The following is a 122998-nucleotide window of genomic DNA, read 5'->3' as shown; positions in this document are numbered from 1 at the left end:
AAGGTGTGTGATTGTCTTCTTCACAACTGAATGCTTGCATTTTGGATCTCTCATGGTCAGATCATGCCCTGGTGCCTTGAGATTCTCTTATGCTACCCCCTTCCGCAGGGAGGAAGGACCTATTCAACTGGTCCACTCCCAGCAACTGATGGGCCCAAAGGGAGCTGGGTGTTATACCCGAGGATCCACTGCACAGTCCAATGGAGGCCTTGGCCGCTGCCTGGAATAGGAAAGCAGCCAAGGCCTCGGACAAGTTCACACCCGTGCGACTTCTCTTGTTCCATCAAGCCCGACACTCCCCGTGGTTTACGGAGGAGTTGAGGGTCTTGAAAAGGATTAAGAGACATTTAGAGCGCCGCTGGAGGAAAACAAGGACCAAATCTGACCGAACACAGGCTAGAGCCGCTATTAAGGCCTACCTTGTGGCGGTAAGAGCGGCGAAACATCCATATTTCTCCGCTCTTATTGCATCCACAGAATGCTGCCCAGTGGCCCTGTTTAAGATCACCTGATCCCTTTTGGGAAAGGGGGGCCCAGTGGCCTATTTACAGGGCTATACAGAGGAGTTTTCTGGGCATCTGGAGGATAAAATCACTCAGATCCATTCCCAGTTGGATTCCAAGCGTGGGGCCTATGGAGATGCCCAGGGTATGGACTTACCCTGTTATCTGGGAACAGTTTGATTCTGTTGGACCTGAGGAAGTGGACAGGGTCCTCCAGACTGTTAATGCCACCACTTGTCAACTAGACCTATGCCCTTCCTGGCTGGTCAAGGTCGCTCAGGAGGTGACATGTGGGTGGGTCCAGGCGATGGTGAATTCATCCTTGAGGGAGGGGGTGTTCCCAGTCACCTTTAAAGAGGTGCTGGTGCATCCCCTCCTCAAGAGACCATCCCTGGATCCCACTATAGTGGACAGTTTTCATCCAGTGTCCCACCTCCCCTTTTTAGGGAAGGTTGAGAAGATGGTAGCATTGCAGCTCCAGAGGATACTGGCTGAAACAGATTATCTGGGCCCTTTCCAGTCAGGTTTCAGGCCCAGATATAGGACGGAAACAGCATTGGTCACACTCATGGATGATCTCTGGTGGGAGCGGGGTGGGGTTAGTGCGTCCATCCTTGCTCTTCTTGACCTCTCAGCGGCTTTTGATAACGTCGACCATGGTATCCTTTTGGGCCGACTTAGGGAGTTGGGCGTGGGTGGCACAGTTTTGTGCTGGTTCACTTCCTTCCTCCAAGGTCAGTACCAATCAGTGTTAATTGGGAGTGAGAGGTCTGGCCCACGGCCCCTGTATTGTGGGTACCACAGAGTTCGGTACTCTCACCACTCCTGTTTAACATCTACATGAAACCACTGGGAGAGATCATCCATCACCATGGGATGAGGTATCATCAGTACGCAGATGATACCCAATTATACATCTCCATCCTGGGTGATTTGAGTGATGCTGTGACCACCCTTTCACGGTGCCTGGAGGCTGTAGGGGTCTGGATGGGGAACAACAGGCTTCAGCTAAACACTGGTAAGACGGAGTGGCTATGGATTGGAGGCCCCTCTGTATCTGGGGGTTTACCATCTTTGGTTCTCAATGGAGTTGTACTGCCCCAGACAGATCCAGTGTATAATCTGGGGGTCCTCTGGACTCACAACTCCTGCTTAAGGAGCAGGTGGCAGTCGTGGCCAGGAAGGCCTTTGCGCAACTTCATGTTGTGTGCCAGTTACACCCCTTCCTGGATCAGGAGTCCCAATCTGTCACTCACACCCTGGTCATCTGTCATTTAGACTATTGCAATGTGCTCTACATGGGGCTACCCTTGAAGAATATCCAGAAGCTACAGCTGGTTCAAAATGCAGCCGTGCAGGTAATCATGGGTGCCCCAAGGAGGGCATATGTAATATCTTTGCTGAGGGAGCTGCATTGGATTCCAGTTTGTTTCTGGGTCCAATTCAAGGTGTTGGTTATTACCTTTAAAGCCCTACATGGCATGGGTCCAGGTTACCTGAGGGACCGTCTCGCCCCCATTATATCAACCTGTCCCACCCAGCCCTGCAGAGAAGGCATGTTGTGGATCCTGTCAGTGAGAGAATGTTGACTGGCGGGTCCTAGGAGGAGAGCCTTCTCTGCCGTTGCCCCTGCCCTATGGAATACTTTCCCCCCAGAGGTGAGGCGGGCCCCTACCCTCCCAACTTTTCAGATGGAATTGAAGACTTGACTCTGCCAACTTGCCTGGGGTGAGGAAAGTTACAATGGACCCTGAGGGTGGCTGGCACCTTGACGATGCCCCCTAAGTTTATTAACACCTAATTAACATCTGCATCTTGGAAGTATTATAAAGGAAGTGTGTTTTTAACATATTTTAATTAATTAATTAATATTTATCTATTTTAATTAATATTTATTCTATTTTTACAGTAAACCATCCAGAGTCACCCCACAGTGAGATGGGTGGTGACAAATTTGAAAAATAAATAAATAAATAAATAAATAAATAAACAAGCTTACATTAATTAAAATTTAATGTCATTAAGTGGAGATAATGAAAATGATTTCCCCATGTGTTGTAATATTTCTTCTATCAAATTAAAAACTACAATTTGGTGGCAGTTCGGGGAGGGTTTGTGGTGCCATGTCCAAAGCTTTTCCTGCATCCTCATATTTGCACCTCTTGCCCCTGGCTTCTATAATTTATGGAAATTTAAGGAACTTATTCAAATGGATAAATAATATCAATTTAGAATGTCTATTAAATCTACACTGATGATTTCAATCTGCATCAATTAAATACATGCATAGAATGGGCTACAAAAATTCAGATAGCCACTATATGGCAGCGGAGAGTTTCTAGATTTTGTAGCCCAGATCTGGTAGCCCTGCTTGGACCTAGATGAGTGGACTACATAGTGGTTCCCAACCATTTTTATGCAGATGTTATTTTTATCTGTATAATGACATATTTATTATTTTGAAATGTATATTCTGCCTTTTTGCTTATATAAGTAGTCGGGGTGGCTTACAATTAATTTTTCAAGCAAGAAAAACCAGTAAATGGATTTAAATCACCGGAAGCATGTGTTCTAAACAATCCCTTTATTTGCTTTGCAAGTGAGCTCCTTTAACAAAGCAATAAAAGAAAGTTCTGTTATTTTAATTGGTCGTGCTCTCTAGTAAGTGTGGCCACGATTCTAGCCAAGATTTCTAATTCTATACAGATGTACTTGGATGCAAGTCCTATTTAAAAGTGGGACCTAATCCAAAAAAAGATATACAGGCTCAGAAGGACAATGAGCAGAAAGTGGAATGCCCAGAGATATAGTTATTTATGCATGGTTCCTATTTATTAAATGAAAGGTCCCTCAAGTGCCAACATTGTGAATGAAGCTGATCAGGCTTCTTTTGCTGGGGGGGGGTAGCTTTTCTATTTAAAAATACTAGTTCTACAAGGGCCACAGGTGGAGGCTTCAGTAGAAGGCTGAAATTTTCAGCTCTTTTGCAGGGCCTAGAGGAACAGGCTTTTTAAACCATCAAAAAGGAGTGATTTGTTGCTGAAGTTCTGAAGTTGGTGACATAATCCTAGAAAATGGTCTAGAACATCTGGACTGTAGTTGCCCATCCCTTATATAGGTTGCTCATCCGTAATTAGCTGTAGGAAAATTATTATTAAAATAGTGCTAACCTGCCTATATTATAGAGCTCACTATAGAAGCTAGTTTAATGTTAAAACTTTTTACCTTTCAGATGCCTGAAAACATGGAGCCAAAGCATGTATTCTACATTGTTACAACTCTGTTTAGTCTATATAGGTGCTGTTTCTTTAGTAATGACGGTTGCCATAAATACATAATCTATGGAAAGAGAATGTGAATTATGGAAGCTGGGCACTTAAACTGAATAGATAAAAGAGATCCAGTGACAATTAACCTCCACCTTTAAATGATACTTTCTCATTCTTTCCTTTTGAATTATGTAAAAGGGCAGATCTAATTCAAGATTCTCTTTAACTGTGGCCAAAACTGGTACATCCAGAAAGCTCACAAGAAGCCCATGGGATAGTTGTTTCTCAGTATTTGTCTATATTTCAGGAGGTAACCATCAAACTAATTGCCATTGTTACTTCTGTTTTTTTTTTTCAAGATTTATAAGGCCACCCAACTCAAACAATGTGTCTCTAGGTGACGTACATCATAAAAAACAAGCAATAAATATTTTTTGTTGTTGTTCAGCTGTTAAGTTGTGTCCGACTCTTCATGACCCCATGAACCATATCACATCAGGCCTTTCTGTCCTTCACTGCCTCCCTGAGTTTGCTCAATTTCATGCTCATTGCTTCAGTGATGCTATCTAACCTTCTCATCCTCTGCCGCCCCCTTCTCCTTTTGCCTTCAATCTAACCTTAAAAGCAAGATGCATCACTAGTGTGAATGGGGTCCCCTTATCAGGTGGCAGAACTCAGACATTACTAATGCAGTATGTACTCTCTGAAGCAAATTTCCCCAACCTACATTTTCACGAGTGAGAGCTGCATGCCCTGGGTCATGTACAAATCAGATGATCCTATCCTCTTCCTTTGTGCTAGAGAAGAAGAGTTCTTGTCTTTGAAAAAGACTGCAGAAGAACATCTGGAGAAAAGGAGTAAGAAACCTGTATGCTAAGGTTGTCATGAAGGGAATAATCTTTTCAGCCTCTGAGTAAATTAAAAGAAAAACAAAAAAAGGGGGTCCTGGAGAAAAAATCCACAAAAACAAGCAAGGGAACTTGAACTTTGGGTCATTTTAAGCAATAGGTAGCAAGTTTAGCTAAAATATTGCATAATATTACTTTTTATTTTAACTGTGTATGTTTTAATCTACTTTATTGTCTCTGGTAATTATTGACTCTGTTCATCCTCAGTCCTTAAGTGTTTTATGCAGTTTGGCATCTGTTTACATCAGAATTATTTCTATATTAGTGGCAGTTTGATCCTCTTGTGATCTCTTCAGGGCTTTATATTTTCTTATATATTTTGCTATTTGAATTTGTATTTTTTTTCAGATGTTCTCTGTATCTTGAACAGTTCTTTATTTTAATCTCAGATTGTTTTGTCTGGTAACTAAAATTATGAAAGCTCCGTAAGCAGTATTTTTTAAAAACACTAAGACCTACTTGAGAATTTTTTTAAAAAATATCAGAGTTAATTATTTACATTCTTGAAAGAAATACTGTATATTTTTTTTCAGAGCTGGGTACTCATGCAATAAGCTTAACAGAACATAGAGACAATATTTATCATTTCTCATTCACTAGTTGCCATGTCTAATATCCAAAGTTCTTTTTCTCTTGGAATGGTTAGTGATATCTTTAGTATACAGGTAGTGCTCGCCTACCAACCACTCATTCAGTAACTGTTCAAAGTTACAACAGCACTGAAAAAGGAGACTTATGACCAGTCCTCAAAGTTGCAGCCATCACAATGTCCCTGCAGTCATGTGATCGCAATTCGGGAGCTTGGCAACCAGCTCGTGTTTATGATGGTCTCAGCATCCCATGCTCATGTGATCATAATTTGTGACCTTCACAGTGGCTTCCAACAAGCAGAGTCAATGGGGAAGCTGGCAGGAAGTCATCGCGCTTAACAACCACAGCCAGAACTGATCTCCTAAGTCAGTGTGGTCATGTGATGTTTCACTTAACAACCATATTGTTTATGACAGAGTTGCCAGTCTCATTTGTGGCCAGTTAAGTGAGGACTACCTGACCTCAAAAGGAATTAGGACACAGTATTGTTTAACTTGCAGGTCTTGTTCTTTACTCATTCACTTTTTATTTTGAACCCAGACCACAGACTGGATGCAGACAGAATTTGTTGTAGTTGTCAGTGAAACCACTGGGATTTAAATGATACCTTGTTTCATTAGCTGTTGGGCCGACACAATTACTATATTAATACAACATGCTTAGCCTAGCTGCTGAATTAACCAGGAGTCACATAATATATTGAATCATAAATTTACTGAGTTAGATTCATATGAACTATTATGCCAAGGTAAGAAATTGATTGATTATGTGCCATCAAGTCATTTCCCACTCCCAGTGACCACACACTATAGATAGATTTTATCCATGATGATGTGTTGTAACCTGGGCCCACCACTATAACTGAATCCATACGCCTTGCTGCTGGTTGTCCTCTTTTTCTCTTTCCTTCCACCTTTCCCAGCACTAGAGCCTTCTCTAGGGAGCTAGGTCTTTGCCTATGTCTGAAGCAGGATAATTTGGGCCTGTTCATTTGTGCCTCAAGTGAGAACTCTGGATTGATTTGTTTGATGATCCATTTGTTTGTTTTCTTACATGTCCATGGTATTCTCAGGAGTCTTTTCCAACATCAGCATTCAAAAGCATCAATACTTTTCGTACGCTGCTTCTTCCAAGTCCAACTTTCACTTTCATAGAGTTTCACAAGGAATACCATGGCTTGCATGCATTATTCTGATGTTTGTAGGTATAGACATATCATGGCATTTGAATATCTTTTCTAAGGTCTTTATGGCTGCTCTACCAAGTGCTAGTCTGTGGCATATTTCTTGACTGCTTGTTCTGTTGATGGTTGATCATAAAAGGCAGAAGCTGTCCACCACTTCAATATCTTCATCACCAGTTCTGTGACTGGTTGTTCTACATGTTGTCATTAGTTTGGTCTTCTTTATGTTTAATTTTAGTCCCATTTTTTCACTGTGCTTCTTGATTTATATTACTACAGCTTGCAGATCCTTTGCATTTTCCACTATCATGGTAGTATCGTTAGAATAGCACAGGTTATTGATGTTTATTCCTCCAATTTTAAAACCACAAACATCTTCTTCCAATCTAACTTCTCTTAATATATATTCAGCACATAGGTTGAATAAATAAGGGGAGAGTATACAGCCTTGTCACACTCCATTGCCAACCTGGAGCTAGTCTGTTTCACCATGTTGTGTCCGTATTGTGGCTTCCTGATCTGTATATGTTTCTTATTAAGACTATGAAATGTTCTGGGATTCCCATTTTTCTGAGCACATTCCACAACTTCATGTGATCGACACAATCAAAGGCTTTTCTACAATTGATGAAGCACATTCTTTTGGGCATTCTTTGGCTTTCTCAATTATCCAGCATGCATCAGCAATAATGTCTCACATTCCTCAGCCTTTTCTAAAGCCAGCTTAAACATCTGGCATCTCTTTTTCCATGTAAGGCTCTAATCTGTGTTGGATGATCCTAAGCATTATTTTGCTAGCATATGAAATTAAGGATATTGTATGATAATTTGCACAATCTGTTAAGTCTCCTTTTTTTGATATTGGAATGTAGATTGACCTCTTCCAATCTGTTGGCTACTGTGTTATTCTCCAGATTTGCTGGCAGAGTTTGGTTAGAATCTTTAATGGTTCTTTTTCTGTTGCTTGCCATATTTCAGTGGGTATTCCATCATTTCCTGTAGTCTTCTAACTTGGCAATGACTGGAGTGCTAATTTCATTTTCTAGTACTAGAGATTCTTGTAAAGTAGGGAATGTCTTCTAAGGTATTTTGGATGTATTTCTACTGTTCAGTGTTTCAGTTTTTCCCCTGTGAACATCAGGAAACTGTAGCTGTCTAGAATTGTAGAGTAGGAAGAAGTCACTTAGGCTCCATTGAGTTCAAACTTCTGTTCTATGCAGAAATCCAAATTAAAGTATCCCCAGTATACTTGTCTAGCCTCCCCTTCAGAATATCCAGTGAATTTGAACCCATCACTATTCTCCCTGCTAGGAAGCTTTTTTCTAATATTTTTTAGAATTTGCCATCCTATAACTTGAAACCATTATTTTGTATTATCCACTATGAAATTATAGAAGCCAGGTCTTGATCGTCTCTATTTGACATTCTTTCATATATTTATATTTTCTCTTTTCTTTTCTCAAGACTGAGAAGGCTCAACATTCACAATTTTTTCACCCTGTTTTCATAGGCTTTAGTTTCTTGTCCTGTCATCATCCTCATTACTCTTCTCTGAAACTGTTCTACTTTATCTGAAACTTCTTTCAAAATGGGTGTGGAGAACTGGAGAAAATATTCAAGGTCAGGGTTCACCAGTGCAGAATAAAGTGGAAGTATTACTTATGTAATTTGGAAACTATACTTGTGTTCATGAAGTTTTTGCAGTCAATCACACTGCTGACTTACTGACTTCACAATCAACAAGTATTCCAAGACCTTTTTCAGGAGTACATACCTGGCCAGGACCACCCCCACTCCCATTCTATATCTGTGAACTTTATTTTTGTTCCTCTTAAATATCTCTGGCCCATTTCTTAATCAAGATTGTTTTCAATTTTATTTTTTTTTAATCTTCTAAGGTATTATCTATCTTCCCTATTTTTGTGTCATCTGCCGATTTGGTGAACATTCCCTGCATCTCTTCATCCATGCCATTAATAAAAATAGTGAAGCGCAGACGGCCTAGGATTTTGCTTGTGGTACCCTACTCAGCATCTCCATTTAATATTGAACTATTGCTGAACAGTCTTTGTATGATTTTTGAGCCAACTATATATAGTTGGCTCAAAAATCACACACAGACTGTTTGCCATTTCATTGTTATGCCACCCAGGCCTTTTATTTTGAACATAGTCCTTTTTGTTGTTCTTTTCAACCTCTGCCAACTGCAGCTCATTCTGTGCTTTAGCTTCCTGACACCGTATTTGTTGTTCTAGGTTATCTGTATGTGGTAATATGGCCCTCTTTCCATATCTTAACATGTATTCTTTTTAAAATAAACATTTTAAAAGATCTTCACTTTCTTTTTACAGCCACATCAGTTCTTCCTGCTGACTTCCATTTTTTCTGTCATTCAGACTGTTTGTAATTGTGCTTTTAGCATCTCCTTCTCCTTCTCCTCCTTGTGCCCTACCTTTTATAGTAACTTTCATTCATCTTGAGCAACTTTTCCTATTAGTGCCTCTTGTTGTGGAATCCTACCTATTGTAAATTAAAATTTGTTTCATAAATATCCAAAATACATATTTGACTACACTTAGTTTTAATTTCCTTTAGATTCTTTTTAGCATTACACAATAAGTTTCCTCCAAAATTCCTGCTACGTTCACTTCCTCACCTATTGGTTATTATCAAGTCAAGTGATTCTCTTGTTACTTCCTTCTCCCTCTGAAGGATAAATTTTTCAGCAACATAAGTCAAGAATTTCCTGGCATGATCATGCTTGGCAGTTTGTCTTCCAGCAAATATTGAAGTAATTCAAGTCTCCATACATAAGTGTCCATTACTAACTATGGTATTTAAAAAAAAAAAAAGACAAAATGTGCATGGTGACATCACAACACCCTTTAATATTTGCATCAGGTAGGAACATGGAATTGCCACACACATTGAGGAATGACTACAAATTCCTGTCCATCCATTTTCATTTCTATCTTGAGGTTCCACCAGTTTTTAATTCTTCCTTATAAGATTCTGAACCACAGTTTCCAGCATAATTCACCACTGATCCTTCTCTCTGGTGCTGCTGAAATTATTGTTCTGAATGGCCACAGGTATGATCTGCAATCATTTGATTCATTAGCTCCTTTGATATGCTTTCATGTGAAACTGTTCTTCCTTCATTTGCATTAAAATGTAAAAGTTAAGTCTTGCTGCTTGCTCTTTAAGTTTTTCTTAAGAGAACAAATACACGTTGTAGCTTTTACACATCATAGTGGGGAAAAAGTACTTGAACATATATGCCTGATTCATACAACATGCTGGTTTGGTTTTGATTTGCTGTGTTGTATTGAATTTTGTAAAACATGATTTATTGCTTAGTGCCTAGTTCAAAACCAGCCAATAGGTTAAACATACCATCCTTTAGCATGGGGTGTGAACCCAGTCACTGGAAAATGTACACTAGGAAGAACCAGGCACACGTCAAAAACCCAGGCTATCATTTGGTAATTGTAAACATCCTATCACAGCGGGTCTGTGGGTAATTCTCGGTGGGATGCTTCAGGTTAGTGTCTAATAAAGAACTGGGAATGAAGACAACCCTTTCTCTTCCCCTCCTACACTTTGTTTGGGTTATGAGAATACAAAACGTGCTATAACTATAGCTTAACAAGTCTGGTACCACTTACAAAAGTAAACTCTCTGTCTTAAATCATTGCTGGGAGATTAACAAGTCCTTTGACCTGGCTGTTTTGATTTAGCTGTCACAGGCAAACGCTCTTAGATTTAAATATATCCTTTTTTGCCTCACAGCCGAGTTCTTTTCATTTGTGTTCCCCTGACATTACCCGAAGGTGGGCTGAGCACAGCAAATCTGACGAAAAAGTGGGCTGGTCCCTTGGACTGGGAGCACTTCCTTGCTCTCAGCAAATGACTGTGTTAACCAAGTACAGAGCACAGGCAGTGCCAACAGCAGTGATTCTGCCTCTCCTCTCTAACACCATCTAGAAGGCAAAGTCCAGCTGAAAATCTCCAGCTCCAGGATTTTTTAAGAATACTTTTTAATGAACACTGCCTGATTTTCCCAGAAAGAAAATGGGCATACAGGATTATATCTGCATCACTATGACCGGAGGGGCACCTTGGGGTTTTAGACTTCAAGGTGGCAAGGAAGAAAAGCAGCCTTTGCAGATTGCCAAGGTAAGAAAAGAAGAAAATCTTCCTTCTTGTTTTTGTCAGGGTATGTATGTGGATGTGCGTGTATATAGAGAGAGAAGGAAATAAAAGCTACGTATAGTATGATTTGATAGTTAGCACACTTCCCTTGGATTTTAAAGTCCTGGGGAATACTTGCAGAGATGCTCCCAAATGTATTATCAAATGCACATTTTAAGAAAACTAATATTTTAAAATTTCCTTGTCTTGATCCCTTTGAAAGTACAAAGAGATTCCCCACCCATAAATACATAAGACTTCCGAAATGTTGATTACTTTTAGCTCCTGTTGAAGTTGCTGAATGGTGTTGAAAGAACCCTCTACAGTAAGCACTAGGATTTGAGTGAGCAGCTCCTCATTTGATGAAAGATTTGTGATACTTTTTCTTCCAGTCTTGGCAAAGAAATAAATGCATGGCTGCAAGGGAAAAATTGCACCTAACCTTTCACTTAGTCTGGACGACCCAATCATGAAGCTATTGTCTCATATTATGCAAACTGACAATTTTAAAATACCCTTGAAGAGATATGTCTTTTACATGGTACGCATTTTACAGATGAAAACAAAATGACAAGGAACGTATGAGAATGTTAACTAATTGCTCTGAAATCGTTAGTATCTTTAACAGATTTGAATGAAGTTCTTAGCTTTTTAAAATATAACATTTGCAAAGCTACTGAGGTGTGACTAGCATAGAATGTATCAAGTCTAAGTCATAATACATGATCATTCTACATAAAACATAAATCATAACCTGTTAACTTGGGAGTTAAAATATAAGCAGCCCAACATTTTGCATACAGTAGTTGCCAAGTAAAAATTCACCACGATTTAGTCCTGCATATTCAAGCAAAAGATCATGCAATAAGGCTGTATCCTGTGCATATATAAGAATCCAGACACTTTGATTCAGTGAAATTTACTTTTACTACACAGCTTGCTTTCATTAAGAAACAAATAGGGAATAAGGAGACGTTTTCATTGTCTTTTCATTGATTCATGAATATGATGTATTATGGTGGTTGGAAGACTGCCAAAGTTCACTGTAATATTTTGTTGAACCATTTCATGACAATTCATTTTTCAGAAGTATGAAGATATTGAAAATAAAAGTTTATAGCAGTTACCTTCTTTCAGTCAAGGACCAATGTTTTTCATGTTCTTCCTCTGTCTTCAAAAACCAATAGCAATTTCTTTTGAAACATTGACAGTAAGTGGTTAATGAAACCAGTGTACTAATATCAAAAGAATGTTATCATTAAGTATTTTGTGCTGTGCAAGTAAATTTTCTTTTGGAACAACAACAAAAAAGGAGCTTTGCGTTTTGAATGCAGTTATAGTTTGAACACAACTGTGGTAATGGAATTCTGCCACCTAGTGACACATGAAAGCACACTATAGAAATTAACAGAACAAAAATGGTTATAGGGCGAATACAGTGTAAAGCTAATAGCATGCATTAAAAGTCTTGAAGGACATCGCTCGCTCAGATCCAGTGAATAAAAAAGCAAAAGCAGTGTATCCTTCAACAAGGATCCTTACAAGGAATCGTAATGATGCATTCATATAAGAATGGAAGCTACATTCCTATTAATTCATGCTATGCAAAGGCTAGGGATGGTTGGTTCTTCTATAGTAGATATCACTGCAAACATAAAAACTATCCTGCTAACTCAACCAAATCTTTCTAGTCCAACAGGAAATAATGGAGTTGCCCTTCACTTTTGCTTTTCTTTTGCATGTGGATTTCAGTGATATACTGCCTCTGCATATGGAGGTTCCTTTTAACTCTCACATCAGCATCCTTTGCTAGCCCTCTCTTGTTTTGACTGATTGTTCAATGATATTCCACCTTTCCTCCTGGAGCTCCATACTATACATACAGCATTCCTTCTTCCAGTTTTGTCTGCACAAGAATGACCTCATGTAGTGTTCAAGTTGAGAAAGAGTGACTGGTCCAAAGTCACCCACTGAACTTTTGTGACTGAGGGTAGACCTGAAGTTGGAGTCTCCTAGTCCTAATAGAACATCATAACCATTCCATCACACCGGCTCCATGAAATCATGTATTGGCTTAAAAAAGCAATCACCATAATCATCATTTTGGACAAGCGTCAATAGGATTAGCAGAAGAAGAGCTGCTCCCCAGATCCACAAGAGGCTGATGGGTAGGAAAGGATTAATTTAACCAAATGTGTGGAACAAAGGAGTAGTTTGTCACAAATACAAAATTGGAGTAAAAACCATGTACAGCAACTTCAAACATATTGCCAGTCACTGAACTGAGTTAGTTATAACTCATATAAATGCATTTTCTGCCCAAAGTATTAATGATGATTCTTCCAAATGAATAACTGCTTATGCAGCAATCTGATAATATTCAAGTACTTCATGATGAGTCTTCTGAACAAGCTGTGCTGAAATGAATGCTTCAATGCTTATTGTTTGAAGGGAAAATGGAGGCATAAAGTTTGGGATGAAGTGAATCTTAATCCATGAAAATGTATGTAATTATTATTTTGTGTCAGTCTGTAAGATACCTCAAGACTCTGTAATTTTTTTGGAGGAATGGTTATAAAAGCAAAGAGCAAAAAGTAGCTGTTTTTGATCAATGTAGAATGCAATCTAATCTCTGTTCAAGTAATTTTTCCTTCTGCTTAATGTTTTACATTACTTGCTATAGTCTTTTTACTTGTACATGGTTGAAAAACACTGAAGTGAGATGTTTTCCATTTTTTATTTAAAGATAGCAAGTTTTGAAAGAACCCCTCACAGAACTATTCATGGCAGTCATGGGACTGCATCTGCTTAGAATCTTTCCCAGCACACTGTTGGCCTATGTGAGAAGGAAAGTTGCCAGAGCTCCAGCATGTTCTCTTATCTAAATTTCCCAAGAGAACTGGTGACTCAGCAGATCTTCTAAGCATCCTGCTTGGACATCTATGCTGTCTGAAAAAGATCTGGGGTCTCAGGCATGGCTGGTATGGAAAGCTTCATGAACTACTTCTATCTGTTTTGCTCTGCAGTTTTTTTAAAACTTAGATTTATGTGATTATTCTCCATTTATTTTGGGAATGTGACCCTCAAAGCTTGTTTCTGTCTTTGATTTGTATAAGATATTGCCTATGGATGTATATTTAAGAACCTGCCAATCCAATGGAACTCTGACTAATCTGCTTAGATGCTTTCACATGGTTTTCCAGTTATGCTATCAGACCCTGTAGAGGAGAAGTATAGTTAAGATTATACTCCCTGGTCTCAATTTCTATTGGCTGGATTTACACACTGTAGGAAGTTATGTTTTCTTTTTAGACATGATTTGTTTTATAGGTCCTAACTGACTGAATTCATGCACTGAACATACACCATAATTTTATGGTTGTCCTCACATAATCATATTAAACTAAAATCAAACAAACTACATAATGGTTGATCACAATGTGTGAAACCAGTTATTTATTATTATTTAGAGCCTCCATACATATATAACTTCTACTTATAAAGACTATATATAGGATCAAGGATTCAAATTCTTGACACTGGATATGAAAAAGGTATTTCAATGTTGGAGTACCAGTATTGAAAAATCCTGTTCCTCGTGGATGATCTTCCTTTTTCAGGCCAAAGCAGTCACACAGAAGGTAGTTGGCTGATTATCTTAAGGAATTTATATAGGAGTAAGTCTGCCCATGACATTTATGCAGATTTTAAAAAAAACAGGTTCATGGTTTTCCAAGTTTACATCTTTAATCTGTCTGGACTTGTCTCTCTTCATCACAGATTTTCCATCATAGCTTTTTCCTTACATTCAAGTCACTTCAGTGGGGTTCCTTATGAGAAGTTAGACCTACAGTTTGGTATACAGCATATACAAAATAAGGTCTATTTAATACAGAGGGACTTATTTTAAAGTAAATCCACATAGCATTGCACTGTTAATCTGTACCAGTCAATCATGCCATCTGGGAATTCTGGGAAGTGCAGTTCACATATAATGAGTACTAGTTTGGGAAAGGTTGCTTGGCATAACATGATGGATGCAACCGATCTGAGTGAAGTGCCATATTGTTTTATAACAGTGTACAATAAAAACATAAAGCAGAGTGAATAGAAAGATTAGAATATGTTAAATGTTAAATTAAAATAATGAACATGTGAACACCTGGTTGGTTTTCTAAATTAAAAAATCATGCTTTACAGCTGCCTTTTTAAAATACTAACAAGGAAGACATTTCCTTCAGTTTCACAGGGAGTACTTTCCAGAGACCAGGGATAGCTGGTTCGACATCCAGTTGCTACAAAGCAAAACCTCAGCAACCTCTTGAAATGATCTAAATGAGCGGGAGATTCATACAGATAAACCTTTTTTCTTTCCCAAGTAATACTTATAGCCAAGCCATTTAGAGCTTTTGAGTTGAGAACAAGCACGTTGTATTTCAAGAGAAATGAACTGATAGCCAGTCAATCCTTATAGCGCATATGGTTTGTGGTCTCTTACTAATTGACCGACAAAAGTTTCCAGACTATATAGAATGAATGGGCACTCACAGAATCCATTGCAGTTATTAAAATATTTATATCACTTAAATTGCATGAGATCTCACAGGAAAAGATTAAAATAGATCCACTTTGGTCTAGTGGTTAAGGCATCAGGCTAGAAACCAGGAGACTGTGAGTTCTAGTCCTTTCTTAGGCATGAAAGCTGGCTGGGTGACTTTGGGCCAGTCACTCTCTCTCACCCCAACTCACCTCACAGGGTTGTTGTGGGGAAAATAGGAGGAGGAAGGAATATTAGGTATGGTTGCTGCCTTGAGTTATTTATAAAAATAAGAAAGGCAGGATAAAAAATCTAAAAAAAAAAAACCTCTCAAAATGTAGGCAGTGTTACAGGGCCTAGGACAATATTTCTCAACCTTGGCATCTTGAAGTTGGTAAGTCCCTGCTTGCCATTTATAAAGTCAATATAATATGTAAGACTGAAAAAGTCTTTAACACTTATGTGGTTTAGAATGTAGAATTTAGATCGTACATTCCCATTTGCTGGGTTTTTAAAAAATCACTGGAAATTGAAATTATATATTCTTACCTTAAACTGAAGGGTTCTCTCTCTCTCTCTCTCTCTTTCTGTATATGTGTGTGTGTGTGTGTGTGTGTGTGTGTGAGAGAGAGAGAGAGAGAGAGAGAGAGAGAGTCACATCTATAGAAATAGGTAGGCATTCCATAATTCTGTATATATAGTACATGCAGCATAATTCTTGTTGAGTGTCTACTGGAGTATGCTAAAGGATCACAAGAGGAAATAAAGGGACTGCATGAGTTAAATGTCTTGTGTTTTAGTTTAACATTTCCTGTCTGAATATTTTTGCCAAGTATTTTCTGTTTGTTACAGTCTTGTGTACCAAAGATTGTACAATAGGAATAAGGCAGATCTGAACACATGGTGTAAACTTCTGAACTTTGCTTTCATAATGATATCATGACATATAAGCCACACCAGGAAGAAACTATCAATAACAGCTTTTCAAGAAAGATCCTCCAAAGTATGTTAGATATGAAGAAAAAAAAATGCTGAGTTTGATCCACGTTTAGAATAAAACCAGTGAAATCAGTTGGACTTCAGTTAACTGTGACACTTCCAAGGTCCATTAATTTCAATACACCCACCCTAAGGATGCTAATTGTTTTGACATTTTTATTTTGGCACAGATGTTGATGATTTTCATCACTTTTTACTTTCAGTTACTAAAAGAACTTTGTTTTCACTGTTTTTAGCAATTCCGTATTTAAAACTATTGAGACCATAAGAGGCTGTCTTAACGATAACAGGTATTTATAACTAATGTGGGATTTTTAGCATGCAAAGTATTTTATTGTAGGCTTGAAAAAAAAAATCACCCAACAAAAAACTATGAAGGACTTTCCTTCATGGCTCTCCTGATTGCATGTAACCTATATCTTGATATCTTGAATTATACAGATCATATGGGAAATATCTATGCCAGTGTTGTCCAAACTTGGCCACTTTAAGATGAGTGGACTTCAACTCCCAGAATTCCCCAGCCGGCTGGCTGGGCAATTCTGGGAGTTGAAGTCCACTCAAAGTGGCCAAGTTTGGACAACACTGATCTATGTGATCAACCCAGGAAAAGGGTTAGAATCTTACATGCTCCCTCAGCACTATGGATGATGTATGTGTATGAAACAGAACTTTAGTCGAGTATTAAATCTGGTATTCCAGGACAAAGCAACTTTATATGAGTTTCTTTGATAGCCCAGTTAGATTTATATATCACTATCAATCATGGTTTGTGGATTGGGCACTGAACAGTGAACAGGAGGGTGAACTAGACAAACTATATGGTACACCAAAGAAATAATATATTTGCATTCCAGTAGAGGTGGAGGTGATGAGAATATGGATTTCCATATCATTTAAAAAGGAAAATATAGCACCATTACAAGGCAATGCTAGAGTTTATTTTTCACAGCAAATATGTCTACAGATTTGAACTATAAGATTCTTGTTCTTTCCCATAAGAAAATCAACTGTTCACATGGCAGACATGTACAGAGGCCCCATTTTAATAAATGGGTTCATTGTATATTTTATCTTTCATTAAATATGACTTGGCTGATGCAAACATTTTAATGTAACCATTACATTTTCTGAGTTCCTATAAAATTGGATTCCAGATAATATTTGTGATTTCAAAATCTTCCTTCCTTCCTTCCTTCCTTCCTGCCTGCCTGCCTGCCTGCCTGCCTGCCTGCCTGCCTGCCTGCCTTCCACAAATGTATATGGCTGCCCCTCTACCAAAGGGAACTCTGGGTGGCAAACAAGAATAAAAAGGCAAATACAATGATCATAAAAAAAAAATAGACCAAATCAAAGCCCCATAAAAATTTCATAACCATAGATCGAACACAACCATTAACTTCCTGGCTACAGTGCCTGGGCAAAAAGCCAGGTCTTCACTGTGTTCCTGAAGGCAATAAGGTTGGGATCATCCATATCTCTGGAGGGAGGCTGCTCCATAAGGCAGGTACCACGACAGAGAAGGCACACATCTGAGGCCCCATCAGGTGACACTGTCTCACTAAGGGAACTCAGATTGTACCCATGCTGCCAGACCTAGTAGGGCAGGCAGAAACCACCAGGAATTGGTGGTCCTGCAAATAACCTGGCTCCATGCCATGTAGGGCTTTAAAGGTAATGACCAGCACCTTCACTTGTATCTGGAAGCCTACTGCAAGCCAGGGCAGTTCACACAGCAATGGTATTGTGTGGGTATATCATGAAGCACCCATCACTGCCCATGCCCCTGCATTCTGGATCAGCTGAAGCTTTTGAATGCCCTTCAAGGGCAGCTCCAAGTAGAGCTCATTTCAGTAGTCCAATTGGGATGAGTGGGAGCAGGGCCTCCTAATCTAGGAATGGGTGCAACTGGCACATAAGATATATTTGTGCAAAGGCTTTCTTGGCCACATCTGCAACCTTGAGCAGGAGCTGTGAATCCAGGAGGACCCCAGAATGTGCACAAACTCCGCCTGGGGAAGTGTAATTGCAGCCAGAGATAAAGCTGGCAAATCACTAGATACAGGTGGCCCTAAAACCCACAGCCACTCAGTCTTGTCAGGGTTGAACCAAAGCTGGTTCTTCCACATCCAGACCCATCCAGCTTCCAGATGCTGATCAAGCACCTCAACAGCATCACTTAGACAGCCAAGGACTGAGATGTATACCTGAGTGTCATTAGCATATTGATGATAATTGACCTTGTGTTGATGAATGACTTCATCCAGCAGTTTCATGTAGATGTAGATGTTAAATAAGAATGGGAAGAGAGTGACTCCTATGACACGCTGGAAAGCGGAGGTTACTAGAGCACCAGTAATAGCTTTAAACATTTAGAACAAGTCAGTTGGAGAATACCCACTAATTTTATATTGCAGTCATCTATTATTATGTGTAGAGAGTAAGGGAGATAACAACAATATGCAAGAACCGTTACATAAGCAAAGATCTGAGATATCTTTGCTGAGCAATGTGTAGGAAATAGTAGTTCACTGAAAGTCAGTACTCTTTTAAAAGTACTTTCCCAGGCATTTGGGTAATACAGTCAAGAACTAAAAAGGCTGTTTCAGTCACTTTCATTGCCAAATAATACACAATTTGAACTTCAATGTATCCTGTGATTGGAACAGCAACATGTGATGGTTTTGCCAACCTTCTAAGGGAATGCTTTCCAACCATAGCACTAGATGGACTTTATTTTTTTTTTCTCCCTCTCTCTCTGTATGCATGTGAGTGTGTGTAGATTAGACAGACAGACAGACAGACAGACAGACAGACAGACAGACAGACAGACAGATAGATAGATAGATAGAAGCACCCACTAAACTCAATATTGGATCTGATTTCAGTATTTAATTTGTTTCATGGCATGGTTGAAAGCATCTGTATTTACAGAAATGTAAAATGAGGGATAAATAAATGAAATATATAACCAACCCATGTTGATAAGCTTTCTGAATGTACCCGCTTGACTATTGTGTGAAAAGAATGCTGGACTATAAGGGTCCTTTACCTAAACCGTCAGGGCTCTTCTTATATTCTAACACTGGAAGGAGGGTACAGAGATTTTAGCACAGAGCTACCTTACCAGTTAGTCTTTTTGTAAATGATGCTTTGTAATGGGCCACCTCCAAAATAATAGCCATTTTGAACAGATAACTTTCCATGGTAGCAAATTTTTGAGAGTGCTTATCCCATGTTCTCAACATTCTAAATGTGCCCATTTATTCTATAAGATTGTTATAACCTTGAGAATATAATGTTATTGGAGGAAGGAGAACCATCTTCTTGGTGAACAATCAAGGCAAAAAAGTAAAAACATATTCAGTCCATACAAATTTGTGCCATGATATATAATTAAAATCATATTTATATGGAAATGTCTCCTAATTTGTGAAATATAATGAAATCTGGCATTATTTTAGGATGACTTCTGTCAGACATTTCTGACAGCTGTATAGTATGCCTTACACGTTTCCTGATAAAATCTGTGTTATTTTGTATTGACGCCTTTCTTTGAAACAGATTTTTGCAAACATTTTATGTGCGTTATAAGACCAGTGTAACATATTACTGATATAAGGCATAAATCTTATTGGATGTATCAACTGCATAATAATTTATAGACTTTAACCATCACTGTGTGCTTACTTAGTATGTAAAGTAACTTTTTTTACTGTCAATGTGCCAAGACAGCTGCCAAAAAGGGGATATTGGTTCTCTAGGCTCCACACTTAAAATAATTTCATTTATGCTATGGTATTTTAGGAAGCATATAAAAGAATCCATTTGTATGTTTCATTATCTATGTTGGCATTGCCCCTTTTTTTTCTTATTGTGTTTTTTATGTTGCTCCAAAGTTCTTTTTACTTGGTCTATTCTGTGTGCATTTTGGAATGAGAGAGATCGCCACCTTCTCTGTGTGTGTAATTCATAGCACATTTATATATTCATTCAAGGCTGGATCACATGTAGCCTTTTGTGGCTCCAGAATAAATGAGACAGTATATATATATATATATTCTGAATTTGGGGGGATGGGGAAAATTTTCAGGAGCAAAGTAGATAATTTAAATCTTGACATTGGGCCTGCTTGAAGTCTTTATCCTGCCCCACTTTGAGCATACAGCCCTTGAAATTCTGTGTGAAGCATGGTGCATTTCTGGAGCTATCAGAAATTGTACACCCTTGATGTAAACAGTAGTGTCAAGTGTTAGTGTCTGCAGATAAGCATTTGTGTTTGGAAACATTGAAGTGAAAAGAAACTGCTTTCATGAATAGTTTATTATTGGCTTCAAAGACTGGCAGCCAGGTTTAACTGATTCAGTTAAAGCACATAGAAAATCATTTAGAAAGGCAAGACTAATACCTTGACAATGAAAGTAAAATACTAGCCGCTGATCAAGTAACGTCTAATGTAGTCCTCTCCGTAGCTGCTTGTAAAAAGTTTACACCAGAACAGTTTGAAAAACTGGTACAAATATTTATTTTAGACATGTATTATGTGAGAATAAATGTATTAAGCAAACTGTAATCATCCTATATTTAATGTATAAACTAGGATAACAAAAAAATCAGGATCATGATTTATTTTCCATAATAGAACTACTCTGAGAATCTGACAAAGTCCCCAGTGGAATTCTATTCTAGCTTCAATTTGTTCAGACCAGAGCATCCATTTGCATTTTATTGGTGGTTAAGCTTTGAATGTGAATTCTGATTAAAATATTCCTTTGATGGTAATATAATAGTCACATTGCTTTACTTGCATTTCAGAATAAAATACTGAGATGAATTATCTGCACTACAATAGTAAGAATATTTTCCAGTAGCAGTCTTGTCTGTTCAAATACTCAGTGTTTAACTATTAATCTTCAACAATACGCCAAAAAAAAAAACAAACCACTCTCGATCAGATTACCCACAGAGTGGCTTGTGTGGTTTTTAGCATCTTGTGGGAACAATTTTGGCTAAAAGATCAATCTGTAATTCAGCCTTGAATTTCTCTACAGTGGGAAAATGTAACAATCCTTCCTCTCTTGCAATTATGGTTAAAACCACTCTGAGTGAATGAATTATGACATTATTGAACATGGAGTGATGCATGAAATCTTTACTAGAATGAATGCACCTGATATTGAGTTCAACATTTTGGGAAGGCTATCATCATTACCCTTTTTAAAAAAAACATTACATGAACAAACACAGCACTGAAATATTCACTGAGAACCAAGATATATTGCCTACATCTCTTGTTTGCCCCTCGCTTGCAGTTATCATCAACTTCTGATTTGCTTAGCTGGCCTAGAAAAAGTTCCACTGATCACAATGAACATACTGGTGAAACTAAAAATACATTTCAATAAAATGTATCCAAAACTTGGATTTCAGGATTGTTACTTGGCCAGGCTGGATGAAAGAAAGATGAGAGACCTGAGCACAACTGAAATTATAGCAGGATTTGGCTAAGAAAATATAAGCAGCTTGGCCAAATCTTTGTCAGATTAGAAAAACAACATGAAGTTATACAAAGCATCTGTATTTGTAGAATAGTTATTGGCGATCTAGCCTACAAACAAGACTGCAAGATAGAAATACATTGTATGCTACATAACAAGGTAATGATGAGATAAACCCACAATTGTTCTTATAACTTGTTTGAAGCGAGATGTAAATAAAAATGGGATAAATGGAATATGAAATAATATTTGGCCATTCTTAAACTTTAATAATTTTTTAAGTTACCTCAAATTTCACAATAAAATAGTCAGTACATGTGCAACACAGGTTATTATAAACAGGCTTTTAGGTATATCCATCACAATGTTTTGTTTACTTACCATGTTGGTACAAGTAACATAACGCAAAGCCCAGAGAAGAATTAGGAATTAACAAGCCAAAGAAATTAAGAACAATAAAAAGAAAGTGAAATATAGCTAAAATACAGTTTATACCAACACTATTCATACTACTTCTCCACATATCTCTATCTCTGTACACCACCCTTGTTCCCACCATGTCCACATATCAATTCATATGTTGTCTTTTTTTCTTTAAAATTTAAACTTCTCGTGTCTGTCACAAATTTTGCAGTCAGGCAGCCCCTAAATCTAACGAAACAAAGAAACAAACAAATAAATCAATACCATCCAGATTTTTTAAAAGTCCAGTGTTTTAGCTTTTTAGTACAGTATTCCATTATTTTATTTTATTCTATTTTTTCATAATATTTTTATTAGAGTTAATGCTTTTGCTGGATAAGACTGATTAATGAATTTTTATATATATAAAAAACAGCTGTTTTAGAAGGAAAATACAGGAAAATCCCTTATGATATTCGATACTGCCCCTGTGGTACCGGAGCCATTGAAACCACAGTCCATGTTCTTTTGTATTGTCAGTATTATAGGGACATTCGCTTTCAGCTGATTACCCCTCTTTTATTTAAATTCCCCGGGCGTTCTGATAATTTTTACTTGCATTATTTGTTAAATAATCAAGACAGATCTATTTCTTTAAAAGTTGCGAAATTTTGCTACATAATGTGTAAGCTTCGCCCACAAATGGTTGCTAGTAGTTATTGATGAAAGGGGTAATATTGTTGTCTGTTTTATTGTATCTATTTTTATTGGTCAATGACCGAAATAAATATGATGATGATTAATGAATTTTTATATATATATTTTGGTTATTGTTTAATGATGAGAAATGGGAAGAGGAGTTTCTTTTTCTGTAATATCAGAGAAGTTGTTACGTTACTGTAAATGCTTATACTTGTCTGGAGGGAGGGGGAAGTCACTTTTAATGTCTTTTTTTTTTCTTTTTCCTTTTTCTTTCTTATTCTCTTTCTTCTTCTTTTTTGTTTGTATATTTTTTCTAATTGTGTATTAGCTTTTAATTATATAAAACTCTAGTACCCCACTACTTTATAAATTTATATTTTAGTATCTTAATCTGTCCACTAATACTTCTGCTCTGTTCCTGCAGTTCTTGTGCAGTTTCTTTTGGTTCTCTTCTTTTATTCCAAGCCCATTTTTTTTTCCAAACAACCATTTCGGCAATAGTCTGTCCCATATTCAGAATATTTCATCACCCTTCTATCTGTCATAGATCAGCATTCTCTGTTTATAGTAAGGTCAGCACTAGTTTTGTCCTGGAGAAAAATCTATCTATGCTAAAAGTCATCACTGACTTGATGGTACATAATCAATCTATTAATTAGTACTGGTGTTTTTGCCATATTTGTAAGTATACAGTATGTAACTCCAACCAAGGCCAGTTTTTCCATAAGCACGTGTGTATGCTCCTTGTAAGATAGGATCTCCAACCTAGAGACTATTTTGAAAGCCAACATACTGTGGCATGCATCCTACTGACACACACATTGGATGCCAACTTTACTAATTTAGCAGGTTAATTTAAATTAGTACTAATTGGGAATTTCAATAAGATTAAATTATCTATGGGGGAGGAAAAGGGTGGGAATATTCATAATTTCAATGCAAGGATCAGAGAACCTCAAATGGAAAATCGGAAGGAATGGTTTCCCTGCATGCTAATTCTCACCTGTAAATATATTCCCCTACATTAGTTTTGCTTTGATTTGTTTTCATTTTCTTAAACAAATGTGTAGAATCAGAAGTAATACAATTCATGAAGATGGGGGAGAGAAAGAAGAATGAATTTATCAGTATGGAAGAAAGGCTACTTTTTCTCCCTGTGAATATCCCCTTTTCAACATTTATGTTACTTTGGCAAACTTGCGTTCAGGAATGTGCATGTTCCAAATTCTTTTCTAGAGAGAAAAAGATATACTATTTTGAAATATATTAAATGCAGCATAGAATCCACATCAAGGGGATTCATTGTCCCACTCTAGTCTACCTTGGTCAGGCCCCAGTTGGAATAGGGTGTCCAGTGTTGGCCACTGCAGTCTAAAAGGACAACAACAAAGTAGAGTAAATTCAGAAGAGGGCTACTAAAATAGCCAGGGGATTAGAAAATCAAGTCCTATGATGAACAGTTAAAAGAGATGGATCTATTTAGTTTGCAGATAAGAAGACTGAGGGGAGATATAATAGAAGGTTGTCATACAGTGAAGGGAATACACTTGTTCAGCACCAAATGGATTGAAACTACAGGGGAACTAGATATTAAAGGTCAATGAAATGCTCCATGTTCACTTTCACTGGAGGTCTTCAAACAGAGGCTGAATTGTCATCTAACCCCAGTGCTTTAGCAGATGCTAAACCAAGCAGAGGTCTGAATTATATGATCTCTGAAGTCACTTCCAACTCTGTGGTTCTATACTCTGACAGTTATTTAGTTACAAAAATCAGAACTAAACAATTTATATGAAATCTCCTGCCTGTAATCAAGAAAAGTAAAAAGAAACTGGAAGCTTAAGACAGCCCTATTCATAAAAAATTGGCAAGATTAGAAGAACGGAATTATATAGAATTGACATTGTAGACACACAAACTTTGGGGTGGAATTCCCTGTTTAGCATAATTCCATACAGATCCACTAGGGAAATGTAAGTTTCAGGTCAGAATAATATAAGAAACAGGAAACAGCACACATCTTAACTTTACTATCATTTACAGTGGTAATTACTTCTGACATTTGTTTAAAGACTTTCCAGCCCTTTAAAGTCTGTTTTATGGAGAAAGGTGAACTATTTTTTGTAGTTTTTACAGTTGACAGTGGTGGAAAAGACTGTTCCTCAGAATGTAATTAATTAAGATGATGTCATATTATATGGCTTGGTAATTGAAAGAAGAAAGGTGATATAATGGGTTAAATTCTTACTTGGAAATATTATCCAGTGAACCACAAGGAAGGGCCATGGCTGACTCTGAATGTGAACTTTGCAACCAATAGCTTTACTGCAATAAACATACATTGGAAACTGATAAATACATTTTATTTGTATAGGTTAAAATTAGTTTATTGCCCTAGTATGAGCTTTAACAAATAATGTTGCCATAGCCATAGCTTATTCAGAAACGTTCTGGAATATGTATGCTTGCAGAGGCAGGGGCAGAAGAGGTAATTCTTCTGAAGAATCATACTTGAAATGGCCTATGTGTTCCATTAAAATTCTGTTACAATCAATTTATTTCATAGTTCCACAATGATAGGAGACTAGTACATGGCAACATAAGCAGTGGCAGTTGAGATAGCACAGAAGAATATGCATTTGAATTCCTAAATTCTCATTCATTCATTCATTCATTCATTCATTCATTCATTCTCTAAGCTTCTGACTTTTGAGCCCTGATACCTTGGGCATCTGCAAGTTGGTTGATATCACGCACACATACAAAAGCACATATATAAAGGGGCAAGGATAAAATAATGATGCTCAACTACCATGTTTTCTGTTTTGATCTTCCTCCCCCCCCCCCCACTTCTGATACAGAAGAACTTGTGTAGGTCAGTCAAACATACGCCTTAATAAATATGTTCAGGATTATAGTGAATTGGAGTAACCTGCTCCAGTGGATAAAATCATGTCAGATAGTGCCATTGACATTAACCTTGTGAGAATGTGGACAACTTCCATACCAAGATGAAAGTCTGATTTGGCTGTACCTTTATTTTTATTTTTGCCCAGAAAGGAAAATGCTATTATGGTAGAAGAAGTAATGGCAAAATTTCCCCATAAGCACTGCATTATGTAATGTATTGAGTACATATACAAGTCTTTCTAAAATTATGTATTCTGCCTACAGACAGAGTAGATGTACAAATCTGCAAGAAAAAAGATGCAGTGAGGTTATGGGTGAACTTTTAGTCACACTTCTGACTTTCATTGATAACACGTATGGCTTCCAAATATCTGAAAGGACTTAAAGCAACTTCACAAAGTCCATCGAGTTGTCAAAGGACAACAATCAAATCAAAGACTGCAATGGTCAAAGCCAATTATCAGAACTGTGTCATGCAGCATTGGTGAAATTTGATCCACTATTAATTTGCTTCTTTTTCTCAATATTTCTTTACCTTTTCCTTACTTCCGTCCTTGAAAAAGCAATGAGGTTATCCAGTGTCAGACATTGTTTCATAATTTCCAAGATAAATATATTGTATGATCATCAGACATTTCCTCTGGATTAATTTCTTTTTATTAAGAATGAAAGAAAGAAAAAGTAACATTACGTATATTATTAGAGGGGCAGATGGATCAAATGCCATTTCCTATTCAGTTTCATTCTTCTTGTATATTTGACCTCCATCTCAAATCTAAAGAGAAGTGCTATATTAGATATGTTTTTCTTTTGTTTCATAGTTACCATTTTCTCCCATCTCCATTAGTACAATCCTTTGTAAAGGACTCCGTTTTAGCAATAGAAAACATGAAACGACCTTTTACCTTGCTATGGAGTGTTTTGTTAATTGCCTGCTATGATGAACCAAAATGAACACAGAGATATTACTCTAAGAAATGTTCCTGGTTACTTTGACAAGAATTAACTTGTGCAAACAACAATTCTGTTTGATAAAGAAGGTGAGCTGCCCAGCTACTAGTTCTATAAAACAACACTCCTAAGAAATGGAGGCACCCAAAATCAAATGAAACTTCTACCTCTAACATAATATAGTCCTGGCTCTGTGATATTAGGTTAGGACTGATCCAAGATCAGAATAAGCCAGTACAGTACTATAGCTGATTTCCAGATTAAATGATGTAACGTTTTTTAAAAAGCTGCAGATGAAGCTAAGCTTTAAAAAAATCTGACCTGCACGTATTATTTGAATTGTATTTTCAGTTCATTAATTGATAGAATCACATAATTGAAGCCATCTGCTCCAGTTAATAACTTTACACACATATTAACACACTATTACCCATCTCCTCATGTAAACTGCTAATAAATGAGGTAATAGAATCTATGGCAGTGATAGGCTTTTTTTCAATTATTTCAGGCTACAAAAGGAGGAGGAGGACAAGGAGAGGCACTAATCATTCCACTTGTTATATTATTTCAGATTAAAGAAAACATACACAGAAAAAATGGCATGTTTCCATTGCAAATATTGAAATGAATGATAAATATTGAAACCAGTATGGGACAAAGGAAGAGATCTCTCAGCTTGAGGATTTTGAGGTTCAGCAGCATCGAGATTTCCAACAGTGCCATTCTGGTTTTCCTAGAAGTGAATGCACCTTCCTTATTTTCCTTGGAACTTTGTCAAAACCAGATGAATGCTGGCTGTTAATTGGAAATACACCCACCCACCAGGACCGTGGCAGGAAAATTAGAAACAGTTATAGAATTCCTTTGTGAGCAATGAAGCTGTGAGAAGAGCCTTGGTAGCATCACCCTGGTGTTCCTCTTCAAGCACTATCTGGTGGACCTTTGAAACTTATCAAAGTAGCAATGGAGGAAGTCTGAAGAGAAACACCAGGAGAATTAGCTACAGGCAGGAATAGGGTGCAGTGCTTAAAGGGAATCTCCAGTTTAATTTCACCCTCACCCATGAAAACTTACTGGGTCACCTAGAACCAGTCATTCTCTCTTCCCTCACCGTACCATTTTTGTGAATTAAAATTGGAAGAGGGACACCACCTTGAAGTCCTGGGACAAAGAGAAAATATAAATTTGAGGAGTATGTAAACAGAAGGCTATGTGCATATCTGGGAAAAGTTCTTGTATTTTCATGGAGTTATAATAAAACACCATGATCTTGATCCAAGTATTGTTAGAGCTATACCTAATATCTAAAGTTGATGGTAGAAGCTGAATAAACAGTGGATTGTATCAAGTGGTGTATTTGCCACGTGTAATGTTGTTCTGCCCCTTTCATAATAGCAAAGAAGGTTAAAAACTAAATTTAAAAAAATGTTATCTGTCTAAAGCTGTTTGCACAGATTAACCATGATAACTGTCATTATAATTATATGTAAATTTTTGCAAAAAGCCTCCTGCACGCATCTATGGAATAGTGCTTGGCAATTATTTTCCCTCCAACTCACAGCTCTTTGGATCCAGCCTATGTGTAATAAGCTTATGATAAGTGCAGATAGCATTTCATACAGTTTTACAGAACAACATTGCATGCTTATATAAACCCAACAAGGAATAATATAAAACTTAAGACATCTCTAGATAATAACTTAATTTTACCAAAGGGAAAAAATAAAACTCTAATACAAAGCAATCATGTCTAAGTCATTGCATGTACAAATTGAAAAGTAAATCTGTTAAATAAAGTACTCTATTCTTCCTATGTATATACCTTCCAAATAAAAGTTGTATTTTTATAACTGTTAATTCTTAGGCTATGGAGAATGTCTTCAAATAGGACTGGAAAGAAGTTATCACAGCAAACAGATCTGATTCCCTTAAAAGGAAGCAGCACCGTTTTTCTCCTGCCTCTCTGGAGAACTGGCTACAAACTGGGAATTGTTATTGTATGACTCATTGGAGGGACCATAGCTACACAGAGTTCAGATAGGATTTTAATAAAACAGACCCCAGATTACTGGAAGGCAGCCTTTTTCTTAAGGAGGAAACTTTCAAACTGTTTTAAGGCAACACAGTAAAGTTAACTTTCTGGACAACCAGCAACAGCTGGAATTGAATTTCAAATATTGGTGTTGACTGTGCTGGAAATTCTGCTTGGTGTGCAACAACTGTTGTGCCCACATTTTAGAGTTTTGCAAGCCACAAAGAATTAATAGTAAAATATGTTGCATTTATTAGCCACTCAACAGCGTAATGATGCTACAATTACTGTATTACAATTATTACAGTAATTTCTTTGCTTGCAGTGTGACTTCATTAGAATACAGTATTAGGAGGAGAAGGAGGGGTCATCAAGATATTTCTTCCTCTCAAAGCAATGTATAAAATGAACAATTAAACAATATTATATAAAACACTTATATAAAACAATAATAAAACTACTTATGCTAAAACCAGACAATAAAACCAAGTTGTTTTTTAAAAAGTCAGTCTCAAAGAGAATGTGGTTTTGGAGCATTTGTTAGTTCACAAGTGTCTAAGTGTTATAACCTTTCAAGGATCTCAAAAAAGTTTCACAAAATTTAATCAACAATAGTAGATTGAATTGGATTATTGCATCATCTCAACCGTGCTCATACTGAATTTAGAGATAAGTTCATGAACAAAATCACAAATTGTATGATTCCCAATAGTGTCCAAATATCTTCTCCAAGGACCAGTTATGCATTAGGAAAAGAAACTGCTATACTAATCATTCTCCTTTATATCTAAATATACAAGTTTTAGATGGGGGCAACCAGATCTAGACTGCAAAAATTCAGAGCACCTTTAGATGACAGCACAGAAGTGCACAAAACTCTTTAAACTTTGCAGCTCAGATCTGGTAGCCCTATTTTAAATGAATTCGTTGTTAGCTATACAATTGACTCAATTGCTCCTCTTTTGTATTGAAAAGCCCCATTTTTTAAAATTTTTTTTAGAAATGTTACAGCATGAAAACAAGAGTGGTGATGATTTCATTGGACAAAGGAGAATAACTAAATGATTGTGTGTTCTGTTTTGCACAGGACAATCTTCTTATTGATGGTCTCACTAAACCAAATCCAGTTAAAGGGAAAGAGTCAAACTGGGAGGTATTAAAATTGTTCACAAGTTAGCAACTGGGCAACAGGCTCAGATGGCACCAAAATCATTTGGACAGTTTTCCCTACTATGCTAAGTTATATGCTTATTTAAATTATGTCAATTAATTTTAAATGTCTGAATGCATATGAATGAGATATATAAATTATGCACATTTGAATCCTGATTTCATCTCTACTTTGGTACTGTGTAACAAGCCACATGATGCACGTGTTCAAATCCACTTTAGAACTCACTCTGTAGCAGTAAGAACAGTTTACGCTTATATAACCAACATCTTTGAATCTGTGGTATGTTAAATACTATTTAGAGATCTTGGTCATTGGAAGAGATGGACATAATTAATTTATTGTAATTCATTTGCAAGGTATTGGCTGTGCTCATACCTTATTTAAACCTCCAACTAGCCAACATTTTAACCTAATATGTATAAACCTGGCCAGTCTGCTTAGTTTAGCATTCAGTGTGTTTTTGAACCAGAATGCTGAATTAGTTGGTTAAACCATAGTTAAATGAACCATGTCACACATACACAATGTATGGAGAGAGTTGGCTGCATCTGTTGTGATTTGAATTTCACTTTGTGGAATCTGTTTGGAACTTTAGATGGACAACAGGCAACAAATAATGATGTTGGGAGTATAACTGCCAAACTGTGGAACAGTCATCTGGAAAGAAATCCAGTATACTGAAAAAATATTACTTTATATAAAGAGCTTGCAAAGCAAAAGTGAAGAGATATATGGGATATAACTTGCCAAACCTTTGCTATGCGTTCCAATCTATCTCTGGTGTTCATACAAAAAAATGTGCTTTTGAAATAAATGATTAGCCTGAGTCAAGGTATAAGGTTTGTACTGAGGCTCACAGCTAGAAAACCAAACTACACAGAACTTGTAGCCATTTAACCAAACCAAGCTGCCCTCCCCACTCTATTGGGGATTAAGAATAGAAACATGGTGTAAGGGCAATCACCCCCACCCTACCACCCCCCAGCAGAAATTGTAGTTGTGAGCAAGGCATTTAAACAAAGAAGATATGATCAGCTGAGCTCTCTGTTTTGCGTGTGCTAACACGCTTCAACTTGAAAGCACGCAGAAGGAGTTGTGATATTATTTGAAGAAGCAGTCCTGAGGAGAGTTTCTCATGCTTCCTGTGTGTCAGGATAGAAAGACTCTATTAACTGTACTTCCATAAACATTCATTTTAAAAAATCACAAGTTATTCTGCTTAGGAAGACATTTTCAATTTTTTAAGTCATTATCCAGAAGCAAGGGGAATAAAACTCTCACCCATCTGTGTTGTCTAACTTCACTATATACAATTCTTCTCAGCCTAAAGAGGATCATGTCGTTCCTATCTGACATGAAGCAACCATATTTATTTATTTATTTATTTACTTACTTACTTACTTACTTACTTACTTATTTAAATAATGTATATATTGTGATTACCTGTCTCACAATACAGTGACCTAGGTGGCAAACTATCATAAAACAACCAAAACCAACAACATAAACATAAGCTTAAGTATGAGGTCTAGGAACATTCCACTTCTAGTTCAAGGATTGGAACCAAACAGATCTGATTAAACAGATAAAAGAGGAGCTACTTATATTTTGTTTTCTTTCTCTTTCTTCTTCTCATTTCTTCTCTCATTTTCTTTTTTAATAGTGCAGTATGCCTGCCAAATACGTACATATATAAAGTTTTGCAGTTTATAGAAGACTCTAATAATTTCTCCCACTTATGGAAAAAGTATATTTTGGTTAGTTACCTCTTTCTTTCTGAATGAGATAAAATTCTTGCCTAATGTTTCCCCTCAACATGACAAAATTTGTTCTCCTCTTCTGTCCATTGCATCTATCACCAGAGTCCTGTGGAAAAGAGCATGGGTATATATCAGTGAAATTATGCCAGTCATATAAGAACAGGTTCCAAAAAATGTTTTCTCTCCTAGAATATTCCAAAGCCTATATCAATAATTCTTAGTTATTTGAAATAATTGGTAGTCTTTGATAAGTGATTGTTCTCCAATTCTTTCCTGCTTTATGTGATACTGTCAGTTCACTCATTTACTAAAAAACTTTTTTTTTCTTTTAAAGTTTACCAGGAATCAACCATGAACGTACATTGGGCGAATATCTGGGATAGCAAGTTCTGTAAGGAAATTTCTGCCTACAGATATGTGGCTTTCAGATAATATCAGTCAGGGATACTGATCATGAGGGCCAGTTCATTATTGTATGGTCTATAATGTTAAAGCTATTTGATAGAGTAATACAATAGTCTGTAGTGAGTCAAAATGCAACTGATACATTTTTTAATTTTGCATTTTGTGTTAGTTTTATGGTTTTAATATGTAAGCCACTTAGAGTTTGAGAAATAGGTGGCATACAAATTATTAAAAAAATAAATGATGAAGGAATGAAAAGAATCACAGCAGATCATTAAACATAGATTTATTAAAATAATATTGTGAAACAGAGCTATTTTATCATTTTCATTTTGGTCCCTTATGTGGCAGCATTTCTCATTACCCAGAACATTATTTGATTTTACTGTTGTTGAATAACATTAAACTCTTGAACTTAATCATCTGAAATCAGACAGGCTTTATCCCATCAGAAGAGGTAACTCTGAAAGTTATTTCCAATCCTGCCCCCAAATCAAAATGATATTGGTAATGCTCAAAAAAAGTTTGCTTATTGGCATGTCTTCTTCTCAGACGAGGGAATAGTTCCTGTAGATATAGTTCAATTTCAGATTTCATTTGTGATTCCTGCTACATGCCAAGCAAGCATAGAGATTTGCAGATTTGCATCAAGTTTAAGATTTTTGCCTAAGTCTCACCCAACTAGTGTGATTGTCATTGGATGAAAGCAGCCAGATAGGAGCAGAAACCGGAACAAGCCCTTTGGAATACATGGGTGGGGAGCAATTTAGTGCAAGGAAGGAAGGAGGCTAGTGTTGTGCCAAGCCCCCACATCCATGCACAGCTTCTAGGTGATAGGCAAGAAGGATGGAGAGCTTCTTCTCCTTGGTTCTAAGTGTCAGAGTATAGCTGCCTGGAGCCACACCAGAAGTCCTTCCATCTTCCTGCTAGTTGGGCAGGGGCAGCCTTTCTCCCTTCTTTGCATTGTAAGGACTGCTCTGCTCTCAGCCAGGTTTGCTGGTGTTTGCTGAGAGACATTGCACCTTTGCTGCTTCCTGCTTCTGCCTCCTTTCCTGCCATTGTTTTATGCCCTGAGTAATGTCTACAGAGCCCAAGAAGCCCTGAGCACTGCCAACTTCACTTTGTCTCATAGTGAAGAGCTGCAGTGAGAGCTGGCATTCCCACTTGCCTGCTGCCTGGCACTTTTAAATTCCCAGCAGCCATCTTGTGTGCTTTATCTGGAAAGGTAAGAGAGAGCACTATGCATCATAAATGTAAATGATAAAGTGATACACGTTTAATTGAGACCAGAGTATGTCATGAAAGTGCAGTTGCTGCCATGTCCCACATTCATTCACTTATTTATTGTGATTCTAAAGTTTCAGTGCATTTCTCAATAAAGTAGTTCTTCAAATCCAAGTCACCAAGTCCCTTCCAAATGCACTGAATTAATGCTCCCTTAAGCCCCAGAGAGTGTAGCCAATAGCTGGGATTATAAAAGCTCTAAGTCCAAAACATCTGGATAGCCCAAGTTACCTAACCCTGTTCAAATCACTTTCAATCTGTAGTGTGAATATTCAGAAGAAACATACAATACCTCTTTATGACGAACAGACCAATAAACTATGCTGCACAATATGAGATTAAGATACTGGAGATTCTTAGATGATAAATCATACATTTTAATGTCGTTGGCAACAATCCCAAGCCTGCAGGTGCAGAGTGTTCATTTGAGAAGCAGTCTCTCCAGGAGGCCATGCTTTGAGTCTTCTAATGCAGTCAATTTTCAGCTGAAGATCATCTGTGAGTTCATGATTCAGCTGCTTTGTTCATGTTTAAGTATAGTTATTGCCTGGGATGGAGACTTCCTCAGGAATACCATAGATTGGTTCAGTTTGCATTTTAAGATGAATTTACCTAATTTTTCAGTTTCAGACCATTGCACAATTCGAAGCTCAAGTATCCCTTCAAATGTTCATCATACCAAATGTCATGATTCAGTTCTCCAATCAAAACAGGTATCTCCAAAATGCGTAATAGTAAAATAACTAGAATTACACTTTATTAGGAAAATTGCTTGGGAAAATTTGATACTAAGCAAATTATATTACAATGTAAGCATTCAAAGATAGAAAGAAAAAAAAAAGACACACCATTTGGACAGATATGGATGTGAATTATTTTTAATCTCAGCTAGATGTAAAAAGTAAATTGAAAAATTTCCCCATTTCCAGATTCTACTTTGAATTCCATACTAGACAAAAATAAAAAAATAAATGGACTAAATATAATATAAAATGGTATAATACCATGTTTGAGGGCAATATCATAATTTTAAAGATTTATTTTTAAGGGTAGTAGAGAATTACATATTACTTTAATTTTTATGATTTGCCATGTAGTTTAATCCATTGTTTGGGCAATTAGAAAACAATAAATATATATTTGCAAGTTACCATAACATCTGGAAAGTATGGGAGTTTAAATCCATTACAGCCAAATATCTGATCTGGGTATTGTGCTACTGAATATTCAGTATTACAATATCTTCAATTTCTGATTATTTTCAAAAGAGCAGAATAGACTCAGTTATAATCTGAGGGCATTATTTTGTACTTTTTAAAGCCAGCTGCATAATTCTCACAGAATTTTTACCTAGAAAAAAAAAAGACTTGTCTGAGGAATGGCTTTGCATATTTAAATAGGTGGCCACTTTTTAAATCAGAAAGTAACTACACAGAGATAAATCTGTTGGTTTCTGAGAATGAATGACCTGCGATTGTATTCTGGACAGCTTCTGTACTAAAATATGCCTGCTTTGATTCATAGTTACTAAATCCATTAGGAGCTTGAATGTTTTTAACTAGAAAAGCAGGAAAATATTTTCATATAAAATTATAAAATATATATATATTATGCCTGGTGCTGCTGGCATACTTAATACCTTCATTACCTAGATGAATCCTTTACTAGAACAACACTCTCTGTAAACCTCCCAGAGTTGCTTTTTAACGAAATGGGTGGTGACAAATTTGATATATAAACAAACAAGCAAACACCTCTCCTCAAAATCCTGAAAGTTCCTTTCATGGCCATGGCTATGACTTATTTGGATTCTGCTCTACCTGATCAGAAATCTTGATGTTAAAGAGAATCATTATTGAGTGTGCTGTGGGTTCTCCAGATGGGGTTTTCATTCTGCTAGGTGACTTAGGTTTTCACTCTGGTGTATTCATGGTTTCAACAATAAATCTGTGTGCTTACACTTGGTGATGGCCAGGATTGCATTCCTCTGTTTTTGAAGACGCATTAGTATTGGGTTGTAGGATCTGACTCCCTTCTTACAACGGCTTTGTTGGCTACTGATCTGTGTCTAGACCCAGTTCAAAACTCTGCTTATGATCTACAGAGTAAAAATTCCTTAAACTGAACTGATAACTATATACACATACAGTATTCATGTTTCCTGGCAACAAAATTGAGGTTTTCCTATGTCTTTTCCTGGATTTTTTTTTTCAACTACAGCAATGAGATTTCCTTACCCACTTACCTAGCTATCTTCCTTCCTTCCTTCCTTCCTTCCTTCCTTCCTTCCTTCCTTCCTTCCTTCCTTCCTTCCTTCCTTCCTTCCTTCCTTCCTTCCTTCCTTCCTTCCTTCCTTCCTTCCTTCCTTCCTTCCTTCCTTCCTTCCTTCCTTCCTTCCTTCCTACAGTCAAACTTTGTTGTGGGTACTGCCATCTGCTATGACTTTTTATTTTTATAAAGCCCTATCTGTATTTCAATGTCAGCTGCCTTGTTTTAGTGAAATTAAACTAATAATATGTTAGTAAAAAATTCAAAACCCAATTTTGAACCATTGCCAGATGAACAAAACAGGACTGGGAACAGGACAGGTAAATATTTAACAAGCTTTATCCACATGGGAGATGCCTGAGGGTTTCCCTCCCCACTTTACTTCAATAATGACAAAGTAAGTTCTGGACCATGTGACAGTTGCTTCCTTTCAAAACCAAATAAACGTTCTTCTTATCAGGTAGGAAAAATGTTGTTCTAAGTTTGTTGCATGTTGTCCAGAAACACTCACATCAGTCAGGAAACATCTGAGTGGATCCATGTATGAGGATCAGCAGATGCAGCTTATAATTATTAGTCTTCCAACTGCCAAAAATATAAGTGCCAACATTGACCAAGTTTGGGAGATTCAATTCACAAGAAATAATGTGACCAATTTTGAACCATGAAGACATTTGCTTTATAAATGATGCAATCACTGATTCTCCAATTCAGGTCATGGCATTTTAAAAACTGTGTGCCTCACAGAGATGTGCACATGTCTATGCACACACATACACACTTACCACAAAAAGTAGTCTCACTGGCAAAACACAAAAAACAAATCCTGTACATTTCTAGCCTGAAAAAGCATGACTGGTCTCACCAAAGTATATCTCTTGTCCTATTTAGGAAATTCTTACTTTGTGCTCATGTTTCACTGTATTTAGTAAGCAAAGTGCTGAAAAAATAAACAGCAACAAATTTTACTCATTCCACCAAAAGCAGCCTTTCTCTCTTTGTTTAGATTCAAATTGTCCAAATTTTGGCAAGGAGGCTCTTGGACATCAAAGGTTTACTAGATTTGAGCATAGATTTCTGCTTCTTTCTTGTGAAATGTACTAATCAAAATTTTAAAAGACAGCTGAGGATTGCTAACTGGTGTCTTCATTCTGGATAAAACTGAAGGCCCAAGAGGTGTGTTATACAACAGACACATGACTTAAAGAAAAGAAGCCATGAGAGGCTGAAAATATGATTGGGGGAAAAAAAGTTTAACCTTTCCTATACTAATGATTTGGGAAGACTACCACCTCTTCAGCAACTTTTCTACCTGCAGGCAGGTATATGTTTCTTAGGAAGGCTGAAAAAACTGTTAGAATCCATACAATATTCTGCTTTGGTTTTTTGAACACGAAGCGAGTAATATTTTTTCTTTTGTCACAGAACTGGAAGGCATGTTAAAAAGTATCTAATCCAACTTCTAGTTAGAGTCAGGATCTACAGTGCAAAACAGCACAAATCCTTGTGACAATCTTCACCGTTTGTGCCTCAGTATAAGCAACCTTACAGAGCTAGGCTTTTCTGTTTTCATGCATTTGTTGCACTTATAATTGATTGTTTACATTACTACTCAGTTCTGTTAATTGCTCATTATACTGTATATGCCATGTTTCCCTATGTTCCTACCACACAGTGCTGGAAAATTGACTAAATGGCCCATTTGCATAGACAATGTGGATTGTCCACTCAATTAAAAAGCAAGACAACAATATGTCAAAGTTAAAGAATCTAAAATGCAACCAAGAAAACTAGAGTTTTAAAACTTCACATTTTAAACAATGGCTTATAATGTGGTTTATAATTTTATATAAATGAGATAAGTTTTCCCAACCCAATACACTGCATATTTATTGGATTTCACTCATTATCCCTACCAACATGGTCTAAAGATTGTAGTCCAACACATCTGGAGGGTGTTAAGTTGGGAAATGCTGGTCTAGATAGGCAATTCCTTGTATTTCACTATTAGGAACTGGACAGCTCTTTCTGTATTTTGTCGAATTATATTGCACAAAGAGAACAAAATACTACCAATGATGATGGCTGCAAATCATCAGACTAGAAGTTAAGCCAGGATATATTAAACCCTAATTTCACCCCAGTGATTCTTGTGAAAAGTACTTCAGTTTATAAGGGTTTTTGGTACCATGTTTCAAGTTAAGTGGGAAAACTGCTTTGTTCATCTTTTTATCAACCTTGCTAGTATCTACATGACTGATTCATACAAATGTTGGGTGTTAAGATGCTATTAGAAAACAAGAAAGTGAAAGCTTTATGCCCATGGTCAGTTAATAGCAACCATGGTTTTATAATAACAGAATGGGAGTGATAATGTTTAAATATTTTCAGTAGGATAATTCTGTGTGTGATGGTTTCAGAAGACTACTTAAAGGAAAAAGCACTCCCAGAAATTTCAAATTCCTGCTGAATTTTCTATTAAATCAAACTGGATAATCAACTATGTTTCACTATTAAACAGAAATGAACAATTGCATCCAACTAAGCTAAAGCCTTTCAAATAGCCCTCCAAATTTAAAAACATAAGAAGAGTTCTGGTGGATCAGGCCAACAGACCATTTGGACCAATATTCTTTCACATACAGCCAACCATATGTTTAGGAAGCTCACAGCCACGAACAGTAGGTAGATACCTCTACTCTTGACCCCTACTGAATGGTTTTTAAGTTTGCTTCGTACAATGGAAAGGTAATAAACCACCGTGAATTAGTTTATCTCTTTTAAATTTGTGGCAATCAATACATCCAATGGTCACGCATTCCATAGTTTAACCATGCATTGTGTAAAGAAATATTTTATTTTATTGGTTCCAAAACTTCCTGCATTCAACTTTAATGGGATGATCTTGAATTTTATGGCCTAAAGCCTACTTACGAAGAACAGACAATGTGTATTTTAGAATCATGGCTCAAGAAGCTAGGAAAAATAAAACAAATAGAGGTCACCATGACAAAAGATTACATAATCCATTATCTAAAGCAGTCTGAGTAAAACAGGAAAGTTCAGATAGACCAGGAATCCCTTCTCTATGAATTCACTGAAAATGTGAAAAGGATTTGTCCTTTCTAATTTGTCCCTTCTAATGGGTCTATTCTAGACCCAACCTAATGAGCATAGCAACTACATTAAAATAAAAAATAAAAGTACTGTATCAGTTCTTCCAAGAGTAATTGGTGAATGCAAGAAAATGGATTTGAGATGTACTATTTCTATAAACATGAAATAATGTATGTATGGATAAACACATCTATCCTGAATTCCCACTTTAGGAACCTAAACTTCATTAGCTGTAAATCTATCTCACCAGAGAAAACTCTGTTGTTCACCCTTAATTTTGAACAGATAAAGAAATAAATTACCTTCAAGTTATAATCACCATAAAATACTACTGCAATACACCATTTTCCATGTTTGAATGTGAAGTCTTAATCTTCAAAACATAGTGTGTGTAAAATGCCTGAAGTTGTACAGAATTGATCCTTCAGTGGCCTAATGCATTACAGTTGTTTCTGGTGGATTCCTTCATGTGAATAACATTGATATTTTCTTGCTTCAGATCCCCAGATAACTATTCAAAAGTATTACAGAAGAATAAAGAATTATTCATTCAAAAAAGCAGTCAGCAATTAAACATGTACACCCAAATAACTTTACTCATTATGTTACATGTTATGACAGATCAGGCTGGAAAGACTGGTTGAAATGGTTTGAACATTCTACTAGTGTGCTAGAACTCATAGGTGGGTCATCCAAAATTAGCTATCTGGTTACTGTAGCAGATCCTAGCTGAACCTGTATGATGGAAGGCTAGAGATCTCAAACTTCCTACTGAAGAAGCCCTCTGGTTTTATACCCTGGTCCTGTCTCCTGCTTTAAAGTAGGAGCTTGCTAATTCCTACTGCCACCACCAATCTTTCTGGAACTGCCATACCTGGTATACTCCCCCTAAACCCAAAATATGACAGAGATAAGGTTTATACACCTTGTGCTTTCTTTCTCATGGCAAAAAAAGTTACAGTGAAATAATTTTTATAGCATCCTGGCTATACAGCATCAAGGAGTATGGATAGAGATTCAACCTGTCTTTTATCAACTTCCTTGTGAGACTGACCAATCTCATAAAGAGACCAACTAAATCAAACTTTTTAAAAAGAGATAAGTTATAACCACTTTTTAACTATGAATACCCATAATACAAGCATTCAGTAGTGAAGGAGAGCAATTATAGAGTTGTTCAGATTACACAAAAATAACAGCTTGATTTTAAAAAGGGAAGTTTGCAAAAGAAAATACAATGATTCTGAAAGACCATTGGTCTGCTACAAAGGAACATTCTGCTAGAATCTGGATACTGGTGAAAGTTACTAATTTATTATTATAGATCAGAAAAATCTATATTAAAATGTCTTAAGAATAGAGAGGTTAAGAATACACACAAATTCCTAAGTGGTGCAGAGAAATAAAAGACTGAGCCCCAAGGAAAAACATTAAAACAGAAATCCTACTGCATCTTCCTGGCACGATTGTTATCTATTTCTATAGGTGTAGTATTTTTTTTTTAAAAGATATATTCTCTTCTGCTTCAAACTTCTTAGAGTTCCCTCTATATTCCCGGAGATTTATCCAGCAATTTATCAGATTCCTTGGGCAGATGGGAAACCCCATTCTTCTAGTCTCAGTCCAGCCATTTCAATCTTTTGTTTTAAAAAGATCAAGCTCTTTTCGTTTTTACAGTAGAGCAGAAGGGCTGGAGTAATCAGTTTTGTCTATGTGATACAAAGCATCTCTCCCTCATAAAGATGTGGATTGGGGATATCTGTAGTCTGTGAATGTCTGAGCCTGCCAGCTGCCAAAGAGGGTACTTTGGGAGAAGTTATGAAGGCTGGGAGTAGGGTTCATGGTGTCTTGTTATAAGCTGGCATGGATGAAAGTGGTACATTCTTTTTTCACAGACAAATATAGATAGTTTGATGTCATATGGTGATACAAAAGTTTAGATTGCGGTTGGAGGAGATATTGCACAACAGAATATACCTCTGGTGGCTTCCTTTCAAAAGAATCTACTCTGGAAAAACATGGTATACATGGAACTTCTCAAAACATACAGAAATATAACAAACATAACATAATTACTCTCTCACACAATAGATACATACAGAGGAAGACTATCAACCCATACTTGAAATCTGCAACTTGTTCCCTTTATGGACTTTTGCAGAAAACAGAAAAAAAAAAAGAACTTACAATTTATGGTTATGATGATTAGACAGGATAAATTATAGAAAGAAGAGAGACATATTGTGACTTTAAAGAAAGAGGCCAATTTATAATTGTACTTATAACTGCTGTAAAGATTGGAACCACTTCTTTGTATCTTTTTTCTTTTCTATTTTTCTTTTACTTTTTTCCCCCTTTCTTGCACTTTTAGCTTTCTCTTTGATTTCTTCCCTTCCTTTCTTTTTCCTTACTTTGTATTAGTTTGTATTTGTTTCTATCTTCCTTTTTAAAACTTTTAATAAAATTATTTTTTTAAAGAATTCTGCCTCTTAATATATTCAGTTCTTCCTCACATAAACCCCTTTATTGTAATCATTCATAATAATTCAAAATACTATTTTCACTTTTTAAAAGGATCAGTCTTTAAATGTTAACTATGTTAGTTAAAGAGGATAGCTTTGAAGCTGGTTTGAAGTTGGTTTGTTACTATGTATGGCTTATCAGATCTGTACTAGAGGATGAGGATGGAGAAGACAATAAAGTACAAAAATCTAAGACTCAGATCTGGAAGAACATTTTGGAAGAACTGTGTCCAGCAGAAATTAAGTAACTAAAATTCTTAATTAGGAAAAAGTAAAGGAGTACATGAAACAAACAAACAAAAATCATCATATCATTTATAAATATCCAATTATTACAAACAAGGCTAATGGAACTGCATCAGTATTCAGTGAAAAATTATGAACTGCACTAATCTTTCCTTCTACAGTCTTTCCCACCCAGAGTACTGTAACTCAAAGGGCCAAATACTGTAGTCTGTCCCCCTTCCTTTTTTTAAAGCAAATGTAATGTTAAAGAGCAGCATCTGTAACTCATAAACTATATTAATGTTCTATATTTCCAGCTCATATAAAGTGGTATGAAGTCCTAGCCCTGGTAAGTGATTAATTCCAAATAATTAGGGGCTGTCAACTCTTCCATATCTTTCATTTAGGGCATATGAATGAGTTATGTTTCAGGCAGGGTGAGGTTGCAATATCTGTAGAAGCCAAGATATAGTTGAAGGAATTCATTTCTATACAGAAAGCCATTTCCCATAGCCACAAAAAAACATACACTCTTGGTGGCATTTTTAGCATCTGCTCTCTGCCCCCTTCCCATCACCTCACCCCCATCCCTCTAGTTTCTTATGTCACTGATGGACTGAGCCTCTTTCATGCTCACATCTTGAACCCTAAATGCAATCCAAGGCTGTAATGTCTAAGGAATTTGCTAAATCATTTTCAGGTGCTTTTAGACCTGTGTGGCCTCTGCAGTGAAACTGAGCACAGGAAAGACGTGTAGGGTTACTGTTGAGTCTTGCCATAAAGAGCCAAGCTTTTCCTCCTCAGAGCTTCTTGCCTGAACTATAGGTGGCCACCCCTAGGCATCTGAATTTAAGGAAGACCAGCTGCATGTGCACAGTTGCCTTAGGGGTCCTTCCCCCTCCCCCCACATCTGTGGGTCCACCATATGGGGGGAAGAAAAGCACAAAAAATATGTTATAACAGACTGCTATTTTTGCTTTTAAAAAAGTATTTCGTTTGCAGAGTGGTTGACGGATGTGTCCTTTAGCATCTCTTTGTTTCATGTCGTATCAAGGCTTGTACTTTATGCTGCCCGTGCTTCATATTGAGGAGCATTTGAGCAAAACAAGACAAAACAAAACAAATAGCCATAACATTCACAGTCCAATAAATATAGAAGTTGGGAGATACTTGTTTTCAGGTTGTAATCATTCCATGGGGAGGCATTGTAAAAAAGGTGAGAACTTTATTAGAACCCGGAGTGGGCCTGGATCTATTGTCTGCATGGACAAAAATAACAAGGAAGACAAGTGAAACTGGAGAAGAGGCCAGTTTACATGGGCATCTTAATGTGCAAGGTGGGGAATTCCACTCTTTTCTTGATTGGAATGGGTCATTTCTCTATTAGACAGAAATTGGTATTAGTTGGAACTCCCCAAAATAAATGAAATATCAGTTTAAAGATACTTTTTCTCAGGACAGCAACAGGAGAGGAAAGAGGATTGTTCTCTTTCTATAACTCCTGCAATCCAATAATGACAACACATAGTTTATACTAAATAAAAAACATACTTTTAACATTACATTTACCATTATCCTCAGAGTTGACATACAATTTTTGCAAGGGAAACATTGTCAAATCCCAGCTAGTTATGTAATGTGTTCTGTGTAATGGCACACATACCCAGTTGCAGTGCATGTTGCAGAGTGTGAAGATAAGCAGAACTGAGGTTACTCCTCTGATCACCATGTATGTGTTGGTTCTTCTGCAAAGACCCTCAGCACATGCAATGTGTACATCCAGAGACTCCATCTGCAGAATCAGGAACTCAGAGGGGAAAAAAAGCAAGGATCTTGATTGTGAATACTGAACCTATAAATACAGGCATTGTTCTTTGTGAAACCTGCCACCAACTACACTTGCAGCTAAGAAATGTATGCAATCTATAGCCTCCATTTGGGGGCTGAGTTTGGACTCATCCATACACCTCCCTTGCCCAGGCATGGAGATAGCATGCTTACTGTTTGTTGAGGGTGTATCCTTACAACAGAATCTCCCTCTTGGTGCCAGCCTGGCCGCTGAGGCAAGCTGAAACCAAATCAAGGTGATCTGGCAAGAAATTAATGTGTTCCACTGGAAAAAAAAAGAAGCAGCCTGCCCCCTCCCATTCAGCCACAGGTCCATATGCTTCTGTAGCTATTTATCCCTTGGCTGCTAGAGAGACAAGAACCTCCTTGGCAACCAGCATTTTTTTTTTCCAGGATCAGAGAAATATCAACCTCAGGGAACACCTTCCAAGAACTTGGTATTCCCACCATTCCTACTGTCAGCATGAGACTACTCCCGCCACTAACCTTTATTGCTATCCCCACTCATTCCTCCCCTACTTGCCTGTCTCTCCCCACTGCCACCAAGGTTGGATCCTCTGTCACCTCTGCTCCTCTCCTCTTTCTTGGAAAGCAGTGCCAATGAAGGGGCAGTAAAGAGGAGAGGAATAGGGAAGCTAGAGGGGCATCTACACTATGGCCAGTGAAATCAATTGATATAATTGGATTCCCAGGAAATTAAAAGAAAAAAAATCCAAGCCCAGGGCAGTAGCAACAGCAACAAAGCTTCTTTAATTATTCTTTGTCAGCAAAAAACATAAGAACCAAGCTATTTTCAACCCACAATTGGTAATTATTGGCAAAAAAACAAAACTGTTGAGCTGGCTGGTCTATGTTTTGCTGGCAAGCAAGTAACAAGATGTGCTTTTGTGGTATCTGAGCATGTATAGTGACATCACTGCACAAGCCCCACCCCGCAGTGGCATTGTGATGCAGGGACATTAAGGAGGGGCTTGTGCAGTGATGTCACTGTAAGTCAGTGTTTGTCATACTTTGTCCCACTTAGCTGCAGGCACCCTGAATATCTGCAACTGACTGGTGGGGAGGGAGGAGAGAGACAGGCAGCAAAGAATAATCCTTCTGGAGTCCTTGGTGCTCTCTGAGCTTGGTTGTTCACTTGCAGATATTTTATTACCCAGCCAGGTAACATCATCAGTGTGAGTGTAGAGTTTGCTGCCTGTTTATATGCAGTAACTTGACATGTCAGTTTTGGTAGAGATGTGGCTTCATCCTTGGTAGTTCCTTGGTAGAGTATTGTTTTCTGCTTGATTGTTTGTCTGGTATTGATCCCAAGCTCAGAGAACACCAAGAACTCCACAATTCAACCCTGAGCTACCTATATTCTCTTCTATAAGAATCCTTTTCCCCTTCCTTGATCCTCTTCTCTTGAGGATGGATGGAAAACATATTACCTAGAATATGGAGAAGAACCTTCTAAATTATAAACCTTGTGTCTGCAATTTATACAAATGTGTGACGCACACACAAAGTTCCTTCCTCCGTCCACTGCCTTTTTGTAATTTGTTTGATGAAGGGATAGCTAGAGGAATAGCTTGCTGCAATGTTCTGCATACAATAAATCATTTTTGTTGTTAAGTGATATAATTCTAAGGTTTTCTTGGGGGCTGCTCCAATCTCCTCTCCCAGTAAATATGGAAGGTTCACCATAGACTAATTCTATTTCCTTGACAAAGATGCAGGGATGTCTTAAAGCAGGTTTTGCTAATGCTTTCTTCCTTTACCTTTACTCTCTACTGATAAGTTGAAGTGCTATCCACGCACCCTTGAGCCAAGAGAAAATAATACCAGCATGAAATTTTCCATCCCCATTTCTGATCCCTATCCTTCTTATAGGTAACAACGCCTAACAGATTTTATGCACCTTGAAGCTGCCTTTTGATAAAGGGGGAAATGCTACCTTAATACTGGTTCAGCCAAGGATGACTGAAACCTGCTTCATTCATGGGCTGGAGATAGGATGAAGCAAACATTTAAAAAGGATTTTGCTAGGACATGTTTATGCCATGATGATGAACAAGTCGTGAAGGAGTCCCAATAAGAGAGAGGGAGAGGGAGAGGGAGAGGGAGAGAGAGAGAGAGAGAGAGAGAGAGAGAGAGAGAGAGAGAGAATTTGTTTCTCTTTCACATCGTAAGATAAATGTAAAGACTCCCTTGAAGCAAGCTTGACTTCTGCTACCTACGTAGGCATCTCCATGTCGTTTTTTGTAGAAAAATAGAGAAGTGGTTTGCCATTCCCTTTTTTGTTTTTTGTTTTTTTATTATTTCCTGCTGTACACTACAGTCCTGGGATTTCCTAGCAATCTCCAAGGACCATCCAGATCTGGTCCTGATTTGTTTTGTTTTGTTTTTAGATGTGTTAACATCCACTAGATGCTGCCAGTTAGCTGGGCTTTTACATCATATGCCTATGGCAGTTTTATAGAGGCATGGTGCTAAAAAAGAGCAGCAGTTTCCTCTTACAGTAACACATGTGTTTATCAAGAGTAAACAAGATGAATAAGCAATCCTTCAGATGGTTTGGATTACAACTCCCATCATCTACAGGCAGCACACCCTGAGAACAGGCTTTATTGGGAGCTATAGTCCAAAACTCTGAAGAGCATCAGATTGCTTATCTTGTCAAAAAGTTGTAGGCACAGTTTATGAATAACCTTTTATGGCAAAGTTACTGAAGTGTGGGAATTATCAAGACAGAAGATTTAAAATGCCAAAAAGGGATTCGTTAGCTCTCATTAAAGTAAAGGATAGACATACCAGGAGGACAATATGTACTTTTGACCTGGCACAGGAATACACTCACAGTGCAAGTTCTTTTAATCTGGAATTTTTTGAGAACTAGTAGAGAGACAGACAGCGAGAAAAACATTGTGAACAAATGTTCTCCATCTAAGTGTTACTAGTTGGATATGATACTTTGTAATATCATCAAAATATCTATATATCTCTATATAGAATGTTTAGCCTACAATACTCTACCCATTTCCTAATCTGAGGGTTAGTGCCACTAAATAAAACAGCTATGGGTTAGTGCTGTTAGTTAATTGAATAGTTAGACCAATAAATTAAATTTATTTTTGTAGGCCAACAGAGTGCCCTTTATTATCCAAGCAGCAGATCCTTAACATTAGTTTAAATTGAATTGTTTATCAGAACTGTAGTTGGAAAACACAACCTCAGAACAGGCTTTGCATTTATGTATGAGGAGAAGGCTGTTCCTCCTTAAGTAGACATTACTTGTCATCAAATGAAAAAGCACACATCCAAAGTAGAGATGGGGAATCTGTGACACTGCAGATGTTTTTGAACACAGCATCCAATATTCCCAGACCCACTTCCTTAGGGATAATCCCACTGAAATGAATGGGACTCACTTTAGAAGAGACATGCATAGGTGACATTTTAAATGTAATTATGAATATATGTCCGTGCATATTTATTTACAGTAATTCTGTTGAGTTCAGTGGGGCTGACTTTTGAGAAATCTGTCTTCTGTCTGAAATGCAATTCCTCTATACTCCGATCAAAGCAATTCAACTTTAAATTCTTTCCTTTATAATCAAAAGCATATGCAGACTTAATCAACCCATTCATTACAATGGAGGAAACGGAAAACGATGCTAGGCTAATAAAAGCACAGTTTTAGCAAAGTCTTTCTGCCTGTCATTATTATGCAGTTCATTGTATTATGTGTAATGCAGATTTCCTTGACAGGCTTAATTTTGGGCTAGAGAACAGGGAAAAAGCTTTATCTGCAGCTTAAACATCAACTGTTTAAACATAAACATCAAGCATGGGGATGGCTAGCCCCATAGAGGCCTGCTGTCTTCAGCCCCAGATCCATCATCTTCTTGGACTTTCTCCTTCCTTTTTAGTAATGTTTTGTTTAAATTTTTATGTTTTATGTATTTATATATATTTGTGGTTTTAATGTTTTGTGTGAGCTGCCCAGAGTCCCCCATTGCGGGGAGATGGGCGGGGAGAAATTTAATAAATAAATAAACAAACAAACCCAAATGTGAGAAAAATCATTTCCCCTTAGTAATGAACATGCAATTAAGACAAACTGCATCCATACATTCTAAAAATGCACTGTATCTGGCTCAGGGAATATCATGGCATTGGTAATGAGATGTGGACCTTATAGTCAAATCCACCAGGGCTTTGCTCTTTTTTTTTTTTTTTGCTGGTCATGGAAATGTGGGGTATTCCTGCATCTTCCCTTGAAATGTTCAGATGTAATTGAAATACATCTTCCAAATCCCCAGCCAGAACAATTGTTTCCTAGGTGAGAATGCTGGGAACTGTAATCCAAACACATCTGGAGCATATCATGTTGAGAAAGGCTGCATTAAAGGATAATATAATTCTTCATTAGTTAGATGTCTTAAACCAGTGACTTAATTTAATTCATAGGATTTTTTCATTTTTGTACACCTGAATCATACTAGCACATTTCTTTCAAGAGAACAAAGCAGCCTGGGACGTTTTCATTCCAATCAAGCTATCTCTCAAGCACAGAGCGAATCATCTGTTTCTTCTTCACAACACTAGCTTGGATGTCAGTTGGATGATTTCATTAAAGTGGGAGAAAGATGATAGCAACACATGGGGAGAAATGGTCTGCCAAATATTTTTAACTGAATAATGCAGGGTGGGGGCTTATCTATTTATTCATTTATGCATATCTGAGCTAGCTAAAATGATTCATCACGTGCCTAAGTAAGCTTAAAGGAACTGAATCAGAAGGGAATTACATTCTTTTCTGATTTCTGCAAGAACTCATAAAACTGAAAAGCACTACTCATATTCAGAAGGGCAGTGAATATGAAATATTACACAAGACCAGTGTACACACAGTATTAGCTGCCTAGGCAGTAGCATTTTCAAGAAGTCATGGGGTTATTGTGGCTAATGGACTGAACATGGATCGAGAGTGTAGTGTTGACAAATGACACATTAGATACATTAGAACATAGATTTCATCCAGGTCCTAGGAAGTAATGTTAAATTAAGATCAGAAAGACTGTGTTAGGTAGCTTGCAAATATTTAAGGCTATAAGAAAAAAGAGTAGCAATTGTGCCACATACTCATATATAGACTATAAAACAATTGGCTTACATTTACAAGAAAATTTGAAGGTAATCTCTGCTATTTCTAGCTCCTGAGTATGTCACTGCCATCCAAATGGTTAGGAACCTCCATATTTACCTTTACATAATATTTTCTGGCAGATTTAACCTCAGACAGTGAATCCATGTAGGGTAGAAATTTTGGAAGTTACAATCCTAAGACACAAACAGAAGGCAACAGGTTGAGAAAGGCTGATCTAGATGGAAAAATATTTTGTTCTGGTCAAAGTGAGATCTCTATATTTTTCTTTTGTGAGTGAAAATTACATGGAATATCTTACGAAGATTGTAAAATGTATGGAAGGTATTTTAAACACCATGAAACATTATGTAAATTATTACTTCATTACTTATTGCATTTGTTGTTTCCTTTCCTAAGAATGCAACTGATGAATCACATGAAGTCCCTTCAAGTCTGTCCTGTTTTATTTTTAAGTGACCAGACTGATTCCACTAGAAGGCCTGTATATCACTCTTCCCTGTTGGTTGCCCCTAATTGAGAGTTGTAATTAGAAATTCCAAAGGAACTCATACTTTTGAGATTCTTTGATTAATCAGGTCCTGATAAATCAAAATCTATGCATTTTTTCTAAACCAGTCTCCTCAAAATTCAGTCCCAGTATTTGGCTGGCTGAGTCACAGTCCCACAGGTTGGAAAATGATGGTCTAACCCCTTTCAAAATTACCCAGATTGAACTTTATAAATATATGCTTAAAAATAAACCTGTGGAAATCAGTGAGACTTACTTTGTAGCAAGTTTCTTCACTATTGTAACCTTAGGTGAATTTATGGCATTCATTGCATCTTGTGCTGCTCTTGAGTTCCAGAAATCAATTATGCATCATTTGTGGATGTACCATGGACTAACCTATGCAGTGGCCCACCTAGAACTGTCCTTTAAGCTGAACTATATGCTACAAATGACAAGGGCTAACCTGCATCAAAATGTTTCATTGTGGACCTACTCCTGTTAGGAATTTTAGCCACTGTATTCCATGTTCCCTCCCATCCATGTTGCCATTTTTGTCTCAGGAGTCCTTCTTAGGCTACTTAGGGTTCCTGTTTATGTTTGTGTCTTGGAATCCTGCAACCTTGGATTTTGCTGGGGGTTCATCTTCATGTTTGGACACATTATGCGAAGACCCAGCAATCTTGAAAAGGCTCTAACGCTGGGAAAGGTAGAAGAAAAGAGAAGAAGAGGACGACCAGCAGGCTCAATTATAGTGGTGATGAGTGCTCAACAGGCTCAGTTATAGTGGTGATGAGTGCACCATTGGGAGACTTGAAACAGCAGATTGGGGTAGATCATCATGGAGAAAATCTATCTATGTAGTTGTTAGAAATCAAAAACAACTTGATGGCACATAATCAATCAATCAATCAATCAATCATCCTCATGTCCCATAACCTTACAGCTGCTTTTTCTACCATGGTTTCATAGTGTTGGGTTTGATACCTCCAGCCCATACCTGAAGCAGCTTAAACTCATCCTTAGTTGTTTTCCAGTTATAAAGTAACATTTTCTGCTGTGGATATGATATGACACAATTAAATGACCATATAGTTGCTAATGCAACCAGGGATTGGGATCTGCCCATCTTCTATAGGCTGTTGCAGGCACACCCCTCTTTCCCAGTCATCGGTATCAGCCCTTCATGGCCATTCTATTTATTTATTTATTTAGAAACTTAGATGCCTGCCTATCTTATATGGGATAATGCTAGGCTCACAATAATATTCAATAAAGCTAAAATTAATATGACCAACTGAACCCCACAGCAACACCATATGTCCCAACCACAGCACTGCAACATTGCATAAACTCTACATTTACACTTGCATTTGCTGGGCTCACTTCTATTCTAGCCCAATGCCTGGGCAAAAAGCCAGGTCTTCACAGCCCTCCAAAAGGCTAACAGAGTGTGAGCCCTCTGAATCTCATGGGGAAGTCTGCTCCAAAGGGTCAGGGCAATCATGGAAAAGGTGCACCTCTGAGTTCCCACCTGATGGTAACATTTAAGGGAAAGGACCTGGAGCACACCCACCCAGTCTAAGCTGATAGGATGGATAGATACCCTCAGTGAGAGATGGCCCTGCAAATAACCTAGCCCCGTGACATTTAAGGCTTTAAAGGTGATAAACAGCACCTAGAAAGCAACTGGAAGCCAGTGCAGCTCATATAGCAGCAGCATAACATGAGCCCTTATGCATCTTTAAATTAAAGTACTGATGACAACAATTCATACATGGTAGACATTTCTAGAAAAAGACAGCATGTGCTACATTTCCTGCCTAGAGACTCAATCACTTTTCGTTGCTTTTTTCCTTAAAAAATGTTTTATATTTTGATGGTTAAAAATCATAAATTTTGAAGCAGTCACAATATAATTCCACTTATATCTCAGGCAATTTGCAAAGTATTTTTATTCCAAATAAATGGAAAACTGTACAGTAATTTTTTGCCTGTCAAATGCAACATTCAGGTGAAATTCCACATAGCAGGGCAGTTTTCTCCAGATAATTGGTAATTTTTCTTTTTATCAGTGAATTCACTGATTCCTGCTGCCAACAGCAATGAGCAATTAAAATCTTGATGGCAGAGAAAACTATTAATAACACTAAATTATATTTGCTTTTTAGTGTTGAATTGCCGAAGAAAATAATATAGACATGCTGTCCCTCTGTAATAACTAATATTTTTATTAACCAAAAAAAAAGGATGTGGCATGAGAAGAGCTTTCATTTAAGAATATTTTATAAAAGTTGCATTCAATTTTAAAAAAACAATCAACACTGCATTCAATATATATGAAACGAAGAGATCTTTTTCTAAGTAAATACAGTTTCTATTTTTATTCATACTTGGGTTTCCAAATGGCACAAATATTCTTCATTCTCTTGTTCCTCTCACATTCAGCCATTCATGTCACCTAACAGAGTAGTATTTTTCCATGGATCACATTTATTCAGAATATTGCACAACCTTTTCTAAAACTCATGTGGTTCATTCGTTATTGCTACTCCCTGAACGTAACATGGAATGATGATCAACCTATGGATTCCTGCCTTCATATACACTCAAAAATAACCTGGAGGACACTGATTTATATATCTGATGTACACTTTAGCCATTTGATTTGTAGTTAAACCAGCATTTCCTTGCATGCACTCATCAATTCCACACAGGTAATCTAGAATTGAAGAGATGATTTCAGAAAGTTAAAGCTCACAATAAGTTGAGGTTAATGATAATAACCAAAAGGTGCTATTTAAGTATGTTCAAAATAAAAAGAGGAAAAAAAAGTCAGTATATATTCAACTCATCTAAGATGGCAAAACATCAGTGGGTGCCAAGGAATACTTTGGCTCCACTTTTTCAAAGAAAGTACATATGTGTAAAGAGGAGGGTGAAGGGGCAGGATTAAAACATTAGAATGATAGCAATATTGTCAGAGAATAGCTATTTACTTTGAAAAACTCTAAATGTCCAAGGCCAGATGAATTTTATCCCATGATACTGAAGGAATTAGCTGACAGTCTGTCTGAATATGTATATATTATCTTTGAGAAATCCTAGAGAAAGCTGAAGTGCCGATGACTGGAGGAGAGCAGATGTTGTTCCTATCTTCAGAAAATGTGTGTGTGTGTCTGTGTGTCTGTGTAAGAGTAATGAACTACAGACTAGTCAGTTTCAGGCAATGTGTCAGACCTTTGAGGTAGGCCAGGTGAGAAACAAACTCCACAAGAAATACTAGAACTCAGCTTTATTGATACAGGCTATAGTAAGCCCCACAATGTTTTCACTCCCTCTTATGCCAAAGGCAGTTAAAGCAGTTTATGTTTCTTTCTAAGATTTTCTTCCTTTTCTAAGCTTAATTCATGTTTTGCTAACTGCTGCATTCCATCTCCAAGGTCATTTGTATGGTTATTTCTAATCGCCATGATAACAAGGTGGTAATCACCAGAAATCAGTATGGATTTATCAAGGATAGATTTATTCTTATCCATTTTTAATTAGTTATCTTCCTTAATTAATTGTGGGAATGCTGTAAATGTACCCCATCTTGATTCAATTTCAGCAAAACATTTGATAAAGTACTTCACGTGAATAACATGGAAGTTGAATAGTACAACAATTAGTGATACATAACTGACAGAAATAGCATTCATTAATGGTTTTTTGTCAAACTGGAGAAAGTATCAAATGGAATGCTAAAATGTTCAGACTTTGGTCCCAGTCATAAATATCTTTATTAATGACTTCCATGAACAAGCAGGGGAAACATTTATCAGATGTGCAGATGACACAAAATTCTGTGGGATAGCTAATATCATAGACAACAAGAATAAAATTCAAAATTATGCTGATAGATTAGAGAAGTGGTGAAAATAATAGGATGAAATTTAACAGAGATAAATAGAAAGTTATGTGCTCAGGAAACAAAAATCCAATTCACAGATATAGTATGGAGATACCTTGGCAATAGTACTTGTAATTAAGAAAATGGAATAGTAGTTAATTACAAACTGAACATGAGTGTCATGTGCCTGCAAAAAAAGGAATATTTATTTATTTACCTTTAGATGCAATTTAAGTTGCATCAACAAAAGATAAACACAGGGGACTTCTAAGTGAGGACTGATGGTGGATTACACATCCCTGCAACAAAGATGTTAACAAAAAATATGAAATTAGAAGATCAAATAGAACTGATGGAGAAAACTGATTTTAAAATTGAGAAAAAAGTTTTTAAAAATGGATATTACTATGACAAATATGAATTGTATGTTATTTCAAGATAATTACGTTAAGACATGGAATGAAATTAAGGACATGTTAAGTTGGGAAAAATTAAAATGGTCACTCTTGAGTAGAATCTCTGTGATAAAAATGTTTTGCCAAGTATGATGTTTTTGTTTCATTTTTTTTCAAATAATTTTATTAAGAATTACAAACAGAAAGAATAAAAACTAACACAAACTACAAAAATGTAGGAATGCAAAAAGAAAAATACAGAAAAAGAAAAAAAGCATAAAAAAGAAAAAAAAAAGTAACTTCCCTTATATCTCAGCAGGTAAAAACAATTTTAGTAGTTTATCACCATCTCTTAATACTACATACGCTCTCTTCACCCCATAATTCATCTCTTAACTAAAAAACATAATCCAAAACTTTTGTCATTTGTTTATCAACAAAAGTCCAGTAAGGGAAACCAGATATCACTAATTTTCTATTTTAACCTTGATCGAATAAGCCAACCCTGTATTCCTTCTTGGTACTTTTAGCAATCTTAATTTTAATCTCTTCAAATATAGTCCCAGAGCTTGATTTCTGTTCATCAATTATTATTTTTTTTTGTCCCAAAACTCCTTCAAGACTTTAACAGACCTCTTTTGTACATCGAGTAAGAGAAAGTCACCCAAATAGGTTTTCTGGTTTAGAAATTGTACATCTCCTTTAGGCAATGACACATCCACTGGTTTCATTTATATATCGAGTATATCTTTCTCCATATCCTTTTTCATTGCTCAACACATTCAAATCCACATCCAAATTAATTTCAAACTTATCCAATGTAGCTTGTTCTTCTTCTGTAACTTTATTGACACACATTCTATCTTATCAAGTAGTTTCAAAGATCAATATTCAAAAATATCCATCAGAATTTTTTGCTCCATTCTTCCTTAACAAATGTATTACCCTCTAGCTCCCTCTACTGTCAAAACGTCAAGGTCCAATTATCCTATTTCCTCTGAAGAGAACCCAAACAATCGCCATTTCCCATAGGAAGAATTCTTCTAATTAATTCCCAACTATAATTCTGAATCCATCTGGACTCTTAATCCATTGTTAACTTTCCAAAATCCATATTCTAAGCACCCTTTTGCTGTTTAATCCAAAAAAATAATCTTTTTCCAAAACTTTTAAAATAGTATTTAAAAATTCTTCCTCCAAGAAGAAGGCAACTCACCCAGTGAACACAGCAAAAACTTGCTGATCTGAAGGGTCTTAATCTTTCCAGAACAATAATAATGAAAAATAATCCAAAAAGTGATTAAGAAATGAGGCTCGGTCGAGCTTTTTGTCCTTTAAAGGCTGTGTTATGAGTTTAGATGGTATCCCTCAACTCCCAGCCATTCAACTCATAAGCTGACCCCAAAACATCGATTCCTGCAGTCTACTCACAAGGAGTACCTGTCTGGAGCATACATGGGTAATTTCAATTATCTCTCCTTCCTCTGGAGAGATTTTGCCAGTCCAGATCTAGCACCCAGATGCAATTTTTCTTGTAAATGCTGTCCTGCTGTCGTCAGGACGTCAGGTCGCCATGGCACTCACCAGAAGTCTCCCCCGCCCAAGAATGATATTTTTGTTTTAGGCAATACTTGTTTTGACAACTGATGATTTAAACAATAGCAGAAAGATATATCTACATTTATATGGCAAGGGGGAAAAACCATAAGTTAAATATAAAGGGTTGCAAGATGCAAAGGAAAGAGGAGGATTGGGTTTACTTGATTTGAAATTCTATTTTGCTGCTCGTTGTTTGGCCTGGATGAAAAAATGGATGTTGCTGAGAAATAAGAGCTAGAAGGTCATGACCTGATGTTTGGATGGCTTGGATATTTATGGTATGATAAAGTTAAAATGAATGTGGATTTCAAAAAATCAATTTATTAGACGTGCCATGTTGACAATATGAAATAGATATAAACCCAGGTTTTGCCCAAAAACACTTTTATGGATCTCAGCTCAAGAAGCATATCATAGAAGAGAAACAGCAGAAAAAGACAAATGGTTGACGTACCGGGAACTATTGGAAAACCATCAAGGGGAATTTAAATTTAAATCAAGAGAGCAATTAATAGCAGAAAGATATAGTTGTCAATGGTTTTCCCATTTACAGTTATCAGAAACATTCAAAATGAATGAAAAGATTTATGATATGCAGCAAAGTAAGACAGAACTTGAAGTACAATTATGCACTGATGATAAACATATAATTGCTAAAATGTATAAACTTCTATTGAAATTTTAAACAGAAGCTGAACAGGTTAAAGAATATATGATAAAATGGAGTAAGAATTTTGGTTATAATATACAGATGGATCAGTGGGAAAATATGTGGTTAAAAGGGTTGAAATTTACCTTGTGCTATCATCTCAAACTAAGCTAAATTGGATTCAAATACATACTTTGATACAGAGGATTTTAAAGATTAATATTCAGTTGAAGCCAGATTTTTTCCTTTTAGGATTAATGGATAAACAGTTAGAAAAAAGCCATGGAAGATTATTTCAATTGATTACTGTAGCAAGATTATTATATGCACAGAGATGGAAAGATTCAACACTACCCGCTATGGAGGAATGGTTGGTGAAATTGACAGATCTTGCTGAGATGGACAAACTGACTTCTTTGATTACAGAAAAGACACTATCTACATTTATTGGTGACTGGAAATGTCTTGTGGACTTTTTGCATAAAAATGAAAAAAAAGAACTTGTGATTTATCATTTTGATGATTAGACAGGATAGCTTATAGAACAAAGAGCATTATGATTATAGAAAAAATAGTATTGTGATGTAACTTTAGAGAGAGAGGTTAAAATATAATTGTACTTACAACTGCTGTGAATAATATCAGAAGCCACTGTTTTGCATCTTTTTCTTTTTTTGTTTCTTTTTTCTCTTCTTGCACTTTTTGCTTTCACTTTGATTTCTTTCTTTCTTTTTTTCTTTATATTAGTTTGTATTAGTTTTTATCTTTTAAAAGTTTTTATAAAAATTACATGCACGTGTGCGCACACACACATACACACACACACATATATATTAAACTCAGGAAGGAATTTTGATCTTCCCTTCACAGGATAGGTCCAAGTGGAAGGTTGACAGCTATCTGTTCTGGATGCTTTCATTTGATTACTCCACAAAGTAGAAAATTAGACTTAATGGTCTGAATGCCCTCTTTTACCTCTTGGATTCTATAAATTTATTCTACATTTTTTTAAAAAAATTATAATGCCTACACTCATTTTTCATCTTGTCACCACCTTTAATTGCTTTTTTGTCAGAGCTACTCATATCCCTTCTTGCATATAGTTAGATTCATCAGGTTACTAAGGTAAAAACCTCAAAATATTTTTAAACAGGTCTGGAACAATTATTCAAAGAATGGTGACTGAATTCAGACAACTTCTGAAGTTTCTAATGAGTGATAAAATGTATGCTGAACATTTGCTGTGGACTAATCTTTCTCTTGAAATAACATATTTTGAGATCATTTTACAGATAAAACGTACCTTCAGGATGATAAATATATGCCATATGGTACTCATTAGAGCAGGGTTCCTCAACCTCAGCAACTTTAAGATGGGTGGACTTCAACTCCCAGAATTGCCCAGCCAGCTGAGGTTGAGGAACCCTGCATTAGAGTATATATAGTAAGTAGAGGGTAGCCTCATATCCAGCAGTGAGCCATTTATTTCCTAATAAGCTCAATGGTCTGCATATGCTCAGAAACCATGTACTTTCCAAGGTGATTCACTGGGCATTTTCCTCAAAGGTGAAACCTGCCAGCCTTTTTCTCCCTCCATGTATGGGCTAAGTTGCCAACAGATGGTTTGGATACCTTTGCATGCTGACTCTTGTTAGATGCAAAAAGTAGAATGTCAACTAGAATAAAGTACTGCAGGGAGAAAGCGTCTTGCTTATCCACAAATAGTCTTTCTGCCAGTAGAGGAGGGCAGGGCTCCCTGCACTGCTGGTTCTGAATACTCTTCCTTTCTTCATTCTCTCTATTCGTCTTCTGCCCTGCTATTCTAACTTTTTTTTAATATGATTTCAGAATTAACTCTGCTTATTCCCCAACTAACTTTTTCTCTCCCTTTTGTTTCCACCCCTGCAACTACCTGACCTAACAGCTGATCTAACAACAAGGAAAATCAATCCAATTCTAATCCTTATTTCCTACATTCTTAACATTTTAACCTTAACATTTTTAACCTGGATTGCATCGACTTCATTTATTCAACAGAGTTGCAAAAAACATCCATGACTGCCAATCAAAAGCTCCCATCTTTTCTTTACTTATTAGCACAATAAGCAAATCAAGAAAAAAAAAAAGGTTGCTCTAAAGATGAATAACATTATGCCACAAACTCTTCATGTAATTTCCTGGAGGAACAACAACAAAATAGAATTCATCTTTACCTTTGATTTCAACAACTAATTGAATCCTGTACCAAGACATGATTTCATAAATCTACATGCAGAATGGGAAGTAGGAAAGCTATCTTAAACAGCGACTGGTCTCTTTTATAATCCCAGGGTAGATTGGTAAAGTCTATCCTCCTATACACACAAAATGATAATGGCAAAACTTTGAAATGGTAAAAGCTTATGAGAGTTTCAAAAATATCCTGCTCTTGGGCTTCAGTGTTCATAATTCCTAGCTGGTATGTCTATTAGCTATTCATTCTTATGCTTCTGGGAGTTCAAGTTCAAACAATATATGGCTATTTTTTCCCCAAGAAACAATTCTTATTCTCATTAGAAAACTAGATGAAATGTTCCTCACATTGGGGTCCATCTTCTGATAGGTAACCTAAAAACATAGCAAGACACATTAATTCTATGTCAAGAAAAGCTAATCAACAGACTTGAATAGTTTTGCAAGGGAACATGATTTGAAAGCAAAAACCATGGCTGCTCTCCAGTGATTTCTATTAGAGGCTTCAGTCTACTTCTGATAAAAGACATGTTCACATTGCAATTAATTAGAAACACTGATGGGCAAGAGTCCAAAAGGTTGAAACGTACATAGAATAAAGTTTCCTTAAAGATCCTCCATCCAGGCTAGGGACGGTCATATTGACTGATAATCTAAATATCTGTTTGGATCTTATTATTTTTCATTTGAAATTGAATTAATGTATCCATAAAAATGAGAGAAGATAAATACATAAACTTGTCTTGACCCATTGAAATAAACAGGATGTCAGCTAGTCAGGACTAATTTCAGGGTAATTAATTTCAATGGGACTATGACTAGACCTGGATCCAACTCTTTTTTCATCCCTGTTTATGAGATAAAATGGAATTGTAGGATACCAGAGAATCCATAATGATGTAAAATATCATTCACATAACTGCTCTATTTAGGCAGCATAATGATGTGAAGAAATGCTTTCTTACTGTTGCTTCAAGACTTTTAAAGCTACTTGACAAGAGATTATCTATTTAGGTCTTCTGCAAGCTAAAAGTGTATTGACCTAATATTGTGAAGATACAGTACATTAGGGTCCAGTTCAGTAAAGCATAATAAAATTAATATATCATCAAGATCAAAACTGTTGCTATTTCTACAAGTACTTGGGGAAGCTGAAGAAAAACAGTTAAATTGTTCATTTAATGCCTCAGCAGAAAGTACAGGAGAAACATAATTAAAGGTACAGTAGAAACTTAGCTGAAATAAGATCAGTGTTGCTTTCATTGTCTTCAGATCAATAGTACCACCCTTATATATCTACAGCTATTTGGCACAAACCTCTTCAGCTTAGTGGTCTTAAGATGTGCTAGCATTTGCAACTCTTAGAATTCATAGCCAGGTACAAGAATGGGAAGGCTGATTTGGCATTCAACGTGTTTTGTAAAGAGCTAAGAAAATGGTAGTGACAACAGTTCCACTAATAGCATCAATTCATGTGTAGGAATTAACTGCACATTATATTAATTTATTAACATCATTTTGCCACTGTTCCTTTATAAAATAATAGCTTAAGAGATTTCTGTGCAGCACATTTTAAACAGGATTCTATTCTCTAAAATACAGTTTTCATATCAGATTACCCAGTTAGCTTAATTCAAGGATGATTCTTACTTACTGCAGCCAAAAATCTTTCTTTATAACGATGATTACTCAGTGGCTTTAACAAGAACCAGAGAACAATATGAATTACTTAAACTGAGAAAAGCATGTTCAAGCCAATGCTGGAGCAGCTCATATTAGCCAGAGAGATTGACTTTAGAATCAAGATAATAACATGTACATAAAATTGCTGTTTCAAGACATTATCTGTACAAAACAGGATGGTTGCCTGCAATTTAATAAAAGCTAATCCAGAAAAAGATATGGATTTCTTCATAAATAAATAAGAACAGCATCAAATGGCTACCCATCAATTGAAAATAAGAGTCTATATATTTATAAATTCAATTGCTCTCAATTCTTAAATTTAGTTTATTTTCTCCAATGAACAATTAAAGCTGTTTTGAATGAGTTAGGGTTCCAGATCCCACCCCCATATAATTTCTGTCTATTCAGTCACCAAGAAGTTGATGAAATTATTGTTAAAGCAGTCTGCTCAATATGAACAGCCACAGTTTGAATACATCCAAGATGGAGTGGCTTTGAGTCTGTGGACCTAACAATTCCATAGAAATGCCATCTTTGGATTTTACTCACCTGTTCATAGATGGTTTACAATCTGTGTATCCCACATTCATCGTTCCTCCTGCTTGATGAGCAAGTAGCAGCCATAGCTAGGAAGGCTTTAACACATTTGCATTCTGCTGCTCCATTTGCGGCCATTCCTGAATTGGGAAGACCTGCTCACAATCATTCATGCTTTAATCACCTCCCATTTAGATTACTATAATGCCCTTGAAGAATATGTTGAGGCTACAGTTGGTACAATATGCAACAGTGATGGAGGATCCTGCTGCTTTGGGAGCTGTGTTGGTTGCTGTTTGGCTTCTGGATGTGATCCAAGGTGTTGGTTGTCACCTTTGGGGTCTCACATAGGCCTGAACCTGATTATTAAAGGGACCACCTTCTCCTGTATTCATCTGCCTGTCTGACCAGTTCAAATAGGGTCACTCTTTTTCAGGTCCCATCCTTACAAGACTGCCATGTGATGGGGCCTCCCCCACCCTTGGATCTCCCTTTATACAGAAATTCAGTCACCTCTGTCCTTCCTGGGTTTTAGAAAGCTGTCAAGACTTATCTGTTATGTCTAGCATAGGAGGAGGGTATGCTATAATTGTCCATAACATTCACAATGGCATGATTTTTGTATTTTCCGTATTTTTGGGGTTTTACATTTTGATTTTGATTTTTTTTTCATGTTATTTTTTCTTCTTCTCTCTTTGTAAACTTTTAAATTTTATTTTGAGGTAGTTAGCTTCCTAAAGCATTTGGGATTGGGCAGCATACAAATGAGGTAGGTAAATAAATGAATAAATCCAGATGACTTACTAAAAAGTAATACTTTGTTTATGTCAGTAACTAGATGGCATATAATCTATGTAATTCAGTTCCTTTCCTGAGTATTTCAATTTCTACATGCAGAATTCCCCACTAACAGGAAGGGCAGTGCCAGTATCCCCCAAGCACAAAGTCCAGTTTTATCTCAAGCTGATTGGCTTATATTCAGACATTCAGGATGTTTTTTTCATTAAAAGAATTTATACAAATATATTAAAAATCACAGAGAGCTTAGAGTAGAAAGCTTAGCATGCATCAAGGGAGATGTCCACAGGCATTTTTGTATCCATGAGGCCAATTCAAGACAATTGAAATATTTTTTTAAAAAAATTTATTGGCTTCCAACACTGTTGCTTGTATACGTGGTTTAGAGTCCTTTCAGGCTGAAGTGGTTTATGAATCAAATAAATAAATAAATGGTAAAGAGCATGAATGAATAAACATGGAATGAAATAAATAAAAATAGATGAGTTTTGTGTCTGTGAAACTAAGAGAAAGGAGAAGGATGAAATAGACTGGAATAAAGGTAATCTGATCCTGAGGAGGGTTGATAATTAATGCATGTAGGGGAGTGAAGGTATATATTTAATAATGAATGAAAAGGCTAAAAATACGTTAGACTATATGAACTGGTATCTATGTTGTTGTGGGTGCAAATTAAAAATCCATAGGAGGGTGATATTTGTACATTTACACTCCAATGAATAGTGATAATAAAAGAGATCAATGTTGGGAAAATCTGTATAACATTCTGAATGAATTTAATCTAATGAAAAATTATTCTGCTGATAACATGAATGGATAGGTGAAAACAAAACTAGAGAGTATGGAAAAATCCCTGATATCAAATATGTTGTCTTGGAAGACCCTCCCTCCGTCCCTCCCTCCCTTTCTCTCTGTCCTTTCTCACACACATCCCATCTTCCTTAATGTCAAAGTTGGTGTAGGACCCAAAAGTCAGGAGAACAGACCTTTGAGAGGGCTATATTGTCCTGCTCACATCTAGGTCTTGGTAATACATGCTAGGTCCACCCACTCATCCATTACATCTTATGGAGCTAAAAAGGGCTGGTGGGGAGCAATCTCACCTAGTAAAGAAGTGTTTTGTGACTTACTACACTCAACTAGTCTGTGAATATGCAGACTCCAACATTAGTTTTCCTTTCTAGCCTGCCATCATTTTAAAAGCCTCACTTTTCATGAGTATCATATATATGTGATATAATACTCTCAGGAATATGCTCCGTGCATCTGATCAAGAGGACTGTCATCCTTGGAAATTTATGAAAGAATACATTCTTTTGTCTTTAAGACGTTACTTGACTCTTTGTTGATTTGAGTAGAAGACATTAATAATATCCCTCCCTCCGCCCCCAGGAGAAAGTTTAAATGTACTGACTTTGCCACAGGGTGGCAGCATTGTCTTATTTTAAGATGCTCTGGCTAAATTATAGTTCTATGTTTTAACCTTCATTTTCTCTCATGGTTTCTTGCAAGTGTTACTGAAGACTCAAGATGGTCCATTGTGTTATGATATTACAGGCCCTTCCCCACTCCAGAAAACATGAATTGGAAATTACAAAGCTTTTGGGGTGGTGACTGTAATTTTCAAATCATATTGAAATAATGGATTTCATGGGGTTTTTTCTTCAAACATTTTCTTCCAAGAAAGGAAATGAGCTGTTCAGTTTGGTAAGAATTTGGATGAGAATGAGATGACAGCAAAAAATCAGAGTTTTCTGTATCTCTTTGCTGCAATCTAGCAGCCATCTGGATTTTTGCAGCTCAGGTTTGGTAGCCCTAACTTAATGAAAACCTACTCAGAGTTCAAACTGATTGAAGACAAGATGTAATTATTTCTTTCAAGGTGAATAAAATTACAACAGCCTACATGATGGGAAATCTCTGGGATTTTCTTTTTACTGCTATAATCTCAGTTCCGTAAAATTTCCTCCACACAGCCACATTCACGCTTGCCCTCACACTCACTAAAGTAAGGAGTACAAATAAATATTCAACTCTTATTAGAATTCATGTTTTCATTTGTTGCTGTCATTTGTTAAGTTCTTCCATTTGTTAAGTCTTTAGTTTTCATTATTCATGTTCATACAGCAAGTTAGTCCCAATTTACACAGGGATAGCTAAGGCAAACAGTTGGGTGAATTTCCCACAGGCATGCTGGAGTATGACTTAAGTTGTAATCTCAAGGGAAAGACTACTCAGCTCAGTTCATGCTTCTAAAATAGCAATGCAAGAATCTCTTTTTAATTGTTGTTGTCACTGTGATTAATTGTTAAACCCAGATTAAAAAATTTGAAATATTAGCAGCAGATTAAAGAAGCCAGAATGGACCAAAGTAAGCAAAGTAATAGCACCAATGTAAATAAATTGTGTCTGTGTGTGTCTGCATGCATGTTCTAGATCATGTTATACATGCTTGTTCTTGTACTATGAGGATAAGAAATAAAAATGCTATGTATGGGGTCTAATTTGACCCCAATCTACAGTATTCAATGTCACGACTTTGGAGCCAGATTTTGACTCTAAGGTTTGAAGCTCAGTGCTGCCACTAGGCCTAAAATTATTCTTCTTTTACTCATAGCTTCTCTGAAGCACCTTGTGATATAACATCCATGGAAAGCATGGAGTTTCTGTCCTTAATTTAGCCTTGATGCTCCATCTAACCCTGAGTGTTGAAGGCCAGGTTGGCTTTCTGAAGTCTGCTGTGTGTAATTTGGGTTTTTACAACAGCTCCTATTGCTGCTGCTGTCAGGGTCTTGGGTTGGTCTTTGCCAGTCTACTAGCATGTCATATAAAAGAGAAGGACACTATTTTTGTAAATTCTTCAAGTGAAGCCTGACTCTTGGTAATGACTTTTTCATTTCCATGTACTTTTCTTGATAACAGTTTGAAAGTGGTTTGCCAATGCCTTCTTCTTGTTTGACTTTCCAGATACAACCTTGGATTTTCTAATTGCCTTCTGTTCAAATATTAACCAGATTTGACTTTGCTTAGGTTTTGGGGAGATTAGTCAAGATTGCTAGACTAGTTTAAACTCCATTGTCCTAATAGTGCTTTCAGTCAATTAGATTGAAAAAGCTGTCCCCAGCACAGTGCCTTCCAAGTGCATTGATGTCCAATGCTTGGCATCCTTCAAATGGCAGATTAGCCATTATAGTTAACCGTTATTGTCCAATGAGCAGCTATTGGGATGGCCTTTCTGCTTCATATGAACATAGCATCACCTACTGAAAAAAGATGTAAATCTCATTCAGTTTCATAGATCTTGCTTCTGGATTAAAAGGATAGAGAATCATAGCCTCTAAATCATAATTTCAATAACTTTTTATAAAGCTGAATGAAATGCATGAGTAATAGCAAATAATACTTCAGGCCAAGGGTCTTTTCCTACTTGCATTTAATCATGATACAAACTTCCCTGATCAACATCTTTATTTTGCCATGTGTCCGTAATGTTGCTTACATTTCATTCTTAGCTCATGAATGAGGTAGGCCAAATTGTCGTTAGCTGTTCTGGTTTTAAAGTAGTGTTTTCCCCAATAAGCCATCAGCAACCTATCATGGTACTCAGGTGAGCTGTGCCAATTGGACATTTCAGGATGGTGCAGTCACATCCTATCCTCTTGAATCCTGGAGACTCCCTTTTTTCCCCTTCCAGGTAGAAAGAAACGGTATCCACATAGCTGATCAATGGCTGTGAGAGTTGCAACATAAAGCAGGAGAATTGGCTTTCTCAGCCTGCTGAACATTTGAGATGCAGGATGGTGTCAATGGCCTAGTAAAGTGGAAAATTTGTGGGAGCTATGCTGGGAGCTGGAGATTCTCAGCACCAAAATGATGGTTATGTCAACAACCAACAGCTGCTTAATTCTGAGGCTGAGAAGTACAAGGCAAGTTGTTGATTAAGCAGTGGGACAGGCAGGAAAAAGAAACATCATAACTAAATCACGGCTGGTATAGGAAGTGGCTCCACTTCATCTGGGCAGAAAACAATCAACTGCTAAAAGAGGTTTTATCATGGTATAGAAAACAGCAAATCCAGAAAGTTTAATCACTGGCTTTGCTTAACATGTCCTTTCTACCAGAAATGAGGACACCAGCAATCCATGGAAAACCGGAATAGAAGTTATAGAGGCAGGATAGGGATCAGCAATGAGGACAGCAGCTTTTATGCTGGTATAGTTTTCTGTTGGCTCAAGGAAAATGTGTGGCACATTGCAACTGAGCAGCGGAGAAAGGCCCCAAGTGAGTGTTACCTGTTTTCTAAGGATTCTTCGTTTCAGATACAGCAGAGTAAAAATGGCAGACATGCTTACAGTATATTAGAAACAGTCCTTTGCCTGTTCCTTGATTTCAAAACAATTAAATCAATGTATAAGAAAAGATACATGGCAGTGGGCAGGTAGGAAGGAGATGTATGGTCTAAAAGAAGAAAATATGCAAGTATATTTGTAAGATTAAAACAGTGGTATAAGTACTAATTTATATAGATTGATTTCATATTAATATCAATAACCTCTCCTCCAATCTACGTTCTTGTTGCTGGAAAGAAAACCAGTTCTTTTCTCCTTCAAATAGCTGCCACTTGCATGTATTATACAAAAGCACCAACCTCTCTAGCACAGCCTTATATAGGTGGGTGAATAGGATGTCCATCTAAAAATAGCATTCTCTTTGGCTTTGAGTTGACAGGCAATATGAAAACTGTTATATTTCAAGCTGACATTTGGAACATGTTCCCAAGATTATTTTAATTGTCTGGCAACAGAATAAAATAAATGAGCTGACCAATGAAGCCCTATGGAAATAGGTAACCACAAGCAGAAACATTTTTATTTGGTGTGATTCAGTAGAGAATGCCTTTGATTTGAGGCTGCTCAAGTTACAATTTTGGAAGTTAAATCTTTTCTTGGGTATAATTTATAGTCCCCAGAAGTCAGAAGAGGCACTGAAATTGGTTATGGATGAAACTTTTAACTCAAACAGGGCACTGATCTGATTTTATTCATGCAGGGTACTGTTACAAATAAATTCTAATATAAGAAGACAAGAAAAGACAAGAAAACTTATGCCTGAAGGTTAGTAAGGTGGATTTAGCAGCTACTGCATTGCCTCTGTATGTAGAAGGGAAGTGAAAGCTGTTACATTACACTCAAAGACCAGAAGCATAGTAGCTATGAGAGTAGTGCCTCAAAATTTCTGAAGTCTGGTTTCTGAGTCAAACAGATTTTGTTATGAATAAAGTAGGCAGGAAGCGGATTATATAGGCAGGTCAGGTAAGTTACAAGGAGAGACAGGGCAGGGCAAGATAAAGGCAACTAAAGGAAACACAGGGAGATTTGAAATACAATCAAGGAATTCTGAACTGAGCTGTTGAGCAAATATTCCAGCACTTGTTCCTTTTTCTTTTTATAAAGGCTGCCTGGTAATATACTAAATAAATAAATACAGACAATTTCAAGTGAGTTTCCAGTCCAAAGCAGGGGCAAGGCTGCCCTTCAAGTGTCTGGGGGAAAGCTGAATTCTACACCTGAGCCGCTAAAGACTGCCTAACAACGTGAGCCATGGAAAAGGGATAAGTGCTTAGTATTCCAAAGAATTTTCTAAATGAATCCTGTCCTGGGCTTTCTGCCAACTTTAATCTAGTCCTGGAAAGTGAAAATTGATTCCTTAATGCACCAAACTAGCATTTGTCAGGTCAAAAGTCCAAAATCAAAAAACACAAAGAGACAAACTTGTTCTGAACTAATGGGCATTTCTTATGTTCTATGAAGCAAGTGTAACTTAGGAAAAATGTGTGTCAAGTTGGAACCGGACTTGGGACTTTAATGTCTTGACCTTAAACTAATGTGCTTGTCATGCATATAAAATGAGAGCTGTTCTTTTGAAAAAATGGTCAACCAGTCTCTTTTTTCCTGGTAGTCCCAGGCAGTTTAGTAACAGATTTTAGAGTAAAATGATTTCCAATCCAATACTAATAATATGTAGTGAGAAGATACCCCACCTCACCTGGTCCTACTCTGTATATCTTGCTCTCCTTTTCTAAAAACTTGCCTTTAAGAACAGCAGCTAAAGAAACTGTCCCAAGAAGCAGCAGACAGAGACCAAGCCATTCTCTGGTAATTTGAGCACTGTGTTAATTCCTGCTATAACTGCCTTACTTACAAGCTGGGCATAAACTGGTTTTCTGTCTGCTTTGTAGCTCATGGTGCTAGCTGGAAGGCTGCTCAAGCAATGAGACAAGTAGCAAAATATACCGCTCTGAGTGCTCATTTCACTATTATCTAGTGACATCACTGTGAGTGATAGTTGCATACTGAGTGAAAAGGGTTCCTGTAAAATATGTTTGCTTCACTTTGTGGTGCTTCCAGTATTCCCTCTGGGTAAAAGGAAGTATGTCTTCCTGGTTTATTTGTGTCATCAGGTACAGGAAAGCAATAAACTAGGCCCATTGGAAGAAACAGACACAGGGAACAAGATACAATTAGCAATAGTTGCTCTGAAGCTTATTTATGCCGTGCTTATGACCAAACATAATTGATAGTCAAGGTGATTCTCCATCAACAGTTGTAGAACTGATGCTGCATAGAAAGCTAAAACACATTTAGATGAAAACAGGCATCACATTTGTTTAAATTGCATAGAATTTCCAGCACTTCCTTATTACAGGAACTTTCTTTGTACAGAAGAAGTGTACAAATGTATATTTCTTCCATACAAAGAAAGTTCCTATAATAAGCTCCTTGGCTCTAATCCTGCAGTTAGAGGAGATTCTAAGGAGAGGTTTTCATGATTTTTCTTTCATCATTGGCATCTTTAAAACCTGTGTGAAAAAGCAGGTAGAAAATAATTCCTTTCCAAAGTACACCAAAATAACAGTTGTCTGAGAACTTCATTAGTAGTGCATAGATTCAGCAAAAATAAAGGCTGTATTAGAAATACAGAAAAGTTGATAGTGGTATCTTAACAGTAGTACTATCTCTTATTCTTTTCCCACTCATATACTCTGGAAGCTAAAAGATGCATTAGCAGGAGAGGTGATGTAAAAGTTCTTTCTATAGAAGAAGATATTTGAGAGTGGACAGAACAAGGACAAATGCCATGTAAATAGAAATAGAGACTGGCACAATATCCTCTCATAAAACATGGAGCTCTAGTATGATGCATGGTGCTCACTGTTTGGAAATGTGCTGTATCGTCAGTTTGCCAGACAACATTTTGAAGATCATTACTTCATCCTTCTTCAGTTGCTTACCTTGGACTCCTGCCAAAGGGCGTGAAAACAGGCATTCATTAGCATGATGATAATAAGTACCCATTTAGACATAACTTTTAAAACTCAAGCAAATCTTCCTTTCACTGAATCCAATCAGTTATTTCACTGCTTTTGTCAAAAAGATCCCTTTTGACCTACATTTGAACACTGATCCATTTGTTTAGAATCAGAGAGAAAGGCACCAGGAAAGGTAAGACTATACGCAGTATACAGAATGATGGAAAATAAGGTTGCTCAGAGGACCTAGGACTGCATTCATCCCAGCTAACTTTTCAGCAGGCCCCAGAGCCATTTCTTACCCCAGTTCTCTGCCATGTGTTTAGGTGTGATCCTCAGCCATCAAACAGTAGTCCAACCTGCAGTAGTTAAATGACAGCAACACAATTAAAGCCCAGATAAAGAAAAATATAGGTAAAGAAAGAACACAGTTGCACAAAAGTACTAGTGGAGATCTGAAAACAAAGCATAACAATATTGGACACATATTGGAGATGCAAGAGGAACAAGTCTAGGACCTCTTAGTCAGCTCCCATTTGGATTACAATGCACTCTCCATGGGGCTGCCTTTGAAAACGATCTGGAAGTGGCAACTGGTTCAGAATGCAGCAGCATGTGCAGTTTTGAATGTCCCATGATTCACCTGAGTAACACCACTGCTGCTTCCAGTTGCTTTCTGGGTCCAATTCAAGGTGCTGGTTATCACCTTTAAAGCCCTACATGGTGCAGGGCCAGATTGCTTGCTGAGGGTATCTGCCCATCCCATCTCCCCAAGGGTATCTGCCCATCCCACTAGGTTAGATAGGGTGGGTGTGCTCCATGTCCCCTCCCTTAAATGTTGCCATCAGATGGGACCTTGGAGGCGTGCCTTCTTGATGGCTATCCCAGTCCTTTGGAACAGCCTCCCACCAGAGATGAGTGGGATCCCTGCCCTTTTAGCCTTCTGGAGGACTGTGAAGGCCTGGCTCTTCCCTCAAGCATTGGGCTAGGACGGGGACTTGAGCTGTGAGGATGTTTGGTCTGGTGTCTGAGGGGAAGGGTACCTTTGTTTTTAACTATGTTTTATGGATTGTTGCAAGCCGCCTAGAGTCATTGTATGAGATAGGCAGGCATATAAGTCCTGTAAATAAATAAATAAATAAATAAGTCATCAAGAGAGCATACACAGAGAGAGCCTACAACTAGAGATATGCTATCAGGAAAGCTAAAGTTCAAGATAAATAGCAAAAGCAACTAAGATAAATAATTTTTTAAAAGATATGTTCAAAATTAATGAAAAGGAATCTCTATCTTCAGAACAATCACAACCACCCACCCAGTTTCAATATTTTCAAATAAGCAATTTAGCTTTAAAACAGTGTTTTTCAACCTTGGCAACTTTAAGAAGTGTGGACTTCAGCTCTCAGAATTCCTCAGCCAGCATGCTGGGATGTTGGGAGCATGCATTCTGGGAGTTGAAGTCCACACATCTTAAAGTTGCCAAGGCTGAAAAATGCTGCTTTAAAGGAACTGCAAGAAAACAAGGATAAACACTTAGAGATTTGGCTGAATTTGAAAATCTTATAACATTCAGAGCACTCGCTGGGCCTTATATATAAATTGTTGATGAAATACGACTTAGAAATGGAACAAGTTAAAGACTGCATGATTAAATGAATGCAGAATTTAGATACAATAATTAATAACCAACAGTGGAAGAAAAATATTACATTCAAACAAAATATTATACTTTGAGAAAATTGATACAAGATGCTTAACCACTGATATATTACTCCAGTAATCTGTGATTTTTTAATTAAATATTACTAAGCTTTACATTCCTACAAACTATCCTGGATTAGCTCTGTACCTGATAATGCTCAGAGAAAATCTATGTTTCCTATAGGAAAGACAAATTATAATCTAGAAGACAAAATATTGATAAATTATAGAAAAATAACAGAATGAAATTTAACAAAGAAAAATGCAAAATTAAGTACATAGAAACAGAAATAAAATCCACGGATACAGAATAGGACACCAGAATATAAATTGTGCTTGTGAGAAAGATTTTGGAGTAGTAGTTGATTAGAAATTGAATATTTTTATTTTATGTATGTATGTATGTATGTATGTATTTATAACATTTATATAGCTGCCCATCTTGTACCAAACTCTGGATGGCTCACAACCAAAAAATAAAACAACATCGATCTACCATAAAAATATTAAAACCAAAAATATTAAAACCAGAAGACCTGGCACCACAGCTAAACTTTCCCTTGTGGCCCACAAGAAGTTCATCTCACCAATCTCACCCTATCCCAGCACTTGGGGGGGAAGCCAGCTCTTGAGGGCTTTTCAGAAGGTTACAAGGGTGAGGGCTGCCAAACCTCAGGGTGTTCCATAGGGCAGGGGCTGCCACAGAAAAGGCATATGAGTCTGGAGTGTGATGTGCCTCTAAAGGTAGGAAAATGCAGTTGTAAGCACATTAATGGAAGCATAGATTCCAAATAATAGGAAATTGTTTTTTATTCTGCCTCATTCGGATTCCTCCTCAAGTTCTGGACACCTCATGCAGAGTTCAGACTAAGTTTATGAAGAGAGAGCAAAGGCTCTGGGCATGTTCAGGTTTGACCAAAGAACACTGAGGGGAAAAACTCAGGTACCTGAAGTCATGCCATATAGATCATTGATCAATTATCCAGAGAGATGGTGAGGGGTCCTTCACAAGACAAGCTTATGAAGAGGTTGGACAGATATCTGTCTGAAATGCTTTAATTTCCCTCTACAAGCAGGGAATTGGACTCAGTAGCTTAAACAACCTCTTTTGAATTAGTCATTCCCTTATTCTAAATTGGGCTGATGGGATGGATATAGCAACTATGAGTGGGTTTTTGTCTGGCAGAACTGCAAACCCAATCATAATAGTGAAAAATAATCAGAAGCTGAATTCTAATTTTTCTTATATTTGAGCCCTGAGATACTATTTTTCATGTTGTTTCAACTGTGAAATTGAATTCCATGTTTGTTAGAGTTTCTATCACTTTTCATCTGGTGCATTCTGGAGATAACTGTAAGACAGTAGCATGCTAGACTGATTGCATAGTTTGAGGTTCAGCAATTTGTGAGAACCCAACCATTGCCTTAGCATATTATGTAAACCAGACCATCACATTAAGCCATAATATGGTTTATTTGTTGGGATCATAACATATTATGTATTTTGGTAACCCAATTTAGAGAATGATGTATTTGAGGGATTCATCAAGTCATGGACATTATTTTAATTATGTGGAGAGACAGCTAGAAACGTGACAGAAATAGCATAGTACCATGATAATCCTAGACATGTTTACTTAGATATAAATTTCCTCATTTACGATACATGTTTACTAAGTCTCTTCTGCGCTGTACTGTCATGTATTAAAGCAAGTAGATGTAGAGATCTGTTTTAGCCATAAGCAATTCTTATCTCCTCAGATAACACGTGAAACATTTAAAAATGTATAGATGGAAGCTTCTGTTCAATCTGTAACCTGGTGTGTTATCATATGAGTTTAATGCTCATGTAAGGCCTTCCCTATCGCATTATCAATGTTCTTACTTTCAGATTAGAAAATAAGTGGCTCTGAATCTGCCACTGATCACATCTAAATGCACTATTTCCAAATTCAGTCTTATTTGATAGCCTGTGGCACAATATGCATTATTCAGTACTGTGAATACTGCATGCAATTTCTGTTATCATTCAGTATGTTGTTGTGTAACAGATTTGGCAGGTCCTCTAGGATGGCTTCTGCAGTTTTCCAACGTAGGTGAAAACATGCCAGTTTGTGCTAAAGAAAATATTTGTACAATTAAATTCTAGCACAAACTACCAATGTGTATTATCCTTAATTTTATATTTTAAATGAAATAGATGAACATTGAAAATATAGGCAGATCAGAATTAATTGTTCAACATGAACTCATCTCTGGGCACTCACTTGAAAGAAGAAGTATATTCTAAAATAAACAGTCTACATGGTCTCAGCATTTGAAGTAACTAAAGAAAATATACAGAACCAAAGCATCTCATTATTCTTTTCAAACATCTGTTAGCACCACTAGATTTTCACTGTCAGCACCCATGAATTCTTAAAGGCTCAAGACTTACTGCTCTGTTGCTTCATGTTAAGCAACAGTTGAAAGTTTATCTTAAATATAATTTAGACCTCTTTACTCAATTTCACAGCTTTTGGTTAAGAAATTCTTATTTTGTTAAAATATACATTAGTCACTTGGAAACATTGGAAGCAAGGGTAATTTAGAACACTGCTTCTCAACTGGTAGCTTGTGTACGATGTGCATGATGCAGACAGGATCTATGTGGTGCTCCTGCCAACTGTCCTGGGATTTCTGGTTTTAGTGGCAGAGCCATTTGAGAGGATCTCTCCTTTGTTGCAACAAGAGAGAAAGCAATCTCCAGCTGGCTGAGTGCTTAGGGCTGGGCCGAGGTTGGGTGGGTGAGTGGCAAGAGAAGGTGAGGGCTCGAACTTCTGCAAGGCATGATAAGAAGAACAGAATCAGCCAGGAAAAAAGGAAGTTCATGTGTCCCACTTGTTGTTGTCTATCAGGGAACATGCATGCACTCAGTGGCAACTTTCTGGATTCCCTACTAGGAACTTGGAAATGCAGGAATATGGAAGTGATTACAGCCAGCAACATGTGGGGTGGAAGGAAGACATGTAGCATTTTTTCATGTTGCTAGCCTGGTCCTTCCCCCATTTGGGCAGTTCTTATTTTCAAAACCTTCAAGACTTGAGAAATTGTGTGGTGAGAGATGGGAGAGAGAAGCATAAATAAGTAAAATTATGTAATGATGGTTAAATCAGAAATGCCATTCTTGGTACAGATGGGGTTTTTCAGTCATGGTAAAATTCAGGTTCCTTGACAGAATGAATGGTGAGGTGTAAATACAAAAGGATGATAACCTGTCAGTCGTTAAACCTTTGCTGGTCTGGAAACCCTTGTGGGAATGTCTATTTACATATGAATTAATGTTTCAGTTCAGTGCATCATATCATAGGAAATGGTTTGTGATGCTGCAGGCTATGAAGTATGACAATTAGATCTACTAAATGAACTCATCTGGCTCCTGAGGTCAATCAGGAATGACTTTTTTGGCATATCTTCTATGAAATCTAGAGCTAACATACCTGGTCTGCAGAAATACAGATGCCCACTAGATGGCAGCAAAGAGATTCCTGCTGACATCTAGTGGTGATCCAGATTTTTGCAGACCAGATATGGTGGCCCTAAGATTCTCTCAAACTTTGTGATTTAGGAACCCCATAAAATGATATGTAAATTTGTGTGATTTTTTCCCCCCACCTCCATAAACAAACTCATAATTTCATTGAGGTTATAATTGGGCAAAAGATAAAAATACAGTAGTACTTCTTTTAACCATTAAATTTTAATCTATATATCAAAATAAAACCTTATAATTTTATTTTAAAAACCTGATAAATATTCAGTAACACATAATCTTCTACAAACACTCCACAGATAGGATGTTAAACATCATGATGATGGAAATGCTAGTGACAGAAGTATTTCTGAAAGAAATTGTATCAGTGCTCAGTGTCAGTGGATTATTGGGTCCAACAATAGTTTGTCACATGGTCAATAAGTATAAGTTGTTCTTTTCTGCAGAAATTTTAGTTGTTCAGTCGTTAAGTCTTGTCCGACTCTTCGTGACCCCATGAACCATATCACGCCAGGCCTTCCTGTCCTTCACTGCCTCCCTGAGTTTGCTCAGTTTCATGCTCATTGCTTCAGTGATGCTATCTAACCATCTCATCCTCTGCCATCCTCTTCTCCTTTTGCCTTCAATCTTTCCCAGCATCAGGGTCTTTTCCAAAGAGTCCTCTCTTGAGTTTTGTATATTTCAATGGCTTTAAAAAACCCAGTCCACAAAAATACTATGCTTTAATCAAAGCAAATTAGAAACACCTTTTCAACATTTATGACACAATGATGGATTTTAACTGATAAATGTAAACCATGGTGCAAAATAAATACATGGGCAACTATAAAAATGCTCATTTCAAAATAACACTCTATAACAAATTATAAATTGAGGAATCCAATATTGTTAGTTGTTCAGCTAAGAAAAAGAAGCAGGTGGAAAAACCAACTATAATACTTACAAGTTCAAGCTTGACTACCATGGCTGAGGCAATATGGAGGTGGGTGGGTGTGATTCCTTTCCTTTCCTTTCCTTTCCTTTCCTTTCCTTTCCTTTCCTTTCCTTTCCTTTCCTTTCCTTTCCTTTCCTTTCCTTTCCTTTCCTTTCCTTTCCTTTCTCCAGGGAAAGAGGTGTAGCCATTACAATGCACAGTTGAAAATCACTGTCTTAGGGGAATTCTGACCCCGACTTTTAAGTATAAATAAATAAATAAATAAATAAATAAATAAATAAATAAATAAATAAATAAGAGACACCCATTTAAATTGGACCTGAAAGTGAACTAGGAACCAGCCCTGCTAAAGGCATCACAATAACACAGGCCAGTACTAACACGATTTCTAAGGCCTGCTGATATTTATTTTGCCTGCTTGTAGTTATTTATCTGTATTTAACCACAAGCAATACAGTGTTAGGCTCTGGGTGTAGAAGGATGGACTACAGAAGTAAAACAATACCTTCTATCTTTCTTGAGCTTACAATAGACAGTATACTCCAGATGGTGCACTGTAAAGTTCAGTCTTGGGTTGATGGAACGTAGTCCTGTGTACAGGTCCCACTAGCAAATGTCCTGTGACTGAAGACTGCTTAAAAGGAAACCTTATCTTATGGTACTTATCTTTAATTGGGAGCAACATTCTCTGCACCAGAGGAAAAGAAAGGGAAACATTTGAAAGTTCTAGTAGGCAGCTGTTGTCTAGACATATCCAACATCAGGATATTTTAAGATACACAAAAAAATGTCCTGCATGTCAGAATGGATCTAGCACAGAAAGATAATAGTATCTTTAAATGAAGGGAATGGGTCTTGTCCAGAATTCTGTTGAAAAAAAAGAGGCTAAAACAAAATGTTAATGTGCCCCACAAAGCTAATGTGGTGTATTAAAGATCCCCATCATTATTATAAAAAGTTTTGTTTCATCTATATACTTTAAAACAGCCTTCCCTAACCTGGTGGCCTTCCAGATGTATGTGACTTCAACTCCCAGAAATCTCAGTGATGGTTATGATGGCTGGGGAATTCTGGGAGCTGAAATTCATAAAACTGGAGGGTAGCCAGTTTGAGGATGCCTGGTTTAAGCATCTTTTCATAACTTGGTGTTTCCAGACAACTCTGTTTCAGTGGTGCTATCAGGCAAACTACTGGATGCAGGTTTAGGGCCCTGAAGCCCTAAAGCTTTGGTATTGTGCCAATGAACGTCTGGTATTTTAAACAATTAAGATGAATGGCCCGCAACTGTGCCAAGGATTATTTCCTTGTGATTGTCCTCAAGATACTTATGTCATCTGCAGTGCCTTTGAAGGACAGGTTCATAGGAGCATTAAGCATGTTGATCCTTCCCTGGGTCTGGCTGCAAAGTAGCATGAAGGTGGCAAAACAGCCTGAAGTACAAAAGGCTTCCAAATACACAGCCTTATGGCTAAATACTTCCTTCGGCTCTGCAAATGGTCAGCATAACTGCAGTTTGCTTTATAAAGTGAAAGGAAAGAGAGACAGAAAATGTGCTTGTTAAGAGAAAGCATGCACCAAGAAAAGACAGAAAGAGAGAAAAAAAGAAAGCAAAAAGGGATAAAGTAGGAAATTCGGGATATGCCTTTTCAATCATGGTGGAATTTTTGCTTCCAGTGTCCTATTTGCTGAAGTTCACTGGGAGCTATAGTCCCTCAAACCCAGCGGGTGCAAGGACAGGGAACATTGCTTAAAACCAACCTTTCATCAAATTAATGGTCTGAATCACATGAGAATCAGAAACTTGCATATTCTCCTTACATTATTTTAAAGAGAGAAATATTCCTTTAGTATTCATTATTTCTTATAGAACTCATATTTCTCTGTTGAAAGAGCACAGATTCTAACATGCTACCACATATTACTAAAAAGGCTATTTAAAATCATATTGGAATAGTATCTAGTGCCTTCTGGTTATAGTGGATTTCAGTTCAAAGGCCATGTTGACTAGAAATTGTAGCAAATACGATCCAATACTACTGAAAGGTACAAAAGAGCAAATTGTATTGCTGTTCCAAACAACAACAGTTCTATTTAGCCTACTGATAGTGGACAATCCCAAAGTTTGCTTTTTCCAAGGCAGCACGAATGCTTATGTATTTCCTCAAGGAAACACATTCACAGCATACCACACCATATTTGTAAATGTTTATCTTTTATGGAAGGAGTGAAAAGCTATAGAGAGAGTGCTTTGGTATTGTCCCAATGAACGCCTGGTATTTTAAACAATTAAGATGAATGGCCCGCAACTGTGCCAAGGATTATTTCCTTGTGATTGTCCTCAAGATACTTATGTCATCTGCAGTGCCTTTGAAGGACAGGTTCATAGGAGCATTAAGCATGTTGATCCTTCCCTGGGTCTGGCTGCAAAGTACCATGAAGGTGGCAAAACAGTGTGAAGGTGAATTGTGGCTTTCAATCAAGTTGAAATGGAATAAGTATTGATGTGATCCAAATGCACAATGGTTACTATGGGAAAGTTGCATTTGCTATGGTAGAAAAAGAAATCTAATACAATTCAGTGCTTCTGGAAAATATATCTGATATCAAAAAGTGAGCTGACACACTGAACATTGTGATAACCACATCTCTGAACTGGCATATGACTTTTTAGTTTTTTATGTTCTTCAATATCAAGTTTATATTTGACCAGATGTTAAAAGATGACAATTTTTGCTATTGTGTATGAGATTCACAGATTGCAAAGAAAAAAAGTAAATACATGAATAATGCTCTAGCTGAAATACATATTATACTAGCATTCCATTGGAGAGAGCAACAGTTCATTTACGAATTAAGATTAAATATATTCCAAGCTTTGACCTTTCTTTTTCTGTTATCGCTCCATTTAATTTCCTGTAAATATATATTTATATACAGGTAGTCCTCTGTTAATGTCAGCAATTAGGGCTAAAATTGCTATCGGTAAGCGATGCAGTTGTAAAGTGCAATGTCACATGACTGCACCACTTAGCAACAGCAATTCTGGCAGTCCCAGTTGCCATAGTTAAACAACGACTGCGCAGGTCATTAAGTGAGGACCTCACTTGACCGCGACTTCCAACTTCTTGCTGGCTTCTCCATTAACTTGGCTTGTGGGAAGCCAGCAGGGAACACTGGAAATCATGATCACATTACCGCAGTGATGCTGTGACAGCCGGAACTCTGAGGACCAGTCATAAGTACCACTCATTCAGTGCCATTGCAACTTTGAATGGTCGCTATATGGATGGTCGTTAAATGAGGACCACCTGTATGTGAAATTGCACTTATTTTTATTGTCCCTGGAAGATACAGCTAGCACACTTGTAGAGCATATTCTTTGCACACAGAAGGTCAAAAGTTCAGTTTTCAGCATCTTCAGATAGGGCTGTGATTTACCAGTACGGCTGTGCAATGCTTCAGATTCAGTTTGAAATTTTGCTTTGGAACATCCAGAAGCATGATTTATTAAAGCAGCCATGTCTGATAACAAGATCATGTGGCTGCTTCCTGGAAACAGATATAGCTTTTTTAGTATGTCACAGACAGGTGCTATATTGACACTTCCACACATTCCAAAGCACCTCTTTTATAGAAATTCTAAAGCACTGCATAGCCTTACTAATAAATCTCTTGTGTGAAATAGTGCTAGTCAGTTTTGAAAATAATGGACAGGATGGACCAAAGGTCTCACTCTGTAGAACACAGCTTTCTATATGATTTTTTTATTAAGTTAGTTATAGATGTAATCAGTTATATAAGATATTCATGCACCCCAACTCCACCACACATACAGTTTCAGATATGCCATGTTATTAAGTGTAATGTGCAATGCCACGAATTCTACAAACATTTAGGTCTTATCTGCTATTATAAATCAGTATTATTTCTAAACAGAAATACCTCTAAGTATTTCCCTTTCCCAATGTTGTTCTCACTTGCCTATGCATTTAACATCAACGTACATGTTCCAGATTTGCATGGCTGCCTATATTCATAGAGCTGTATGCACAAACACTCCTTTCCTACTAATTTGATGCCTAAGGTATTACTTACTGGAGTAAAGCAATGTCACACATGGGGTATTAAAAGGGCATAGCAATTCAGGGTTCTTTAGTAGTTGAAACTATTCTTTCCATTATGCCTGGATTAGTGCACTGCTGGGTGCTCCTCAAGTCATTTTCCAAGTCTTTGCAGCTATACATGCCCATATTTGATGATATATCTAGTGCTTACATAATAGTCCAGCTAATGTTGCAGCTCATATCAAAAATATTATTTTATTGAGGATGTGAAGTATAAAAGAATGTAGAGTTTTATGTTGTTCTTGGACCCATAAAACATGAACACTTCTTGCTTTTGCTCGCAAGGATTAACTGGCAGTTCCAACAATGTGAGATTCTATTTATGGGCCCTAGTGCTTTCAATGACTTGAGCCATAGCTATCTCTGGCCCCTTTCTTTTAACTATGCAACCTGAGATAATCTAAGGAATGTATTTTTAACAAAAAAAAAAAAATCATTGAACAGCTGCTTGGACCGAAAACATGAGATTTTTATTTTACACCTGAAAACATGAAAACATCTTTTCTCTGTGTTGTTTATTCATTTTCTCAGGCTGATTTGCTTGAAACAGCTGCAGAAAAGAAATGTTGTAAAGATACTAACTGGCTAACTCTTCCTTTCAAATATGTGCAGGGGAAATAGCATAATACAAATAAAGGGAACCACCAAAATTGATAAGCAGCCCCATCGTTCCACCCCTGGGATTTTTACCATTTAAATTCACTATGCTTCCATTCCAAATTAATTTCATTCAACATCTACAGAGGCAGTCTGGCTCATTTTAGGTCTCATTTAAGATGGAAATGCTTTGATGGAGACTTGTATCTTTATAATTCAACTAAAAACCTGGTCTGTGTCTGTTGTAGCAGCTGGATTTTCAGTGAGTCAAGAGTTTGGGTTTTAAAGTTATTTTTAATGCAGCTCAGTATGACTCAAGTGTAGTGAATCTTGCAGGAATGATGAATATTGGTAGGGCAGGAGATGTCACATTTGGAAAAAGATTTTTTTCTTCTTCTTCTAAGACTCTTTGGCTGAGTTTTACATTAATTCCACTGATACCAAATCTGGTCTATATATGCCACAGAATGAAATAGAAGATTAAAGTAAATGAGTGCTGCATTTTACCATTTTAGACTGAAATTTCAGAACATACTGAGACACATTATATGAAAAAAAGAAAGTAAAATATTCCTTGCTTGTAGTAATTTATGAAGGAAAACATTTCCTTCCATCTGCTCTGTATGATACACAGTACATTACCAATACTCCAGTATTACCAATACTTCAGTCCAATCACTATTGATTTTACATGCTGCATTTAGAGATGAGAAATTTTGAAATTCCTCATGTTGTACTTTTGAAGTGATATCCAAATAAATATTCAGTTATTCCTCTAAATTAACATTTCTTTATAACTTGCAATAGTGAAATTTACATGCTGTGCGAATGGACAGTTGACTTCATAGTCCATCCTCCCAGCCTTCTTATATGTAGCTGAATTTAAATATATATTGAAGTAATACTCCGGTAGTCCCCAGATTAAGAATGCCTGGGTTACAGATGACTCATAGTTAAGGACAGAAACTATTGTAGCAAAATTAGAGTTAAATACACAATGATTTGAGTTCAATACACAATGGTTCGAGTTAATTTCACAATACTACTTATACTGTATTATATAATAATGCTGTTCCAGCTTACATACAAATTCGACTTAAAGGCAGACTTTGGGAACGGAACTCATTCTTAAACTGGGGACTTACCTGTACTAATGAGCAATTGAGGGTCAGGGAATGACTAATGGAATCATCTGTCCATTCACATGACAAATCTCTCATTAGCATTTTGAATGCAGGATGAAGCATAGTCCACTGCTGAAATAGTTTGTGAGATTCCCGATTTGTTAAAAAAAAATCAGTACAATTCTGTATTATTAAAATCTAAATTTCAAACTGACAATTCCTACAAATGATTTTGATTGATTCAAAATGTATAAGGAATCTATTTCCTCACTATGAAGAAAAACATCAACTCAGAGGTTTTGACAGGTCTGTTTGCATGTTTCCCTAAATAAGCCATACAAACTGGTTCATGAATAATGATTTCATTTTTTAAAAAATTTTTAAACCTCTTTTAGATTCGTAATAAGAGCAAAGCATCCAAGGCTGGATTATGTGAAGGAGATGAAGTGATATCTATCAATGGCAACCTTTGTGCTGAGTTGACTTATTCTGAAGTTCTTGTTCTGATGGAAGGCCTGGCTGACACTCTTCAAATGCTTGTCAAGAGGTAAAAGGAATTCATATTTATTACATATCCTGATAGACTACAGCCTCAACCATTAGCCCATATACCACTTTCTTATAGATTGTGACCTTAACAGATCGTAATGCCCAGACAAGTTCAGATATTTGTAAGTAGACTCCTGAATAGCTGGTCACAAACCTATCAGTGTTTCTAAGTCCAACCAGCATTTTGAATTGAGTCTAGAAACATACTGGGAAAACAATTCCAACACAAAATTGCTGATATGTGTTCTGTTTCCCTGGCTTGCACCACCATCCAGGACACTAATAATTTTTCAGTTTATTTTCAAAGACAACATGATGTAGAGCCTTATGAAAGTATATATAATATAGTTTTTTGCTAATCTTACTATAAGTTCACTTGCCACAATGTCTTGTCCTTTACATGTTCTTTAGAGCAAAGTTGCTTACGTGAATAATGAAATGACAATTAAGTAAGAAATTGAGCTTGTAGCCCTAAATCTACTTTAAGGAGAGCAAATGTCTTTTGAGTAAACATGGACAGGACTGATTGTGCTACCAGTTGTAACATAAAATTATTTGAGATTAAGAGGGATTAAACTTTCAAACTAGTTTATCTAATTTGCATTCCACATATATGCTTGCATATATGACAACATGTGCTAGAGAAGACAACTTTGGGAACCTAAACAGCAAAACATTTTTTTCATACACTGGAATGAAGAGACTTAGGTTATCTTTTGTCATTCATGTCTCTGGACTGAGGTGGGTAATAAATAAATAAATGTCAGAGACTTGTATCATTGCAAACTGAGCAATTGATTAATGAGATTAATGAGATTATTACTGTATGCATATGCAACTTTCTTCCAAGTAATGACATGCCAGAGATTTCAGAGCTATATAGAATTTAAATTCCTTGAAATTAAGTTCCGGGAAATAGATGGTATTTCCATAATGCAACATTTATTAACACAAATATATCAGTTAATTATAAGGTGATGTTTCATGGCATTCCTGATTTTCTCTTATGAACCACAGTTCTTGCTCTCTTTCTTGCTCTCTCTAGATCTCTTTTTTCATTCCAGCATTGACTAAGTCACTTCTCTGACAGATCTCAATTGCACCCTCCTATTAGTGTGCAGATGCTATAATCTGTATGGTGGGGAAGGAGAAGAAAGAAGAATCACCAATGTCCATCACTTATGGCTTCTTGGACAATTTAATTCCTACTGAAATGCATAATCAAAGTAATATTAGCAAAAGATTATTAGCTATATTATCAAGACATAGAAAAGGTGTTAAGATATCTACACTGACTTTACAGGGACTTTTTCCAACTCTAAGCAGAGTTTTGGGCTACTGCACAGTTCCCCTTGTCTTAAACTGGCCAAACGTGTTAAAAATGGGCTACTGTGTGGGGACATTGCAACGCTGATTTCCAGGGCAGCCAGAAAGTAATGAGAATGGGGGCAAACTGCCCTACAGCTCCAAAGGAGACATTGCAAAACTGTTTCCAGCATTTCCTCAGGAGCAGGAGCTGAACCAGTAGATTTCTGAATTTAACTGGCTCAATATATAAAGCCTGCTGGATGTCCTACAGCCTCATGGAGACACTCACGGGTAATGCCACTCTTGAAGTGGTACAGCCCTTATATATAGAAGGGTCAAGAGACTTCTACAGAAAGAGAGAAAAATGAGAATTAGAGAACTGGAAATGATCCTCCTGGGTCATCTTTACCAACTAGTAAACATGTAATGAAATTTGAGTTTGTGGAGAATAGTGCAGCTTGAGTTTCCTGATCAAATTCCTCACAGGAAAAGTAATACTTTGAGGAAAGGTTCAAAATAAGTGGCAAATAACTCTGCCTTTCCTACTGCAGTCGTGATAGTGAGAACATATAGAAAAAAAGTCCATATATATACATAAGCACAAAAGCTTTCAAAGGCCAGTCTCTCTCTCTCAACCCCCCCCCCCTCTCTTTTCTCTCTCTCTTTCAATATTTCCCTGCACATACACAAGCTGAGACCCAAAGCTACCAATAAAGATTAACATTTACCTGGCTTATCCCCAAGCTTCCTTCTTACAAGGAAATGTTTATGAATTTATTGTTTATATGTATTGAGCACAAGCCTTGATTGTCCAAATAACACAATGTGATGAAAACCAGCTACAGTCTCAGGACTCCATAAATTATTGTTTGTCTTTCATGGTAGTTCCATCATACCTTAATAAATGTTATGGATTGGTCTGAAGCCAAATCATATTTGCAGCAACTGGTACGGACCAATTGTGAGGGATCTCTCAGCAATATTAAACAATTTGCTCTTCTCTTATCATATATAACGTTTTGAATGACTGTATCATGTAATGTAATAGCTTTAGGGTCTCTAAAATTTTTAGCCCATTTTTAATTATATTTTACATTCAAATCTGGCAGAAAATCTATACAGACAGGTAGAAAATGTCCACATTAATATCTAGAACTGTAGCCTGAGAGGTATAGCATGGCCTGTAACAGTCAAGGATTTGTATTTTTTTTCTTTCATAAACTTAAACTGCTCCTACACCAAAGAGGAGTTGTATCTATCTACATTGGTGCCCCCTTTATATATGAGGCACCATCAGTGGCAATATTTGTTCCAAAAGTTCTGTGGGCACATGGCAATGGATACAGCACAGCATTCATGGCATTTATAACACGAGCATGAACCACATGCTGATACAAAGTGTTGCACATAATGGAGAGTTAGAAAGCATTTGAGAAACTGCAATACTTTATCACCCACTATATCCTGCGTTCCACACAACCATACTTTGAAACCACTCCCATTAATAAAAGTTATCATTTCAAAAGATGAAAGCACATTTTACACGATAGTTTATGGAAGTAGCAATCACCTAAAAGAACCATAACAAAAGCCCCTATGGGGAAAAAAAGCAGAGGAGTGGAATTTATATGAGGAAGATGCACTTCTTGCCTTTATTAGCAGTACTTACTTCCTGCTTTTCTGCCCTTAGCTAGAAGCAAAATTCAGAAGATTTCATATAGCATAATATGGTGTGAAATTAAACTCTGAGACCCCTTTCCTACAGCCTAAATCCTGCCTGTATTCAGCCTAAATTCCATTACTTCTTGTTATCAACACTGATGTGCGGGGCAATAATTTAAGAAAGACTAAAACTTGTGCTAAGTTAAGAACATCAGAACTTAATATGTCATTTACATGAATTTCCTCTACTAGCTTTGTCCAATCTCATGCTCATCGTGCATTAGACAACTCTAATCCAGAAGGTCTGCAGAGTGCCAGACTGAAGATGTCCTCTTATACTATATTTTCAGGATGTGTAATGAAAGGAATAGCATGTCCAATGTTCTCTATATAATACTAATAAGTAAAATGGTTTATAATGTCATGAATATCAAATTATACACACTTTATAGATTTGTTGTGTGTTTGTGTGTCTGCAGATCCTCCAGTGGGGCAAACGAAACCTTAAGTCCTGAACTAGAAAATGAAGCCCACTCTGACATTAAAAACAAGGAATATAAAGAAAGCACTACCCTACAAATCAGAACAGCAGTGCCAAGGCCCCACCGGGAATTGCACATCATAGTGCCAACTGAGGAAACACCCCCAACAAACACAGAGCAAACTGTTGTGGACTTTTCTGGGATAAAGCAAGAAATAACCCCCTGCCACAAAATCCCCCCGAAAGTGATTGAAGCCCCTAAAGTACACAGCTTGGAGGCGCCTGCTTTCACTGGGGGAAAGCCTGGCTCTACAGTTGAGTTGCAGCTGTCCCTTCCACCTGACAGGATCAAAGGCAGCAGCACCGGGTCTGGTCTGACTGTTGTGGGGGTCCAAGAGAGCAAGCCTCTGGAAACAGGATCAGTCCTAACACAAGAAGCGACTAGCTGGATAAAAGAGCCTTCTGCCCAGTGGTCGGGCAGGATAGTCCAGATTATTGGTGGCAAAGAGGTCCAAGCAACCCATGAAGGAGAGAGAAAGGAACCCCCTCTCACTAAGGTGGAAGTGATCCTGGACTGTTCTGACCAGGCAAAAGAAGCCTCTAGGTCTCTGGCCGAAAAGGGGTGTGTAGAGTCTCAAGTGGAAGGAGGGCAGTCAGAAGCACCTCCTTCTGTAGTCTCCTTTGGAATCTCATCAGAAGGCACAGAGCAGGGGGAAGACGAACAGCCCTCTGAAAAGGAACCCAGCAGACCTCACAAACACCGGGCAAGGCACGCCAGTAAGTACAGCATAGCTAAACTGGGTGGCAGAGCATGAGAATGATACTTTGTGATAGGAAATCTGGCCGAGAACAGTTGCAACCATCTGCTTTGTAGCAATAAATAATTCAGAGAGGAATGACCTAAACATTTCTTCCTTTCCTCCTTTCTCTCTCTTCTTTAAACAACTGCTATTTCTTTGCTAATGTTTTGAAACTGTTTTTTGCAAACTTTGCAAGATGAATTACGACAAGCAGGCAATATGCTTTGTAACTGGAAAGCACATTTTGTAATGTAACCCTGCTTGTGTCTGCGATATTGATTACGAACTTTCTCCTTCTGGATATGTTTGTATAAAAAGCCTACTAGTATAATTTAAGAAGGGCTTAAAAGTTAACTTTAAAAGATCCCAGAAGAAAGTAAGAAAGAAAAGCTGCATTTCACATATAATAGGTAGGCACAGTTATTTGGTTAAAAGAGGAGAGGAGAGGAGAGGAGAGGAGAGGAGAGGAGAGGAGAGGAGAGGAAAGGAAAGGAAAGGAAAGGAAAGGAAAGGAAAGGAAAGGAAAGGAAAGGAAAGGAAAGGAAAGGAAAGGAAAGGAAAAGCCCCAAGTAGTGAGGTTTGATGATGCTTGCTGAAAGTTACTTTGACAGACACCAGCATGTGTATTTTTGGCTAGTTATATGATCCTTTCAGTTTTGCAAGGCTTCTCTAGATTGTAAAGTGAACTTACTATTCCTTCTGCTTCCCGTACCTGGAAGTCAGTGAAAAATCTAGGCAAAGACTGCAATTGGAAGTGACCCAGGGACCAAACAATAATACAGCTTGAAAAGACTAACTTGGAAGATATTTTTTTCAAAGCATTTGCTTGTTTATTCAATTCTATTGTTGGCATCTGGGCAATCATTTCTGACTATTTCAAGAATTCCATCAAGGGATTTCATTGCAGAATGGCAAAGGCATGATGACATACTGAGGCAGTGAGCTATCTTGACAGAACCTGTCAGGTTAAGCATGCTCACTCATTGCAGATTCCTCTACATGCGTATTTTTAGGATGATAGCCATTTGAAATAACTTGTGGATTAAACTGTTGCTTACATTTAAAGTGTTTACATGTAATCCACATATTTATATCATATTAAATGATGTATAAAGGAAGAGCACACATCCTTTGCGTTTTGGCCACAGACCCAGCAGCAACTGCCCACTTATGTCCAACAGATTACATCATTGCTTTAAGGAGAAATGAGTAGAACAAAGCAATCATACTAATATTTTTCAAGGATATGTGGAGATACTTAAGTTTGAATGCATTCAGGACTCCCACATTTAGCATGAAAAGAGAAAAGAAATCCATTCCTTCTAAAGATAGATTGATACTCAAGAGCTCCTTCAGACTCAGTATTCCCAAGTTGCTGTGGCTGTTTCTTTCCATGTTACAAATTAATTTAGGAAGCCCTCATAGTTTCAAGGACACCTTGCAAGAAGATGTGAGAATATATTTATGCAACTTGTTTCAGGATCCTGTGGACATTAACAAGCGTATCTACAACATAGCACTGTTACAATGGAGAGGGTTTATGGAGCCTAAGAGGTGAAATAGAGTAGCAAACTGAGAGCCAGTCCTACTGTTAGAATATCTAGGATACCTGCTTTTTATTTTTATGAAGGAGCAGCAAATTGTTACTAATAATGTATTATTACTGCATTTTTACTGCCATGGAGGAGGTCTCAAATGCCAAAATAGCCTAACTGGTCTTGGGCATTGTGCATTTTCACTTGGGGTGAGGCAAGAAGTGCTATTTCATGCTTCTAGCCTTATGTCTAACCCTCAGGCAGCTTGCACTTAAATAAAACAACAGAGCATCTACATGTTTTGCGGTATAAAGTCAAGTAAATAACTATCCTACACTTTGTCACTCTGGCAGAGCTACTTATGACATAAAATGTGTGCAGTTAGAGTAATATTTCTCAAGTAAAATATGAATATATACATTTATAGTTCTCTAATGTCTCTAATGTGAGAATTGTATTACAATTATCTGCTTCCTTTATTTTTTGCTCAGTATAAGGGAATTCTGTGAGCCAATTCTAAATATGTCTACTCAAAAGTATGTTCCTCCCAGATAGTCCACATAAAATTGCAGCTTAGTTTCTATTTCCTAATATTTGGACAAATATCTTTGCATTGCAGAGTGAATAAGACTTGCACTAAAACGTGAAATTATGATATAACAAGCAATGTGGATTTTAAAAAATGGTAATTTCTCTTATGATAAACATAACATGAGGATCTTCTAGCAGTTGTTTCAAGATGAATACGATTCTGTCCTCTTAAGCTCTTAAAAAACATTATTAGTGGCCTGATTACATATACGAATTATATTCATTTTAAAATATAAGCTCATACTATTGTTCAGTATTTTTTTCCATGTTAGTTTAGCTTTAAACTTTCTAAATCAGGTATTTTCCCTATCAACAATCAGATTGCATTGGATAAAGCATTTGCTCAGGTTTGTGCTCTCATTTAAAAATAAATGTGTTAGAAAAAATGTTAAAGATTTCCACAAGTCCCACTTTTTGGGAGCAAAGGGAATCAAAAATAGGTTTTCATAATATTTTAGGATTTTATTTGAAACTAGATTGTGAACTCAGCAGGCCACTCTTTTAAAACCATTTTTAAAACCAATTGCAAACATGATTTGCTACATATTATGAGAAGCTACACAGGCATAAACCCTCTTTGGATGTTCATTTCTACCTGGTCTCCAATAATACAGTAACTTATTTTTCCCCCTTGGTTTGATTAAATTACCATTCTTTACATGACTAATTTTAGACAGGTTGATAGTAAGTTAGCCAATGGCTTCTTGTGGTATATGGACAATGTATTTCAAACCAGATAGCAATTATTCAATAAAACAAGAGAAAAATGAAATATATTGCCTATGAAAATAAATCCTCTATTAGTTTATAGGTCTTCCAGTTCACCAGTGCCAGCCATCTGGTATTCCAGAAAATATTCCTGAGAGGGACATACTGTTCATTCTAAGAATATGTGTTGGCAAAATTATTCTCTCTAGAATCTAAAGAAAATGCCAGAACATCAGACTAAATGGCAAAGGATCCATTGTATGCTGTCATCTCCCTCCTCTAGGCCTGGAGCCCTCAACATGTCACCTAGAGACCCAGCATGTAACCTTTGGTGTTAGCAAGCTTCCTTGTCCCACCTGACCTTTTACATATTTCAAACTATTTAAAAATTAAAAGAAGGGGAATATGCAAATCTGCCAATTTTCAGGATCTTTTGAAGAATGCCTCTACAATCTACATCAGGCCCATAAGAACATTTAAATTGTGGGTGGCTACAGTCTACTCCTTTATCTTAAAAAAAAAAAAAAAAGCACACTGTCCAGAAAAAGACGAAAAGTAAGCAAAAAAGAGATGACAGGTAGCATTTTGATAAATTGGTGCTTTGAAGCTGATTATTCCCCCATGGCTGAATTTTATGAATGAACACACACGCACACACACACCGCCTCTCCAAATCCAGCAACATTGTGAGAGTGCCCACATGTTCCCAAAATTCCAAATGTGCCTTTGATATCATCAAAATTTATTTTTATATTTATTGGTTAGGAGTGGCATAAAATAGTCCAACTTTATTTTGGGGATATATGTATGTATGTATGTATGTATGTATGTATGTATGTAAATGTACACACACACACACACACACACATCCTTTAAGATCCCACAGCTACCACTTAGAATCTATATATTGTGGTCTGATTTTACAATATAATGATGTTGTTGCCTCTGAATGCTCTGCCTGGATGTGCAATATCTCAGATATTGAGGTGGGAAGAGATTTATTATATTCTGCCTCCCATTGACTCAGAAGTTGATAATAAACAATAATTAAACAGTATAATTGCATGGACAGTACTGTAAGATAAGTTTCTTCTCCTTAAAGTAATCCAATAAAACACTTCTTCTTTGCTTAATTACAAAAAGAATTGCCACAAGAGATCATCAAAATCTTGTTTTCCTTTAGTTTAAAATATACCAGTTATCTCCATTCCTTTTTATTTTTTTCTTTTTCTCCATCCAACTGGTTACTGCCTCTCCCACCTCACCCTCCACCCCCCATAAATTATATTAGCTTTGGACTATTTTTCTAAAAGGAGGTGGCCAATTAACTGTTTGAGCCAGTTTGGTGTAGTGGTTGAGGCATCAGGCTAGAAACCATTAGACCATTAGTTCTAGTCCCACCTTAGGCACAAAGCCAGCTGAGTGACCTTGGACCATTCACTCTCTCTCACCACTAGGAAGGAGGCAATGGCAAACCACTTCCAAAACCTTGCCAAGAAAACTGCAGGGACTTGTCCAGGCATATGCCAGGAGTCAAAAACTGATTTGAAGGCACAAATAAATAAATAAAAATCAACTGTTTACTCACATTCTAATAGAGCATAGAACAAGAAAAGACCCATTCATCCTAGGACCTACCAGCCCAAAGTTGGAAGGAAGAACTTGTTCTAGATTAAAATTTAGTAATAAATTATTTAAATGCAATCATTACTTTCCAAAAAATAGACCATTATGCAAATGGCATTGTATATATTTCCCTCCAGACAATGTTTCAACAAGAAAATTTCCTGTATGAATTAAGGAACCTATTTATTATTACAGAAACTGGCTTTGTTTGAATTAGGATAGCTAAATCCTGAAACCTCTGAAAGTGCATGCATGTCCAAGTTAATATCCATCATTAAAAATAAGCACCACTGATTTATCTTCTATCTTGTCTACATATATGCTTCTTTCTGTGTAGATATATGATATCAAAAGTTTGTGTAAGTTGAGATAGCAAATCTGTGAGAAGCAAAGATTGATCAAAGAATGTCACTAAGGAAGGAATGCTTGCTATGGAATTATCATGGTTGCAACTGTGGGAAAAGGTTAATTTTAATGCCCTGCCCATACTTCTTTGCCGGGGAGAAAATTCTAGCTCTAGAGAAAGAAAGATTTGTATTACACTCTTACATCCCAAACAGCTATTGTTAAAATTGTTCTTATGTTATCCACTAAGATATGTTCTTTATTCTTTTCCTGCAGGGCTGAGAAGGAGTGAGAGCCTGTCAGAGAAGCAGGTGAAAGAAGCTAAGTCTAAATGTAAAAGTATTGCTCTCTTACTGACAGCAGCTCCAAATCCCAATTCCAAAGGAGTGTTGATGTTTAAGAAGCGTCGCCAAAGGGCCAGAAAGTATACTTTAGTTAGCTACGGCACTGGGGAACTAGAGCGTTACGAAGACGAAGGTGAAGAAGACGAGGGTGAAGAAGGTGAGAAGGAGAACACTTTTGAAGTAACCTTATTAGGCACCAGTGAGTCAGAAATTGATGAAGATTTCTTCTCTGACCTGGATAAAGAAGACCGGATTGTGACATTTGACTGGGATACTGGGCTACTTGAGGTTGAAAAAAAACCCAAACGTGGGGACGAGATGTCGCAGCTGCTTCCAGAGACCAAGGGCAAAGGGGCAGTCATGTTTGCCAAAAGACGTCAAAGGGTAGACCAGGTCACTGCTGAACAAGAAGCAATGAAGATGCAAGGAATGCATAGAACTGTGGCACATCGAGAGGCCACTTCAACAGAGAGCACCCAAAATATGAGTTCTTCCTTTTATCAGGCAAAACAAGAAGAATCTACCAGAGTGCAGAAAAGCCACGTAAGCAAAAGCTACATAGAAATGAACCATGGTCATAGGACAACATTTCAGCAAAATGGCATCGGAGTTGTCCCAGAGATAAATATGATACATCCACCTCCTGAAGCTGTTAAATCACCTACTTCAAACAGAACAGCCAAGCCTTTCCCTGGTGTTCAGAACAGAGCAGCAGTTCCATTTTCACCCCCCAGAAGCATGGTTATTCCTCCCTCTGACCTACCTGCCCCACCTCCTTATACTTCAGTCAGCCCACCACCTGAAACATTATATAGAACTGTTTTGACTCCAGTGGCCACAAGCATTACTCAGCCAACATTATGGTCTCCAACAGAATCAACAGAGCAAATTGCATCCAGGGATGAACGGATTGCTGTACCTGCAATAAGAACTGGAATATTACAGGAGGCCAAGAGAAGAAGCACTGCAAAGCCTATGTTTACATTTAAAGAAGCCCCCAAAATGAGTCCAAATCCTGCTCTTTTGTCCCTTGTACAGAATACAGAAGGTAAAAAACCTGCCACTGGTGGCTTTGAATCAGGTCCTGAAGAAGACTACCTCAGCTTGGGAGCAGAGGCCTGTAATTTCATGCAAATCCAGGCAGCCAAACAAAAGATCCCACCCCCAGTTGCTCCCAAACCCTCAGTAAAGGTTTCTCCAACTGCCACAACACCTATTTCACCAGTCTGGTCACCTCCAGCTGTGGCTGTCGCTCACGCTTCTATCTTTCCAGTTCCAAATTCTCCAGAAGTAGCAAGTCCAGCAGCCATCAAAATAGCACAACCAGCTTATCCCCCTCCACAACCTCCGCAACCTCCGCAGCCTCCCAGTACTCTTAAACTGGAGTCTCCCTTTAAGGGGGCTCAAGCTTCATCATCCCACCAAAATTATACCCCCAAAACAACACCCACCACTCCATTAGGAAATGTTGTTCTTGCTGGTGGAACGGGGCCAGCTTTCGAGATGCCCCCAGCAATGAGTGGTAAAGGGGCTCAGCTCTTTGCTAAGAGGCAATCACGGATGGAAAAGTATATAGTAGATTCAGAAACTGTGCAGGCCAATCGGCTCCAGGCTTCATCCCCAACTCCATCATTACCAGCATCTTGGAAATATTCATCAAATGTTCGAGCACCACCACCTGTAGCTTATAATCCTATCCAGTCTCCATCTTATCCTCCTGCTGCTACCAAACCTCAGTCAAACTACTCTGGAGCTACCAAAACTACCAAGAAAAAACCTAAGAAACCATTAAGCTCCTTGGAAGTTATGAAGCATCAGCCATATCAGCTTAACGCATCTTTATTTACTTTTCAACCTCCATCTGATACTAAGGAAAGTCTCCTTCCCAAACATCCTGCCAAGTTTGATTCAGTGTCCACCTCAAAACAAGCTGTACCATCAAGAGTACTCAATGCTGGTTCTCCCTCTAATGTTCGAGCATCTTCAGTATATTCTGTACCAGCCTACAGCTCACAACCATTCTTCCCATCGAATGCTTCTAGTCCTGTAATCGAGTCCTATACATCAACAGGCTGCCCTACATTTTTGAAGCAAGAATCAGCAGCATCTCCTATATTTGCTGTTCCCAAGCCAAAGTTCTCAGCCAAGAAAGTTGGTGTCACAGCACAGGTGTGGAAACCGGCAACCATTGAAGAGTAAAACATAGATACAACTCACTATTCACTTTGCTTGCCATGAATTGTTTGTAATCAAATCTGACACCCAAAGTGATCCTCAGCTTACTTAATAATTTTCAAATATATCACATAAAATCGGGGTCCAAAAAAGGCTTAAGCCTGAAAATTTATGCACATTTACCTTGGTGTAATCTCCAATAAACCCAGTGATAACTACTTCAGGTAACTGTGCATAAGTCAATTATTTTACATGAATCAAAATGAATATTAATTTGCAAAATTATATGCATTTATGTGTACAATAATTTTTACTACTATTATCCAAGCAGGCACATAGAATATTCTATAACAGTCACGTACTTAGTATTAAGTAAGCAGAATGTTAGGTGTTAGTGCTTCAATACACACATACACAATGGATTTTGTTCCAGCATTTTATCGATTAGACCATAGTTTTCACCAAATTTTTCTCTTGGGGAAGGAGAATATGCTAGCCCGACAGCCCGAGAACAGTCAACAGATTTATTTCTAAAGAAATGGCAATAATATCATTCATGAATGTTGTGTAAGCACAGAGTATTTGACCCAATTCTGCAGTTAAATCCTTATGAAAATCCTGTTAAGCATCCTCATTGTAATGGGGGGATACTGCATCTATGTGTGTGGGAATATATAATTTTCTTTTTGTGTTCCCACAATCAAAGGTTGAGTATGTAAAACTAGTAAAATCAAAGCCACAGTTCCTTGATTCTCAGCTTAAGACTACAGATGGGCCAGCAGAAGAAGAATATGATTTTGAGAATACTCTTATGTAAACACTAAGCCTTATATAGACACTTAGATAATAAGGCTGTGTTTCACATAGTCCCATGATCCTATCCCCAAAAGAGAATAATTTGTGTATGTTAGCACAGATAGGTTGCTTCTTTTTGCTCACTTATGATACTTTTACAGAATGGGGTCTTCAGAGAGAAAACTAGTAGTTTAAATATGACACACTGTCATGAATTACCCCTGAACCCCCACTTCTTGCAACCAAAAGTACCTATTATGGAAGATTATTGAAAGTTTGGAAGAAGACAGATATTAGGAAGAAGTTTAGGCTGGAGAAGTTCACATGTTTCCCTTTTTAAGCAATGTTGATCTCATCGATATTAGCATAGTTTTTTGATCATCAGAATATTATATATCACTAGAGAAAGACAATTAGAACTCTTGAAGAGCCAAGAAGATAAGCTGGGTTCTACAGCTTTGGAAGTGGTGCAATATGTTATTGTGAAAGCAGTGACTAAAATCTAAACGGACATATCCCTGCATATCAGTTTAGCAACCAGAATAGTTATGTGCCTTAAACCTGATTGAAATATGATATGCTGACTCCTGACCTCATCTTTTTGCTGATCACTTGGGCACAGTCTTGTTTTCACTTGGGGCTTTCTAATCTTGCTTCTTCCACTTGTATTTCTTTTCACTTTATTCTTGCTTTCACTCTGCTTTTAATTAATATGTCGTGGACCAGGAGGAACAAGACACTGTTACCATGCCATGTTCTGCTGAGAACTAGATTATACCTATTTACTTCAGGCTGTGGATATGAAAGAACAATATTTTTTAAGTCCAGTAACGGTTCAATCCGTTGGTGGATATTTACACAACAATGCACCCAGATGAGTTTAACCTAGTTTCACACACTGAGTTGGTTAAGAAGTAGCTAATGGGTGGACTTTTCCCATTCTTCCACTGACTTTGTTTGCTAATGTAAAAATATTTTAGTTAACCAGTAAAACAAACTAATAGCATAGTCCTATGTCTTTTACTAAGTAATTCCTACTATGGTCTGAGGAACTTACTCTCAGAACATTGTCCATAGGACTGTGCCTAAATAACATGAATTAATTTAAAACTAGGAAAATTGTACTGTTGGATTGAGATAAACAGCAAAGATGGTGAAACATCTGAAGAGTAAGAATTCATGTAAAGGCACTGACTACTGATAAGCAAAACTTATGAAAGTCTGATTTGGGAACTGCACAGTGCTGATCAAGGTTGGTGTTGTCTATTTTGACTGCTGAAGCTCAGGTGGAGCTCTTTGCCAACACTGCTACTTTGTCCTGCTAACTGGATATGCCAAGGAGCTCCATTGTCAATAATACATTGACAATTCTTGACTCCTTGGATCTCTTTGAAATGTGAACTGAACTGTGCTCTGCCTGCTACTCTGTTCACAATAACTACTTGGCTAGAGCAAGACATGAAAGACACATATTACACTAATATGTCTGGCCATTAAAAGAAAGATATAAAATTAATTTCAGAAACTTTTGATTCAATATTACTAAAATATCCAAGGTTGTGAATCATATAGGTGCAACCTATTAGCCATTCCCAGTAGTCAAAATTACTTTCATGAGTTGTGTCCCAATTATATTATCTAAGTAAAATGTTCTTAAAGACAATGTATGCCCTGGCACACAAGAGCATAAACCAATGTGTGGTTTCCTGATTTCCAGTTCCACCAGCGTGGCATGATATCATGGTTAAAAAAGAAAAGGGAAGCCATATAGTATCTGTTATATGAACAAATTGTTGGAGACTGTGAAATTATAGACACACAGTAAACTGAGAACAGCATTTCCCTCTATAATATAGATGATAATTTTGTCTTTGTGAGGTTGAGGATTTGTGAAGGTTGAAGGTCAAATTTAAAAAGGAAACGAATGTGAAATGTGCCTCATAGTGCTATGCATTTGGAAAAGATTTAAGAAGAGATTTAAGATTTTACATATGCAGATCAAGCATTCCTTGACAATACATATCTTCTCTATACTGCATGAACAATGGCTGGACTAGCACCTTGATCTAAAATACATTTGTCAAGTATTCCTCTGGATTCCTGCAGGGCCTGTCTGGTGTTCAGAGTGCTAGTTGGCTTTAGATAAATTATTTTATCTGAATTAACCAATATTGGAAGTCAAGGGTGATTGTATAATTTTTTTTAATGAATCGGCATATTCTGCACAGAAATGTACACAGAGGATTCTTTTCAACACAATCTAAGATTATATGGTACTGATAGTTTAATCCTCTTGAGATCCTTCTGTTCATTTTCCAATTGCAACTTGCTGTTTTTCTCTAACATTAAAATTGCTCCTTTCTTCTTTGTTTTTATTTTTCTTTCATTTCCCACATTTTAATCTGCAATTTTAAAATATTAGATTGTCTTTCTTCCTCATTTGCTTCCTTCCCTAAAGTAGCTCTGAATATTGCGTTAAAGTGGATCAACAACTCCACTGAATCCATATTCTTGAATCTGAATAAGCTGTCCCTCAATTACAGTAACTTTTTTTTTTTTTTGGTGCCTTCAGGCTTGATTCTTCCTGGACAATCCCATGCCATTTTCTTGGCAACATTTTCAGAAGTGATTTGCCATTGCCTCCTTCCTAGAGCTGAGACAGAGTGACTGAGCCAAAGTCACCCAGCTGGCTTTGTGCCTAAGGCAGGAGTAGAACTCATAGCCTTTCAGCCTGGTGCCTTTAACCATTCCCCAAACTGGCTCTCAGAGTAATATTATTGTGTCTTTCTACTGAAGACTGACAAAAGGAAATAATCAGGATAATTTCCCAGTGCTGCTGGCCCATCACGTCATTCTACTTCACTGGCTTATCCTCCTGAGGGTGGTCAGTTGCCCATATTTCTGTTACTATTCTTCTCCGCTTCTCAAGGTCTTGTCGTGAGAATCCTCCAGCTTTAAGTAAGGTGAATAGCTCATATCATATCTGTCAGAATTGGAATATGAATTGAGCTGATAGACTGGGATCCTATGAATATGCAGGTGGAAATTTTAATTCAAACACATGATTTTGATCTCATTTATTTAAAAAATGTAATGTGTTCATATGAATTGCTTTTTATTGAAATCTATGGCTCCTGAACTCGATTAATGAAAGCTTTGAGGCCTGAAAGTGTGACTGAGCCAGTGTGCACCAAAAAAGTTAAGATGGCAGTTGTGATCCTATAACCAAAGCTCTACACCTTTGTTTGTGTATGACATGAAGAAATGTACAAAAGGGTTATGACCACCATCTTGACTTTTTTGACCCCTATTCTTCCCAAATGCCCTTTGACTGAACAAGTTATTGAGAATTATGATTTGAATATGACTGGAAGCATTCATAACATAGCATGATTCATCCACAAAGAAAGTCCACAAAATAAATATGTATTAGTTTCAACTAATTGAAAATATTTGTTTGAATCAGAGATTGCTTCTATATAAAGGTGACTTGTATTATAATCCCTCCCCAGGTTTCTTCTTAAATAAGAATATTACGCTTGCAGTTATAACATGTTAACAGAAAATGCTCTTTTCAAAATAACCACCCACAACAGCTATTTAAGAAAACATTGTGGATTTGTACAATATGTCCGTTCAATGTATACTTTTAAAGGGCACTTTCTGGAAACTCTACTATGGCCCCCTATATATTGCTATGACACTGGGAAAGCATGTTCTCTTCCTGAGTTGAAGAGAGCTTTAGAATGCTTTTCATATTTTACTTCACAGGGAATGATTCCCAAAGGGGATTGGTAATAGAATACAGCGCCTCTCACCTCTTGGTCAAATATGGCCTAGGGTAGGAATGACTGAAAGCCATGACCAGCTGCTGAGTAGTGTGAGTGACTTCAGTGAATGGTATCTGTTCCTACAGTTTAAATAAACTGATTACTATCACTCCTAACCACAACTCAGAAAAGCACTGACTGGCATTCTTATTGAAAGGCACAGAAGTGCCAAGGAAAGATAGGAAAAGAAATCATGGCTCACAGCTTTGTAGAATATTCTCAAATCAATCTGAATAATCTGTCAAGGAACCGCCATGCTTTGTTTTATTTTTGAAGCACTCATGTTTTCACAGTTGGAGAATTTTGTAATAATTTCATTAGAAAAGAAACACATTGAAGGACCAGCAGATAAGACAAGGAACACAAAACTTTGGAGAGTTGTGAAAGTTATTAAACTTCGTAGCATTTTACAATTGTTGCTCTGTCAAAAATATTCTCTACATAATAGTTTTCATGCTTCAAATCATGATTAGGTCTCAAGTGTTAAAGACAGAAATATATATTTCATCCTATTCCTCCAAAAGCTGATGTGATGTTAGGACAACCTGTGAGGTGGGAGTTGCATGTTATGAATGAATGTTGTGGAAGGATACTTCCAGTCACTAAGTAGTAGGTGTTTTCCTACTGGAGTTCCTTCTTCAGTTGCTTCCCTTTCCTATTTCCCAAGGTTATTATTCAAAAGGACTACCAAGTGGCAGAAATGGCCTATGGAAAGTGATTATGGAGGAAATTAATAATTAACATTTAAGCATGCACACATACCAGATAGCCACCTCATCAAACTCTTGCACGCCCTACATTCATCTTAACTGGCAAACTTGAGTGTGGGAAATAAGTAGATTGTGTAGATTCTCACTAAGGAAGTAGGGAAGCCTTAGAACAAGGTATTTTCTTGGCAACATAAAAAATAGGAAAATGTTACTGAAGTTATAGGAAGTGCCTTCATAGGGCACTGGGCTAGAAACATATCATGGTCTTTTTTCAAATTACCCTACCCTTCTATAGCACGCTTATTTGGAGAATAGAATTCAGTAGAATGTATTTATGGCACGCTTTTCCAAAATAACTCCTTCATTGTAAGAGGGCAATGTAAAGTGACAGAGAAGCTAAAGGGGCACAATTCAGTGGGTATTTTTTGGCACCCTCACAGTCTTCCATACTTTTCCAATCCCTGGTTAAAATTCTGAGAGCTTATATACCAAAACTTTACAGGAATGAAGGCATCACATGAGGTTAGAACTATATAATCATACAGGTTTCCAGACCTTTTTTGGTCAGAAATGATCAGCAAATGGAGTGCAGATACATCTCTAGGGAGTAGCCTTAGCACTCAAGAAACCAAGGTCTTCAACTCATCATCCTCATTCTCATCCTCAGTTCACTTTATATCCATCTTTCTGCCCCCAAATAATTATTGTTTACTTTCATTTATCTTGGTAGTATGTACTACCCATTCACTAAATTTTAGTGAATGTTTTTATTGTTGTTAGCTGCCCAGAGTCACTGGTCTGAGATGGGCAGCTATATAAATTGAATAAATAAAATAAAATAAAAATAAGTTTATTGCATTTCTATGCAATAAATAAACTAATCCAAATATATATTGCTGTTGTGGAGGTATAAGCACTTTCTCTGACTGCTCAGCTAATTGGCAGCACTTAACTCTCACTGGCTGATGAGAAAAAGCTAAGCAGTTTGGATCTGGTTAGTAATAGGATGGGGTAGCATCTGTATGAGTCATGGAGGAATCTATAGCCATAATTCTGAACAATGTCACCAACTTCCCTAATAGTTCAAGTAAATTCAAGGCTACCATTACCCCAAGTTTTAGCAATAATAAGAAAAAAAATTGCTGTAGTCAAAATAGTTGGCTAGAAGTAGGCATAGATATTTAAGACTTCAATTCTCACTAGCCCCAAACAGCATGACCAAAGGCAAGAGTTTTTGGTAATGTTGGCTAAAACGTCCAGAGATGAAAGAAGCGAAAGAGAGAAGCATTATAATGGAAATTACAAAGGTGAATGTGTGGAGAGACTTGTTTGTTCAAGGCCATTCTTGAAAGGAGGGATAGGTTTGATTTATAAAATAGAGTGGGGCAGAAGATTGAGAGTAGGAATAGGTTACATTGTAGTTATTTTATCTATATTTATACTCTGTTAAGATGAAGAAATAGAGAATGCTAATCTAGATTATAATCATAGCAGGAAAGAAAAGGTTAAAATTATCTAATGTGTCATATTAGGACTCTCATTCAAATAGGAAGGAAGGATGGATGGAAGAAGCTGTACTTCTTAACTAGTCTTAAAATAAATAAAATTTCCATCAGCCACCCATCTCTGAAACAAATAATTGCATAACTTTTAGAAGAGACTCTTGAAGATAGATATATTAGTGGGAAGGAACAAATGAAATAAAGCAGAGGCAAGCATTGATTTGTTAAAAGGAACAGCCAGATATATTCATCTTACCAAAGAAGACTACTATTCCTTACTGAATGCTAACTTGTAAGTTATGTAATAAGTATACGTTTACTGATATTATTCTGTTTCTTGGGGTAAGCAAATTTAAATTAGTTTATCTCACACCACATTCTGGTTTTGAATGGTATATTTTAAAAAGAAAGTCCTGTTACTCTCAGTAAATCAGTAACTGGTTAGGATGTGCAAAATTACAAATTCCAAATATTTTTGCACAGCAATACCTATTTTATTCTCTATGACAGTAGTATTACTACATGTCTTTTAGACTTAAATTCCCATAATTCCTAGGGAGCACAAATAAAATCCAGGAGAAATGAGGCTCTTTCTAACTGGTAAGATATATGTGAATACTGTGTGGACATTTCTCCAGCAGGTCTTGCAAATACAGTAGTGGGATTCTGTTTGCAAGTATCGTTGTAGGCACAGAAAAGGACACAACTTTGAAACAGAAAGATGGCCTGCAAGAGAGAATTTCTTCCATACAGTATCCATTCCCTCACCCTAATGAGCTCTCTGAATTACAGAGATGCTCAGCTGTTCCAGCCTTTCAAAGAAGAATCTCCCTGTATATTCTAAAAAGGTGAGAATGCCAGGATATGAGACAATGGGGCTGGTTCTGGCAAGAACACTGGAAGATCATTTTCTATGAAGGGTTTCAAGATTGTTTTATGCAACCACGTAATTCTAAGAGATGTGAGACTGACTCTACTCTTACAGTGCGTGCCTATGTGTGTTGTAAGTCATTATTGCAGAAGTTTAGGAGATTCTTTTAAAAAATAATAGTGAAAGAATTATGCCAGCCTTAATGTATATATTAAGTGACATAATCTGCCAATTAATTTCTGACCAAACTCTGACTAATAATAGGTTCAATAACTGTATCCGTTTGCAAACCCCCTTGGCATCTTGTCCTATGGAAATCATTCTTGTGGGATATTACTCCTGGTTTCCAGAAGGTGGCAATGCTGAATGTCTCTTTATTATACAAACTAGGCTGTTGCTTGTTTTTAAGCAAAAGAACTCAAGTGAGTAACACTGGACTATTATGAAATACATTTATTACAAGCAGGATGCTTGTGGTACTTTCAAATCAGCAATGGCATAATTTGATGTAATTCTAGTGTTAATCCATGTTGGTTTTATATGTATAATCTTCAGGTTTTCTGTTTCCATTTTCCCTCTCCTGCTTTCTGTGTCTCTAAGTGTTTACTCCCATTAATTAGCTACATTTTTTTTATTTTATCAAACCCAAAGCTGTGGTTAACCTTAACTATAGATCATAGAAAAAAAAACTGAATAATAAACCATGGATTGAAATTGATAATTCTTTTTAAATATTATTTAAGAACAGCTATTGGGTCTGGACCTAATATAGCATGGGTTTTTTTTTAAGGGAACCATTTTTCAACCATAGAAGAAGAAACGTTGAGAAGCCCAAGGCTCTCCCATAGAAAACTGAAGTATGGCAACTGTTGTGTTTTATTATTGTGGACTAAACAAAGCTGTGAAAGTTCTGTTGTAATGTCTTAGCATTTACTGTCCTATTTATTTTAATGCTTCTAATAATTCATAAGGTTGCTGATCAGCCTTTACTATTTTGCCTTTTATAATCAGTTTGAACTGGGTGGAGAAAGACATGCAGCTAATTATTGCAAAACGTGCTACTATTTTGGCTCAGGTAGAAACTTCCATGAAAATTTGACTATCTTGGTGCTAGGCATTTGTTTACCCTTTTGATCCTTAGCTGAGATCTCATTACAATAACTTGATTACAATAATTGTTGTCATTATTTACAAGATTCTTTCAAGCATGCACTCCCTGCTAAGAGAATTTTCTACAGTTATTAAAAACTAGATCAGCAAAAGATACAAATCTTGGTATGTGACTTCAGACCCGAATGAGAATTGTTCATAGGCTTTCTGAAGCAGGATATGTTAATAAGCTGGGAGTAAGTGGTTCCATTTCAGGGCTGCTTATATAACAGTGTAGAATAAAATAACATTAGAGTAGATTTTTGGGGGTACTAAGACAAGCTCAAAATGCAAGTTAGATGCAAAGTTTTATTTAGAAATAATGTATTAGAAAATGATTAGCAGCTGGAAAATATGTAGAAAAATCTTGATTTTTTTTTTTTTTAAATCTCCCACTGCCCTGATTAGGGTTCTTGGTGCTTCCGATTACAAACTTGGTTAACAATTTATACATTTCATGTTAAGACCACCTATAAATGTAACTGGCATAGCACTATAGACTTTATTGACCATTACAGTATTTTGACGGGCATTTTCTTTATTTCACGTTGAAATATCAAGCGATTAGAAAGCCACACAAGTAAATGTAGGACATTAATAAACAGTTAATTTAAAGCAGTCTGGTTTAGCAAGGTTAACAATTATGGCTTTAAGCTGATGCAACAGTGCAACAGAAATATAACATGATATCATCATGTCTTGTCATGATGACCTTGGATTATGTTCTGTTAGCAATGTTGCACCAGAACAGTTATGCTTAAGTCAGAATGTTAGATTGCAGATAGTGTCCCCAATTTATTTTTAGGCTTTCATAGCTTGATATTTAAAGCATTGCAATCCCCCCCCCCCAGTTTTCTCTTTGTTTCCATAGTTTCAAAAGGGACACAAAACCAGACAGTGACAACTTTGCAGTCTGTTATACCAATTCATTCACCTTTATTTCAAAGACCAGCATAAAAAACAAGAAACAATCAAACATCACCATAAGGAAAACATCGGGGTTGATGACTATGTATATATGGGTGTATCATATTCTAACATATTATTATTAATACTAAACTAAAAAAGACCCCAAAACTAAACTATGAATAACAACAACAAAAAATAATTATACCAATTATTTTCCCCACTTTATTGTCTTAGGTTCATGGTCTTATTTTCCACTGCAACTTCACTGCATTTCCTTAATACTTCACTATCATTCCGTAAAATTGTTCAAATGGAGAAAAACGTCTCTGAAGAGCAATGGCCTCATTTCACACCTTGTTTAAGGCGTTCATAGACTAAATCCTATCCATAGCCCTGACTCTAACCCTAAATTTATTTTTCCATGACTATACTAGAAAGTAGAGAGCCACTATGGTACAGCGGTTAAGGCATCAGACTAAAAACCAGAGACCATGAGTTCTAGTTCTGCACAAAGCCAGCTGGGTGACCTTGGGCCAATCACCCTGTTTCAGCCCTAGGAAGGAGGCAATGGCAAACCATTTGCACAATTTTTCCAAGAAAACTGCAGGGACTAGTCCAGGCTATTGCCTGGAGTCAAGACTGATTCAAAGGCACCAAAAACGAAACAAAACAAGAACTAGAAAGTACACAACAGAGTGATTTCAATTCAGTTAGTATACCATTATTAATATAGCTTCAATTTCAAATCCTATTTGGTTAAACTCGCCTAAAACTAAAAAACAACAAAAATAATATAGTTTCTACAATGAAATTTTATATGATGGAATGGTTTATTTCAGTCTTCAAAAAGAAAAAAGAAGAGACGGTTTTAGCAATATTAGAAATTATTGTTGAATGATTCCATGTTTTCCAGTGAATATGTATTCCATCTGTTTTATATGAAGGTTCCCAATTTTTTTAAAAATCTTATGCAGATTGGTGGAGGGGAAATCCGGTGTGACAAATAAATATTCCTGGAGGCTGATGGTGCGTGGAGTCTGAGTTCCACCTATCCTTCCTCCTATAACAGGGATGGGAATCTATAGCACCAGAGCAACATGAGGCCCCTAAGACTCATTTTTGGGGTCTCAGAGCCCTTTTATATTATGATTTCTAAAAATTGGCAGCAGCCATTTTGAGCCAGGAAATCCACAAACACTGAAGGAACAGGAACTGCTTGCTCTCATGAAACAAATACCAGTCATACCTGCTGCTGTGACTGAGGAATTAGATCTCTGTATTTAGAAAACTGTGGTTTACACTTAGAAACAAGAAAAAAATAACTATCCAATACATTTATAACTTTGTTTATATACAATTTAGCTTCTATCCATCACTGTCAGATAAAAAAAACGAAAGCTTGTTTGAGTCAAGCTCATCTCCTGGAAATTTCATGGATACATCTATTAGTTTCCTTGGTGACAGGAAATAATGGTTTTATTATTGCCTTTTTCTGGAATATTATTTTGACTTCCAGTCTAGCCTAAAGCTTTAGTATAACCTGGAGATCTCCCATCCAAACACTCAGCAGGACTGATTTTTGTTTGGCTTCCCGGCCAAGACAAGGCCTGCAAAAGTTAAGCTTGAAAGATGAATGTTACAAGGACTTACTTCTCAGACTGGCACAGTTTACCGAAATAAAATCTCAGCTGTGTTTTATTTTGCTAGTCCAGTCAATAGCTTTTTTCCCAGTGCAGCTGTGTACCTCATCTTACATGTTTCCTGATTGAATGTGACACTGCCATGGATCAGATGGTGTAAAACCTGGAATGGCATCTCCCAAAATGTTCGTTGACACTGAGGATTGGTTTCTTATTTTAATGTTTTCTTCAATTTGTTAATAATGTCTGCTCACAGGTTGTGGGGGTAGTTTAATCAAAAAGAAAAAGAAATATTTATGAAATTATGTTTTTTTACAAATACACTTTTTTAGCAAAAAATGCACCTGCTTTTTAAAATGTTTTTCATAATGCATTATTTTTATAAGACTGAAAAGCTACTTGGGTATTTTAAAAAGCAAAGTTACAATTTCAGATCAAGAGATAAAAAACTATTTGCTTTATTTTTGGAATCTTTCTCACTGTTATTCAAGAACGTAATAACATCTAAGATTTTGTTGTTTCTAGGAAAGAGGCAGTGAACGATCCTTATCAGTTCATGGATGGCCTCCTTCCGCCTCTTCACGATCCATGTCCCCTGTTTCTCCCGTGATGTTCCAATCTACTTCTGATCATATTACCAAAGCACCTCCAGCAGCTGACAAGCCTGGAAAGAGGCTGACTCCTTGGGAAGCAGCAGCTAAGTCCCCTCTTGGATTTGTGGATGATGCTTTTGGTCCCCAAACCATTCAAGAATCTATTGTGGCAAATGTCATGTCAGCAGCTCGTAGGAAAACATTATCTGCACCACCTGATGACTGGAAAAGAAAAGTGGCTTATGAGCATCCAGCTCCAAGTGCCCATGCTAAATTAGCTTCATTTAGAAGGAGCTTTTCAGCAGCCACATTTCCTGCCAAGAGCTCAATGTCTGCACCTAGCTCCATTGCCCATTGTGGCTCCCGTCTGCAGCCTGCATACTATAGCCAACGTGCCCAAACTGATCCTGGTATGATCTCCATGGAATCCAGGTCTGATTACTGTCTATCAACAGCTGACTCCAATTATAATCCACATCCAAAGGGATGGAGGCGTCAGACATGAAAAGCAAATGAGCCTGGTGGAGTTTCCTTCCTTGAATGTCTCCATCTTCTAGAATGAGAAGTGTGAATAGATATTTTCTGGCCTGGTAATATCAAGATTTATCCAGAATGGGATACAGTGTTTATGATTTGTCAGTATTATAAAAGATCTTCATCCCAGTTTTATTTTGTCTTGTGTATGTATGTGTGTGTGTGCTTGAGAGAGGGTGACAAGCACAGAGACAGACATAGGATGGAATTTAGTTTATATAAAAGCAAATCACAAAGTGGTGTTTTGATGTGCTTCCAGATGTGAAATTTTAAACTGGGAAGAGTATTATTGTGCAATATCAACATTTGTGAATTATCCAATTAATCATGATAAAGAATGTAATCTTAGGCCTCAATAAGACAGTGTTTTCCTTTTGTTTCTTATACAAGCCTACTTATGGCTAGCTAAAATGTTTATCTTTACCACTGGCCATGTTGTGATATGTTGTTGTGTTTTGGTCTTCTTTCTTGGCTATGCAAATGTTATCCCCCAACCTAAAGAGTTCAGTTGCATTGTTTTTATCTTTCGGAGACTCAGATAGGATTTTTCCTTATCTGGTTAGGGAAAAAATAATAGGGTCTAAGGTTTTATTAGGCTGATATTCCAAAGTTTTCTAGCTAGGGAAACACACTTCAGTGGATGAACACAGGTTTTGCTTTCAGAAGGTCCTAGATCAGTGTTGTCCAAACTTGGCCACTTTAAGATGAGTGGAGTTAAACACCCAGAATTCTGGGAGTTGAAGTCCACTCATCTTAAAGTGGTCAAGTTTGGACAACATTGTCCTAGATGAATCCTTAGCATCTGTAGTGAAAAGCGTTAGATAGCAGGTGATGGGAAAGTCTCCTTGCTGAGATTCTGGAAAGAAGTTATCACTGTGAATAGACAATCTTATCTTCTTGAAGGCACCTCTATACTCATCTTGTGCTCACTCATCCCAAGTTTGTTTGGGTTTTTTTTTTTTTTTGCTTATATTACAAGCTTGGGGAAACACAACATCACAAATATCCTGTGTCAGAAAACCATTTTTATGACTGCAGATATAATAATAAAAGTGCAATTAAAAATGAATAACACATAGTGTAGAATACAGCAGATGACAGGAAATGGAAAGTCATTATATTTCCCCAACTTAATTTGTGATGTAAATCAGTCAGGTTGGGTGGACAACTTGTGTCCTCCAGAGAGCGCTACAGTGCAACCCCAGCATCTCTCACACTGGTCATGCTAGCTGCTGTGAATTGTAAATCAGCAACATCTGGAGGATCACAGATACTTTAGCCCTGCCTTGGAGTATTGCTGTTTGTGCTCTATGTCAGTCTGAGTTACTGTAATCCTGTGAATTTAAATCCATTTCATTCACTTCTTTGTTCCAGGCATAAGCTGTGTTGCTTCTAATTTCTTTCTAAAAATGTTATTTGGCTAGACATTCCAAGTAAATAAGATGTGAAGATACTTCTTTTCATATACATTCAAAAGATAACGAAACAGATTGTAAGACACAGTGTTGCCTGAAAAAGGCAGGGAGAGATGACTTAAAAGAAAAAGTGCTTTTATGGTATCTTCATTCCTGCTGCCACAAATCTTATGAATGTTTACTCAGAAGCAAATTCCACTAAATTCAATGGTACTTTCTAGTAAGGATTAAGGTTACAGCCTGTCTTCATACTGCCTGGTCTAGTTCATTCCTTTCTAAAGAGCAATACAACCTTTCTAAAAGAACGAAATTTACACTATTTTAAGTTGGCTGTGCAGCATATGCTTTGGTGCCAATGCCACTCTTTTTCCAAGCCCAGTATCTGGAATACTATTTCAATTTTTTTAAAATGGCTTTTTAAACTGAGACACTGAATAGTTCTTTGGCGAGACAGACATGCTGGGTGTCTGGAAATCATGAACCTCATAACCAGCTCAAAGAAATGTGAAGCATAAGGGGAAAAAAACCATTCAGGGTGTGGGTGTAAATAAGTTACATGCCTCAGTGTAGAAGTAAATTAAAACTTCTCCATAGGAAAAGAAAACAGAAATTCTCCAAGCCAAGAAGTTCCCATCAGTGCCTGCATGAAGACCCCAGTTAAATGGGCTGCCAGTCACAGCTTGGCGAATATATGAAATGGGCTGTTTATCCTGACTGGTCCTATCACATACAAACCATGACAGCGTCTCCCTTTAGCCTCAAGGCAATCTTGGATTATCTTGGGTATATGGTATGTAAAGTTATAGAATGTCATCCAGGATGTATGGAACTGTTCATATCCTTCCCTGCAACCCTTTCACATATTCATAAGTGAATACCCAAACAGGGATTTGGTTTGAAGAAGAATATTTATTTATTATTTTATTTATTATTAAATTTATATGCCGCCCATCTCCCCCAGAGCTTAGTATACAGCAACTTCCTTTATTATGGTAAGAGTTACCATTTAACTTTATAAGCTGCTCAGAATCAAGACAGTGAGATGGGTGGCTATATAAATTTAATAAATAAATAAATAAAAAATAAAAACTCACAGTACTCAGAGATAAATAAAAATGTTATTTTTTAATCAGACCAATTGGGTTTAAAAGCATTTTGTAATGCTTATGGGGCTAAACTATTGTGGCTTACAGTTTCAATGGCATTTTAATAGGTAGCCAGAAAAAGGGAAATGTTAAAAGTAGTGTAAACATTGTAGGCTATTTTCAGAAGGCCACCTGTTTAAGAGTGGTAGGAAAGGTCCAAGATATGAAAAAAGTATATGTAGTCAGGAGGGAATGACCTGAGGATGTCATAGTAGGTGACATAAGCAGAAAGCAATGGTATAGATTTCAGTAAAATGCGTAGGAGGCACATGTTGCAATACTTATGAAATATGCAAGTCCTTTGGTGACTAGGGAAGTTGCATGCTTTTTGTGAATTACTTATTCATGTTGTCATGCAGTGAATCACATTCTCCTGTGCCCCTAGTACTGTAGATTAGTATTTGTCATATGACTGATTTTTTATTATATGGGCAGAGCTATTTTTGGATAAAAGTAAGTGTTTAGTGGTTTGATGGTAGTTTAAAGAAACTCATTAGAAAAGCATATATAAAGTAATTTATGAATTAGTTTAAGCAAAATAATTGTTTTTAAGCCAACTGAGACTCTTTGATATCAAGGTTAATATGGGCAATCATTTTTTTTAACTGACAGTAAGATCACTGGAATTCTGATCATTTTTCACAGTCAGAAGTTAACATAGCATTGGTGGAACGTGTATGTCTTCAAGTTTCCAGAAATGCTTTGTTTTAATCTGCAATTCTACTTTTACTACAGTATACAAAGTATATACAGTATTATTTTCTATTGACCTCTGTTTCAAGTCATCACGTCTGATTTCAATGTTCTGCTTTTCTCTTCAGCTGTGATTAATTATTTTATGAAAATTTTTAAAAAATGTAAATTTAGCTTGAATGGTTCAAAGCACAAAATAATACCTGACCTCAACATAGATACTATGCTTTCTGCTCTGAAGGAGGAAAGGAATAATTATTTCCTTTCACTTTCTGAAAGGAAGGAGAACTGCCAAAGAACAGCATAGGTAATGGGGTTTACCTTTCCTAAAATCTCAGCTTCTTATTCTTGCTAGGAAGTAAAGGGTCAGTGGGGCCTTTGGATCCAGACTAAGTTTCCTATTCTGCTTTAAAGAACACAAAGGTGGTTTTATGTGTGTCTGCATATGTATTTATGTGTTAGACACATCATCAGAACAATAACCTTGGACATTGTAATTTTAAGTCTGCCATGACACATAACAGGCCAAAGGAAGGTCACGAGATAGGTAGAGGATTGTATGTTTCTAAGTATCATGTGAAGATGAGTGTGAAGTTTTGCTTCATTTATTCTAATGGAGCTCCTCTGACTATTCTGTGGTTTGATTGAAATTGTTCTTCTCTTTATCTAAAGTTATCAGAACTGACTGCATTCTAAGATGTTAGACAGACTATTGTTGCAATGCCATGACATTAATTCTCAGAAAAGCTCGAGACAGGAATAACCCTATTTAGTCAAACTAAAGCAAATTTAAATAGTTTTAAAAAAAAAACTTTTAAAATTTCTGGCTGTGGACTAATGTGGCATTCTTTTCATGGTCAGTTGTGTTTAAAGTTAAAAGAATAAAAATGAAGATCCATATAAGCTTAAAGTACTAAAATACTGTGATAGAAATCAATAATTATCTAAGAGCACATGTATAGAACTAAATAGAACCCTCTAAGACTGCAGTCCTAAAAACTAACTCAGTGTAATTTAATTCCATGTGGATATGAATACATATGATATTTAGTATAAAAATTCCTTTTCATATTGATAGATCCTTACCACTATTCCAGTGCTGGTTTGAGTGTTAAACGTAATGCAGTTCCATTAGCTTTGGGACTAGAAAGATGTTTCTTAGTTTCTTATTTCTTTCTTGGCAGAAAGATATTACTGCCAGAAACAGATTACAGGGAAAAATGTCCATTTTTCCTGCATGGATATAAGTAAAAAATAAATTTCTCCTGACTTATGAAAACACAAATAAATGAGACATAAAAACCAGTTGTTTGCCCTCCATCCACTGTACTAATGTACAGATCAAATATTATGTATCACAGTGCTTGTCTTAAGAAAGAAGTAGTATTTTGAGTTTTGCATTGATTTATATTTTATTCCTAAAATGTATGGTAATACATTTGTATAACCCACAAGCAAAAATATTGAGGCTCTTTCTACTGTTGTGCTTTATGTCTGAAAAACAAAACATTTAAGTCTTCTACTGCAGTAAAAGTTCTAACCTAGATCATATCTCACCTGCTGACAAACATAAAAAGATGTATTGTGATTCAGAAGAAGTTTCCACCTAAGAAATCACGTTAGTAAAAGTTTGTTTTAACTAGCTTGCTGAGGTTTCCTATGTATTTTGCTCTAATTAGGAATACCAGACTGGACTACAAAAATCTAAGGTATCATTTGATGGCAGAAAACAGAGTTGTTTGGAATTATGTAGTGGTTGCCTGGAATTTCACAGAGCAGAACTGGTAGACCTCCCTCTGATCAAATGGATTTACCTCCCCTTAGTTCTTAGTACTTACCTTAAGAAAACTTGCTGACAGAAAACCTAAGATAGCATTTTCTAAAAAGGTTAGGCAAAAGCAAAAATATGTAAGTTCTAATTAGAGCATCCTTCCCCAATCTGATGCCCTACAGATAAATTGAAATGTTACTCCCTAAATTCCCAGATATGGAAGGTACCAGAAAGCTGGATTAAAACAAAAAGAAGATCAGATGCAAATTGTTTATTTTGAGGACATATTGACTTCACCTCTCTTATCCTCCAAAAACTGGCAAGTGTCCCCATTGTCATGCTTCTTCCATGGCCAGTGGGAAGTCACAAGAATCTGAAGCCAGCTGTTCTCTCCTGCACCCCCTTCATTTTTCCCTGCTGTAGCTTTTATCATCATGAGGGGGAAAAATGAAAAATCCAACCAATTACTGTGTTGGAGAAGTGGCAAAGCTGTTGTTGATGCAACTTTGGAAGACGGGGGTGGTGGTGGTGGTGGTAGGGTGTGATGTTGCTTTTCAGCCAGAGGAAGGGGAAAAATCCTGGGAGACTAGACAAGGTTGGAGTTCCTACTAATAGAAAAACACTTGCACTGCTGTTCCAGAGGAAATGCTGTAAAATGGTCTCTGCAGTATTTCTTTTGAAACAGGAGCCAGGCTTCCCAAGCCCTTAGAAACCCCATAGTGTGTGGAAATGGGGGGCGGGCACCCAATCTCAGATTGGAGTAGTCCTCACTTGAGAATAGCCAGAATCTCACTTAAAAAATAAACAAGTATGGATTTTAGTGGCACATAGTTTGAACCAATGATACTCTATATTTATTGTGCATGGTGTGATTCACTGACTGCACATACAACAGTTAATTGCATAACTCTATTCTGAGTGGCCATTCAGTCACTATCAAAATCTGTCAACATGAATAACAATGCACAGTTTGACTATCACGGTAAAAGCAAAGTTCTCAGAAGAGAGCAAAAAAGATAAATAATATAAAACTTAAAAGTTGGTAGAACTAGTGGTTAGAAAACTGAAGATTACAGTAGCGTATGTTCATTGCACTCTATGTTAAAACAGGAACCTAGATTTTTAGAAATAAATCCAAGTTCCCTACTACATCCATTCACTTATTTCTAAGCTAACACTGTAGGAAAGTCACCAATGTTGCCAAACACATGTGTGGAAGACATCATTAAGCGTTTGTTTGTTTGTTTGTCTATTTTTGGATGAATATCTTTTTACTGAAGTAAGCATGAGGTTTATATGAATTCTAAACAGCCACTCAAAGTATTCTTTTTCCTTGTGTTATTTCATAAAACATGCCCATCAGCATTCAGGTATCTGTTACAGACATCCTAAGATCTCAGAGATCCCTGCATAAAGACTCCAGGGACTGTGAGAGTTGATATATTTATAGTAAAACAGAGATATCTTTGTGTTTATTTTTATTAGCTTTGGTGCAAGTTAATACCTATTGCCACTGCCTCTATGTAACAGGTAACTTTTATACTGTTATTAACTCATTGTATTTCACTTTCACCAGCTGATAGATTGACTGAGAAGGACACTTTATTAGAATGCATGATAGAGATGTAAAATTGTATCATCTAATAAAAATGGTTTTATCAATCAGATGGGAGACCTAATTTTATTTTTTCACAATTCATGTTTGTCTCAACATAATCCGAATTCATTATTTTGACCCAGATATTTTTATATGTCTTTAACCCCTTGCTTTTGTCAGTCTTCAGTTCTAATACTGAAAGCAGTATTAGGTCCTGTGACATCATATCAAATACAGCAAGGGCCTTCTATGCACTAGAGAAAATGCACAGCATCATAACCTCTGTAATATCATCAAAATAGATTTAAGTATCTCTTTCTCCAATATATAGGGTTTACTTTTGAAATTCGTTTCTGTACTTTTCTGAATTGTTCATATGTAATATTTCTACATGACAGCCATTTTGGTGTAGTGGTTAAGGCGCCAGGCTAGAAACAGGGAGACCATATTTCTAGTCCCACCTTAGGCACAAAGCCAGCTAGGTGACCTTGGGCCAGACACTTTCTCTCAGCCCTAGGAAGCAGGCAATGGCAAACCACTTCCGAAATCTTGCCAAGAAAACTGCAGGGACCAGTCCAGGCAGTTGCTAGGAGTCAAAAACTGACTTGAAGGTACCAAAAAAAAAAAAAAATCTGCACAAACACTTGTGTCTATATCCAAAAGCTCCTAGAGAAACAAAAACACATTTCCATAGGTGAGGTTCTGTGAGTCTTACCTGCAATTTTCAGATGTCGTTGTCTAAGTGATGATGTCTTAATGATCATATAAACGATCATTCACCTGGAGATCAGCCTGGTCCCAACCCTACTGTTCTTTTGTAAGATTACACATTATTATATCCTTTTGGCATTTATTTACTAATATAATTCTTTTAAAATATTCTCTTGCACACTTAGAGAAGTCTCATTAATGAAGGAGTCAAGCATATGCACTGATGTTCTCTTTTAGATCTTCAGCAATCTCTAAGGAGGTTTCTGAGGTGAGATGGCACCATTTATTTAACCCTATCTGCAGACAGTTTTAAGGGTACATTTTTGTGTGAATTGGACAAGATCCTAGTACATGCAATGAATGAATAATGAATGAGATTCTGCTCCACTCCTGCTGCCTTATGTGCAACAGTGTTTCTCAAAGAGTTCCACAAAATAGGAATGGACTCAAGTTTGGGGGTTACCATTACTTGTAGTATGCTGCTTCAAATTCATATGTAAAAGTGGAGCAATTGGTTTATGTCCTCAACATGGTTATTTGCCATCTTAAGAAAAAGGGAAAAAATGCAGATACAACACATGCATACGTACTTGGGCAAAACACCTTGCCTATCAAAGTTTTCTCTTCCGTACGTCTATTACTGTCATGTTGTTTACATTTATATGCACTTCCTCTAGAAGAATATATAATGTTCTATGCAACTTTGTATGTAACTTTGAATTTAATTCTCTCTTATATAGAACAGAATCAGTTACATCTTTCTCAGGCTTTATACACACATGCACACAGATGTGTGTGTTTGTGTGTGACAGAGGCAGAGAGAAAGAATTAAGATATTGCAAATAGCTATTCCTATTTTAGCTACTTCTCAAATACATAGGTAGCAAATTATTGGTTAGTTCTTCACTGCATAGTTAGTAGAATATTCAAAAACCTTGGTTCATTTAACTGGGTTTTTAAATGCACTGATTTTCTTCTGTCAGGTCACACAAGACATAGTTCAGGCATCAGTCTTCAGATATGAGCCAAATAATACAAACTGCTCCAAAGGAAATGTATGCCATAAATTAACTGGTTCCTTAATTGTGAATGCATAGAATATTTCCATGATTAACACTAAATATAGAGGACTGTCGAATATGTTTAGAGTTATTCAATATAGTTAATAAAATACTACGCTCTCTCATATTTAATCAGATACTTCCTGATATTAGCAGCCAGCTTTGGCTTTTCTTTCTCTTGCTATCCACTGCTTTGTCCAGAGGTTGCGTGCATACATGGCAAACTTGATAAGTTAAAATTGGACTTACTACACTGAAATACTGCTTAAGATATATTGGCAAATGAAGAAATCTGTCTTAATAGCTTCATTTTATTGAGAAAATATGGATCAGTACTATGTTTGCAATATGTCATTAGGATATTACATATTTTATTTACTAAATTTGTGTGTGTGTGTGTGTGTATACTGTATGTCTTTAATATATTTATTTTAAATATGAAGGGGAGCCCATTCATATTAAGAGTCCAAAATATTGATTGCAAATCTATATCTGCCCATTAGAGGGCAGCAATATCTAGTAACACAAGCTGCATTCACACTATTTAAAACACATGAGTATATTCATACCAAATTCAAGTACTGTAGCTCTGTGTCAGGTCTCATATTTATTCTCTGATTTTGCCAAACAAGATACATTTAATCCGTCCAACAGGCATAATATTTGAAAAGACTAAAGTGGAATGGAACTGGGCCCTATGTCTTTTTTCTCAAAAATGGGGTTCATTGTTTCTTTTTCCTTTCTTCTTTCCCTCTCACTGATTACTATGTGAAATACTTTTGCCTCAGAAGAATTTGCTTATTTTCTTGCTTACTGTCTTCTTTACCCAGGTGATCAGACTTATCTTCACTCATGAATGGCACCCAACTAGTCTTCCCCTGCTTTCCTGGTTGCGGATAATAATAGTTTTAATTCAACTTTCTTGGAGAATTACAGGTCGAAGAAAGGTATAGAAACATACTTATCTTTTTAACAAAAGGCCTAGGTTGACCAGCTTGGAATGGTGCCAAACAAACTCATTTCTGTTTTAAATTTTAACAGGGAAACATCTGAGAATTTAAATCAAACATGCTTATTTTCTAGAGATCCGGTGGCAGTCTTACACTCCTTTAAATTTGTGGCATGAATGCTTTAGTGCTGAAATTTCATATAATTTAAGGAGGAGACTCTCTTTCATTGCTCTGAGGTACAGATATCTTGACTGTTGTTTTCAGTTACTTCCAATTTTTGTGATCCAATAGAGATCACTTCATCAGGACCGTAACTGCTTTGAGTTCTTGTACTGTAATCTCATGCTTGTGTCATCAATGATAGCATCCACCTATCTTGTCTTCTGTTGGTCCAGTGGTGTCCACAAAATCCTTCTGTCGGGCCAGTGGCATCATGCCACAAGCTCTGCCCTTTTTGGATGTGCATGAGACATCACAATTCACATAGAGAAGGGGTGGGGCTTGCATCACAACACTGGTTTTGTCAGGCTGCCCCTCTGTGAAAGACACCCTGCTGTTCTTTTGTTTTTTGTCAATTGCCTCCAACATTTCTAAACAGGTGCTTGGTCTCTCTATGGTAGGCCAAAAAAGCAAGCATGAATTGACTGTGAGATCATAACCAATTTTCAAAATTATTTTTGATTGTTTAGCCTTGAGCCATCATTTGAAGTAGTTGCATCATTCTTCCCCTTATGTTTTTGATTACAATACATTTGTTAGCTTCATAAGGTAAGGATTACATCGTTAATGTGAATCAGATCTGTCTAACATATTACACAGAATTCTCATGACTGTGAATCAGAAGGTGTAGCTTTCAGTTCAAGTAAGGGCTATGACCAAGTCATTTTGAAAGAACACATGGGAAGATGTAGGTAGTACAGGCACTGGGTTTTTGTAGACCTTTGGACAAGATATCCACTGTGGGTTCTCAGTTCATCTCCTTTTCAATTCTGCCCTAGTTACTTCCTCATTCTGAAAAATAAGGAAGTGAAATAATTGGCATTGGCAGGGTCAGGCCTCATTAGGTACTCAACTATGCCACTCATGTCTGGTTACAAGGCTATACAAACCAGTTTTTATTACTTCTTTTTCATAGCTTTAGTTGGCCCACCAGCAGCATTCTTACCTTGAGAAAGCCCTCTGTCAAGAATGGCATCACGTTTGTTTGTTTACTTGTTTGTTTATTTATTTATACATCACGTTTATATAGCCACCCATCTCACACAAAGCAACTCTGGGCAACGTACAACAATTAAAATAACAAGTGAATAAAAACAGGCATTATAAAAAGATTAAAAAATTATTAAAATAAAAACATCATCACAGATTTTAAAAAATAGATTCTAAAATATACAAACCCCACAGAGAGAGCAGAATATCAATTACAGGGGAGCCATCTAAGAATGTTTCCAGTTCCCAAAGACCCTCAGGCCTGATAACACAACCAATTCTTGAGGAATTTCCCAAACAACAGCAGGGAAGGGGTGAGCCTCACTTCGGGGGGGGGGGATGTTCCACAAAGAGGGAGCCCCAGCAGAGAAGGCCTGACTCCTTCTCCAAATGTAAGTCCCTGGCCAATGGAACACATAGCATACCTTGCCTGCCAGATCTAATGGGATGGGCTGATGTGATCGGGGAGAGGCAGTCCCTCAGATAACCCGGCCCTGTGCCATGAAGGGCTTTAAATTCAACCAGCATCTTGAATTGGACTCAGAAGCAAACTCGTGCAACAAGCAAACCCAGCAGCCAATGCAACTTGTGAAACAGAAGTATAACATGTGCTCTTCTAGGAGCACACATAACTGCCCGTGCTGCTGCATTTTGCACCAGTTGAAGCTTCCAGATATTCTTCAAGGGCAGCCCCATGTAGAGCAAATTACAGTAGTCCAATCTGGAGGTGACTAGGGCACAAGTGACTGTGAGCAGAAACTTCCGATCCAGGAAAGGGTGCAATTGGCACACAACACGAAGTTGTATGAAGGCCCTCCTAGCCACGACTGCCACCTGCTCTTCAAGCAGGAGTCGCACTCTAGGAGGACGCCCAAATTGTGCACTGGGCCTGTCCGGGGCAGTGCCACCCCATCCAGCACCAATGATGGTAGAGTCCCAGAACCAGCAGGACCCCGAACCCAAAGCCACTCAGTCTTGCCAGGGTTCAGTTGAAGCCTCAGTCTTGCCAGGATTCAGTTGAAGTTTCCATTCTCTTGGCCTTTAGGAAAAAGACATACCTCTTCATTCAGATCTGTTTCATGTAGGTTTCTGTTTGTGAATTATGAAGGTTTTTTATTACATTTTAATGATGTCTTTATTGATATTTATTTCACTTTTGTGAGTTTAGCTGAGTTGATCATAGGACTTTCAGAAGGATGTTTGTTTTTCCTAATCCAAAATTCAGACTTGTAGTATCTATTTTGTTTGTCGTTTGGTTGCCTGAGGGTCCACCAACTAAAACAAGATGCAATAATGGCTGGAGTCAGAGAAAATTACACATCTGTACTGGAATAAACACAGGTCTGATCAGATATTCCAGCAGCCTAATTTTTGAAGGGATGCCTGTTACTGTTGCTACTTTTAACAACTGACAGAAAAACTCTTGTTTAACAGCAAATCAACAAAAATTTACTTGTAGATCATACTGTATCTGTTTCCTCCCTCTGATTAAAGCTGCAGTAGCTGAAATCTTGCTTGTCACTTATACAAGTGTTCATCAGCCCTGGCAACTTTATGATGGGTGGACTTTATGATGGCTGGCTGGGGAATTCTGGGAGTTGAAGCCTACCCATCATAAAGTTGCCAATGTTGAGGAACACTGGCTTATACTACCTAGCCACCTTTCAAGACCATGTCTTTCCAAGATTTAAACTCTAAAACCAAGATATATAAACATCAGTAAGCATCATAAAATCTTTTCAATTAATAACCAAAGAGAACAAGAATATTTTAAAGCCTTTTTAAGGGCTGCCAGATGGAACCAACCATATCTCTATCAAGAGGAAATTCTCTAAGACAGAGACTATTATGAAGAGGTTGCTGTATTATGTTGCAAACTAACCTATACATGGCTTTCAAAGGTAACACTGAATATAACCAGGATCATACAGATATAGCTAGGCCTTCAATGATCAGTGTGTAATATTTCTGCATATATTATAAAGAATAGATACAAAGATTTAATTCTGAGCTTCATTCCATAGACTTGGTAATTTCCAGGGACTGTTCCTCTTTGCACCGGCTCACAATTTAATCCATTGTACATTATGGTGTGGACTATTTTCCAGTTACTCAGAGTAACTGGAATATGGGTTGGAATCCAAAACTGAAAGTGGTATATTTATTTATAGCATTTTTATTCTGCTGCTCGGCCAGAAAGGATATTAGAGCGCTTTATTGCAATCTGTGGAAAAGTTTCTGCTTTTAAGTGCACAACCTTTAATATATTCCACAGGAGGGGAAAGGATGTGGGGAGTGGAAGGGACAACGTAGCTCAGGTACCCATTTTTATTTTTATTTTATTTTATGTTGTATTTATTTTTGTATTCTATATTTTATTAGATATATAAGAAATTGGTCAAGAAGAAAAACAGAAAGAAAAGTAAGAAAAGTAAAAGTAAATAGGAAAGAGATTTACAAACATTATAAAGTTAGATAAAAAGATTTTTCAAAGAAACATTAGCTTAGTCCTACATTTTAAAAAATCTTGTATTCATGTAGAACTTCAGATCATATTAAAATCAAATCAGTATGTACTGATAATTAACGAGTATGAATTAAACAAATGATACTTTACAATAATTCTATCCTTACTGGCAAAGCAAACAAAAATTTAGATATTAAAATCTTATGTTAAAGGAAACCTAAACTTTTAGATTTGGCACCAGTTTTTAAAAGTTAAATCACGTTTGTTAAATATGAGCAGTCAGATAGAATTTAGGATGATTAAGAATGGAAGGTATTTCAGCAGAGTATTTCAACATTGGCTTTCCTTTCCTTCTTTTCTCCTTCTACTATGACCTGGTGAAATGGTTCTATGATCATAGAGAGAGAGATCTGAAGGTATTTCTGGAGGATTCATGCCCCTGCTTATTGACACTATATTGACTGTTCCATGTTACAAGGTAAGTTGAAGCATGAATGTCCAGGATGAATATGATATCATACACACAGAGACACAGACACACACAGACACATTGAATCACTGCAAAGTTGCTAATATCAAGTTTGTGCATGCTTTGAAATAGGCTATTTCTGATCATACACAGATGATTGTGCTCATGTGGCTGTCTCTGTACACAGCTGTTCATGAAACCACTGGCTGTTTCTCTGTAGGCAGAGGATATGCAATCTCTCCAAGTGAACTTTCCCTCTACTTCCATCGGGTATGAATTTGTTCTCTAAAACATGAGAACAAATGAAAACAAGGCCCACAGAGTGCAACTGCCTACACAAGTTGTGTACAGATGTGACTAAAGTTGCAGCTGTGTAATAGGTCAATGTTGGGTTACCTCTTTTGCAGCTGAGAGTAAGAGGCAGCACTGCCTGTGTAATGTAATGTACATACAGTTTGGTCTTCCACCTCCATGCTGTTACTCTACATCCTCTAGGATCCTTTTCTTCAAGCACTTTGCGTCATTGGCTCTGAATGAAAACACCTTCCAGGTCAAGCAATGAATTTCCATGGCTAAAGTGCACACTTTATTGACATTCTGCTTGGCTGTTTTGCTTTTAAGAAAGAGTCATTAATAGAGGGTGTGCTTGGCATTCTTTTCCCACTCCCACGTCTTAGGCCACTCCTCGCCTGAAGCATGTACTATTTTAATTTATTTCTTACACAATTACTAAGTATTCCAGAACTAAAAACTTACAAGCAAACCATCCAAATCCCACGGACTCAAAATGTGATTAAAGTTGTAATCTCATCACATTTATTTGGGAATAAACATCTGCTCACTAAGGGACTTTTGATTTAAAATGTATATACTTGTTTCCCCATACCAATGTAAGCTGGCCCACTAATGCTCAATAGTACATAATGCAATCGTGTCAAAGTATTTTTCAAATATTCTAGCTTTAATTACATTAAGGCCATGCAAATTATTTGGAGAGGCACTCTGCAGAGTGAATGAATCACCCTCTCCAAATGTCAGGCCTAGCCCAAGGAACTGCAAGAGACCATGTAAATGCAGTCCAGCTATGTTTATTAGCTACAACCTCTAGCAAGAATCTTCCCAGACTGAAAACCCCAGCTCCCAAGTAATGCCAGCCACAACATTGTGAAGGGAGGTGCCAGTCTCATTCTCTTGTATCTCCCATGCTCCTCAGGAAATGTAAGAAAATGTTTTTCTCCTGAGCCTGGCCTTCATAATTCCATTCCATCACACCAAATCAGAGCATCATAGTGGCATAGTGTCAGGATTCCAGGTGAAGTGGAAGTTTTCATATTATGCAAAAACTCCCCACTGCAGATGACTGCATAGCATTTGTGAAGACTGGCTCATCATGAAAATGGTTTAGAGGAGCAGGAACTCCTCACATGTTATATTCTACACTGAGGTGTATCATATGAACAATGCTGTAGGTATGCAATTTTTGTGGCAGTTGCATTCTGAGTTTTTAGTGTCAAACAAATTATCATAATAATGCTAGGATATAATAAAAACATATCTTATTAAGGTAAATTAGAAACTTATTAATTTTAATTGTACCCCAAAGGTACAGATTTACAGTAATGTTCATACAAAACTGACTGGTACTGTCCTTCCCGTTAGCACAGAATGCTGCAGGTGATCCAAGTATGACTACAGTTAGTAATTTAGTCTACGGTGACTTTGTATCCCTAAAACGTGTTGGGCAAAAGCCTCAACTAGCCAAACCATTATGAGTGGCAGAGACAATTATCTGTAGCTCTTTGGATGATGAACTTGGCAGGTGCAAAAAAACTGCAACTTGGAATATAAGAGGATTAGACAATAAAAAGCATGAATTAACAAATTAAAGAACAACATAGATATGACTGTGGAACTAATAGAAAGGGAAAAGATGTAATCCATCTGAAAAAGATAATAAGAACTTCTGAGCAAAGTTAATGAATTCATAGAGGGAAATGAATGTGTAGGTTTAACTATAAATGAAAGGTATAAAATATGCCAGATAGCATGAATTGGTGTTACCTAGGTTGTTGTGAATGCATATGAAAGTAGGAATGCTATAAATGTTGATGTCCAGGGAGGGAAATGATGAAAAGGAACTCATAAATGCAGCGAGAACATTTAAAAATGGTAAGGCTTCAGGTATAGATGGTGTGACTGAAAAAATGTTAAAATATGGATGTATTATATGTCTGAGAAGAAGGGGAAGTTTGAGAAAGTTGTGATGAGATCCTCAAAACAAGAGAGGTGAGAAATTTAAATAACAAACGGGAAGTTATAAAGTGGTGTGTGGACATGATAGAACAGTGTTTCTCAACCTTGGCCACTTGAAGATGGGTGGACTTCAACTCCCAGAATTCCCCAGCCAGCCTTGCTGGCTGGGGAATTCTGGGAGTTGAAGTCTACACATCCTAAAGTGGCCAAGGTTGAGAAACACTGTGATAGAAGCAAGGATGGTTTTCAAAGGTGATGGTGCAAACTAAATTTATTGTAGCTCTAATTCCCTTTTCCCCTTATTTCATGCCTTTAATTTTTTTGACTTACTATTTCTCCTTTTCTGAGTTTGTGCAATGTTGCTTACCCAAAAAGGAATAGTGTGATGGTTATATACATATGCACTTACTTAATACATTTACTTCTAGTTCTCATTCAATATATTTTGCAACCAAAAGCCAGAACAATTGCCATGTGATCCCAGGCCCCAGACAGATGTGACAGGACAGCTTCTTCCTCTGCACCTCAGGGCAGAAAGTTGATTGAGAGCACAGAGCAAGCCACATAAAATACACAGTGCTGTCCTCATTAAAAACAGAGAAAAGATTTTGCAACAGTAATACACACACACACACAAACACACAGAGAGGCTTTTTAATACATTCATAGTGAAGAAACATAACTGCTAAAAGGAACTTAGAGTGACTTCAAAGAAGAAGAAGAAAAAAGAACCAATATCCTTTTAGCTACCATTTAGTCCAAGGTGTAATAATCAGCTTGATATTTTCAATATTTCCTTTTAATTTCTAATTGCAGTTGTCAGCTGATCCCCTAATAAGGTAGGCAGTAATATTTAACCCTGCTGTAATGGGTGACCAATAGACTCTGTGATTTGACTTAATTATCATATTATCTTAGGCTAAAACTGTACAAACAAGTTTCTGTTGTAATAAGAATGAGCCCAATACGCCCTCTATATAGTTCTTCCTGTGCTTATTTGGAATTGTCCCGCTTGCTGATTCTAAAAGGACTGGCTTGGCTCGCAGGACCAAATTGCTTTCTTCCCATCTGTAAGCAGAAGGAGTTGTTATGTGACGAGCTTCGTCCTCTGCAGGAAGCAAATAGCCTTTCATTGCTGGGTTGCTCTTTTAGGTAACAGATTCTTATAGCCTTTCTATCCTGTTCTAGTTTTTAGCTAAGGTCATTTCAGTTTTCATGCCATGCCATTTTTCAAAGGAATTAATATTTTTAATTCAGATAATGAGAATTCTGTTAAAGAGTCGTGCTTGATCCCTGACCCCATTACAGTAACTTAGAGCAAGAAAAAAAATTGTTAAATATATTTAGGTCTTAAGCAAAAATAACTAAACAACAGTAAAAAAAAAACCCTACACTTAGCAGAGGCAAATTAATTGCTGGGGAGAAAAGTCCTGCCCAACATATTTCAACAGAATGTCTTCCTCAAGGACAAATATACCTAGCAGTGAATGTACAATCTGGTTAACATTGATGCCAAATGCAGTTAGGAGCTGCCAAGGAACCACTCTGTCCCCAGCTGGGGAACAGAGCAGAGCTAGCCCAAGGAAAGTCACCTCCCCTGACTTCTTCTCCATGCTAGTCAAGGTACTGTATATTTTAGCCATGGCAAGAGACATTATTGTGGCACATGAAGCATAAAATTCCCTACTTACATCTCCCTCTCTTGGGTAGTAACTAAATTGTTGTCTCCTTCTAGGATATCCTATGAGCTTTTCCATAGGAAATCACACCTCCATTTTCCAAGTGAGAGGAGACTCTGTGATCAGATAATATAGTAGCTGGAGACTTACAATTATAATAAATTATTGACTTTTGTCTCCTGCTTTAATTTTATGCCCTATAGAAGCAGCCTCTTTTCTACAAACTGCTCTTTGCTGTTGTGATCACCTCCGATTTCCTCCATCTCTCGAATTCCTTAGCATATGGAAACAACAGCCAACTTCTATTACAATAACTTCCTTCCAGACTTTGTTAAAGAGGCTTATTTTAACAATACGATTTTAAAAAAAAATTAGAGAGCGATAAAGCTTGAGAGTTCTAAGAATTTTTAGTTAAATCTTTTTTTAAAAAAAAAATCCAACTATTTAATTAAAAAATGAATTGAATACAGCTGCCTTGTTTCTGAACTTTCTACCTACATCTTCCAAACTTTTTTTGAAGAGCTGTAGAATGAACATTTAAAAGATAGCTTTCTTACCCATTTTCAAAACACAGTCCTCTACTTATTGGAGAAAGGATCTCTGTTGTGGTAACTAAATTATGTAGCTCCCTCTACAAAATATCTTCTTTGTTCTTTCTTTGCTGTCTGTCAGATATCAATGTCATGTATCCACACACTTTTAGTCATATAAGATATCCTTTTAATTACTGACTTTATTTGCTTTTCAGTTGCTGGTTTCTTTCACCATTTTGACATCTTATGGTGAAAGGCAAGATGTAGAATTATAAAAATAGATATTAAATATAATATAAATAAGCAGAGAGATGCTGGTCTGACCACCAGTCTAATGTCTGTCACACACCATGCCTCG

General features: G+C 37.0%; 1 protein-coding gene across 1 annotated transcript; it reads left to right on the top strand.

Moving 5' to 3' along the window:
• Positions 1–10364: 10364 nt before the first annotated feature.
• On the top strand, positions 10365–111378 carry SYNPO2 (synaptopodin 2). The gene is made up of 5 exons (XM_007433928.4): positions 10365–10633; positions 80426–80577; positions 84029–84807; positions 89912–92148; positions 104086–111378. The coding sequence occupies exons 1-5, from the start codon at positions 10529–10531 to the stop codon at positions 104656–104658; spliced, it is 3846 nt and encodes a 1281-aa protein (XP_007433990.1). The 5' UTR covers positions 10365–10528; the 3' UTR covers positions 104659–111378.
• The last annotated feature ends 11620 nt before the right edge of the window (positions 111379–122998 follow it).

Source organism: Python bivittatus, unplaced genomic scaffold (genome assembly GCF_059951505.1).
Source record: "Python bivittatus isolate LINGU-HERP-01145 unplaced genomic scaffold, Pbiv_v1 ctg000070_np1212, whole genome shotgun sequence".
NCBI lineage: Eukaryota > Metazoa > Chordata > Lepidosauria > Squamata > Pythonidae > Python > Python bivittatus.
The sequence above is the reverse complement of the archived record's forward strand: the minus strand, read 5'-3'. Positions and strand labels throughout refer to the sequence as shown.

Bases quoted from the DNA above. Each gene is read 5' to 3' on its own strand.
- SYNPO2 (XM_007433928.4), top strand. From the start codon at position 10,529: ATGGGCATACAGGATTATATCTGCATCACTATGACCGGAGGGGCACCT. The intron at 10,634-80,425 runs GTAAGAAAAGAA...AACCTCTTTTAG, and splicing joins AGCCTTTGCAGATTGCCAAG to ATTCGTAATAAGAGCAAAGC. The intron at 92,149-104,085 runs GTGTGGAAACCG...TGTTGTTTCTAG, and splicing joins AAGTTGGTGTCACAGCACAG to GAAAGAGGCAGTGAACGATC.